General features: G+C 39.4%; 3 protein-coding genes across 3 annotated transcripts; all 3 read left to right on the forward strand.

Moving 5' to 3' along the window:
• The first annotated feature begins 21,259 nt into the window (after nucleotides 1–21,259).
• Nucleotides 21,260–30,655, forward strand: LOC136751410 (MORC family CW-type zinc finger protein 3). Its single transcript, XM_066707017.1, has 10 exons — nucleotides 21,260–22,245; nucleotides 24,267–24,414; nucleotides 24,967–25,095; nucleotides 25,997–26,119; nucleotides 26,601–26,698; nucleotides 27,049–27,156; nucleotides 27,909–27,948; nucleotides 28,173–28,222; nucleotides 28,859–29,338; nucleotides 30,026–30,655. The coding sequence occupies exons 1-9, from the start codon at nucleotides 22,145–22,147 to the stop codon at nucleotides 29,316–29,318; spliced, it is 1,257 nt and encodes a 418-aa protein (XP_066563114.1). The 5' UTR covers nucleotides 21,260–22,144; the 3' UTR covers nucleotides 29,319–29,338; nucleotides 30,026–30,655.
• Nucleotides 30,656–35,944: 5,289 nt separating this feature from the next.
• On the forward strand, nucleotides 35,945–46,527 carry LOC136751411 (protein dopey-2-like). Its single transcript, XM_066707018.1, has 3 exons — nucleotides 35,945–37,722; nucleotides 38,373–40,198; nucleotides 44,171–46,527. Exons 1-2 carry the CDS (start codon nucleotides 37,461–37,463, stop codon nucleotides 38,654–38,656), a joined length of 546 nt encoding a protein of 181 aa, XP_066563115.1. The 5' UTR covers nucleotides 35,945–37,460; the 3' UTR covers nucleotides 38,657–40,198; nucleotides 44,171–46,527.
• A 1,522-nt stretch (nucleotides 46,528–48,049) lies between these two features.
• LOC136751412 (MORC family CW-type zinc finger protein 3) lies at nucleotides 48,050–102,700 on the forward strand. The gene is made up of 18 exons (XM_066707019.1): nucleotides 48,050–48,152; nucleotides 77,836–77,908; nucleotides 84,361–84,493; nucleotides 84,876–85,092; nucleotides 85,767–85,909; nucleotides 86,354–86,501; nucleotides 86,898–87,026; nucleotides 88,445–88,567; nucleotides 89,066–89,163; nucleotides 89,790–89,894; nucleotides 90,319–90,441; nucleotides 91,091–91,165; nucleotides 91,474–91,516; nucleotides 92,804–92,908; nucleotides 93,247–93,365; nucleotides 94,345–95,293; nucleotides 97,213–97,376; nucleotides 101,356–102,700. Exons 1-18 carry the CDS (start codon nucleotides 48,114–48,116, stop codon nucleotides 101,504–101,506), a joined length of 2,937 nt encoding a protein of 978 aa, XP_066563116.1. The 5' UTR covers nucleotides 48,050–48,113; the 3' UTR covers nucleotides 101,507–102,700.
• The last annotated feature ends 8,767 nt before the right edge of the window (nucleotides 102,701–111,467 follow it).

A 111,467-nucleotide genomic window follows, 5' to 3' on the forward strand; every position in this document is an offset into this window, starting at 1 on the left:
TGATCAATTTGGGTCCTCGATATAACCTATTAATAACATTAATAATGTTAACAACAGGCCAATATCACAAACAAAGTTCACCCGATCAATTTTTACGGTACCGTTAATGAGTGAAATGCCCGTTGTGCGCTGATAAGGCCAAATTTGTGCCCGTGGAAAAAATATGTTGCGGAACACTGGTAGCTGCATTAAACAATTTTACCTGGTTTCAAAGACCTTGGCTAGCACTAATGTAGGAATACTCATTGGCTAGTCCATGACTAGTAGGAATTGTTGGTCTGTGAAAATATCCCTTAAAATATTCACTTAGTTGAGCTGTGTATTAAGCAGCTTTTCCCTTAACTAGTCTTCAGTGTGTTTAGGTAATGTTTGTGACAGTCTTAAACTAATGGACCATTTGATGAGGAAAACCTTTCAAAGTTGTTCAGTTCATTTTTATTTTTTGCAATGGGCCCCAGAAGTCATTTTAAAGGTGCTTCTCTTGGTATTTATAGCCCAATTGGATCTCCAGAACTGGTGGGGTAGAACAAAATACCTGCCTAAGGGATAGGCTGCAGTCTTCATTCCACTATGCTTCCAAACAGCAATAACATTAAAATGGATTTAGAAACATGAGTACAGTATCTAATTTTAAAGGGAGTTTTAAACTGAAATTTGGGAGGAGGACAACTCCAATTTAGCAACTGATTTGTTATGGATACTTACGCTTGGGAAGGCCAATCACTTTCCCAGCATTCATTGCTTTACATCCCTCCTCCACCTTAAACCCAGGACACCCCACTATCCACAACTGTTTAACTGCCCACAACCTGACTAGGTCCCCCTCTGTTCCAGGTGCTGGCCCCTCTTTTGGACATGGTGTACCACACCGATGAGAAGGAAAAGGCTGTGCCACTCATCTCCAGACTCATGTATTACGTGTTTCCTTACCTGAAAAACCACAGGTAACACTCACCTAGACATCCAGATCTTAACATTTCTCTGCACACAGGAAGTTTTGTTCCCCTCTTGTTGCCTGTCCTCTTCCATGTGGTCTGTTTCTTTGCTTGATAATCTTCACAAGAAAGAAAACTAACCAGAGAATCACATATTATTAAGATTGGAAAAAGTCAATCTAATGGGAAAGGAGTCATCAAGGAGCACTTCACTTCCAGCTGTGCATAGTTGATATTAACTTAATCTGGTTCCAGTATTCTGGATTTGTATTCCTTTATTTACACTTGTCTTTTGTAGTCAGACCACAACAGATGCTGAGAAGCAAGACATCAACAAATGGCATGCTGTCAATTGATGATAGTATTGATTGTAAGCTTTCATAATAATGTAGTTTCATAACAATACTAATAATGATAAATCATTATAGGCAAATGGCAAGGGTTGCCTACATAAGTAATAAACCAATCTACAATGTTATCTTTGCTTTTTGAATATATGCAGCATGGATGCTCAGTAGCTGCAGGAGTAGTTTTTCCAATGCGTTTCCTTCTTTATAAATCTCAAAATTCCTTACAACATGGGTACTGAGATTACACTGAATAAGTTGAAGAGTATGAGAGTCAGGCAAATAAGTCACTGCGTTGATCACACTCAGGAGTCTTTATTCAGTCTTAATTGTGGTAGAGGACCTGTCTAGGCAGTCTCTCCAAACAACAAAGGATTACAAGCAGTTTTAATGAAGCAAAACATAAGTGTATACATTGTAAGATTCAACAATCAGGAGGTTACACAAACTCAGTATTATCCTACATTTTAAACCAATATCTGCATATATGCTTCAGTTTGTTACACCTATTTCTATGTGCATAGCATTACTTCATCACTTATCGCTTCCAGGCCCTTTGATGCTGCTTAACTAAGGGTTTGTCCTTGTAATTTTTCTTTTTTACAATCTTACAAACTTCTTCAATGTGAACATGAATCAGGGATGAGAAGTTTTACACAATGCTTTTTTTTTAAGAAGCATCTCATTAGGGTGCAGCTCTGTTGCTTAATGATGCATATTATTTCATACAGACTTGAATCGTTGAAAGGGATTTGTGGTTGTTAAGTAATTTGGAATAAAGAATTAAGAATTTATTTCAAATCATTGATAAAAATTTGGTTCTTTAACAAAACATCTTTCCTTGTTGTAACACGATACATCATTTGAGATCACACTGAGGTGATTTCAACATGCCTTGCACTACAGAAGGCATTGTACATCCCGTTCTGGACACAATATTTCCCAGCACACATTTGTATTATTAAAATAAGACATTTTTTCACATATGACTGGGGTGTCCTCTAACAAACTGAAATCTGAATAAGTCTGTAAAACTGCCGTTTTGATTTCAACAATACAATAAAAATGGGACCGTAAGTAAATTTTGTACACTAGGAACTATTCATGTTCATGACTACATTAAAATGGGACAATGAAATCCCACTGCCTGTTTGGTCACTCTTCCAGTTGTGCAGTTCTCCAGCTTCTCCCTTTCCCCAATCCTTCCCATCCACAGTGCCTATAATGTGTCCCCTTTGGGCAATTGGTATGCAGCAGTTCAAAAACAGACTTACAAAATATGTAACACAAACACACCCTAAGATACAAAATCTGTTATACACAGGCCATCTCCCATAATAATAAAGTAAATACATGACTCATTATCACCATCATCAACCTGAGAGGAGCAGTGATCAATACGTTCTCATTGCACTGCCATAAAAGGGTTTCTTCCTGCTTTGGTAACGTGCTTTCAATTAAGTACTAATTGAATCAATATCAATATCTCACAATATCTCAATGAGAAACGCCAAAAAGGTAATAACCAAGGATGTCAGAAATATTTACATAAAGAGATCCAAAAAAAATGTCTAACTGTGGACGTGCCAAGATTCTAAATACACAAGCCCGCAAATGACTGTGTTTTGTCTCATTTTTCTAATTTTAATAATAAGTGTCACAGTCTCCAATGCTTCTACCTTAGTTCACCACCAGAGGTCTCCCTCTCCCGAATACTAGTCTAGTGCTTCTCCTTTCCTTTGTCCAGTCAAACCAGTCTTTCCACATTCTTTCCTACCAGGTGCACCTGTTCTGTCCTCCTCTCCTGTCATTGGTCAATCTTTCATTCACCTCATTCAAATCCTCTCTCCTTCACAGTACTTAAACCCCTCTGTTTCATAGATTAATTGTGAAGTCTTGCTTTCTTTCTAGAATCAATTCTTAGCCTTGTTTTGTGTTTGTGGCGCCGTGTATTTTTTTTTTTTTATAAAAACCTCTTGCTATCGTCTCTTGTTTACCCCTTCTGGATCTCCCCACTAGCCTGTTCGCCTGATCAATCGACCTTGGACTGTCTGTTTTCTCTCTCTCATTTTGCCCTTATTGGATTATCTGCTTCAACTTCTAGCCTGCACTTGGATCCCTTCCTTTGGTCCTTGTGGACGTGACAATAAGATTTTTGTTTTTTCTTCTGAACAACTGGTTCTTTGCTCTGTTAGGTTAAGGATCATGGTACTGGTCTAGCTTTCCACTGAAGATTGCAAAGGCCTGGCGCTTCAAAAGCATAGCCTTCTGCTCATAGTTGAGAAACAGCTTCAGAGAGCTACTCTGCATACCTGGGAGAGACAGAAAGGGAAACCCCATATTACACAGTGAGCCAGTCTTCACAGTGTTGCCCACAACTGAAACACAGTAATGAAGAACAGAGCACAATTTCACCACTGCACTGCTACATTTCCACTGACTGCCTTAATTAAACTCTTATATTGACACTATTTCCCCATTATGCTGTACATCATAATGTACAAAATCATGTCCGAAAGCATGTAAAGTAAAGCTGAGTTGGACTTTACTTAATCACAGCACTATAGTGATATGTAAGGGAATCCAGTAGTGGGGACATCAAAGAGAGTACTGAGAGAAGTGTTTAATAGAAATCAATAGCATGGTCACATTATGAACTCACAGCAGAGGGTACATTTCAGTATAGTTTGTTTCTATTCTCCTGTGGACCTCTGTGACAGGGCAATTAAGTGATGTTACATTTTAAAAAGGGGTTACAGAATACAGAATGTGTTGTAGGCTTTGTAACATCTTGAGGACTTTACCTGCCTCTCATCCAAGGTACAGCCATCAAGCCAATCCACTCCTGAAACTTCTTAACCTGGTTTTCTTCCCAAGCCTGAATGCCAAATAATCAATATATCCTGGTCTCTGTAGCCCAAACTTGAGAGTAGAAGCATTCACAAAGCTTAGCACAGTGAGGGTCGCTCATGTCTCGCAGTATGGCAGATAGTTGTTAGGCGAGTCTTTCAATCTGGGTGCTTTGCCTAATTTGGTTGTCAGTAGTGACCAGACTTAAGGTAAAATGCATTTGCAATGTTCTCCAGTTACTTTAGACTACCTCTATTGATCAAGGTGAGACCTTTGCATTACAGAAACCAATCCCAGCTACCAATTCGATACAATAAAACTCACCTGATCTGAATCTTCTCCACCTGTGAAGTAAACCTTTCTGAAATCTGAATTTAGCTGAAGGGAAGGTGATTGAAGGTGACACCACCGTTGAGTATCCTGCCCCCAACAGCGAGGCGGTGATGAGAAAACTGGAACACAACATTGAATGTGAATTCCTGGAGAACATGAACAGCTAGACTGGAAAATCCAGGATCCCCATTTCCCCTTCTCAGATTTGGAGCTTATATATTGCAGAACTCTGGGTCACTGTGTATTGATTGTCTTTCATATTGGTTTTGGGGTGCAAAACAAAATTAAGAAAGAAGAAAGAAATACTATGCTGTGTATTGCCAACCTTCACTAGGGCTTTGTCTCAGCACTTATTTATCAATTAAATGGGCAGTCACCACCTCGGAAAACAAAATGTATTTTATCCTGTTTTTAATTGAGATTGTTTTGGGGGAAAGACTTGCCTTGGTTGGTCTTCCTACTTTTTACTTCCTAATTCCTACAGGCATGAGCTGTCCCCTGCAGGAAGCCCCCCTTGAATCTTCACAGCAGAGTTTACCTCCTTCTTTCAAACGCTGTATCACAAAGTTTCCTGGGAAGTGAGGAGAAACTTGGTACAGTGAAGGAAAAAAATATTTAATCCCCTGATGATTTTGTACGTTTGCCCACTGACAAATAAATGATCAGTCTATAATTTTAATGGTAGGTGTATTTTAACAGTGAGAGACAGAATAACAACAAAAAAATCCAGAAAAACGCATTTCAGAAAAGTTATAAATTGATTTGCATGTTAATGAGGGAAATAAGTATTTGATCCCCTATCAATCAGCAAGATTTCTGGCTCCCAGGTGTCTTTTATACAGGTAACGAGCTGAGATTAGGAGCACTCTCTTAAAAGGAGTGCTCCTAATCTCAGCTCGTTAGCTGTATAAAAGACACCTGTCCACAGAAGCAAGCAATCAATCAGATTCCAAACTCTCCACCATGGCCAAGACCAAAGAGCTGTCCAAGGAAGTCAGGGACAAGATTGTAGACCTACACAAGGCTGGAATGGGCTACAAGACCATCGCCAAGCAGCTTGGTGAGAAGGTGACAACAGTTGGAGCGATTATTCGCAAATGGAAGAAACACAAAATAACTGTCACTCTCCCTCGGTCTGGGGCTCCATGCAAGATCTCACCTCGTGGAGTTTCAATGATCATGAGAACGGTGAGGAATCAGCCCAGAACTACACGGGAGGATCTTGTTAATGATCTCAAGGCAGCTGGGACCATAGTCACCAAGAAAACAATTGGTAACACACTATGCCATGAAGTACTGAAATCCTGCAATGTCCCCCTGCTCAAGAAAGCACATGTACAGGCCCATCTGAAGTTTGCCAATGAACATCTGAATGATTCAGAGGAGAACTGGGTGAAAGTGTTGTGGTCAGATGAGACCAAAATCAAGCTCTTTGGCATCATCTCAACTCGCTGTGTTTGGAGGAGGAATGACCCCAAGAGCACCATCCCCACCATCAAACATGGAGGTGGAAACATTATGCTTTGGGGGTGTTTTTCTGCTAAGGGGACAGGACAACTGCACCGCATCAAAGGGATGATGGACGGGGCCATGTACCGTCAAATCTTGGGTGAGAACCTCCTTCCGTCAGCCAGGGCATTGAAAATGGGTCGTGGATGGGTATTCCAGCATGACAATGACCCAAAACACACAGCCAAGACAACAAAGGAGTGGCTCAAGAAGAAGCACATTATGGTCCTGGAGTGGCCTAGCCAGTCTCCAGACCTTAATCCCATAGAAAATCTGTGGAGGGAGCTGAAGGTTCGAGTTGCCAAACGTCAGCCTCGAAACCTTAATGACTTGGAGAGGATCTGCAAAGAGGAGTGGGACAAAATCCCTCCTGAGATGTGTGCAAACCTGGTGGCCAACTACAAGAAACATCTGACCTCTGTGATTGCCAACAAGGGTTTTGCCACCAAGTACTAAGTTGAAGGTGTCAAATACTTATTTCCCTCATTAACATGCAAATCAATTTATAACTTTTTTGAAATGCATTTTTCTGGATATTTTGGTTGTTATTCTGTCTCTCACTGTTAAAATACACCTACCATTAAAATTATAGACTGATCATTTCATTGTCAGTGGGCAAACATACAAAATCAGCAGGGGATCAAATACTTTTTTCCCCCACTGTAATAGAGGACACAAAGAGTACAGTTGTCAGGGCATTGATCTCCACACCAGAGACCGTGCCTCACTCTGACTGCTGGTTTCACAGACTTCAATTAACACAGGTCTTGGACTACACTGCGTAAAATATTATTGGCTGGTCCGATTCCAGTGCTAATCTGGGTTTGTGAAACTAACCATGAGTGTGCTGTGTGTGAGCCTTACCTTTTGTTTTTTAGGCCATTGTATGTAGAAGATTTCTACTTTCTGCCCCTTTCTAAGTTCTGCACCATAAGGATCAATGCACCACTCTAATGTAATGCATATTATTTGGCTGTGAATGTATGCTACTTAATGTCGTTCGCGCTGAGTAAATCAGACATTTTTTGGCGTTATTTATTTGTATTCTATTTGTATGTATAGTAAAGTGTCATCATTGGTTCTAGGTGTGTCTATGGGTGTGGAATATTTTTGATATTTCATGGCGTTACAAATTTGAGAGTGACAGGGATTCCATACAGGACAACAACACAATTGACCAAGCTCTGCCAGGGTTGGGTAGGCTCGAGTCGACCAGGGTGTCCTCGACTTGGCGCTCAGTAGAGTGCCCCACACAGATTGCCATGCACCTGTGATCTCTGCAGTGATCTGTCTCTCTGCACCTTCGATACTATTGCTATTCTGTTTGCACTGTAGACATGCAGCACGAACGGACGCAAATGGTTTGGCAGAGCGTGTTTTGCAGGATGCTTATCAGCTGCCCACCTTTTGGTTTGTCAATTCCAAATTGGGAGAATCTGAACAATTGCAAGCTCTTAGCCACCAAATGCCAAATATAGGGGTCTTAAGTGCAAATTAAGGTCAGTTATGAACTAATAAGTGTTTGCTATTGCAGTGGGTGAACACAGCCATTTTGCACCATCTTTTAAATGACTTTGTCTGTTTACAACCATTTCTAGGAATTCCAGTGCAGTCAATTATGCTGCCGTTTTATTATGATTATTGTAATTTGTTATCTTGATTGGCCACTTGGTCAGACCCTCCCTGGGATTGTTGCGCACTCTGTGTTGCCTTGAGCTTCTCTAACGGTGCTGAGATTGTAGGAATACAGATTGCTTTTATCAATGCACTGTCACTTGTTCTACATTTCATGAATTGCCTAGCATACAACACAATTCACCTTCTGACATTAACTGTGTGTGATTACCTTGCATTCATGCCAATTAAACTGCATTAGATCAATGTATCCGAATCAAAGAATGTTCCCACTGTAAGACTCACTGCTGAGAGACTCACTAACTCACTCACTACTGATCTAGTGGGATGATCCAGCTAGTGCATTATAATGCTGTTTTGAAGTGTTACTGCTTTAACTAATGGAAGCCATAACTATTCAATATAGACTGACTGGTTAACTGGCTGACAATTTCTGTTCTTGGATAATGTGTATTAGAGTCTCAAGAATTGCAACCAAGGGGTTGAGTGAATTGCTGAACTCTAGGACAGATGTGTATGGCCCACCATAATTAACCAACCAAAACATGGATTTGTAAAAAGGGAATGCTTTTAACTTTAGCTTTTTTTGTACCACTGGGGGAATGCAATCATACATTAGGTATTTTAAGTTATTAAATACATGAACGTTAAAGCTATGTTTGTCTTAAACTCTTGGTACATAAGTCATAATAAAATAATAGTTACCTGTACATAAACTTGTTACCTGTGAACATCAAATTAATAAATTGAATTTAAGTCTTAAATATTACCACTGAATTGTATCAATTTATTTTGACCCCCCCCCCCCCCCATAACCTAAAACAGGTTTTCTGAAAACCAAAGCAGTGTGTCCCAGTTCACTTGTTAAAAGATACACATACTTTGGTCTTGAATCGCACAGGAAGTCTAAGCTGAAAGCTGACTATCTACTCTCCTATTAAAATGTCCACAGTAATTATCCTTAAGGTTGTTGTTAGTGTTAAAGTATTTGCAGTTGAAATGTTATTCAGTGATTCATTGAGGTCAATGTTGCTCAATGATGTGTTTTAGAATCTGGTGAACAGACACTGAATCAGTATGAGGAAGAATTGTATTGAATTGCCTCTAACTACATTTTGTTTCCTTGCCTGCAATTTTTAAAACACATTTGTGACATTACATAAGTAATGTTTTTTTAGGCACATACATTTTATTAAAACATTCTTGCTTTTTAAAATTCATTTTTAAACAGTGCTGTTGATACTGAAAATCAACATACCTGAAAACCCCAAATTGCAGGTCTTCTACATAAATACTACAGTTCATGCTCTGCTGAGTGCAGTGGCAGACAACCTTCCACTCTTGTGGTATCCTAGCCAATGTGGTTGAGTTAATGTGCATAGATCCATCATCATCATCATCATCATCATGGGCTCATCATGAATACCATGTGATTTTCATGGGAAAGCAACTTCATAAAATGTTATCACTACATTTCTATAGAACCAGATTCTATATGTCCATAGTCTGCACCTGAAAAGCTTAAACTTTATGAGCTGTTCAATAATACATCAACTGGACACAAGATAAATAATTATAAATGGTTTGTTTTAAAAGGTTTTAAGAAAGAAACTGTGATTTCATCTAGTTGTTGTTCAAACCATGCCCAAAACACTATTTGTGTGCTGAAATATTTCTATAGACACACGGTTTTATAAATATACAGTGATTAAAGTCCCATCAAGGTGACAGGAGAATGTTCTCTGTTAAACATGAAATGCAATTCTGAACGTTTTCCACTATATAGAATTTGTTTTCACTGTGTACCCATAACGCGATTAAAGAAGAAAGCACGTTGAACCATCAGATTGCAGTATGTGAGGAAGTATACAAATACTACTATTATTGTCCACGCTGGGATTGTTGACATTACTGATTTGAAAAACACTCCTATAAACAATTAGATGTAGTTATGGGAAGCAATTATTTTATCTGACAAGCCCTAAATGTACCGTGATGTGTTCCTGACTCGCTCTATGCGATTGGTTGCCAGATGATTATGCTCTAGTATTACTTTGTTCTCCGTATTAACCAGATGTTCTATTGTTTTCGTGTTGGGTTAAAGACAAAAGACTTCTCATGCCAAAGAAATTTCCTTTTTCGACACATACAAGACAACGGTGAACTGTAACTCAGGAACTGGGGCGCTGGTTTAACTGTGTGTGTAACTGTTTTTAGATTTTTTAGATTAGGTTTTAGATACAATGGCTGCGCAAAGGCACCAGGACATCCCTATGAGTATGGTAAGGAACGGACATGTTTTTCTTTTCAATATTATGTAAACGAGTGATTATAGTATATATGCACACTATGACAAGAATGACACAAATTGGTAATAGTAAAACCGATCAACAAATGCACTGACAGTTCATTAATATGTTTAATTGGTTTGCATGTGCATTATATATACGTGTAATTTTGCAATGTAAATAATCTACCAATGTAATATGATTAAATTGGCCGCAACACTATTTTAAGGTACTAGACAGGACATCGCAACCTGTCTGGCCGTATGTGCAGGTTATCCTCCTAAACGTGCATAGCGTTCATCTGAAATCACTTGGCGATTTCTTTAGTTGTTAAAGCTCTATTGTGTAGATGTCTTTGCAAACTTTCTCTGATGCGTCATGCGTTTGAAGGCACCATGTGCAGGAACTGAAGTAATAGTTTCCATTTGTATGTGCGCAGTGGAAACTGAAATAAACCATCTTCTTTAATAATCCGATGTAATACTATTGAGGGCTTGTTGCTATATGATTGTGTGCACATCATGTATGTATTCTTCAGGCAAATACATGTATGTATAAAGTGTACAATTATTTAGGAAATTAGTTAATATAGGCAGAATATTCAAGACTGAGAGTAGATCATTTAAAGTCCGATTATATATGTCTTGCATCTCATTTGCCTTACTACACCCACTGTAGTTTCAATTTCAATTCCTCGAAAACATAACTGCGTAGCACTTCTTGGGGCTGTGGCTGAAACTGGCCAGACGAGGCAGAAAGGGGCGCATTTCCAAACACACCGCAGTTCTGGGCAAGTAACACCCCATACACGCCCACACAGGACTCGAAGCGCTGCCATTGGCCAGCGAATAACTGTCAATCATTCAAATGTGGTGTGTGACTGGTCGAAGAGTTGGCTCTGAGCACGACGCTTCCTGCTCTGAGACAGTATAGGTATATGACAAGTCAGAAAACTCCCTTCACTGAAACTTGCAAAACAAGGAGAAAGTGCAACTATAAAACCTATGTTGAGTCACTCTCTATAAAAAAGATGCTACGTTAAAAGAGTAAAGAGTACAGAAAATAAATGTACACAGATAAAATTGTATGATTTATGAGCCAGGAACTACAGGACAAAAAACGAGAAAGTACTGTCACAGTTGTTAGAAAGTCACGTCACTACAGCATGATTTGTGCACTGATGGCAGTAGCAGTGCTTCTGTTGGTTCAGTACAAATCTAATCAAAAAGAACATCATGTGTAGCAAGATAGAATGATAATCAGTTTATGTATTGCACCTCAGGTTGAGAATTGCAAGAAACACTGCATACAACTATTTTCAGACTATATGTGGCTCGTTTTAAGGAATGGTTAAATCAATATTTTGGATATGTTGCCCATGATAAAAGCTGAGTTGTACACCTTTGATATAATCAGTTTAATGCTTTTTTGTTAATTCAGACTTTAATTCTATGTCTTTAATTTGAAGATGTTCTTCGGAGTCTAAACTTAATTACATTTTAATGTTGTTTGTGTTTGGTCTCTTGGGAATGTTTGTCCAGTATGAAGAAATGTGTCCACACCCCCATATGCAGTTTTAACTTAAACTTTTTCATTCTTGCTGTTAATAAATCTATCTATAAAGTCTAAATGATTGTATGCATGCAATAATGTCTGTTCTTTTCCATATTTGGTATTCATTGTTTTGTGCTCCTAATCCTTTCCATTAGCAACTTTCCTTGTTGTTTTAGCTCTCGGCGAACTATTTGAAAACAAATGCTACCAGTCACACCTGGCCGTTCGGTGCTGTCGCTGAATTAATAGGTGAGTCTTTTCTGGTCCTTTATAAAACCTCCAGCTCTTCTCTGTATTCATATTTGTTTCTGTGGAGAGTAAACTGTCAAATTGCCACAGTTCACTTGTGCTTAAATGTTCTGAAATGCAGCTGTTTTGCAGGAAATCAAATTATGAAATCTTTGTTTAATGTTCTTAAAATTTTTAGCTTACTAGAAAAGCTATTCAAGATTTTATTAATGCAATATTTTAAAAGACTTGGTAACAAATTACACAAGCTCATTTAATGTGATTGAATGAACAGATGTCATACTGGGGAGTGCAAAGGTGCATGGCTCTTTAAAGAGGCTGCATTGTTGTTGGGATATTTTCTAAAAGATGCAACACAAACACCTAGTGATACATAAAAAAGCATGTAATTTACCTTTCCTAAATTACTCTTAGCACTCTGAACATTTTGTCACCCTTCCCCACTTTTGTGTGTGTGTGTGGAAAAACAGGAGTTAAGGGATTAATCCAATCTCAAAAAACAAAACCTTAACCATAAACTCTTTGCATAGTAATTGTGCACTCCATAAATGACAATGACAATGACCCAAATCAGATATAGTGCCCTAGCTTCCACATGTTATGACTGTTTCTTTTGCTTATGCATGCTCAGTTTGGCATACTGGAAGCTGCCTAAACTCTGTGTAAACACTCAGTTGAAGAAGTTTAGGTACAGTGGAAAGGTTTGTGACAATTTCATGTCAGCCTGGCACGCAATGTGGAGAGCCATTAGCTGGATTAGTAGGGCAGCAACACATTCAACTGCTTCTGTGCCATTAAATGCAAATTAAATTTCTCCAGCGGAGTAGCAGAATACTTCTCATTCTGGTGCCCATGACAGGACATAAGAGCTTGATCACAATTTAGATATGCTCTTTTCTAGATAATGCCTATGATCCAGACGTGAATGCCAAGAAACTTTTAATAAATGTGGAACCAATAAGGGGTTCAGAATGTTTGACATTTACGGACAATGGAAATGGAATGGATTCAGACACAATTCATAAAATGCTGAGGTCAGTTTAATATATTTATTTATATATTCTTCAGATGTTCAGACATACAGTAAATTTAGACTTATCCACCACATAGCACTTAAAATATATAATTATATGTCCCCACAAACTACATAAGCAAAATGCCTGTATTTAAAAAAATAATAATTGAACACCCTATGCAATTGACATGGCTGACAGCAGTTCAGTTTCCAAAGACCAGAGACAATGTCCTTTTATAAAAGTACTCACATTTATTCAATTCATTTTTCAGAAATGGCACAGCAAAATAAAATCCTTTCAAGTATAATAGCTTCAGGCTAGAGCACCTGCTCCCTCTGACTCTCAAGTCCAAGGCTGCATCCCACATCGCACACTTGCTACCTCGTTCCCTTCCCTTGCACATAAGATGTACCATGGTCGCCATCTTAAGGGGTGTCCCAATACCTTAGGGAAAGAGTGAAGGGAGCCTAATCGAGCGGTTTGTTCCCTTCACTGCTCCCTGTGATGGAGTATACAAAACAGTACACTTTTGTGGAAGTGTTTTATCAATGAAGTCCCACAACTCTTTGCTTTAACAAGGTTTTCATTTAGGGAAATTGGTAGCGGCATCTGCATATAAATGTAAATAAAGCTATCTATGCAGTTATATAGATATTGTTAAGAAATTCATGTTATTCACTTCACCTGTCAGTGACCATAATGTGATGGCTGATCAGTGTATATCTATACTGTAACAACCTCAGGGACAAGGATGGTGGATCCAATTGCAGGCTCACTAATAAGATGGGAGAAAGGCAAACAATCCAACAATGAGTAATCCAAAAGGCAAAAACAGGAACAGTCCAAGGGTCAATTGATTCAGCAAACAGGCTAGACATGGCGATCCAATAGAGGTAGTTGAGCACAAGAAGGCAACAGTCAAAACACAGGCACGCTACAAAGATAGGCTAAGTGCTCTGAAATACTTCTAAAGAGAATGCAAGACTTAACAAAGTGCCTGAGGAACACAGGGAATACATACTGTGTGGAGGGGAGCAGATAACTGGATTGTAAGTGCTGGACCAATGGGAAGAGGAGAAAGATGGAACAAGTGCACATGGGTGAAAGGAATATTAAGTGGCTGATTGATCCTGGTGCTAGGGAATGTGAGAGACAGGGTTTAGTATTCAGGAGAGAGGGACCTCTGGTGGTGAACTTAGGTAGGATCAGGTGAAGCCGTGACATATACTACATCTCTACATACACTCACCTAAAGGATTATTAGGAACACCTGTTCAATTTCTCATTAATGCAATTATCTATGGCAGTTGCTTCAATTCATTTAGGGGTGTGGTCCTGGTCAAGACAATCTCCTGAACTCCAAACTGAATGTCTGAATGGGAAAGAAAGGTGATTTAAGCAATTTTGAGCGTGGCATGGTTGTTGGTGCCAGACGGGCCGGTCTGAGTATTTCACAATCTGCTCAGTTACTGGGATTTTCACACACAACCATTTCTAAGGTTTACAAAGAATGGTGTGAAAAGGGAAAAACATCCAGTATGCGGCAGTCCTGTAGGCGAAAATGCCTTGTTGATGCTAGAGGTCAGAGGAGAATGGGCCGACTGATTCAAGCTGATTGAAGAGCAACTTTGACTGAAATAACCACTCGTTACAACCGAGGTATGCAGCAAAGCATTTGTGAAGCCACAACACGTACAACCTTGAGGCGGATGGGCTACAACAGCAGAAGACCCCACCGGGTACCACTCATCTCCACTACAAACATATAAAAGAGGCTACAATTTGCACAAGCTCACCAAAATTGGACAGTTGAAGACTGGAAAAATGTTGCCTGGTCTGATGAGTCTCGATTTCTGTTGAGACATTCAGATGGTAGAGTCAGAATTTGGCGTAAACAGAATGAGAACATGGATCCATCATGCCTTGTTACCACTGTGCAGGCTGGTGGTGGTGGTGTAATGGTGTGGGGGATGTTTTCCTGGCACACTTTAGGCCCCTTAGTGCCAATTGGGCATCGTTTAAATGCCACGGCCTACCTGAGCATTGTTTCTGACCATGTCCATCCCTTTATGACCACCATGTACCCATCCTCTGATGGCTACTTCCAGCAGGATAATGCACCATGTCACAAAGGTCGAATCATTTCAAATTGGTTTCTTGAACATGACAATGAGTTCACTGTACTAAACTGGCCCCCACAGTCACCAGATCTCAACCCAATAGAGCATCTTTGGGATGTGGTGGAACGGGAGCTTCGAACCCTGGATGTGCATCCCACAAATCTCCATCAACTGCAAGATGCTATCCTATCAATATGGGCCAACATTTCTTAAGAATGCTTTCAGCACCTTGTTGAATCAATGCCATATAGAATTAAGGCAGTTCTGAAGGCGAAAGGGGGTCAAACACAGTATTAGTACGTGTTCCTAATAATCCTTTAGGTGAGTGTATAATACTAAAACATTTGTTTAACTTTCAAATACATACGTTCAAAAGCATGTAACACCTATAATACATACATTTTACACCAGGGTATTTGCACAATACATTTACAAACAATACTGATACATAAAAAAAACTATTTATAATAGCATTGTCCTATTTATATTTATATTATGGTCTGTTCCTGGGATGAATAATGGTTGTGCAACAAACAGGTAAATACTGATTATTTGCTTTTATATCTGTATTTCTATTTTTATTTATGTCTATAACAATGTTCTCAGGGCTCAAGACCTTGCGCCACTGATGAATCCTGATCACAGCAACACTTACAATTTTATGTCACACAAATACTTTCAAGATGGGAGTTCAGACTCCCAGACTGAAACCCAAGCAAGTGTAGCTTTAAAGCGTGATCAGAAGACTCAACCTGGTGCAGAAATCCACAGCCTGTGAACAACTATCTTGAGGTTCTCTTTGCAGTAGACTTACAACTTTAAATTATTAAAGGTTCTTAGGATGTTTACAATGACAGAGATGGGTGGAGGGCTTTAGTGTCAGCAATAACAAGTCTGAATGGTAGAAGCCAGTGGCAATGACATAATATGGATACTCAGACTCACATCTGGAAATGGATCAACAGCAAATTCAGAAACAGGAAAATGTTTATAAGTACATAGATTCATATCTTCTCAGATGGCAGATGAGTTAGGTATTATAATAACATTTTTGGGAAGACCTGTATTATTTATTTGTTTATATTTCAGGTGTATTGGGAATTATATACAAAAATCCTTCGTAGACTACAATGTTTTTTCTCTTATTCTCTAGTTTTGGCTTCAGTGATAAAAAAACTATAAACGGCCATGTCCCAGTTGGCTTGTATGGGAATGGCTTTAAATCGGGGTCCATGCGCTTGGGCAAAGACGCCATTGTGTTCACAAAGAATGGCACAACAATGTGTGTGGGTCTACTGTCACAGAGCTACCTGGAGAACATCAAGGCAAAGCAAATTGTTCTTCCAATTATTACATACTGTCAGAAGAGTCATATCCTTTTTAAATATAAATGTAATTTATATACAGAAAAGAATGTGAAGTTATTGCCTTATGTATGTCTTGGTTAATGGATAACAACATCACAATCCCAGCCACTCTTATACCTGATTCAAAGCTGACTGCAAAGAATGGACATACAGGAGGATAATGTATGTATTTATTTTTATTATATGTATATATATACACACACATACATATACAGTACTGTTCAAATGTTTTATGCAGGTGTGAAAAAATGCTGTAAAGTAAGAATGCTTTCAAAAATAGACATGTTAATATTTAGTTTATATTTGTCAATTAACAAAATGCAAAGTGAGTGAACAGAAGAAAAATCTACATCAAATCAATATTTGGTGTGACCACCCTTTGCCAACAGCATCAATTCTTCTAGGTACACTTGCACACAGTTTTTGAAGGAACTCAGCAGGTAGGTTGGCTCAAACATCTTGGATTTAGGCAGCCTCAGTTGCTTCTCTCTCTTCATGTAATCCCAGACAGACTTGATGATGTTTTGATAAGGGCTCTGTGGGGGCCATACCATCACTTCCAGGACTCCTTGTTCTTCTGTATGCTGAAGATAGTTCTTAATGACTCGCTGTATGTTTGGGGTCGTTGTCATGCTGCAGAATACATTTTAGGCCAATCCGATGCCTCCCTGATGGTATTGCATGATGGATAAGTATTTGCCTGTACTTTTCAGCATTGAGGAGACCATTAATTCTGACCAAATCCCCAACTCCATTTGCAGAAATGCAGCCCCAAACTTGCAAGGAACCTCCATCATGCTTCACTGTTGCCTGCAGACACTCATTCGTGTACCGCTCTCCAGCTGTTTGGTGAACAAACTGCCTTCTGCTACAGACAAATATTTCAAATTTTGACTCATCAGTCCAGAGCATCTGCTGCCAATTTTCTGCACCCCAGTTCCTGTGTTTTCGTTGGCCGACCACTGCGTCTACGATCCTCAACGTTACCCGTTTCTTTGTGCTTCTTCAAAAGAACTTGGACAGCACATCTGGAAACCCCTGTCTGCCTTGAAATGTCTGCCTGGAAGAGACCTTGCTGATGCAGTATAACTACCTTGTGTCTTGTTGCTGTGCTCAGTCTTGCCATGGTGTATGACTTTTGACAGTAAACTGTCCTCAGCAACCTCACCTTGTTAGCTGAGTTTGGCTGTTCCTCACCCAGTTTTATTCCTCCTACACAGCTGTTTCAGTTAATATTGAATTGATGATCATTAGCACCTGTTTGGTATAATTGTTTAATCATACACCTGACTATATGCTTACAAAATCCCTGACTTTGTGCAAGTGTACCCAGAAGAATTGATGCTGTTTTGAAGGCAAAGGGTGGTCACACCACTTTGCATTTAGTTAATTGATAACTATAATCTATTTTTGAAAGCATTCTTACTTTACAGTATTTTTTCACACCTGCCTAAAACTTTTAAGGGAACATTTCAATCACACATCGGATCTCGATGAACAAAATATAACAAAATGACGTAACAACGGTCAATGGAAACCAAAATCACCAACCAACTGAGGTCTGGATTCAAACTCACACCGAAAATCAATGTAAATAATTGAAATCACAGGCTGTTCCAACTTGCGTGAATTTCATCACAGCAACTCATAAGGTGTCCTGGGGGATCTTCTTCCAGACCTGGATCAGGGCATCAGTGAGCTCTTGGACAGTCTGTGGCACTACTTGGCGGCGTTGGATGCACCAATACAAAGGTCCCAAAGGTTCTCAATTGGATTCAGGTCTGGGGAATGTGAGGGCCAGTCAATGGCATCAATGCCTTCGTCATCCAGGAACTGCCTACACACTCTGACCACATGAGGCCGGGCATTGTCCTGCACCAGGAGGAACGCAGGGCCCACTGCACCAGTGTAAGGTCTGATGATGAGTCTGAGGATTTTATCCCGGTACTTAACAGCAGTCAGGGTACCGTTGGCTAGCATGTGGAAGTAGGTGCAACCCTCGAAGGATATGCCTCCCTCAGACCATCACTGACCCACTGCCAAACCGGTCATGCTGGATGATGTTGCAGGCAGCATAACATTCACCACGGCGTCTCCAGACTCTTTCACGTCTGTCACATGTGCTCAGTGTGAACCTGCTCTCATCTGTGAAGAGAACGGGGTGCCAATGGCAGACCTGCCAATTCTGGTGTTCTCTGGCGAATGCCAATTGAGCTGCACGGTGCTGGGCTGTGAGCACAGGTCCCACTAGAGAACGTCGGGCCCTCATGCCACCCTCATGGAGTCTGTTTCTGACAGTTTGGTCAGAAACATGCATACCAGTAGCCGGCTGGAGATCATTGTGTAGGGCTCTGGCAGTGCTCCTCCTGCTCCTCCTCGCACAAAGGAGCAGATACCGGTCCTGCTGCTGGGTTGATGCCCTTCTATGGCCCTGTCCAGCTCTCCTCATGCTCTTGAGACTGTACTGGGAGACACAGCAAACTTTCTTGCAACAGCACGTATGGATGTGCCATCCTGGAGGAGCTGGACTACCTTTGCAACCTGAATGGGCTGCAGGTACTGCCTCATGCTACCAGTGACAAGGTGACAAGGACAATAGCAAAATGCAAAACTAGAGAAGAATCAGTCAGGAAGGATAAGGAGAGAGCAATTGTCTGTGGCCACCACCTGCAAAACCATTCCCTTTTTCGGGGTTGTCTTGCTCTTGCCTCTCTAGTGCTGCTGTTGTCACTTTCATTTGCATCAAACCAGGTGACATTGATTCACAATCGCTTAGGCTCCCTAACTGGACAGATTGATATCCCTGAAGTTTAATTTATTTGGTGTTATACTGTGATGGTTACGTGTTCCCTTAATTTTTTTGAGCAGTGTGTATATACATACCGATCAGCCATAACATTATGACCACCTGCCTAATATTGTGTAGGTCCCAAAACAGCCCTGACCCGTCAAGACATGGACTCCACTAGACCTCTGATGGTGTGCTGTGGTATCTGGCACCAAGATGTTAGCAGCAGATCCTTTAAGTCCTGTAAGTTGTGAGGTGAGTCCTCCATGGATTGGACTTGTTTGGCCAGCACATCCCACAGATGCTCGATTGGATTGAGATCTGGGGAATTTGGAGGCCAAGTCAATACCTTGAACTCATGATTCATCAGACCATGCCACCTTCTTCCATTGCTCCGTGGTCCAGTTCTGATGCTCACATGCCCATTGTAGGTACTTTCGACGGTGGACAGGGGTCAGCATGGGCACCCTAACTGGTCTGCGGCTACACAGCCCCATATGCAACAAACTGCGATGCACTGTGTGTTCTGACACCTTTCTATCAGAACCAGCATGAACTTTTTCAGCAATTTGAGCTACAGTAGCTCGTCTGTTGGATCAGACCACACGGACCAGCCTTCGCTCCCCACGTGCATCAATGAGCCTTGGCCGCACATGACCCTGTCGCTGGTTCACCGCTTTTCCTTCCTTGGACCACTTTTGATAGGTACTGACCACTGCAGACTGGGAACACACCACAAGAGCTGCTGTTTTGGAGAAGCTCTGACCCAGTCGTCTAGCCATCACAATTTGGCCCTTGTCAAAGTTGCTCAGATCCTTACTCTTGCCCATTTTTCCTGCTCAACTTTGAGGAAAAAATGTTCACTTGCTGCCTAATATATCCCACCCACTGACAGGTGCCATGATAACGAGATTATCAGTGTTATTCACTTCGCCTGTCAGTGGTCATAATGTTATGGCTGATCGGTGTGTACATATATATATATAGTGATATTGGCAGGGGAAGTCAAATCACATGACAACAAGGCCTGTAAAATAAAATATCACAGTTTTTAAAATCCAATGGAAATAATATATATATATATATATATATATACACTCACCTAAAGGATTATTAGGAACACCATACTAATACTGTGTTTGACCCCCTTTCGCCTTCAGAACTGCCTTGACATTGATTCAACAAGGTGCTGAAAGCATTCTTAAGAAATGTTGGCCCATATTGATAGGATAGCATCTTGCAGTTGATGGAGATTTGTGGGATGCACATCCAGGGTTCGAAGCTCCCGTTCCACCACATCCCAAAGATGCTCTATTGGGTTGAGATCTGGTGACTGTGGGGGCCAGTTTAGTACAGTGAACTCATTGTCATGTTCAAGAAACCAATTTGAAATGATTCAATCTTTGTGACATGGTGCATTATCCTGCTGGAAGTAGCCATCAGAGGATGGGTACATGGTGGTCATAAAGGGATGGACATGGTCAGAAACAATGCTCAGGTAGGCCGTGGCATTTAAACGATGCCCAATTGGCACTAAGGGGCCTAAAGTGTGCCAGGAAAACATCCCCCACACCATTACACCACCACCACCAGCCTGCACAGTGGTAACAAGGCATGATGGATCCATGTTCTCATTCTGTTTACGCCAAATTCTGACTCTACCATCTGAATGTCTCAACAGAAATCGGGACTCATCAGACCAGGCAACATTTTTCCAGTCTTCAACTGTCCAATTTTGGTGAGCTTGTGCAAATTGTAGCCTCTTTTTCCTATTTGTAGTGGAGATGAGTGGTACCCGGTGGGGTCTTCTGCTGTTGTAGCCCATCCGCCTCAAGGTTGTACGTGTTGTGGCTTCACAAATGCTTTGCTGCATACCTCGGTTGTAACGAGTGGTTATTTCAGTCAAAGTTGCTCTTCAATCAGCTTGAATCAGTCGGCCCATTCTCCTCTGACCTCTAGCATCAACAAGGCATTTTCGCCCACAGGACTGCCGCATACTGGATGTTTTTCCCTTTTCACACCATTCTTTGTAAACCCTAGAAATGGTTGTGCGTGAAAATCCCAGTAACTGAGCAGATTGTGAAATACTCAGACCGGCCCGTCTGGCACCAACAACCATGCCACGCTCAAAATTGCTTAAATCACCTTTCTTTCCCATTCAGACATTCAGTTTGGAGTTCAGGAGATTGTCTTGACCAGGACCACACCCCTAAATGCATTGAAGCAACTGCCATGTGATTGGTTGGTTAGATAATTGCATTAATGAGAAATTGAACAGGTGTTCCTAATAATCCTTTAGGTGAGTGTATATATATTATTTCCATTGGATTTTAAAAACTGTGATATTTTATTTTACAGGCCTTGTTGTCATGTGATTTGACTTCCCCTGCCAATATCACTATACTTCTGTTGTAATGCATGGCTAAAGGATGTGAATAGTAGCAGGGCCTGATCAGAGCTATCCAAGGCATACCCCATCTAGTGTTTCAAATCTTAAAGATCAAAACATGAAGAGAGACAAGTTTCATAAGAGTTAAATGTGATAATCTGTCACTGTAACCTGTGAGATTTATTTGATTGTAGCATGCTAAATGTTTTATTTGTAATATAGCATTTTTATAAACATATATCCAGGACAACTTAAACACAGGCTTTCCTACATGTAGAACTGATATTCCCAGATCTCAGGTGAAGGGATTAAGGTCTTCATTGTTTCAATTACTATTCAAGCATTAGATATTCATATTTAAGCAGTACAATGGGAAATATTTGGGTTTTATATTGACAGTACTGATAGCAATGTATATGGGGAACATGCATTTTTAAAACTCACTTTACACTGCTTCTAATCAAACTAGACCCTCATGTTTCGTTTTAATATCATTGAGTTAAAGCCAGTATGTTTAAGAGCCAATCGTGGACCCAGACCTGTGCCAGGGAAATATATGCTGAGTCTCCTTGAGGTTGACAAAATATAGTCTTTTCAAATGTTTTGTGCTTGCAATTTTACAATCACCTTTGGCAAGAAGATTCCCTTGCATTTACTTTTTGTTTTTAAGCCATTGCTTGGAGAGTTTCATTCCTGATCATAGTCCTTAACCACAGCCCTTACGCAGAAAAAAGGATCAGTCCAAAGCCAGCCTGAATGCCATAATGAAACATTCCCTGTTCTGCACTGACTGGGAGCTGTTGGAACAACTGGACGCCATCACGGGAGAGCACGGAACCCGAATTATCATTTGGAATTTAAGGAAGTATGTTTGGAAATAGGTCTTTTAAAAATCAGAGCTGACATTTTGTATTGTGATTGTTTTTCAAACCGTAACATTGTGTACAGTGGCTCTCAAAAGTATTCACCCCCTTGAAGTTTTCCACATTTCATTGTGTTACTACATGAAATCAGAATGGATTTAATCAGGAGTTTTTGCAACTGATCAACACAGAAAATATCTATAATGTCAAAGTGAAAAATATAAACTGCACATTATTCTAAATTAATTTCAAATACAAAACAGAAAATACTTGAATGCATAAGTAATTTCCCCCTTCAGTCAATATTTGGTAGAGGCACCTTTGGCAGCAATTACAGCCATGAGTCTATGTGGATAAGTCTCTACCAGATTTGCACATCTGGACACAGCAATTTCTGCCCATTCTTTTTTGTAAAATTGCTCAAGCTCCATCAAATTGGATGGGGACCTTTGATGACCAGCAATTTTCAACTTTTTCCATATATTTATATATAGTCCAGGCTTTGACTGGGCCACTCCAGGACACTGACCGTTTTGTTTTTAAGCCACTCCAGTGTGGTTTTGGCTATATGTTTGGGGTCATTGTCCTGCTGGAATTTGAATATTCTCCAGAGTCCCAGGTCTCTTGCAGACCTCAGCAGGTTTTCTTCCAGGATTTCTCTGTACTTTGCTGCATCCATTTTGCCCTCTATCTTTACAAAGTTTCCAGACTCTGACACAGAGAAGCATCCCCATAGCATGATGCTGCCACCACTATGCTTCACGGTAGGGATGGTGTTCTCAAGATGCTTGCACCAAACGTAACACTTAGCGTTGAGGCCAAAAATTATATATTAATTAATCTATTTTGGTCTCAGCAGACCATAGAATCTAACAGTCTCTCACATGCCTTCTGGCAAACTCTAGCCAAGATTTGATGTGTTTTTTTCAACAAGGTCTTTCGTTTTGCCACTCTCCCATGAAGGCCACTTTTGTGAAGAAGCCGGGTTGTTGTTTCAGTATGCACAGTGTATCCCAGCTCAGCCATGGAAGACTGTATCTCCTTTAGAGTTGGCATAGGCCTCTTGGTGGCCTCTCTGACTAATGCCCTTCTCGCCCGGATACTCAGTTTTTGAGGACGGTCTGATCTAAGCAGATTCACAGTTATGCCATATTCTCTCCATTTCTTAATAATGGACTTCACTGTGCTCCAGGGGATATTCAATACCTTGGAAATGTTCTTATATCCTACCCCTGATAGGTGCTTTTGAAGAACCTTATTCTGGATATGCATTGAATGTTCCTTCGTCTTCATGATGTAGTTTTTGTTAGGAATTGTACTAACCAACTGTGGAACCTCCCAGATACAGGTGTATTTCACCTGATATCATATGACACACCTTAATTGCACAGAGGTGGACTCGATTCAACTCATTTTGTGACTTCTAAAGACAATTTGTCCACAGCTCAATCAGGTGTGTCATAGCATAGGGGGTGATTACTTATGCATTCAGTTATTTTCTGTTTTGTATTTGTAATTCATTTATAACAATTTGCAGATTGTATTTTTAACTTTGACTTTATGGACATTTTCTGTGTTGATCAGTGGAACAACTGATTACATCCATTCTGATTTCATGTTGTAACACAATAAAATGTGGAAAAGTCCATGGGTCTGAATACTTTTGAGAGCCACTGTATATATATATATATATATATATATATATTTATATCACTGTGATGTTTAATTTAAAAAGGATACATAGACATTGACTGCTTCTGCTGTGTCCCAGATTCTTTTACATGATTCAAACCAGTTTAGCGAAGTTGGTTAAGATTCCAGAAGCTCTCAGGTGAAACGTGGACAAGAAAATCCATCTGTGTCTTGAAGACTAAGCGGGGCCTCACCGGACATTTGCCTGCTTACTGTACTAGACACACAATAAGAAGTGACAATACTAGAAAATAGCAACAGGATCGTTATTTTAAAACTTCTTAAAAATCAGTAAACTAGTTATAATTGGAGTGTTTATATCATCTTCCAGGACATTTAACGGGCAGACAGAATTTGATTTTGATGAAGACGAGAATGATATTCGTATCCTTGTGGACATAATGAATACACCTTGTAAGACGCAGAAGACAAAGGTGACACTGGAGCAGTCTGAACCACAGTGCAAATCGTCATTACGGGTACGGACAAAAATACAACTTTACACTTCAGGCAAAACTGAGGTCAAATAAAACATTTTTGAAAAACAGGCCAACAACTGAATCTTACCAGTCAAGTTTTTCATCGTATTTTTCTTTTCAATGTGTGTTATTTAATTTAATGTATGCACTTAATACATTAAAAAATGTAACGTGCTAAATAGGTGTAAGTCTTTGGCCAGACCAAATCAAAACTGTGACCTACCTGTGAAACTCAAATTACAAACTTGTATCGTAATGCGTTCATTTGTAGGCAGTAGATTGTGTCTTCTTACAGTATACTTAAGCCCAATTGGGGTATAAGTTTGTAATTTGGCAGGTGGGTCAAATGATTGATTTTGTCTAGGCTTTAGTTTCAATAAAGGTGCCATATTCCATTGAGCTCCTCTGATTAAAGTATGTCTTTCAGGTGTTTTACCTGGAGATGAAGTTAATAAAAAGTGGACTGTTTGACATGTTACAATTTTTTGCTTCATTTTCAATGGAGTGTTGTTTTCTCCTTTGTGTTTATTTTTCTATGTTAAACCTTTCTAGGCCTACTGCAGTATTTTATACCTGGAGCCCCGAATGGAGATCATTTTAAGAGGCCAGAAAGTGATAACCCAGCTGTTTTCCAAAAGCCTGTCAAACATTGAGAAGTACACCTACAAGCCAAGATTTCTAGTATCCTTTGTAATGTGTACAAAATACAGTCCAACCTTGTTATTTGTAAGCTTCTGGAGTCAATAAGGGTGGGATAAGAAAAAAAAAAAAAAACTGACATGGACAGACCAGACTTCTGGAGGAAATTTGCATTATTGTGTAATTCTCTGAAAATGAAGGCCTGAATGGACATGTGTTATAGGTCAATTCGGAAATCGGAAAGGCTCCGGCTATGTTTATTCAGTAAGCCGGGGTCAAGGCCAGGACAGGGAATGCAATATGAAGGAGCAGCATCACAGAAGACACCTTCAGGGGGAAGAAAGGATTGAGACTGGGTTTGACTTTTTAGAATTATGTATGTAATTTAGAAATGCTGCTATAATATACTACTGTAATACAATTGCTCTTTTCCATTGATGTTCATTCAGCTTTTTTCAAGGTCTATTTTTCAAACCATTGCCAAAAAGATACCTAAAACGCTTAGGCAGTAAGTGTTTACATATAGTATAAGAGATATTACTACTTTGCGTCAGGCAAATTCTTAAAATTGCATTTTGATTTGTGTGTAGCAGTGATGCATTTTGAATGAATGAACTAGGTTAAGTGATTTACTATTCTTTTGGTTCTATCCAAATCCTGAACAGGCACTTCTCTCAAATCATAGTTTACTTACTTTGACGCCAGTGAGTGATGAACAAACTGTGTGTGTTTTGTTAGAGAATCAAAATATCTTGGCAGGGCAAATCACAGTCTTGTACTCTGTAAAATGGAAGAAAGTAGGAATCTAAATGTTGCATGTATATACAAATTAACTGATGCTGCATTTCTTGGGCAATGGCAGGAAATTATGTATAATACATGTTCCATTATTGCCTCATAATAGACACAGTCTGACTGTTTTTTCCCTCAACGCAAGTGTAAGACTATAGAAAAGATCCCAATTACATTTGGAAAGAACGCAGAAAACATGGAGCAGTATGGCATAATGATGTATCACAAGAACCGGCTAATTAAGGCCTACGAGAGAGTGGGGTGCCAGCGTAAGGTACGAGTGCTTCACTTGCTCCATCATGCTGGAATATTACATTTATACTTATATAGGTGAGCTAACTACAGCATTTACTCTTGTCCACAATATTTGGACAGTTTTCTTGTATTGTCTACTTTTCATAGAAGTTAAAGTAGCTGCGTCCTGTTTTTTCCATTGTTTTGCAAAAGTAACCAAACCATGCAACAATGGTTGTTTGTTTTATGTGACTGTGATGCAAAATGTATTCCTGTCCTCAGGATGAGACTAAAGAAAAATGCATATGCATAGATATATAAGTATTTATATTCCACTGAACATGTTGCAATCTCAAGGACAGTTTTCTTAAAATACAATTAATATTAATGTCACTTTAAAAACAGTGTTGTCACCAGACATCTTGGTTGTGTATTACTGAATCATCGTTTAGGCCTGGCTGATGTATGCAAATACTTTGTTCTTAGTCTGTATGTTTCTACCTACTTTTTCTTCTGTGCAGGCAGGTAACACAGGTGTGGGGGTAATTGGGATCATTGAGTGCAATTATCTGAAGACAGCTCACAATAAACAAGATTTTGACTCCTCTTCTGAATACAGGTATTTCACAGTTGTTTTTGAAACAGTATTCCAAGTATTATCTTATGCCTTCCACTGCAGATTGATGCGCACTGTTATTTTTTTGCAGTGATAATTGCAAAAAAATATATACCCGTAGAATGAATTAAAATGACCTTACAGTCTCATTCTTAGGGGTGAACTGATTATAAGTTTATGTTGTAAGTATGTGAGCAGATCTGCTGTAGTACAATTAGAGAGAAATTTTGCCAAGCATGTTTTTTCTTCATCCAAAATTAATAGTTATTGATAACAATATATTGTAATGCCTGCAATGGGTCATATGAAAATGTTGCAAAACAGAGTCCATTAATATTGTTCATTGTTTCCAGCAACACGATGAAAAGCCTGGACAGAAAAGTTTTGCACTATTGGCAGAAATATTGTGGGAATAGTAGTACAAATTGTCCTAGCAGGAGAATCCTGATTCAGGAAACACAGTAAGTATCCATTCATGTTGGGATGTATATGTCAAGTTGAAAATAGTCTGCAGTTCCCTTTCACTTAGGGAAACCAAAACAGGTATCTTGTTTGAAATGTGTATGAAGAGAGGGTTAATATGCTCAAACTTGAGAATACATCCAGCAAAGCACACAAGATCCCCTTTCTCTCATTGGCCGTGGAGGGAAAATTATTGCTAACAGTTAGTTAAATGTCTTATGATGCACAACAGTGTTGTGCAACATCCGTTTACATAATCATCATCCTATCAAGTTTTTAAGCTTTCTAGATCATGTGCAGTTACTTTCAAGATGTCAGCTTCCACTGAGCATAACATCGGTGTGTCCTTGAGGCCTGCAGTCTGTCTGATATCATTCATGCACTTATTTTGTTGCCAGACAGGAAAACCATACTTTTTCCTCCTCTTTTTTTAATCCAATTTTTAAATGTTACATAAAAAGCAATAATAATACTTTTATTGTAAATATAATATATCATTATTTGTATTATTTATTTATAATACACAGTTTACACAGCATTAAAAAAGTACAGAAATACAAATCAATAAAGAATTATATTTTACCACTACTAAAGTGCATTAGTTTAATCAATAAACAATACAATTTAAGCATGACAAAAGTGCAGAAGTTTAATTGTTATAAAATATGCAGTAAAGTCTAAGGTATATGCGAGAGGGGGGCATAGGAGAAATCACAGTAAAACAAGTTAATATATGTTTGTTTGTTTTTAGTGAGGAAATTCATACACAGATGAGGACTAGAGGACAGGAGGTAAGGGCATTTTATAATGGGCTGGATTGCAGATTAATTCCTGACTGGTTTACTTAGCACTGCTAAGTAAATCTTGCTAAATCTTCACTACAATTGTGATACTGGTACCATTATTGGAGGTCCCCTGTGAATCCTGTCCAGAATAAATAGCAGTAGCAAATAAATAGTATTTTTATAAAGTCATTTGGGCTAGAATTACATCTCTGTCATCTTCATTCCCTCAGAACAATGGCTTGCCAGTAATCACAAGCTACTACTCTCTGGCTCCTAAAAGGTATGTATGGTTCAGTGAGATGCAATCTCCCCTGAATTTGAACCTTTGAGAATTAGCTTCATTCACATTGGTCTGATCTGTTTTGGCTTTTTATATATAAATCAATATATATATTTAATATAGTTCGTGCTTGAAATAATGATTCAGATTACATATGGAATCTGTTGTATAAGCAATTCACAATTTCAAAAATTGACATTGTGTGTGAGAGACAGAAATCTGAGACATTTAAAACAATCTGATACATGAAATGTGTGATAGAGAGAGCAATTTTTAAGGTTGGAGGTATTTATCTACCACATTTCGTATGTATCAGATTTTTTGTTATCTGAAACATTGTATCAGATTTATTTTTCTCACACACTGCTCAAGGAGAGCAATTTTTAAGATTGGAGGTATCTTTTCATTGTATTTTGAACATCAGTACTTTCCAGGAATCATGTTTGTTTAAATTTGGTTGATATTTACTTTTTATGTCCTATTTGACACTATGTTGTCAGTGTCAACGATGATATGATGTTCAAACTGGATTGAAGAAATGCCTTCGACTGAAATAGCTGTGCTCAATTCAACACCAGTGTGCTCTCTGAAATCCCTTTTAATTCAGCCCCAAGAAATATCCTTCTACTTTTTCAGGGGGAAATACATATCCATTATGGCCCCAGAAAGCTCTAAAAGTAAGAAGGCCAAGGAAGATGACACCCACAATGCTGTGGAGTGCCTAGATGCCACACCCTGCTCCTCCAACTCCACTGATTCTCCTCCCAGACCGCACTGCTCCTCCATGGCATCCCAGACTGAGGTCAGAAGCCCCATTAAGCAGGAGAGTCTTTCTGAGAGAAAACTTATTTGCCAGATGCAGGATTTAAAGATGACATTTCAGGAGCTGACAGAAATGAGGAGAGTGCAATTTCAGATGCTAGAGAAGAACAAGCCAGATGCAGGCAGGTCCCAGGCTGCAGGGTCCCTATCAGATGTGGGCCGCAGAGAGGCTGAAAAACCGCAGGAGTTGTTGCAGGAGGTGGAAAAGCAGTGGAAAGTCCTTGAAGCTGCAAAAAAACACTTCAAAGCAACAATGACCAACTGGACCAGCTAGATTCAGCAGCAGTTACAAGAGTAAGCATTGACTGAAGGTCACTGTACACACTTGTGGGAATTACACTATCCTAACAGAGTTTTTAATTCAAGGAATTGTTCCCAATAAATTTTTGATCAGACAGTTAAATATTGTTTGCCAGACTTAATCATTTTAACTGTTATAAAAGTCACATTAACTCAACAATACTTCTGTAGGTGGATATAGTAAAAAAGAGCGTCACATATTTTTTGTTGCATGCACTGATTTGAAGAAATCTCACAAAGTTTGAAACATGAGAGAGAGGGTCTGTTTATCAATGTCAGTTTAAAAATGAAAATCGTCAGTATCTGATCCCTGGTTTGGTTATACATCACCATACTCTCTGTAACTCCTGCACTCTTCCATGCCACTGAGGTGGTGCTGGCTGGAAGCAGTGTTGCTTTGTTCACATCTCTGCTCTGGGCTCTTCTAGACAGGAACTGCTGATTACAACCATTAGGATGATTAAAAACAGGAGTTTTGAGACTTGGACTCACAAATAGCATGAATATCAAGATCTAGCACTGTGTGATTTGTTGTTACTGCTATTATGCTACCTGAGAGTTGCCATAGTTACATAGTACTTCCATTACTCCTCTTTGCAACACATACATCTCCAACAGTACTTTAAAGTCTGTTGTATTCCTGTCTAACTCTTTACTTCTCTTCGCTTCTCTTCTACACAGGAGGCTGTAAAATCTCTGTCTGAGCATTGGGAATCTGCTGGACTTGGAACAAGTGAACGATGAGAGTGATAAAATTGATAATGTACTGAATCAAGTCTTGAAACACATCTAAACGGGTGCAGTCACAGCCTCTTGTAGGTTTTGGAAATCAAAAAACATGTATTCCTGTTTTGAGAGAATCATCTTTTATCCATTTTGATGTGCTTCGGATTTGTTGGTTGTCTCTAGGTTTGTAACAAGAGCTAGTTGCTACAGATCCACGAGGAAGAATGAGCAGCTCTCCACACTTGAGATCATATCAAATTTTATACTGTTCCTATTTTTTATATTTGGTAGTGCTGATGTTTTCGATTTACTTACCTGTATTTTAGAGTTTTATAAACATTTTATAGTTTTCTGTCCTTAGGTTTTGTTAATGGCAAAATTCTTGATAAGATATATATTTTTACATACATGTCTCAGTGTGTCAGTGACTGGCTGTCTGTTTAGATAAATTACCTGCATTTACATTGTTTCTCTGAAGATTATTTCCAATAATTGAATACCAAAGAATGGACATCACATCCAACAACTGATTTTGTGATTGGCATATCATTGCTGTGCCATTAATAAAAGGCTTGAGTGGTGAAATATTAGACTATAAGGTAAATATTTTAAAATATGGTCTATCCTGTACGGTTAGATTAAATTTTTTACACGTAAAAAAAAAAAAGAAAATGTGGTAAACCTGTCGCAAATGAGTTGGAAATACTGGAGGATAAGTTTAAAACCCATGCAATGATATTCGTGACAATTAAAGTGTTTCACAGAGGTAATTTGCTTTTGAGCCCTTGATGAATATTTAAATCTGGGCTTTCCGATTAAAAACTATCCACCCACCAACCTCTCCTCACAGGCGTACCCCAAGGCTCCATCCTGGGCCCCCTCCTGTTCTTTCTCTACACTCGCTCTCTGGGCCCCCTCATCACATCTCATGGTTTCTCCTACCACTTCTATGCTGATGATGCCCAGATCTTTCTGTCTTCCCTCTTCTGACCCTCTCATCCCCTCTCGTATCTCTTCTTGCTTGTCTGCTATCTCCACCTGGATGCACTCGCACCACCTCAAGCTCAACCTCTCCAAATCGGATCTCCTGTTTTTCCCCCACTCTTCCTCACCTTCTGCTGACCTCTCCATCTCGATCCCCTTGGAATCCACCACACCCTCTCCTTCTTCTTCCGCTAAAAATCTAGGAGTCACCCTCGATCCTCTCCTACACCCAGCACATCACCACGCTGACACGCACCTGCAGATTCTTCCTGAGCAACATACACTGGATCCGTCCCTTCCTCACCGACTACTCAACTCAGCTGCTTGTCCAGTCACTGGTCCTCTCCCGCCTGCACTACTGCAACTCCCTCCTGGCCAGCCTGCCTGCAACTACTACCCGCCGCTCCAGCTCATCCAGAACTCTGCGGCTTGTCTGGTATTCTCTCTGCCACGGTTCGCACACGCTACTCCACTGCTCCGCTCCCTCCACTGGCTCCCGATAGCGGCACGCATTCAGTTCAAGACATTGACCCTCACCTAGCGCTGTCTCAACCACACTGCACCAAGTTACCTTCAGACACTCGTCTCTCCATACATCCCATCCAGACCACTGTGGTCTTCCGGTGCCAGAAGGCTAACTCTGCCTCCTCTCCACCCCCCTTCCTCCAGAGCCGCTCCTTCTCATCCCTGGCCCCTAAGTGGTGGAACGACCTTCCCACCGAAGTCAAAACAGCAGTCCTTGACCTCCTTCCGGCGCTTACTCAAGACATCTTTTCAGACAGTACTTGTAATATTAGTCCTTTTAATCCCTGTTAGATAGCACTTCACAGAGCTTTATTATGCTTCTTGCATTCTTGATTGTTTTTCTCCTTGCTCCCTTTCCCATGTACTTAACTGTATTCTTGCACTTTGTTTTGCACTTGGATAAGGGCATCTGCCAAGAAATTAAAATAATAATAATAACAATAATAATAATAATAATAATAAAAGTGGAATGACTATATTATATATAATATATATATATATATATATATATATATATATATATATATATATTAGTGTCATCTACATTGATGTACACTGCAAGTTCAACCTTATCTGAAAATTATCTGTGTAAATGGGCAACTGTATGTAAACTAATGCAATATATATTAATAGGCAGTCAATCCTATATGTTTTCAGTATCACAGGCATGTCATTCCATAGAAAGCAGTTGTCATTCCATTAAATGTTTTTATATGAGGTTATTTTAAAGAAAGTGTATTCAGGATTTTAGGATTCCTGTGTGGGATTTGGAGATATAGGCTGTCCTTCTGTTTTCCCCATTGTAGTCTATGGGCATTCCACTCCCCATTATAGTTAATAGGTATTCCGTTTTGTCATTCATTTTAGTCTGTCCACAAAAAATTCATAATAAAGTTATATCAACATTTATTTGTGTTCAAGGTAAGGTGGTTTTGTGATTGTATTTCTATTTATTTATTTAAATATCAGCTACAGCCATTTAGAAATAATAATAATAATAATAATAATAATAATAATAATAATAATACAAACTTTTAAATCAATAAAACCGTTACTTTATTGTTACATATCTCTGCAGATCTCTAAGCTTAATTGAACTCTTAATTGAACTAATAATTTCCCACATCAGAGCTTTTTCGTTACTTTAAACAATAATTAAAATAAGCTCTCAATTATTTAATTGAACCTTAATTGAAGTAAGCAGATTTTTACTTCAATTAAGGTTCAATTAAATAATTGAGAGCTCGGTTGGAACAAAAACCAGCATGGTATGGGGTCCTCCAGGACCAGGGTTGGGAACCACTGCTCTAAGGGGACAAGTGGACCCAAACCATGCCAGGAAAATGCCCCCCACAGCATAACAGAGCCTCCAGACCCCCTCACTGTAGGGGTCAAGCAGTCAGGCCTGTACCGTTCTCTTGGTGTCCCACACATGCATTCGCCCCTTGTCCAGAACACTAGCCAGTTGAGCAGTCGTTGTGACTGAAGCTCCTGCCATTCGTGCCCCAATAATGACCCCTCTTTCAAAGTCACTTAGATGGTTTCCACTTGCCATCTTGATCCAAAATTCAGGTCAGCTGGGCCTGCTCAGCATTTGTATACATGCCACAGAGCATGATAGGTTGTTAATTGCTTAATTGTATCATGCATTACACCTGTTTGGAGGCATCTGCATTCGTTATGTTCCTCCACTCATTGATTCAGGCTTCTCCTTTAATTTGTCACCCACCTGTGTGTGTATGTGTGGGTTAGCATTAGCATTTGCGTGTGTTAGCATTTCCATTTGCGTGTGTTAGCATTTGCTTAGAGATCATGTGACAATGCTTTGTTAAAAGTAACTATGTAATTTGTACTTTTTAATTTAGCTACTTTTTACTTTTACTTGAGTAGTTTTTTAAACCAGTACTTTTACTTGTACTTGAGTAAAATTTCATCAAAGTAACAGTACTTCTACTTGAGTAGGATTTTTCCTCTGGTTGCTACAACGTTGTGACAACGTTTGAAATGTTACTTGACTCAAATAAACATTGTGGCAACGTTGCTACAACCACACTTAATAACGTTGTAGAAATGTTTTGTATCAACTTAATCATAACGTTGTGGTAAGCTTTTGGTATGGTTGTGAAAACCGCTACGTTGTGACAATGTTGTGACAACGTTAGTTATATTACTTAAAATAACATATAAATAAAAGTTGTGGCAAATTCATTATTTTATTAAATGTATATGTGATTTATATATTCATTATTTTAAATTATTGTTATTATTTATGTATTCATTTTAACGCCATAAATCTACTGAACACAAAAATATGTGCCCCAGTTATAGAATTATGTGACTGTACAATCTGACATACAATGACTCTTGATAAGAAATGGTTTCCAAATAACTTATTCTGAATGTGTATTTTTTAAACTTATTGAACATAGTGCAAACATTTGATTAAATAATCTATAATAAAAGTATAGAATATCAGGAAACTGACATGACTGTATCCGTGCCACCATTATACACTCACCTAAAGGATTATTAGGAACACCTGTTCAATTTCTCATTAATGCAATTATCTAACCAACCAATCACATGGCAGTTGCTTCAATGCATTTAGGGGTGTGGTCCTGGTCAAGACAATCTCCTGAACTCCAAACTGAATGTCTGAATGGGAAAGAAAGGTGATTTAAGCAATTTTGAGCGTGGCATGGTTGTTGGTGCCAGACGGGCCGGTCTGAGTATTTCACAATCTGCTCAGTTACTGGGATTTTCACGCACAACCATTTCTAGGGTTTACAAAGAATGGTGTGAAAAGGGAAAAACATCCAGTATGCGGCAGTCCTGTGGGCGAAAATGCCTTGTTGATGCTAGAGGTCAGAGGAGAATGGGCCGACTGATTCAAGCTGATAGAAGAACAACTTTGACTGAAATAACCACTTGTTACAACCGAGGTATGCAGCAAAGCATTTGTGAAGTCACAACACGTACAACCTTGAGGCGGATGGGCTACAACAGCAGAAGACCCCACCGGGTACCACTCATCTCCACTACAAATAGGAAAAAGAGGCTACAATTTGCACAAGCTCACCAAAATTGGACAGTTGAAGACTGGAAAAATGTTGCCTGGTCTGATGAGTCTCGATTTCTGTTGAGACATTCAGATGGTAGAGTCAGAATTTGGCGTAAACAGAATGAGAACATGAATCCATCATGCCTTGTTACCACTGTGCAGGCTGCTGGTGGTGGTGTAATGGTGTGGGGGATGTTTTCTTGGCACACTTTAGGCCCCTTAGTGCCAATTGGGCATCGTTTAAATGCCACGGCCTACCTGAGCATTGTTTCTGACCATGTCCATCCCTTTATTACCACCATGTACCCATCCTCTGATGGCTACTTCCAGCAGGATAATGCACCATGTCACAAAGGTCGATCATTTCAAATTGGTTTCTTGAACATGGCAATGAGTTCACTGTACTAAACTGGCCCCCACAGTCACCAGATCTCAACCCAATAGAGCATCTTTGGGATGTGGTGGAACGGGAGCTTCGTGCCCTGGATGTGCATCCCACAAATCTCCATCAACTGCAAGATGCTATCCTATCAATATGGGCCAACATTTCTAAAGAATGCTTTCAGCACCTTGTTGAATCAATGCCACGTAGAATTAAGGCAGTTCTGAAGGCGAAAGGGGGTCAAACACAGTATTAGTATGGTGTTCCTAATAATCCTGAATCAAACTCATAAACGAATTAATAGGTTAATTCACTATTTATAAAATAATACGTCTGCGACGTTAGGTCATCACTCTGTTCCAGTTCAGACATCGATTGAAATTCCGATTCCTTCTGGCTCAAATACACTATGATTTATTTCAATATTTAATTATTGTGAACCCCTTTGATGGAAACTAATTAGAAAAGAGAAACTTGAACAGTTTTCCAGTTCGCCGAGTTAAAACAACCGGTCTCCTGCAACAGGAATTACTTTCTCCGAGCCTGTATGCCAATTCTTGATGGTTACCCTCATTTACTAGTCGATAGAATATTTTCTGTCTTTCCGTTTATTTTATCCCAAGCGCATTATTATTATTATTATTATTATTATTATTATTATTATTGGGTCTTACCTTTTGAGAAAATAGGTCTCAGCTGTTTATTGGTGTAAACTGTTTGTGTAAAACCCAAAGACTTCGTGGAGCTGTCGTATCGGACGTCCGTTTGCTGGAAGTTCAGCATGAGCTGTGCTGTACAAGATTCCAGGAACTCTAACGTCATAATGTTTTGGAACTTTCAACGCGAGGTCCCTTATGGCAATTAAGCATTTTGATTATCTGATTCTAAATGACGCACGAATACAATGCATCAATAATAATAATAATAATAATAATAATAATAATAATATTAACATAACTATTTATATAGTACCCTTCATACAAAAAGTTCATTCAAAACAGGATAAAACGGACAAAGAGTACATAAAACATAATACAAATTAAATTTAAATTACAACCATCAAGTGTCTGACAATTAATGGTGTCCCCAGAAAGCGTTATCTTTCCAGTTCATTCTAAATGGCTTCTAACTAGCATTTAACATGATTGCAGTGCTCACCAATTGTATTATACATATACCTTTAAGTTATTGAGAATAGTGTGGTTGGTTTGTTCACATTTTTCATTATATCTTTAAGTACTTTTATAAACACTCTTGTGTTGCTTTCAGTGTGTAGAGAACACTGTGGCACCATTGGAAAGGGCACTATATCAACTTAAGATTGATTGATAGTTTTTGATGCTGGAGATCATTTCTAACTATATATAACTTACACAAAGTCCTAAAACAACTTCTACACCTGAATTGAAAGTTGTCCACATTAATCTAATAAAATAAAAATATATTGCTAAATATTGGCTCTGAACTATGTAAGGCAGTTTTTTTGTTAAGTTTTGTTTTTATGGCAAAATTCATATATGTACCATTGTATCCAATACTATACCAGGACTTGGTCCACTTGCCAGTCACTATATTAACAGACCTTTGGAAGGGTGATGCCTGAAAATGTATTTCCATAAAGGTGTTTTACCGAACACTTCCATAAGACTCAAAGCTCACAACCCTTAGATGTGCTAATTATAAAATGAGTTGATATATACTCTTTAAAAAAAATAGTTTTTACAACTTTATATAACATTAGTTTATGTAAACTGGAAATATTCCTTATGTATCCGAGCTTCCAGATGGAGATGAGCTCAACATGCACTGAAGATGGCACCCCATAGTTTAGAGCAGTGATTCCCAAACCAGTCCTGGAGGACCCCGTCCTGCTTGTTTTTGTTCCAAACAAGCTCTTAATGAGATAATTAATGCATATATTGCATTGTTAGTTAAATTAAGGATTTAATTAAGCAATTAAGAGCTCGGTTGGAACAAAATCCAGCAGGATGGGGGTAATCCAGGACCTTTTTGGGAATCCCTGGTTTAGAGCGATCTGTGTTTCAGAAATTAAACCTTTATAAAATGATTATTGGATTATTGTATTTTCTTAAAGGAGTTAAAATGATGCTGAGCAGGCCAAAGAACAGCCTGCTTGAATTTGCAATCATTGATCAGCCCTTTGGGAGGAATTGTTTATAGCTTTCCTGATTTTATGGACATTTCCTAACCTAATGCAATACTGTTCTCCTCATGAAAATACTTGATTTACATATTTGGAATAGTACCTGTTGGGTGAAGTCTCCACAGTTTGACCTGTTTAACTCTGTCTCTACAGATACCTCCTGTCCCCAGTGGAGGAGGAGAAAAGAGAGGCCAACAGCGGACCAGCAAGCCCCCAAGCCCAGGGGGCCAAGCCTGCTGGTGGTCGAAAGGGCTGAGAATCGGGTCAGATCTCCATGCCTCAGTTTAAGGAGAAGCTGACTGGCTTCTTTTCGCCCCTCAAGCAGAAGCAGACCCCCTCCACAGAAGAGAAGAGCCCAACCAAAGGGGAGCCCTGGGAGGCAGGCTGCGTGCTGCAGGACAAAGACAACGTCTCTGAGTGCTGCAGCCAGGCCTTTGCCGCCACCTGTCAGCTACTGCTGGAGTGCACCACCTTCCCAGTCTACCTGTCAGAGGATGAGACTGAAGCTCTCTACACTACCGTCTTCCAGGAATTCGGTGAGACACTCTGGTATCCTGTGTATGTTCTCAGAATAGCGGCCTATCCTTATATCCTGTCGGTTTGAAATCAGAATGTGTATTTGACTGGTTTTAACACCACCTTGGTCAGACTGTTGGAGGTGAGATGAATGCGCCATTCTCCTGTCATGCAATCTGCTAAGTTTCATACTTCGAGCCCACAGGACATCCACAATATAATGTTCTCAATATTTGGTTTCTTCTGTAACCTCAGACAACTGCTTGTAAAACCCGTCATTGAAAGAACAAGCAGAATAGCACTGATGGAAGATTAACTGAAAATATAAGTTGGAGTCTTTTTCATAGTAATTAATGTAACTGATAATAATAACAATGTTTTCATGCCAGGTTCGGTACTGGTGAATTTCTATATCACTTATTCACTATATAGATCATATTCTGACAAGTCTTTAAATAATGTTCCACGGTTGTATCCAGTTTTTCCCAATCCAAAACGTAGAGACCTACTACACGTATGCATATGTTTTGTAGACTACAAGCTAGATAAAAGCTTTGGCCAACAGAAAAATCCAATTCAGATTCATTAGTGTCAAAGTTACCTTAAATACAGAATGTCATGTATAGCATTCTGGTGAGAAAGGTAACGTGTGTGTCTATGTTGTTGGCAGGCAATGGGGAGGGCAGCTTGCCCCTCTGGCTCAAGTCGCTGATGACACTGTGCTGCTTTGTGAAGGACTGCCATGTACAGAATGTGGCCATCTCCACTCTGCTGGAGCTGGTCAACCACTCCCAGTCACTGGCCCTGGTCATCGAGGACAAGAACCGGCGCTACAAGATCTCCGACAACAACCCCTTCTGTGACCGTCTGCAGATGGTCACTGTGCCACCCATCAACCCTGGGGTCCTCCGAATCATTGCAGAGAAAACCGACTTCTATCTAACTGTTTTGTGAGACAATATTGCCTCAGACGTATGGATTAATTCATGCATGTCTTTATATTTTATACTCGGTATTTGTAAATTAAGGATATTTGTTAGACTATATATAGGCTGTTGTCCCTTCCAAATCTGCTTTTCAGATGTGGTCACACAAACATGGGGATATGTTTCTGATATTTGATCATGTAGTTTAGTCACAGACTAAAGGCATTTTTAGTTAATGTCAGAATATACCAATACAGTTACAGCGAACAAGTTTAAACTGAGTGGTATATGAATGTTTTACTTTGTCAGAAGGAAGGAGCAGAAGTAATTTGGTAGTACTTTGGTGGAAGAATTTTGATCAGTCTGAAGCTGTGGTTTCCAACACTGGTCCTGGAGAGCTCCAGTCCAGTTCATTTTTAAGTGTAACCCCAAAATCTCAAATTTCTAACGACTGGAGATGCACGTTAGTTGAATTAGGCAGCTCTCCGGTTCAATGGACACTGGAACTTTCTAGCTGAAGAGGCATTTGGATATTTGGTTGTAAATTATTACTTTACTGATGTGAATTAGGCTATAACTTTCTAAAGGGATTAGGGCTCTCTCATCGGCTCTAAAGCAAGATTCGCACGGATCTTCAAAGCAAACATTTTACTGATGGTTAAATAGACATTTGTAACCTTTCTAAAATTGTCATAATCTTGATTTTAGGGATTGTAGCTACCAGCTAAAGACTGCCACAAAGATGCTACAGTATTGGTCTCGCTCTCCTTTCCTCCAGAGGAAGCCAGCTGTCCTACAAATATATGACCATAGAGAATAATTTCCTTTAAAACAAATATGTTAGGCCACAGTTGGCCTAATAATGTGATTACATATTAATAAAATGGGCTGTTTTATAACTTGTAATGTTTTATGTATATCTTAATACATTATTAACTAAGTGTATATGTTTAAGTAGTATTAGTATTATTGCTTGGTTGATTCAGTTGCGAAATGCACTGTTATGTTTATGTGTAAACTACATTGGAAATTAGTTTTGTGACTTATGGTAATTTTTTTGGTGTGTAGCCTATTTTAAAATGTTGGCGCTTCAAGTGTTAATCCAATCCCTGAACAATTTTAGAGGTCTGATTACGGTTCTAAATGAAAAAACAACAACAACAACAAAAACACTAATAACTAAATGTATGCTGGCCAAAAAGTAGATTGCTGTTGGGAGCTGCATGTTAGGTCTTAAGAGCCACAGGTTGCTGACCCCTGCTCTAAAGCAATTCAAGGCATGGAATAGGGAATAATTTATTCTTTTGTCACTGGTAGTTTCAAACTACATTGAGAGAAAGTATATCAGACTAAAGACTTAGATTTGTTTATTATTTGAAAACCTCATTCCCTTCCCTTCCTTTCTTGCTCTCCCTAGCGTGTAGCCCAGGTACTGTGGAATCAGCTGAACATGAGGAACTGGGAGCATCACATCACTAGTGTGGAGCTCTTCTATAAACTGCACTGCCTGGCTCCTTCCGCCAGCATCTGTGAGGACATTATCTGTCTGGCTCTGTTGCACAGGGACAAGGTAAAGTGTTCCTCTGCCCCCTGCTTCTGATGTGACCGCTAGACATTGAGGTTTTACAACATCTTATGATACAAACAGGTTATTTTGCCCCCTTGGCAATGACACTGTTTGTATTGAAATACTCTATTCGTGTTTGAGATTTGCTTTATGTGGCTTTAGAGTCTGTTTTTGCAATTGTCTGCTGGCATTGGGTTAAGCTGTTAAAATACAATTACTTGTACCAAATCAACATTTAGTTTATTGTTGAGAGACACTTTCTACTCCTTATAAATACAAATGTCACTGTGTACAGGTTTCGACTTTATTTATGGCAAGGTTGACGTTTTGATTTGGTGCAGGCCTAATTTACTCCTGTGACTTAGCTTTTGGACTAGCTATTGGACTCGGCATGGATGGTCTATTGTCTTCCAGTTCGGTGAACTTGTCTAACCGCCCTCATAAGTCTAAGTGTCTAATATGAACACCAGCTGTGGAGTGCATGTTACATAGGTGGGGGCTTCCCCTGAAATCACATGTCAAAGCTGTCGTTCCTCCACAGGGAAGCAGACTGGAAGCCTTCTTTAGATTCTCGGTACTGTGGCACCTGACTAGGGAAATTCAGAGCAGTAGGACCATGCTGCTAAACCGGTCCTTTGACATGTACAGTGAGGGGTGCCAAGATGGCGGTCAAGACCCAATTCATTGTCCCATTGGGGACATATTGCAATTTCTACAGGAGCTGTTGGACCAGGGCAAGTCCCCATCCACGATCAAAGTATATCTGGCGGCCATCTCCGCATGTCATGTCCGGGTTGATGGTGAGCCCCCTGGGACTCATTTCTTGGCTGTGCAGTTTCTAAAGGGAGCTCGATGGCTGCGTCCTCCTCACACCCCTTCACTGCCCACATGGCATCCTGATGTAGTGCCGTACGCACTTTCCCAAGCCCCATTTGAGCCACTGAACTCAGCTGAGCTGAAGCTAATTTTTTTGCTGGCAATCACCTCTGCAAAATGCGTGAGCCTGAACACCTGGTGGCCCACTCAACTTGAGGCGTTGCCACATCATGTTCCCTTTTTCAAGCCGCCCCCCCTTGACTGGAAGGCCCCCTATGCCTTCCAGTCGAGCACCCAAGCGAGCTGCTCCTGGATTTACTGACAGCCCTGTCGATGTGTTCCCAGGATCTGTCATGCGGCCTACAGGCTTGTTCCATTATGAGGCCACCCTGTATATAGTTCATTATGCATTGTGTTGTGGTGGTGCATGCGTCTGGCCTGTACCACGTTCTATATATATATAAAATGTGTTAAGCAGTAGGACTGTGGCTCCGTCTGACCTGTGCAGCATGTAGCTCACTGCCGCTGTTCCCAGCTGATGGCACTCAAGTTTCGATGCCTCGCTGTGTATATAGTTCCTTAGTCAGCTGATCTGTGGCCCGCTCTGGTTATGTGCGCCATGGAGCAAGGGGACCGCTGCTGTTGTCCTCCAGCGGAGGGTGCTTGAGTTTCTACAGTGCCCCGCTGTGTACATAGTTCATTTATTCACACAGTAAGAGCTGTAGTTGCCCTGTGCTAGCTGCCCTATTCGGCAGGTGTCAACTGCCCCTGTGTTCCACATATGGTGCATGAGCCGGCTCCTGCGCCCCGTGATATAAATAGTCAAGTTGGCGTGGCCTTGCTTCTAGCTATGTTAGTGGAGCAAGCGGCCACCGCTCTGATGTCCCACGTGTGGCTGATACATGAGCAGGCTCCTGCACCCCGTGGTGTATATAGTTTGTTGTATGAAATCTAATTGTCAGCACAATAGAGCGTTTCCTATTCAGTTGAGTTGGATACTCCTGTGCTGTGCGCTGACAGCATGAAGCTCTTGCTGTCGCGCGGTATGTACATATTGTATATTTTTGTTCAGTTCAGTTACTCTATTGACTAGCCAGTTATGTATTCTGTTGTTTTTTCATTGGGTCTGTGGCCCCGCTCCTATTAGATCAGGGGTCCACTGCCATGATAATGCGCAGAGGCCGCACAAGTTGCTTGATTGCCCGCGCCAGATGTTGTGCTGTACTATTAGAGCAGCCGGCCTTCCTATTGTGAGTGGAGTTGACTTCTGTAGCCCCGCCTTGTGTATGCTGATTCTAGACAGTTCCTGGTAAGTGCATGACTATGGTCCTTGCTCCTGGGCGGCTCAGGTGCGGCCCTATGGGGCCCCTGAGGTTACTGCCTGGAGTTGTGTTGCCGAAGCCCGTAGCGGTCACCTCGGGGCAGGCTCCCTTATCAGCTCACTGCCTCCTCCCTGTTTTGTTATACAGTAACCCCTCCCCCTTGGGCAGTGCTTCTGACTTGAAATATAATGATAGGTTGGATATGCAACCACGGTTATCCGAAAAAGGAAGCACTGCCCAAGGGTTGCAAGGTTGCGTGGGAGTCCTGGCTCCTGGCAAAAGAGGACGAACCTGTGTTGACATCACGTTTTATGGAACAAGATGTGGGAAGGGAGTGCTTCCTTTTTCAGAAAACCGGGGTTGCATACACAGCCTATTGTTTTCCCTCCCTGTAAATCTTATGCTTTAGAAGGGCCCACAAGTTCTCAATTGGGTTTACATCAGGTAAGCAAGGGGGCCAGGTCATTATTCAGTCATTTTCTAAGCCTTTTCTAGCTAGCCAAGCAGTGGAATACTTGGACACATGCAATGGAGCATTGTCCTGCATAAATATCATGGTCCTCTTGAATGCTACCGACTTCTTTTTGTACTAGTGTCTTCCAGAAACTGGCAGTAGTTTTGGGAGTTGATTTTCAGCCCATCTGCAACCTGAAAAGGTCCAACTAGCTCATCTTTAATGATAGCAGCCCACACCATTACCCCACCCCAACCTTGCTGGCGTCTGATTCGAACTGGTGCCCTGTGTCCATTACTGATTCAGCACGGGCCCACTAATCTCGTCTATCAAGAGTCACTCTGATCTCATCTGTCCATAAAACCTTTGAAAAATCAGTCTTAAGGGATTTCTTGGCCCATTATTGACACTTCAGCATATGTTTTTATTTTTTCAGTGGGGGGTGTGTTTCTGCCTTCCTGACCTTGAGCACTTGACACCAACGGCTGATTCCAGGAAGGTTGCAGCTCTGAAAAATGGTTTCGCTGGAGTCTAAAGGGTTCCTGGAGGCTTCATGTTTATTCTTTCCAAGTCTTTTGCAGTTAATTTGTGCCTTTTCTTCTTAACACGTTTTTTGCGACCCAGCTGACTATTTCTTACAATGCATTTGATTGTGCGGTGATCACGCCTCAATAGTTTGGACATTTTTGGAGTTTTGCATCTTTCTGATCCTTCTTTACATTTTTTTTCAGCATCAGATAGATCCTTTTTTCTGCCCATTTTACCTGTGGTGTGTGGAAGAAGCTCAGTCTTCAATCAGGTTGGAACGTTCGTTGCAATGCCTTTATTACGGCAGGTCTGGAATAAATTAATAATGAAAGGAGAGGAGTCAAACTACCTTCTGGCTTGGCTGTTGACTTGACCTTATCTTTCTTAAGTACACATGAAGTTAAACATTTGTGAGAGAAATTTCTAACTTTACTTCCACATGTGAAAAAGCTGCCTAATAATTATGCACATGAGGTATTTATCAATTTAAGCCCACCTTCTTTCATTAAGCAATTATATCACCTGAAAATGATTCTACACACTAATGATTTAGGTTGATATGGTTTGGAGTTAGAAAACTGTGCTTGGAAATAATAATCAGAATACCAACTTAGAACATAAGAACATAAGAACGTTTACAAACGAGAGGAGGCCATTCGACCCATCGTGCGCGTTTGGTGTGCATTAAGTGATCCAATGATCCTATCCAGTCTATTTTTAAATGTTCCCAAACTTTCAGCATCTATCACATTGCTGGGGAGTTTGTTCCAGATTGTGACTACTCTCTGTGTGAAGAAGTGTCTCCTGTTTTCTTTTTTGAATGCCTTGAAGCCCAATTTCCATTTGTGTCCCCAGGTGCGTGTGTCCCTGCTGATCTGGAAAGCTCCTCTGGTTTGATGAGGTCAATGCCCTTCATGATTTAGAAGACCTGGATCAAGTCCCCACATAATCTCCTCTGTTCCAGGGTGAAAAGGTTCAGTTCCCTCAGTCTCTCAGAGTAGGACATTCCCTTCAGACCTGGAATAAGTCTGGTTGCTCTCCTCTGACTTGCCTAATAATTATGCACACACTGTAGAGGCTACCGACAAGAGCTTTGAAAGAACCTGCATCTAACCAAGGAGGCAGGACTGGGGAATTTTTATCTGTGAGGGGACTAATACTATTGTGTTTTTTAATTTTAATCTAGGAGTATTATTGCTTTACCTGTACTGACTAAACTTGAAATATCTTATTACATTACTGAACATGTCTGTGCATCTACAAGGCACAGACACAACCCTTTAACCTTGGTGGGGATTTATCATTCTATATTTGAATGTGTTGGGTTTTTCTTATGTTAATTGTATATATTATTATATAAACCACTTGATAATATACAACAATAAGTGCAGGTTGTATGGGTTGTGATGTTATTAAATTCTCTTTACAATGGTGAAGGTCTGGATGTGTCTGGACCTTTTCTAACATTGTCTCCTTCTTGTTCATGGGGTGTTTTGCTTTCAGTGTTGCCTTCAGAAAGTGAAATGCATACTCAATTGGATTCAGGTCTGGTGATTGACTTGGCCATTGCAGAACATTCCACTTCTTCACCTTAAAAAAGTATTGGGTTGCTTTCACAGTATGCTTCAGGTCATTGTCTATGTGTACTGTGAGGCGCCGTCCAATGAGTTTTGAAGCATTTGGCTGAATCTGAGCAAATAATATAGCCCTAAACATTTCAGAATTCATCCTGCTGCTTTTGTCAGCAGTCACATCATCAATAAATACAAGGGAACCAGTTCCCCTGGCCACCATACATGCCCATGCCATTACACTACCTCACTACCTCCACCATGCTAAACAGATGAGGTGGTAGGCTTCAGATCATGAGCAAAAGCCCTTCCCTCCTCCATACTCTTCTCTTCCCATCATTCTTGGATCATCAATCCATAGGATGTTGTTCCAGAACTGTACAGGGTTCTTTAGATGTTTTTTTGGCTAACTCTAATCTGGTCTTCCTGTTTTTGGGGCTTACCAATGGTTTACATCTTGTGAGAAACCCTCTGTATTTACTCTGGTGAAGTCTTCTCTTGATTGTTGACTTTGACACAGATATGCATACCTCCTGGAGGGTGTTCTTGATCTGGCCAACTGTTGTAAAGGGTTTTTTCTTCACCAGGGAAATAATTCTTCTGTCATTCACCACAGTTGTTTTCCATGGTCTTCCGGGCCTTTTGGTGTTCCTGAGCTCACCAGTGCATTCTTTCTTTTTAAGAATGTACCAAATAGTTGATTTGGCCACACCAAATGTTTTTGCCATCTCTCCGATTGATTTGTTGCTGACAGTGTTTTGTACAGATACTTTTTCATTCTAGGATTCTTCTGTTGTATTACTTTTAGGGGAGCTGAGAGAAAATAGAAGGGGCAACTGACGGTGTTCTGTCAGACTGTTTGACTGCACCAGCTAGCTGAAGCCCCCTAAATAAGGTCTAGCGATGCCCCTGTTGGCAACCAAGTACACTTAAAGCACATGTTCATTGTTTCCTTTCAAATCCATTGTGGTGGTGTACAGAACCAAAATGATGACAAAATGTGTCCTATCCAAATATTTATGGACCTAACTGTGTATATATACACTCACCTAAAGGATTATTAGGAACACCATACTAATACTGTGTTTGACCCCCTTTCGCCTTCAGAACTGCCTTAATTCTACGTGGCATTGATTCAACAAGGTGCTGAAAGCATTCTTTAGAAATGTTGGCCCATATTGATAGGATAGCATCTTGCAGTTGATGGAGATTTGTGGGATGCACATCCAGGGCACGAAGCTCCCGTTCCACCACATCCCAAAGATGCTCTATTGGGTTGAGATCTGGTGACTGTGGGGGCCAGTTTAGTACAGTGAACTCATTGTCATGTTCAAGAAACCAATTTGAAATGATCGACCTTTGTGACATGGTGCATTATCCTGCTGGAAGTAGCCATCAGAGGATGGGTACATGGTGGTCATAAAGGGATGGACATGGTCAGAAACAATGCTCAGGTAGGCCGTGGCATTTAAACGATGCCCAATTGGCACTAAGGGGCCTAAAGTGTGCCAAGAAAACATCCCCCACACCATTACACCACCACCAGCAGCCTGCACAGTGGTAACAAGGCATGATGGATTCATGTTCTCATTCTGTTTACGCCAAATTCTGACTCTACCATCTGAATGTCTCAACAGAAATCGAGACTCATCAGACCAGGCAACATTTTTCCAGTCTTCAACTGTCCAATTTTGGTGAGCTTGTGCAAATTGTAGCCTCTTTTTCCTATTTGTAGTGGAGATGAGTGGTACCCGGTGGGGTCTTCTGCTGTTGTAGCCCATCCGCCTCAAGGTTGTACGTGTTGTGGCTTCACAAATGCTTTGCTGCATACCTCGGTTGTAACAAGTGGTTATTTCAGTCAAAGTTGTTCTTCTATCAGCTTGAATCAGTCGGCCCATTCTCCTCTGACCTCTAGCATCAACAAGGCATTTTCGCCCACAGGACTGCCGCATACTGGATGTTTTTCCCTTTTCACACCATTCTTTGTAAACCCTAGAAATGGTTGTGCGTGAAAATCCCAGTAACTGAGCAGATTGTGAAATACTCAGACCGGCCCGTCTGGCACCAACAACCATGCCACGCTCAAAATTGCTTAAATCACCTTTCTTTCCCATTCAGACATTCAGTTTGGAGTTCAGGAGATTGTCTTGACCAGGACCACACCCCTAAATGCATTGAAGCAACTGCCATGTGATTGGTTGGTTAGATAATTGCATTAATGAGAAATTGAACAGGTGTTCCTAATAATCCTTTAGGTGAGTGTATATATATATATATATATATATATATATAATTACGTTACCTATTGTTTTCCAAGCTGATTTAGCCTTAATCTTAATCTCTCAGGAAACAAAATATGCAACACAATAAGCAGCACAACTTGCAATAAAAAAAACTAAATATCAAAACTACTTAAATATTTCTGTAAACTTAATTCTTAAGGAAGCAATTTACTGATGTTATTTTTAAAAACGTGTATTTTAACTTTAGATATTATATACCTATACATACAATAATGTTATCATGTATACAAATGTGAACAATTAATTTAAAGACCCTGTAATTTGAAGAATAAAAACGTGAACATTGTAATATAGACATGAGTGGCCTTTCTTCTGGAACTTTAATACTTCAGCAGCAGTATCATAAAAGTGTTAACAACCAATTATGTTTTTTCATAGTCTCTTAACTATGAAAAAACATAATTGCTTGTTAACACTTTTATGATACTGCTGCTGCATGAGATAATAAAAATATATTAATATAATAAATATTCATAATCATAAGAAAAGTACCTACAACAGTGCTCTATGCTGTAAACAAATTGGATGTGGATTTCAATAAGACCTCACATTTTACTAGGGCCTAATGATGTAGGTTATTACATGTTCTTATTACAAGAGCATAAGAAAAATCAGTGATATCCATATCCTAAATTCAAATATATAAATATAGGTAAATACATAAATAGATAAATGAATTGCGTAAATAAATTAATATATGTTGATTTATTTATGGATGTATTTTGTTTTACGTTTATTTATTAATGTATTATTTAATTGTGGCACAAATAATCCTCCATACGCTCTTGTTCCCTGAACCCGAGGCCAGCGATCTCCCGGAGCGGAGGCCAGAGGGCGGACTCAAGAGTGAAGCATGCGCAGTTTGAATTGGAGCAGTAGGGCACTGTTTTGCTTTTCTGTCTACTCCCCCATGCTTTGGATAAAATGGCTGCGCAAACAGAGAAGGGTATCCCATTGAGTTCGGTAAGGAGACCAAACATTCATAATAATATTAATAATAACAACAGAAACAACGCGTAACGATGACAAGGATATTCTCTTGTTGTGTATTTTTTTTCGAATACATTATTTTGTCGGCGACATCCTTCCCTTACTTGAACAAAAGCACAGCGACGGATAACTCGTTTTCGCCTTTTACTACATTAAAACAATTGTTTTGCTCTTCGTAGTAGCTCCAGCACATCTAAATTAAAACAAACACGACGACGAACGTCTAGATAAACACAAACATGCGGTAGATGGGAATTTACACCTCCACCTGTGTGCATTGTCAATTTTGGGTAGATTACGGCTGTACTTTCCTACACAATTTGATCAGCAGCAGTAGTCACACGGCACGGAGATATTGGCACCACTGAAAAAATATTTTAACTGCAGCCGACATTATAGGGGATGTATCCGTGTGCAGAGGGGGGGGGGGTACACCAGGGAGCACTATATTACAGTGTAAACATGTCTGGACAAGTCGTGTCCACCTCGGACAAATTGGACGTTTTCGCTCGGTACTGTATCGCCCGGGAGTCGAGCTGGAAGACACTGCCTGGCATGGATTGTGGTTGTGTAGCGCAGACTTCCGCAGTTCTGAGCTGATCTGCGCTGCTCCACCAATGGGAACAGTGGAATTCTGCAGATCTGTGCAGAACTGCGGAAATATCCGGTTGTCGAAACGCATCATTTAGTGATTAACCTTATGTAATAAACATAAGCGTTTTCGCGTTAATAATACAGCGATGTTCTCAAACAAAATGCACAGACGAGGGCATTTGACCCATCGAGCTCATTTGAGTGCGTATTGCACCGTGTTTTGAATAATTTGAGATGTGTATAGTCTGGTGACTGCAGATTGGATCAGTGCAATACTTTCAAGCAAGTGTACCGATTCATAGTGTGTAAATCTATGTATATACGATTTTCTTTTACCAATTAAGTTATATGGTTAACGTGTGAAACCCTGTATGACTCGCATATATGCACATACACTTCATTCTGTGGGTAAAAATGAAGGGAACCGTGTTTCGTTCTGTGTTTTCCCTGCCTACGGTGTTACTTGAACTGGATTTTGGTTTGAAATAAAAAGTTCCATTTTTGAATATCGCCATCTGTTACATAGTAGGGATTTCAGTCAAGATTAGAAGGGTGTGGGAATGATTTCGCCTAAGTTTCACTTTCCTTTCACTGAAAGCGTATATCGTTATGGGTTACTCGTATATATTTTATGGTTATACTTTTGACTGCACCGCTAGTAGTTTCAGTGCGGTAATAAGTATGAATACACTATATATATATATATATATATGCTATAATAAGCTTTCATATTTTAGCCATGTGGGATGCTGATATAACATATAAGGTATTTCAATGATTGCATACAAGTCTCATTCTGCTAAAGACCAACTATGAATACTGAGTGCACCTGAAGAAAATCTTGATCAGTGGTTGCAACTGATAGAAAATAAATGCAGCCTACTATTTAATTCATGTGAGGATGGAGCTTTAAATGTACAGCGGCAGAAACACAAGAATAACAGAATGTGCCAGATAAAGAAAGCAAGTTGACAGAGACATCAGACAAGATTTCTGTTCGGATTTGAACAATAAACTGGTTAGTGGTAAGAATGTCTGACACAGTTGTCGTTTAAATTAGACACGCCTTTATTTGAAAGTCTCATTCTATTATTTATTTAGCTAGTAAATATTTCTAATCTGAGTACACTCTGCTTATCAGATATGTCCTTTCACAGTCTGTTGAACGCTGATTGAGCCTAGAGAAACTAACCAAGTTAAGTCAGAGGTATAGAAATGACAATTGCATGCCAATGTCGCATGCTGACAGGATGCACACAGCTAACTCTTTGTATCATCCTTCCGATTAACCATATATCACGATTTACAGTAATAATATTAAACATACACCGCAAGTGTTTGATGTACAGCGATGCTCCTCGACTTGATTCGCGCAATTCACACCACCCAATAGTTATCTATATAGGTTCTGCAGCCGCCTTCATGGATTTGGAGAACAATTACCATATACATACAGACTATATTTATGTAATTGATATGCACAATTCACTTTGTTTTGCAGCTTTGCACAAGAAAGGTGTGCTAAAATGGAGACGATATTTTTCAAGTTTATCAAATCATGATTAATGTAAAATTATTTTTAAGAAAAGGAGACTCTGTATTTGATCCTAAATAAAATTAATACAGATCAGATGTATTAAGAGACAATTTACGCTTATTTTATCCTATGCTTTATATACTTATTTTTTGGCTTTAATTCAACCTTTGTTTCCTCTCTCCCCCACACACAACCTCATCTCGCTCTCTCCACACATCTCAATTTCTGTTGCGCTCTCTTTTATTTTATTTTAAGTAATTTAATAATTGAGACCACTTCAACTGGCAATTGTTTATAGTTTGCTTTCCTGATTGCTTGGAAGTAAACAGATACTTTTTTACACCATTAGTGTGACTAATATGATTAAACAAATGTATATATTTCAAAATGTTTGCTTTTACAGTATTGTTTTTATATTGGTAATTGTTTGTACCTGAGGTTAACTATTACTAGGTAACTAGTAATGGGTTGGTTAGAACATACAATTAGGTCCATAAATATTTGGACAATGACACAATTGTTATCATTTTGGCTCTGTACACCACCACAATTGATTCCCTTACGGAAATGTAATATATGCAGAATATATTTTTCAAAATGTTATTGGAAAAAACTATATATTTTAATATAGCCGTTTCAATACACTGTCATATATTCCTTGAAAATATACTACAATATATTGTATCATACTGCAATATATTTTAAAATATATAAATTATTGCTGTGTTTGTATATTAATATATATATTTTACAAAACATATCAAATTAAAATTAGCTTTATTGGCGTGACCAGAGTCCTCTACAATACAACAGAGTATGTACAATACAACAGAGTAATACAATAACATGAAAATATAAACAGAGATGTGAAAATACAAACATGGAATTAAGCAAGAAAATACATAAGAAATACATTATCAAAAAATCAAAATATAGTTTAATATATATTACAATATATTGTCTTTTCTGGAAAATATATTACAGTATCTTATATTATACTTTAAAATATGTAAATTGCAGTTTTTGTATATTGTGAAATACATTAAGATATTTTTAAAACATAGAAATGTGAATTATGGCCACTTTTATATACTGAAATACATAATACTTTATACATTTTTTCAAAACTTCTAAATATATTGTTAACATACTTTTAAATATAAAACATATACCTTGATTGTCCTCTTAACCACTTCAACTCCAGATGAAAATGAAAACCCTTCCCAGGTACCAGATTTTGAAAATAATGATAATGATAACACCTGATATTGCTTTAAAAATGTAAATATATGATGGATAAAAAAAAAGCAAAATGTATTTCATTAACCCTTTACGCTCCCGTGTTCAAGAGAGAAAAACACTTTTTTTGTTTAGAACATATAAAACAATGCAAATGCGATATACATAACTTTTTAGTTTACAATAGTATACTTTATAATTACGTTTTTTGTAATAATAAAAACAATACACTAAAATGCAAATAAACAAAACACAAATAATATGAAATTAATGCAATGAAAATGCACTGAAACGCTATAATAATAATAAACAATGAACAGTAACTATCAACTAAAACTCAGTCACAATCAAAACCTGTGCCATCACTGGCTTGTTCTGTGCCATGTATTGAAATGTTCAATACAATACACTGCGCTACAGGGCGCCGCATTGTGATGGATCTGGCTGCCGCAAACGCTGCTTCACTGCCTTGTATTCAGCACTGTTTTCTGAATGTATCTTGTCACAGCACTGTATAGCTTTTGTAAAAACGACATAAACTACAACTTAACAAGTACAACTAACAATAAAACGAGCATTAATATAAAACTATTTATATACTTGTAGAAGGTGAATGGTTGCCGCAATAGACAGAGACTTCTAGACGCGCACAGTGAAGTGGAAACTGTAAACGCATGCGATTGTATAAAAACGACACATCGCCTCCGCCTGGGGCCATTAACACTGAAATACACAGTGTCCAGATGAAGGGCTGTGTCCTCCTCTCCATCAACGGGGGACGAAGCTCGTTGAGTCTTCCTGATGTCCCCTTGTTTAGTGCCCGGACGTCTTTGGTTGCATCTGTGAAAATAAATAAATTAGTAAGGAGAGAATTAAATTATTAACATTATTATTATCAATGGCGGGGTGAATACAAAGTATGTATGTGATGTTTACACAAATCAAGTATTGACACGACAAGTCAAAACTATGCTTTTTACCTGGATTTGATTCACAGAAAAATCACTAGGGATGAAAACAAAGAGTAAATAATAATAATAATTGACACGCCGTTTTCATCAGAATATAACTGTTTTTGAACGATTGATCACCTGTACAACTTCCATATCATTAGAATAACAAAACAAAAACAGTCCAGAGTCGCACACAAATAGAAAACACTGGATTTCATTTCTCATACCTGTCTGAAATCTCCATCGGCATCTTGCCCTGGTTTCAGTGGAAACTCTGGTCCTGATCGCCATTAGTTTAAACTCAACAAAACAAACACTGGCGCCGGTGACTCAATCCCAAAAAACACACGTCCGCAACAAGTCTTTAATCCTTGTCTGTTTGAAATCTCTTCATTTAGTTCTTAATGCTCAGGAAAACATTTTACATAAATAACATAAAGCAAAAAGGAATCTGCATCTTCTCTGCACAACTCATTCAAACCTTCTCTCCGTCTCCCTCTGTCGCATCTCTCTCCTCCAATCATCTGCGAGTATCAAGGGTTTCAAACTTGATTGATAACAGAGCATATCACGTCAGCTCAGAGCCTATACGGCTCAAACTCATTATAGATAATAGATGGATAAATGGATAGATCGCTAGAGGTCATATATTAGGAATGCATATTTTATTAATGTAAAAAATATTAAACAAATATGTACTTGTATATACAGTTGAGACTTAAGTTTTAGCACCCTTAGTTTTTAAAAGCATTATTCACTAATTTAGTTTAATATGCATTTCATTATTTCAAACTGAGCCGCAGTGAAGATTCCAGTTGATTGAACTGAGTTAAGACAGATACAGGTCTGTAGAGTTGCAGATATTGGCAACCCCTGTCTAAAGCCCAAGTCCAGCTGAGCCCAGCCTAACCAGCTACTACCCACTTGGGCCCCAACTTTGTCCAGTCAAATTATACCATGGCTAGTAGACAATAAATACCTCCAATAACTGAGTTTGAGACTCAGGCATTTCACTACAATGCAATGTTAAAAATGAATTATTGAATTTGGAAATAATATATTTTGTGAAATATATTTTGTAAAAATTACAAATACATTTGGTGAAATATATTAATGTTAATATAATGCATTTTAGATATAATTTAGGAAAATTACATTTTATTGCATGATATTTCCTTTCCGTATGTGTTTGAAAACAAACCATGAAGAAGATCTTTAAGTGTAGACTTTCATCTTTAATTTGAGGATAGTTGGATCCAAATTGGGTGAACACTGTAGGAATTAGGGCTTTGCTCAAAAAATCGTTATGGCAATATATCGTGACGTACTCCTTGCTGATGCACGCATCGATGAAGATGATCTTGCAGCAAATGCTGTGACGGCAGTTTTGAAAAAGAAACATCACCTATACACATTTGTTCCTCAATGGGAGAACTAAACATGTATATTACTCTCTCTGATTATCATAACTTGCTATTAAATCAATCGTACACAGGGTTTTTCCTGGCTCAGAATGGGCCTTTGGGAGGTGACTATACACGACGGTAAGCATGATCGGTCCACGTAAAGTAAAGGCAACGAGTTACCTTATGACAGAAATCTGTGCATTTTCTTGTTATGTCTGACCATTTGATAAACAAAAGTCTGTCATGCTTGAATAAATGAAACCCCATTAACAAAGCTGATTAAAAAAAAAAAAAAAAAAGAATTGGAAGGGGGGAGGCAGTCAGTTGCAGAGGTCATCCTGCTTCAGAGCATTTCACCCTCCTCTTTTTATTAACTAAATAAAAGGATCTGACAAGGCCATGGTAGTATATTATACTACCAACAACCAAAATAACTATATACAAGTAAAAAAAGAATACTAAACAGGGAAACAGAATTACGATCATCTGTTTTTTTTGTAAATTGTCACTTTAGGCCTTACAGAGACACAGGCTATTCTTTACAAGAGCTCCTGTCAATGTTGCTGCAGACAGTAACTCATCCCTGCCAGCACACTGCCATTGCGTTTTATTCTAGCACTGTCAGTGGCGATCATAGTGCTGTAAACAGACTCAGCATCTATGATTTGTTTTTGAAGGGTAAGGTGTTTTTTTTTTTTAATTTATTTTTTCCAGATTCCATATTTCTACTTTGTATTTGTTTTTGTTGCTGTATCGCATCTTTCTGCTCTGTCTGAATTTCGTCTATTTTGCCTTCCCTATGTGCGTCTGTGAGCTCTCATACATTCACGCAGCGCAGCCTAGCCTGCTCGGATATGGATTTGGGAACAGGGCATGGAATGCGGCCCCCCTCTCGCCTCTGGGCCGTCACCAAAAAAAACATGCGTTTCTCAAAGGACCGGTATCTCGGCACTGCTTATACGGAAATGGCCGTAACTAGGCTCATTCGAAAGCTAGAGACCTGCGGTTTTCGGGAGTGACAGCTTTGAGCACCGGCTTTTTTCAGACACCCCGTTCACACTTGTGGTTTTAGGAGGCCTAAGTGCATTCACATATGGAGGCGAAAAGGTGGCCTAAACGAAATGCATGCCGGGAAGTAAACAAATCTGCTCAAACAAACCAGTGACACAGGACATTAGGTCTGCTTACAGGTGTATGCGATGTATTTATAATCACAACTTATTAATATCGATTGTCTATTGTTCGGTTCTATATTTTATTTGAAAGTAATCTGAACCCTTTGCAGCCGAAGCTTTCTAAAATAATTAAAAATGTGCTGGTTCAATGGGGAATCTAATTAATATATTTCCATTTTCAAATGTCTATCTTCGGTTCTGCAAGTCTAAAAGTGCCGTTATACAATTCACCCGAAAGCGAAGCACCTTTATTAGGACATCCACATTAAATCACAAAAAATCGTATGCATTAGTAAACAGTGTGCAGCTGTCTTGGTGCGCGTGTTTACTCAGTTTATTCTGTTCATTTCGCGTCTCTCAGACACGCAGTCTCTGGGGGCGGGGCTTGAGATGCATCACACGCTGGCGCGTTCACATATACATTTAGGCTGGCATTAGGCCGGGTCGAAAAGCGGAACTAGTTCTGACCCGGCCCATGGCCGGCCTAAATCTATGACCCCGTTCACATATGAGCCTAAATCTCAAGTGTGAACGGGATCTTATATGACGTAGAACACTCGTCCCGCGATTTACAAAGGGCGGACCACATTCGGAGAGGATTTGAAATGCTTTTTTTTTTTCTTCAATTCTTATCATTTTGGAGCTGGTGATTTTCCTTTGGCGCTCGCTAGAACCTCTTTGGGGGGCGCCAAAAATTCCTCTATGCAGGAAAAACCCTGGTACATGACTGATACATCAATATACACAATGTCGGTGTCAATAAAATTACTACTGAACAGATTTAATATAAAATTTGAAACGTGTCTGCAGTAGCCATTTTTTCCATATGGGTCTGAATGCGCTATTGAAATGGCCCAATATAAATAAATAAAAAACACATTTATTCCCTTTACCTCATGTTTAAAAAAATGTAAATCATGATATATTCAAGTGCTTGTCTATATTACACATCTGTAGTTGTTTTTAGGAAATCGGTTGGGACTTGGCATTTATGAGCATGAAAATAAGAGGCGCGCCGGCTGAACCCATCCCCCACACAGCACTGCTGCCGGCTCAAAAGTGTCAAAACTAGTTTCAATTCAGAGTAGAGGTCTTCACGGGTCCAAAAATATGTGCCCGGAAATGTGCTACCCGGACCCGACTATTATTTAAAATCTGGACCCGGACCCGGCTGGGACACACAGACCCGATTGAACCCAATCGGCACAGATCCCACAGCTAATTACTATTAACAAGTTAATTTACAAGTTGTGAAAATAAAACTTTGTGTCTTACCTAATGCAACGCTAGTATCTTCTCTCCTGTACCTGACCATGACGTACAGTCCATCCTCCTTTCCAGGAAAGCTGGTAAAATAACATCCATGTTGCTCCTCTTGCTGATTGAAAGCGCATGTATAATCCACTTATTATTTCAGTTCAAAAGCCCACTTGCTGTCACGGTGGCGGAGGACAAACGCGACTTTGCAGCTTTACAGTTTTTGTGTATCTGGCATAATACGATGACTTCCACTGTTTGCCCTTTTGAACTATAATAAGGACTGCTCGTTCAGTGCCAGGCCGCTGACGTTAGCATTACTAATCTGCTGTCATTGTGCTCTTGAGACGTGTCTGGCGTAGATTTAGATACAAAGCAAACGAACTCCAACCACGATATCTCAAAAATCGCGCTGACGCCCATAATGCACTTCGGTTTACGTCATCTGTCAAACACCGATATGGCGGAATAAGTCCCGCCTTCTAAATAAAAGAGCCAATTGTCAATTGTTAAATTCATCGCGTCATTCGGGTATTACACACAATGTTAAACAGACCCGGGACCCGAAGTAAAGAATGGGACCCGACCCGGACCCGGCTGACCATTTAAAATATGGACCCGTACAGGTCCTCGGGTTCGGGTGGACCCGTGAAGACCTCTAATTCAGAGTACTGAGTTTAATATACTGCGGTTTTATTTAAACACGTGTTCAATAATAATTGAAAACATATTTATTCCAATCTGAGAAGAAACAACGAAAATTAATTCGGATTAAGCCAAAACAACGTCAATTCCACATGATAATTATTTAAAACTAAATTACAAAGCTGTTGAATTGCTGATACGTGTTTTCGTATTGCTTTATATAATATATATTATAAATATATCGTGTGTTACTCGAAACCTTGTAAGCAAAGTGGTCCAGTTATTGTGGCGCAGATCTGCAGAATCCCACCGATCCCATTGGTGGAGCAGCGCACATATAACGAATGTGACCAGCTGCGCTGGCATCAGGGGTGTGACATACAGAAACAGCACCAGGCTGCTTTTCCCTTACTGTTTAGCTAGACATACCCTCTGCATCCAAGGTGCAAGTGTAGCTGCAGAGAGGGTGTTCTCCACCACTGGAGACATTGTTACAACTCAGATAAGTGCTCTGAAAGCTGAGCATGTTGATCAACTGTTGTATCTGCAACAAAAATCTGAAAACATGTTACACCTTAGCTGCCAGTACAAGGCCACTTTTAAGAATGTTAAAACAGTTTTATGTATTTTTTTATTATTATTATTATTTATTTTTTAGACAACTGATATGTGAGGTGGACATTCTTACAGCAAATAGAAGTGCACTTAAAGTCAAGTGAAACCAGAATATTATTGTTGCATTAAAAAAACTTAAAGCATAAGAGTCAACAGAAAAGGCAATTTTAAAATAAAAATAATATTTTATTTGCATTTATTAATAACTCTGGGATAAGAAACATAATATTTTATTTTACTTTCAAGATCTCTGTGGGCCTGAATTTTAAGTGTTTTAACTTGTCTGAACCTTAAGGCTTTGCTTTATACAGAATAGTAAAGAACAGCTGTTGTACTAAATTCTGTGTAGGACATGGTCATTATTCAAAATCAACATGTATTGTGATACGTATCGTATCGTGGCCTCTGTATCGTGAGGTTGTAGGCAATACCCAGCCCTAGTAGGAATTACACCAATTTTTATATGTGTTCCCCCCAATTTTAGGGGTTCAAAAGTATTTGGGCAAACTAACATAATCATGAATTAAATTTGTTTCAATACTTGGTTTAAAAGTCAACAATCACGAGAAGACATCACCAGAGTAAATACAGAATGTTTACCACAAGATGTAAACAGGAAACAGGAAGACCAGATTAGAGTTTGACAAGAAACTTCAAAAGAACTCTGTACATTTCTGGAACAACATCCTATGGACAGATGAGACAAAGATCAACTTGTACCAGAATGGTGGGAAGAGAAGAGTATGGAGAAAGGAAGGAACTGTTCATGATCCGAAGCATACCACCTAGGGCTACAACTATTGATTAGTATGATAATCGATTATTCTATACTTAAAACGATAAATTATTCAAATAATCATAACAACAAAAACATTGTTTTATTATCAATGCATTCTTATCGGGTCCTGGTGCCAACATGGCATCCTATTCTCGAGTTTGCTGAACTCTGTAAATACAGGGCTCTGATTGCCCTGAGGAGGACTAGACATTTTACATTACATTTAATGACTTCAACTCCAGATGAAAAAATGAAAACCCTTCCCAGGTACCAGATTTATAAAATAATTATAATAATGATTTAAATGCCTGAAATTGCTTTAAAATGTAAATATATGATGAATGAAATATACAAAAAATAACCAAATTGTGTTTTTCATTAACCCTTTATGGTCTACATATCCAGGTTTAAGGATTTTTCAGCAAAGAAAACAATCCAAATGCAAATGTAAAACAACACTAAAATGAAAATAAAAATATTAAACAATACACAATACAATACACTGAAACACTAATAATACACAATACACTGGAACTCGTATTAAAATAATAAACAATACACTGAAATGCAAATGAAAATACACCCGAAACACTGTAATAATAAACAATGAACAGTAATTATCAACTAAAAGTCAATCTATAAAAACTTGTGCCATCAGTGGCTTGCTCTCTGCAATTTATTGAAATTTTAAGTACAATAAGCTTGGGAGACAGCGCTACAGGGCTCCGCGCAGCATTGTGATGGATCTTCAGCAAACGCTGCTTCATTGCCTTCTATTCAGGACTTTCTATTCTATTCTGAACGTATCTCGCCACAGCACTGTATACCTCTTGGTTAACACTACATAAACTATAACTGAACAAGTACAACTAATAATAAAACTAGTAATTATAATATATAACTATTATTATACTTGTAAAAGGTGAGTGGATTGCCGCAATGGACAGAAGACTTATAGATGTGCACAGGTACATGGATAGTCTAAACATGCGATTGGATAAAAACATGGCGTGATCGCCGTCCCCGGCTTTCAATTCACATTCTACAAGATCAACACTGGCTTTGGGAATGACATGAAACTACATGGTATTGAGGGTTTTCATTTGACGTGTGTGTGTACATCATGGTATTGAAGTGGTTAAATGCTCAGCCCTGTTGTCCTCCATAGTGCCAACATATGTTTCAAAATTCTATGTAGAATTTGACATGCCTGAAACATGCACTTAATCCACGTGTCTTCCATCACTGTGCACGTATGCGCAGTATCCCACATGTCTACAGCAACTGAGCATTAGCGAGAAACCGATTAATTTTAACCAAGAAAATCTAGTGTGCTTGTATTCAAAAGTCACTTTTAAGTTATTCTGTACCTTTGGAAAATTGTGTCTACATGTGCCATGATTGAAGACAGATGATTATATGCATGTATAGGTATGTCAAATTTTGAATATAATTTTCATCAGATACAATCTTGGCAGCAGAGGCTATTCAAAGGGACTTAGATAATATTCAGTTGTGGGCTGACACCTGGCAGATGAAATTCAATGTGGACAAGTGCAAGGTATTACATGCAGGTAACAAAAATATCCACTATAATTACACTATGGGAGGTACAGATCTAGATGAAGTAACACATGAGAAAGACCTAGGAGTCTAGGTGGACTCCTCACTCTCCCCATCCAAACAATGTGGGGAAGCAATAAAAAAGGCAAACAGAATATTAGGGTATATTGTCAAAAGTGTAGAATTTAGAACAAGGGAAGTAACATTAAGACTGTAAATGCACTCGTTAGACCTCATCTGGAATACTGTGTACAGTTCTGGGCACCACACTTCAAGAAAGATATCGCTGATCTAGAGGCAGTTCAGAGGAGAGCAGCCAGACTTATTCTAGGTCTTAAGGGAATGCCCTATTCGGAGAGACTGAGGGAACAGAACCTTTTCACCCTGGGACAGAAGAGACTATGTGGTGGCTTGATTCAAGTGTTCAAAATCTAGAAAGGCATCTACCACATCAAACCAGAGGAGCTTTTCCAGATCAGCAGGGCCACATCCACCCGGGGACACAAATGGAAATTGGGCTTCAAGGAACTCAAGATGGAAAACAGGAGACACTTCTTCACACAGAGTTGTCATAATCTAAAGCGATGTGGTTGAAGCTGAAAATTTGTGAACATTTCAAACAGACTGGATAGTATCCTTGGATCACTTAGTTATTAATGGACACCAGATGAGCATGATGGGTAGAATGGCCTCCTCAAGTTTGCAAACTTTATGTGTGAAGCATGTTATGGCATGGGCATGCATGGCTGCCAAGAGAACTGGTTCCCTTGTATGTATTGATGATATGACTTCTGACAAAAGCAGCAGGATGAATTCTGAAGTGTTTAGGGCTATAGTCTCTGTTCAGATTTAGACAAATGCTTCAAAACTCATTGGATGCTGCTTCACAGTGCAGATGGACAGTGACCTCATGCATACTATGAAAGCAACCCAAGACTTTAAGGTGAAGAAGTGGAATGTTCTGCAATGGCCAAGTCAAATCACCTGACCTGAACCTTGAACCTGAATCACCTGCATTTCACTTGTTGAGGAGGAGGAAGAGGAGATGAAGTACTGGTGGAATGAACTTTTAATGAGAGCACTGAGGGGAATTTATAATGAGGAAAATAATCCCCCGTTTTTTACTTTTGCCCCGTTTCATATCCTTTCCCCCCATGCAATATTTCCCACCATTTTTCCCCCCCAATCTGGTAACCCTGCTGCAAGCACCCCCCACAATATGTGATCACACCCCCCACCCCTACTAATTTAGATGTAGATTTGTATAAAATTAAATAATAATATTATGTTTGCATTTTAATAAATTGGAAAGCAATGCAAACAGATGCAGAAAGTTTCATTTTCTTTTTATTAAGATGAAGTGGTACAACAGTTTTTATAATTATTATTATTATTATTATTATTATTATTATTATTATTATTATAACTATTTTGTATTAACACGTGCTGTACCAGTAAGCAGAATCAAAATGTGGCAGCCAGAGAAGAAATGTACCCATCTAGCAGATGTTAAATGAACCACTATAAACCCGGATGTGGTAAATCTACCTGAATCTATACCATTTTACAGTGCATGTGTTGCATGATTACTATTACTTGTGTTATTGTTATTTCACAGTAAATCATACTGTGTATATGTATATATATCCCATAACAACATAACACACGTAATAGTAATCACACAAAACTTGTAATGTTTTGCATTCTGCATATATTTGCTATATTTACTGATTAACAAAATACTTGTAGTTTGAATGTCTTTGGTCTTATTTTGTAGCTTGATTGAAAACAAGAAATAGAGAGAGATATCTTGTATCGCCCAAACTTCTAAAAAAAAAAATAGAGATATTATTTTTAAGTCATATCGTCCAGCCCTAAACTGACGGCAGAATGCCCCAAGAACAAGCAGGAATTAAAGACAGCTGCAGTACAGGCATGGCAGAGCATCACCAGGGAAGAAACCCAGCATCCGGTGATGTCTATGGGTTCCAGATTTCAGGCAGTCATTGACTGCAAAGGATATGCAACCAAGTATTGAAACTCACAATTTAATTAATGATTGTTAGTTTGTCCAATTATGTTTGAGCCTCTAAAACTGGGGAGATCACATATAAAAATGTTCACACAATTTGGATGTCACTTCTCTCAAATTAAAAATGAAAGTCTATACTTAAAGTACATCTTTATTGTTTCCTTTCAAATCTATTTTGGTGGCGTACAGAGCCAAGATGATGACAATTGTGTCACTGTCCAAATATTTATGGACCTAACTGTATAGTCCAAGCCTATACTGAATGTTAAAAGTTGCTTCTATTTTTATGCACTTATTACACTATTATTTTACAGTGTAGAAACTGATTAACGTTATTTTACAAAACTTCTGCAACTAGAATAATGGTTTCATTTCAGAAAATGTAAAGTTTATAGTAAAAACGTGCATCATGTAGTTGCTCTCCTTTTGTATCTAAATGCATTACAATCTGCTGCCTGATAAATTGATAGGGAGGCTTTTTCCCTTGATTACAACTTTGTGAAAATTGATGGGGGAACAATGAGGTTTGACAGGTAATGCACTGACTTAACCCGTCCAGCCAGTTTGACCAATTTTATCTGTGCATATGATTGCGGACATTAACTTCACTTATGACAAAGTTTTCAACCATTGGAGGTTAAACTGGTATGTTAGCGATTAAGTCCCTGCTGCTTCATCCACTGTTGCTTGAACTTCATTCTCCTCACTTATGTTCCCAAACTACTTTGGATGTTTTTCAAAAATCTGAAAGTAATAAGTTATTTTATTCATTCTGCACAGAAGTCTTTCATTTTCAAATGAGCACCTTTTGTAATGATGATGGACAATAGGTATATGCTGTTTTGTAGTACGCAGTAAAGACTAATAAACTACATTCCCAGAGTGCATTGCATGTAAACTAACATTTAAGTTGGGCTAGATTTTGTTTTCCTATAATGATTGACTGAACCAATTGTTGGCTCAAACTTTCAGCTGATTAGCATAGTTGATTTCAGGCATAGTGTTTCAGGCTTCCTTAAATAAAATCTCTTACCATTGTGTTTTAAATATTGCTTCAATTGGTGCACACGTGCTCCTAAATCATAATTTATAGATGCACCAGATACTTTTTTTTGTCACATAGGCGCTCTGTAGAGCCCTGTACATTATACTTTGATCCACCATTGTGATGTGATAACATTGTATTTTTACCCTGTGCCTTGATATCTTCAAAATAAACATGCGTTTGAACTATGTAGCAGTTGATGTCACTAATTCTTGAGTGTATATAAATGAAAGGCATTTGGTTACATTAATACTAGTAAGCAGGTACAGTACATCTATTGTCAAGATTATAGTCCTAGAGTTTGAGACCAAATGTATTTGAAATGAAAGACTGTCGATCTATTTGTGCTTATAACTTTGCAATGGGTATAATACGCCTGTAGGCCTAATTTATATAAATTGGCCTAGATCTAATATAATGGTTCTGCAAAGGCCTAATATAAATGTCTACATTACAGTGACATAAACCATACTCCTAAAACATTGACACAAGTTATAATGATCTTTACAGGTATATTAAACCGTTTACATGCAGAGAGATATGTGCGATAATACATAGAACTACAGTTAAAATGTACTTGGGCCGTTATCAAAAGTTTGGTTGCTCTGGTAATCGTGTGCTTTCTCAAAGCTGACTCTAACCTAGAAACAAAATCTGTATAGGAGTCCAAGCTCAAAGCTTTCATAATCCTTTGTTCTTCACAAGTCAGCAAAATCTGGTAATTCCTTTGCCTCCGAACATTTATTGCAGACTGCTTGAGGTTAATATGGATCATGTACGAGACCTGATCGATGCAGTTTTTCTACGTAGCATGTTTTGTGGTCCCTTTCAAGTGTTTCTGCATAATTACATAGTTTTTTATTTTATTTTACATTGTTCACTATCATTTTTTTTTTTTTTGCTACCAAATAAATCATATTTGCAGTTGTATTCACTCCACAATGGCGGTGTGCAGATATTGCTGACATCAGTTTGAAGACGTTGGACAAAGTTAGGGTTTATTCCTCATTCTGTCTGAAATACTAACTAGTTCAAATAATTAAATAACACAACAATTTAAATAATTTAATTTAATAGGTAGTACACAATTAGCCTGTACTGGATTGAGCGGTTATTGAAAATGTATGGATAGATGGAAAAATAACCTACAATTTGCAGCTATCATATGGTCCATCCATTTTTAACAAACGGTAAATCCAGTACAGGGTCACAGTGAGCTGTAGCCTAACACTGCAGGCACAGGGCACAAGGCAGGTTACACGCTGGTGGATACGCCAATCCAAAACACACACACACACACACTACACTACAGAGCAATTTATAGTAGCCAGCCTAAACAGCATGACTTTGGGCTGTGGGAGGAAACTGGTGCAGCCAGAGAAAACCCACACAGCCGCAGTGAGAACATAGAAACTCTGCATAAGCTGATTCCCCAGAATTGAACCTGGCTACCAGGATCTGTGAGGCAGCGCTGTGCCACTCGGTCACCCATAATCAAATCCTATTTAACATTACATGATGTGACAAGTGTTTCCAGGCCAGGGACCTGGAGCACCGAAAACCCGGGCAACCCTGACAATTTCTCAACCCTGCTAGCCCGGGTTTGGCATAGGTACAGTGAGGGGGGGAAGAAAGTATTTGATCCCCTGCTGATTTTGTATGTTTGCCCACTGACAAAGAAATGATCAGTCTATAATTTTAATGGTAGGTGTATTTTAACAGTGAGAGACAGAATAACAACAAAAAAATCCAGAAAAATGCATTTCAAAAAAGTTATACATTGATTTGTATGTTAATGAGGGAAATAAGTATTTGACCCCTTCGACTTAGTACTTGGTGGCAAAACCCTTGTTGGCAATCACAGAGGTCTTTCTTGTAATTGGCCACCAGGTTTGCACACATCTCAGGAGGGATTTTGTCCCACTCCTCTTTGCAGATCCTCTCCAAGTCATTAAGGTTTCGAGGCTGACGTATGGCAACTCGAACCTTCAGCTCCCTCCACAGATTTTCTATGGGATTAAGGTCTGGAGACTGGCTAGGTCACTCCAGGACCTTAATGTGCTCCTTCTTGAGCCACTCCTTTGTTGCCTTGGCTGTGTGTTTTGGGTCATTGTCATGCTGGAATACCCATCCACGACCCATTTTCAATGCCCTGGCTGAGGGAAGGAGGTTCTCACCCAAGATTTGACGGTACATGGCCCCGTCCATCGTCCCTTTGATGCGGTGCAGTTGTCCTGTCCCCTTAGCAGAAAAACACCCCCAAAGCATAATGTTTCCACCTCCATGTTTGATGGTGGGGATGGTGTTCTTGGGGTCATAGGCAGCATTCCTCCTCCTCCAAACACGGCGAGTTGAGTTGATGCCAAAGAGCTCGATTTTGGTCTCATCTGACCACAACACTTTCACCCAGTTCTCCTCTGAATCATTCAGATGTTCATTGGCAAACTTCAGACGGGCCTGTACATATGCTTTCTTGAGCAGGGGGACCTTGCAGGCGCTGCAGGAATTCAGTCCTTCACGGCGTAGTGTTACCAATTGTTTTCTTGGTGACTATGGCCCCAGCTGCCTTGAGATCATTAACAAGATCCTCCCGTGTAGTTCTGGGCTGATTCCTCACCGTTCTCATGATCATTGAAACTCCATGAGGTGAGATCTTGCATGGAGCCCCAGAGCGAGGGAGACTGACAGTTATTTTGTGTTTCTTCCATTTGCGAATAATCGCACCAACTGTTGTCACCTTCTCACCAAGCTGCTTGGCGATGGTCTTGTAGCCCATTCCAGCCTTAGGTCTACAATCTTGTCCCTGACATCCTTGGACAGGTCTTTGGTCTTGGCCATGGTGGAGAGTTTGGAATCTGATTGATTGATTGCTTCTGTGGACAGGTGTCTTTTATACAGCTAACGAGCTGAGATTAGGGGCACTCCCTTTAAGAGCTCCTAATCTCAGCTCATTACCTGTATAAAAGACACCTGGGAGCCAGAAATCTTGCTGATTGATAGTTATACTTATTTCCCTCATTAACATGCAAATCAATTTATAACTTTTTTGAAATGCATTTTTTTTTTTTTTTTTTTTTTTTGTTATTCTGTCTCTCACTGCTAAAATACAACTACCATTAAAATTATAGACTGACCATTTCTTTGTCAGTGGGCAAATGTACAAAATCAGCAGGGGATCAAATACTTTCCCCCCCCCCCACTGTATATATATATATATATATAAATGTATTTATATATATATATATATATATATAAATTTATTTATTTGATATATATATATATACACTCACCTAAAGGATTATTAGGAACACCATACTAATACTGTGTTTGACCCCCTTTCGCCTTCAGAACTGCCTTAATTCTACGTGGCATTGATTCAACAAGGTGCTGAAAGCATTCTTTAGAAATGTTGGCCCATATTGATAGGATAGCATCTTGCAGTTGATGGAGATTTGTGGGATGCACATCCAGGGCACGAAGCTCCATGTTCCACCACATCCCAAAGATGCTCTATTGGGTTGAGATCTGGTGACTGTGGGGGCCAGTTTAGTACAGTGAACTCATTGTCATGTTCAAGAAACCAATTTGAAATGATTCGACCTTTGTGACATGGTGCATTATCCTGCTGGAAGTAGCCATCAGAGGATGGGTACATGGTGGTCATAAAGGGATGGACATGGTCAGAAACAATGCTCAGGTAGGCTGTGGCATTTAAACGATGCCCAATTGGCACTAAGGGGCCTAAAGTGTGCCAAGAAAACATCCCCCACACCATTACACCACCACCACCAGCCTGCACAGTGGTAACAAGGCATGATGGATCCATGTTCTCATTCTGTTTACGCCAAATTCTGACTCTACCATCTGAATGTCTCAACAGAAATGGAGACTCATCAGACCAGGCAACATTTTTCCAGTCTTCAACTGTCCAATTTTGGTGAGCTTGTGCAAATTGTAGCCTCTTTTTCCTATTTGTAGTGGAGATGAGTGGTACCCGGTGGGGTCTTCTGCTGTTGTAGCCCATCCACCTCAAGGTTGTACGTGTTGTGGCTTCACAAATGCTTTGCTGCATACCTCGGTTGTAACGAGTGGTTATTTCAGTCAAAGTTGCTCTTCTATCAGCTTGAATCAGTCGGCCCATTCTCCTCTGACCTCTAGCATCAACAAGGCATTTTCGCCCACAGGACTGCCGCATACTGGATGTTTTTCCCTTTTCACACCATTCTTTGTAAACCCTAGAAATGGTTGTGCGTGAAAATCCCAGTAACTGAGCAGATTGTGAAATACTCAGACCGGCCCGTCTGGCACCAACAACCATGCCACGCTCAAAATTGCTTAAATCACCTTTCTTTCCCATTCAGACATTCAGTTTGGAGTTCAGGAGATTGTCTTGACCAGGACCACACCCCTAAATGCATTGAAAAAACTGCCATGTGATTGGTTGGTTAGATAATTGCATTAATGAGAAATTGAACAGGTGTTCCTAATAATCCTTTAGGTGAGTGTATATTATTTATTTATTTGATATATATATTTTTTGTATTTTTTTTTTTAAATGCTGTACCATACATTCTTTAATGTGTTGTTTGTTTGTGCTCCAGGACCCCCTTGTAAATGAGGCCTCAGTCTCAATGGGTAAATCTCCTGGTAAAATAAATCAATAAATAAAATAATTAATCAAATAAGGGGAAAAACTAAGATTTCAGGAGTTCAGGTAACTAATACATTTGATGTGTCTAATAGTGTGTAACAGGTTGAGGCGTTTGCCTGCAAGGTGCCGGGGTGTGCTGAAAGCATTGTATAATTACATTTGAGAGAGAGAGAGAGAAGTGCCATCGTTTATTTACTTAACTTTGTTTCCATATTGCTTATTTTCCCTATTTATATGCCTTTGAAATAACTTGTCATCAAGCCCGGGTGACCCTGGTGCTCCAAAAACCCAGGCCTGGAATTTTCTCCCAGTTTTTGAAACGCTAGACGTGATAACCCAGTGGTACACAGAACCACGTTTTGTTTATATGACGTGTCTATGATTGTCATCTGCTTTATAATGCCCTGCCAAGTTTTTGAGTAGTTCTGGGTCTAACGCACATGTTTTCATAGAAGCTGGATTTCATTCAGTGTGTCCTTGAGGCTTGTGTGGCTTTGATGTCATTGCTCAATGCTCCTAGAAAAACATACATTTTGGGCTCCTCAGGAGTTGTGAGAGGCAATTGCAGCATGATTCTCAATGACAAAACTAATTTTATTTTGTGAGTTGGGCTTGTATAAGATCTTCTGTTTCTTGTTCTTCTGCTCCTTCTCATGCGTCGTCGTCTTGATAAGCGGATACCCTTTATGCAAGGCAACTTATGTGGTTTAACAATGTCTAACATTATACAGATACTGCAAGAGTAATACCATCACTTCAATAATTGTATTTCAGTGAATAACATTAATGTGTAAGACAAGTTTGGAATGGGCTACAACTGTAATCTAAATGGATGTGCCTCTTTTTCTGATGATAGGCTAAAATACACCTTTGAGTCAAGGTACAATACCCCACATAACTTTTTGTACCCTGGAGACATTAAGTATTAAGTCAATGAGTTAATTTTATTAGACCAATTAGGTTGCTGCTTCAAAATCCAGGAGACATTGTGGCCTTGAGGAATAGAGCTTGACACTTCAGCTTTGAGTGAGGTGAGACAGATGTGCTGCAGCTCTGCATCTATGCTGCACTGGAGCCTCAGGTTTGATTGATTGGCTCCTCTCTATAGATCTCGGCAGACAATGCATTTCAAAAAGAGCTGTCCACTTGGGTGGACAAGTGGACAAGTACAAGCATCCTACTTTGGCAGCATACTATTCAAGTGATTGGTATTGGTATTTGATGATGGCTTTTCCATTGCAAGTTTCTAGAACTCTCTTGTATTGAAAAGAGATACTTGCATATGATTTTCAAATAAAAACAGGATATTTCCAAACTGGTTGACAGAGGAAGATTTCAGTGTCTTGGCAGTAACCTCAAGTTTTGAATTACTGGGTATTTATTTGGCAATGGATGCTCTGTAATCTTATGTAACATGTTTCCATGACTTGCATTTGGTGCTTATTTTGCTGTGGCATTCTCACAATATTTGGCAACAGGCAACTTCTTCAGAGCATTTTTTTCTATATTCTCAGGGCTCTACACTTACTTTTTTCCTTAGGAGCACTGTGCCCCTAAATTGGAAAAAAATAGGGTGACAGTCCACAATTTAAGGGCACACTCAAAAAAATTAGGGGCACTTTATCATAATCCCCATTCACTCTGAAATGCCGGAAAATTGCCGGCAATGTTTGCCTTCTTTTTTCTTGTTGCCCCCCATTCACACTGGGTTTAAATGCTAGAAAATTGCCAGCAAGGATGCATTCACAGAGAAAACGGAGATTGCCGGAAAGAGCGCTGTGGCCATCGGAGCGAGACACTACAAAAGCCCGTGGATCCGGAGAGCAGACCCAGACTGACACTCTGAACATGTTTGTACAAGTGCGATCATTTCCCTGTTTAAAGATCCGTTAAAAGAAGAGCTGAAAATGCATTACTGCAGAAATCCCAGAATTTTCCTGCTAGCCTTCTTTCACAATACAAATTTAAGTTTTTCCATCTTTTCTGATAATTTTCAGATTCATTTTTATCTTCACGCTTCAAAATAAATTAATGCTTATATTTAAACATTTTGACATTTTTTCCATGAGGACAGAAATTCCTGTTTCTAAATGCACTATAAATATAGTCAAGAGCTTTGTCCAAGCCAACACGGGCACACAGGGATTAGGGTTAGGGTCACCTCCATGAAGATGGCACCCCATATGTTCAGAATATGAAAAAAAATATATGCATTCGTTTGGGCTGCATTTGCGTTGGTTTGTGCTGGTATGGTTCCCTAGTTATTAAAGATTATATTTTATGAGCTGTGATGTCACTCAGCTCCCCATCAATGTCCAAATCGCACCAAAATAGTATTTTGTTTGTGTCATATTTGTTTTCATCAGTGCAGTTATAGTTTTTTGATGTCATTGCTGATAATTAAAAAAAATGTATGTCACCTAGCACCCCATCAAACTCCAAGTGGCGTAATTCGTTTGTACTATGTTTGTGCTGGTTTTTTACATACATGGTTTTTGAGATATTAAACATTATATTTTAATCACTTAACAGTGGTCCTTTATGCTACAATTGTGTCGATTTGTGCTGTAAAATGCATAGGCTATTTTGGCTGTATCCGGCTTCAAAAGCGTATTCTGCTTCAATATGATTTTGCTTGTAGGTTGCAGTGCAATTGCACAACAGGGATCTTTGTTTGGCTGCCTACAGCAAAGCAGGATAGTCGGGTTTTGACTGCCGACAATACCAATCAAGCAGTGTTTTGCTTTAATAATAATGAAACGCTCATCAATGCATACACTTCTCCATGTCTCGTTTTTGTAGGTTAGGACTACTTAATTTTGTATAGGCTTAAGCCTAAACCCCTACTACGAAACCACAAACAAACACTGGGAGCCATGACAACATGAATAAACTTTCAGTTCAGAAATTGTTACACGTTATCAACAGGTTCACCACTCCATTTTGGGTACAAGGAAGTAGGCTTTAACTCCATGCGAACCCTATACAATTGAAAAGATCTGGTGCAAAAAAAATACATCAGTTATCCAGGGCAACTTCTTACTAGATGGTTGATGATATTCACGCATTTTAAGTTATTTAAATCCCATTGCATTAAAAACCGTCTCCTTTCTTTAATAAAAAGTTGAGCCATGTACCCTATAGAGCTATGATAATAAATCGAGTTACTCGAGTCGTGGCAATTATTTTAATACTCGACTATCTTTTTGGTATTCGAGTAATCACCTTAGTATATGCATACGTGGTATATTAGCAGCTACATTCACGCCAGGTGTGTTCTCAAATAATAATTCTGATCAGCTGTTCACTTGTCTGATCTAGGCAGGAATACTGAACAGCAGATCGCTATTACTGATTTGGTTGAGAGAGTGAAGTCGATGTATTAGTAAAATATGAAAAAAAAAAATGAAGATGGCAGTTTACACACATATACATCTGCTATCCTGTGACTATCCCTGTTCTCTCTGTTAGATAAATAAAACCTGTTTGCATCAATTGGAAGTCAGACGTATTTCTTCAATAATACCCACACGACCCTATTCGAAACATGATTTTGCTAATTTGTTGGTACTTCTATATTGTTATTTTACAAGCAGCAGCATTGTCGCAATATTGTTTAGAACGTCTATCATCCTGCTAGAACCTACAGGTTACACAATGTTGTTGTTACGTTCGCAAAGTGCTTTCATTGGGTGAAGAATTTAATGAAACAAAACAGTCTGAAACCTTTTTGTGGCGACGTGTTGAGAGTGGCAAGCGAGAATACAGCAATATGGCGGATGCACATAGCAAGACTGTTACTAGTACAGAAGAACGGGGGGAAAAAGGAGTTCGGGAAGTGAGAGGCCCGTTGCCAAGAAATGGTACAATACATCAGGGAGAAGACTAGTGATAAAGATACTGAGCCTTTGCAGTGGTGGAAGAACAATATGCATCGCCTTCCTCACCTGGCCAAACTAGCTAAGTGGTTTCTCTGTATCCCTTCCACCTGAAAGGCTTTTTTCAGCAGCTGGTGCTATTGTGACAAGAAAATGTGCCAGCCTTAGCCCTAGCCACGTTGATATGCTGGTGTTTTTATGTAGCAACCTTGCATAATGTGTTTGTTTTTCAACATGTTGTGTCATGTAAAAATGTGTTCATTTGACAACACAATTAAACATGAGCACAGTTTTCAGGAAACAATTTAAGAAAAGATTCAGTATTTTTGTAATGCTAAAAGACCCACAGTACTACAGACTTTTGTTTTAAGTGAATAGTGTCTGTTAACTATTTTTGAAAATAAGTTATTGACTTTGAAGGATAATGAGTTGACTTTAAATGAATTTTGCTCCACTTGTTCAGCAAACAGAAAAAATTCCAAGTAGGTTGAAGTGACAACAATTATTAAGTTTTACAATTGCTTTCCAAAACTTCAGGAGTAAATTTTTTACTGTAGTTATTTATGTGAGAAAGCATTTTCTGATTTAATAAAACTAAAATATATATATATATATATACACTCACCTAAAGGATTATTAGGAACACCATACTAATACTGTGTTTGACCCCCTTTCGCCTTCAGAACTGCCTTAATTCTACGTGGCATTGATTCAACAAGGTGCTGAAAGCATTCTTTAGAAATGTTGGCCCATATTGATAGGATAGCATCTTGCAGTTGATGGAGATTTGTGGGATGCACATCCAGGGCACGAAGCTCCCGTTCCACCACATCCCAAAGATGCTCTATTGGGTTGAGATCTGGTGACTGTGGGGGCCAGTTTAGTACAGTGAACTCATTGTCATGTTCAAGATACCAATTTGAAATGATGGGACCTTTGTGACATGGTGCATTATCCTGCTGGAAGTAGCCATCAGAGGATGGGTACATGGTGGTCATAAAGGGATGGACATGGTCAGAAACAATGCTCAGGTAGGCCGTGGCATTTAAACGATGCCCAATTGGCACTAAGGGGCCTAAAGTGTGCCAAGAAAACATCCCCCACACCATTACACCACCACCACCAGCCTGCACAGTGGTAACAAGGCATGATGGATCCATGTTCTCATTCTGTTTACGCCAAATTCTGACTCTACCATCTGAATGTCTCAACAGAAATCGAGACTCATCAGACCAGGCAACATTTTTCCAGTCTTCAACTGTCCAATTTTGGTGAGCTTGTGCAAATTGTAGCCTCTTTTTCCTATTTGTAGTGGAGATGAGTGGTACCCGGTGGGGTCTTCTGCTGTTGTAGCCCATTTGCCTCAAGGTTGTACGTGTTGTGGCTTCACAAATGCTTTGCTGCATACCTCGGTTGTAACGAGTGGTTATTTCAGTCAAAGTTGCTCTTCTATCAGCTTGAATCAGTCGGCCCATTCTCCTCTGACCTCTAGCATCAACAAGGCATTTTCGCCCACAGGACTGCCGCATACTGGATGTTTTTCCCTTTTCACACCATTCTTTGTAAACCCTAGAAATGGTTGTGCGTGAAAATCCCAGTAACTGAGCAGATTGTGAAATACTCAGACCGGCCCGTCTGGCACCAACAACCATGCCACGCTCAAAATTGCTTAAATCACCTTTCTTTCCCATTCAGACATTCAGTTTGGAGTTCAGGAGATTGTCTTGACCAGGACCACACCCCTAAATGCATTGAAGCAACTGCCATGTGATTGGTTGGTTAGATAATTGCATTAATGAGAAATTGAACAGGTGTTCCTAATAATCCTTTAGGTGAGTGTATATATATATATATATATATATATATATATATATATATATATATATATATATATATATATATATATATATATATAAAAATATGTTGTCTGAGTGAGAATTGCTATTTTAGATAGAGACCATCAACAGAGTAAGACAAATGAACCAGTACTGGAGATAATGTTACAGAATATCATCTGTTATATAGTGGGGGTTCCTTTTCTGCATTATTAAATACAAAAAATATAATTAATCGGAATTAACAGATAATCGTATTCGTGTCCATTTTTTAAATAATCGCTCAGCACACCTCTAGTACCCTATACGGCTGCCCCCTGAAAATGGACGAGTCAAATCATTAGTCAGAGACCCCTCAGTTGACTGAGATCAAGTCAAGCAGTCGTTTTTTTTTGTCAGTCAAATCAAAAGTTATTGGAGTTTTACAATAATTGTAGATGTAGGCCTATATTTTATATTCTAGCAGGGCAAGCTGGTGTGCTTGCACCAAAAAGAATCTGCATGACAACATGCACTGCCTGGTGGGCTTGAGCACTTTGGAAACACAGCGCTGTTTCAGTGCTATGATACGGAATGTCCACGGAAGTAATGTATTGAAGTACCTAATGTCGCAGATAGTTTGTGTTGCTAACAAATACTGAATGTAAAATGTTGGCATAACGTAAAGTAATTGCTCTGGCCCTTGCTCTGGATGAAGGGAAGGCTGAAGCAGGTAGAGAGAGAGAACGGACAGGCGGTGTGGTATTTGTCCCGCCCCTCTTCCACTGTGATTTGATGGCTGGGTAAAAAGTGACAGTGACAAGCGCTGCGTTTTACACAAAGTTTACCATTTTTTAATTCTCGGCAACCAGAAAAAAACGCTCAGTGCTCAGTGCCTTGTCACGCTGCTGGCTTTTTAAATATGTTAAATACACAATGTTTTTGGTACAGATTGGCTCATATGTAACTGAGAATTCAAAACGGAAATGTACCCAACCTATAATGCACGCTGAGCTCATTTAAGTTTTGGTGGTCTACACATACATGCCGCATTTTCTTATTCTAATAGTCTGACACATTCTCGCATGTTTCTCCAATGTTGCCATTTCCTCAAATATTGAGTTACGGATTAAACTACATGGGGGCTACTTATTATTTTTCAACATATTGAAAAATGCTGTAAAGTAAAAATGGACATGCTCATACATTATATTTATCAATTAACTAAATGCAAAGTGAGTGACCAGAAGAAAAATCTATATCAAATCAATATTTGTTGTGACAACCCTTTGCCTTCAAAACCGCATAAATTATTCTAGGTACACTTGAACACAGTTTTTGAAGGAACTCGGCAGGTAGGTTGGCCCAAACATCTTGAAGAACTAACTACAGTTCTTTTGTGGATTTAGGCAAGTCTCGGTTGCTTCTCCGTCTTCATGTAATCCCAGGCAGATTCGATGATGTTTTGATAAGGGCTCTGTGGGGGCCATACCATCACTTCCAGGACTCCTTGTTCTTTATCCTGAAGATAGTTCTTAATGATTTTCACTGTATGTTTGGGGTCGTTGTCATGCTACAGAATAAATGTGGGGCCAATCAAATGCCTCCCTGATGGTTTTGCATGATGGATAAGTATCTGCCTGTACTTCTCAGCATTGAGGAGACCATTAATTCTGACCAAATCCCCAACTCCATTTGCAGAAATGCAGCCCCAAACTTGCAAGGAACCTCCAACATGCTTCACTGTTGCCTGCAGAGACTCATTCGTGTACCGCTCTCCAGCCCTTTGGTGAACAAACTGCCTTCTGCTACAGCCAAATATTTCAAATTTTGTATCATCAATCCAGAGCACCTGTTGCTATTTTCCTGCACCCCAGTTCCTGTGTTTTCATTCATAGTTGAGTCGCTTGGCCTTGTTGCCGCGTCAGAGGTATGGCTTTTTGTTCGCAAGTCTTCCATGAAGGGCAGTCACCCTGGATAAGGGTGAATATTGTTGTTTTTCATCTCAGCATTAAATATGAACCATTTATGATGTGCCACTTTTTTTTTTGTTGTGTGCCCCTAAATTTTGGACTAAATTGAAAAAATGTGTGGCACAAGTGCTCCTAAGGAACAAAGTAAGCGAAGAGCCCTGTGTGCACGCTCTTTGGAGAGTTCCCTTTTAAGAGCAGTGGAATTATTTGCTTATGGTAATGCAATGTTGACTGCATTAATAACCCCTGGGCTTGGCTTTTGGCATCACTTAAAAACTAAAAGAGACCAACATTACATTGTATTTTGGTCGGTATTATTTAATAGACTTCACAGATTTGGCCATTAATAGGCATAGTGGACTAAAGTGTGGGATAGAACAGTAAGAAAAAAATAAGCCCGTGTTTATTTTTTACTATGGCTAAATATTTGGTACTGTGTGAAAAATACCCATTTTCAACAGCGTGGATCTGAAAAGTTCTTACAGGAACGACAGTGTAGATGACAGTGGCCTTTCAACACCTCCTGTGGCAGGACTGTTTTTTCTGTGATTGAATATTGTTCCGTATTCACTTTCTCAGAGGCCTTGATTATTTATCTGTGCTGATTGTGCAATTGATTGCTTTGTGGTAGTTAAGTATTGAGAGACTATATTCTACATTAAAGTAAAATACTGTGAAAGTATTAGTAATCAGTTTGTAACGTTTTTAATTAGCCTTTTGGTTACCCTGACCTTTCACTCTTGCCTCAGTTTAATCAGTTGGAATCTTGCCTATTTTCTCTAGGCCAAATCAGTGTTCAGCAAGCTAGGTAAAGATATCATTGATAGAGGAGTAGAGTATTTTGCACAATACATTTTAATTAAATGAATCAATGAATAACATTGTTTCAACAGAAGGAAAGTAATAAATTGACTACATTTGGATCTAGCAGCCGTTTTAGTGATTTTTTAGTGTATTTCAGTGTATTTTATTTAAATCACTCTAACCTGTACTCTACTAAATGCCTATTCCAATACACAGTATTAAAAAATCCTACAGACACATTAAGTAACTCTGCATTAGTCAGCATCTTACCACAACTGAAACTGATTTAGCACGGGCACTCTAACCACAATAGACATTTAAAGGAGGAGTCATCTACACATACCCTGTTATGATGATGGAAAATACTCTGGTATCACTTTCTTGTTATAATGTAGCATGATCATTTACTTCCCTGCTACCAATAATTTTCAGGAACATCTTCTCAAATACCATTACCAGGAAGTGTATAGCTTAATCAAATTTACTTTTTCAAAAAGCTGAAAACATTATGTGTGCAATATTAATATTATACTGGCTGAAGTCTTAATTTTCTCTACACTTCCAGAAAAATAGTTTTCACTCAAAATGCTTGGTTGTCATAACATTCAAATGTCATAATGACAGAGTACACATTATATGAGATTTCTCAAGTTAGAAATTAAGTTAAAGTAATATGTTTGGCGATGTACCTTTGCTTAAATTTCAAGCCTTGATGAAGGACAGTGAAAAGGTTTAAATCTCAGATATATTTGTAATACCAGGGATTGCTCCTAGAGTGGTGCTGCTATTTTCCTAATACAAAGCAGCAATGTGCTTTTACAATGTGTGGATGAGATCAGTTACCCTGGTGTGTAGGAAGCCTGCTAATCCCTGAAAATTGGCTTTACTGGAATGCTATCCCGTGGAATCCCTTGAGGAGGAGGAGGAGGGGGGTTCAAGTGTAGTTCGTGAGTGTTTTTTTTTTTTTTTTTTTCTCCTTATGGAACCTTTACAAAAGCCTATAAATAAATGGTTCTTCATGGCAATTTCAGTGACACACAGTTCCTCTTGTGGCCGTTGTTAAACCATTATGGTTCACCGCTGACACAGCCTGTTTCCTCCTGTCAGGTCCCCTCAGTCAAAGTGTAATTTTGGTAGCTGTTTCTCCTGGAATGGTCAACGGGGAAAATAGAATACAGAACCAATAGGGAATTGAATAAGTAGCTGTAGAGCTGATGTTCTTTGACCATCAGGCTCTGTCTGATATTTTTCTATCTACTGTTACAATTGTTTATTTTGTTCTGTAATTATTATATAATAATTATGTTCTTTATTTGTGTGACACTATAATTAAAATTGAAAAACAAATAAAATAAAGACTTAATACATAAATTTAAAGACGTGATTTAAACGCTAGTATACAAGTGAAATTATCATTAAATTGGACACAAATGGGGGGGGTGGGAGGAGGGGGTTGACCCTTAAAACCACCACTTGGCTATGTCACTGACTGTATGATGGCTGAACTAGAATATAACTGCCATCATTCCTAGGACTTTGAGTAAAATGTCCTCTTTCAAAGATTTTAATTATATTTTGTGATCTTTATTGATAAACCACCTTTTCCTTGTGTCAAATGTATTTAAAGTTGTCATTCAAAATTGACATTTTGTGCTCCTCACCCATTTTATTAATGCATTTTCTCCTTCTTGTTCTAGCTCTGTCCGAAGTTCTTGCACACAAATTCTACCAGTCACACTTGGCCATTTAGTGCAATCGCTGAATTAATAGGTGAGTCCATTCTGTTCCTAAAACCTACCCCTCTTCTCTGTGTTTGTAGTTTTATTTCTACTTTCCAGTGTCATTTTTGTGTTATTTTTTGTGATGTTTATTATTGCTGCATTTGGGACTTTGTTGACAACAATTACACATTTAAAGAGTGCATGGAAGTTGAATACATTTCCAGTCCTATTTCCTTCCTTGTGCTTTATAGATTCCGAACAGATAAGCCTGGCAATATATGAGAGGCTATTAAGAAAATCATGAAGTGGTCATTTAATAAACTACATGGATCAGAATCCTTACTGCCAGCTCAATTGATCTGAGAATGTTTATTTAATACTAGAAGACACTTGATTTCAATACTCCTATCCAATCCTTCCAGTTCTACCTCTTAATCGGTCTCCTCAGGTTATTAAGACTGCAAGGATCACATGTCTAGGTTAAAATTGATTGTATTCAACAGACTGCCATAGTCAAAATAATTTATCAGGAGTGTCCAAAGTGGTCTGTGTTTAAGATCTTTAAATATGCATTCACATCTCTGTGGAATTTGCATCTTTGAAATGTTTGCATTTGTGTGTCCTTGTCATTTACCATGAAAGCCCTAGAGATGCAAATCAGGGTTCCTCCTCCTAAGCGCAAACCTGTCAACCTATACACATTTTGCATAGCATTTTGATATCAAACGCTGGTAGGCATCGTAACACTGAAATAGGGCTGAAGTTAATAATGGCAAGTGTGCAGAACAAGATTGATTTAAAAACAAACTGAGCAGAGCCAATCCAGGCTCGAAATATGGAAGATTGACAATATGATAGTCACTCTCCCCGGCTTGTAGGCAATATCCCGCCTCCTGTCCCTCAATCTGTCGCTCAATAGGCTACACTGCATGCAGCTCTGACATCGGTCTCAATGCAATATGCTTTGGTGCTGGGATGCAAGTTGAGCACTAACAGTCTTGGCTGTTACACGTGAAATAAAGCATCTCAGTGTTTATGCATCATGAAACACTTAACCGCTTGCAGTAAATAGGAAGGGGGGCATTGATGAGGACTGAGAATTATTTTATTATTATTATTGATTGATTGATTAGCAGTTGCCCTTATCCAGGGTGACTTACAAAATATAAGAGCATTCTAAAAGTGCAATACAAGAAAATATCTGTGTACGTGTGTGTGGATCTGTACGTGAGCAGTGCTGTAGGGACAGTCACAGCAATGCAGAGAGTGGATTTAATGTACAATCATCCCCGAAGTTACATCTTAATTGGTTCTGAGACCAAAGACGATACCACGTAGGTCGAGACACGTTGATGTAGAAGCGTCTCTACTCAAAACCATTGTGACAATTTGAGTAAACTGCAAACACTTATATTAACTGTAAACACGTTATTAGGGAGCTAAGAGATGATTTCCTTACAAGCACCTGTTAAATCAACAAGAGATTGCTATAATTTAACACAAATATTACTCGTTCTCAGCAACTGCTTTGTCTCTCCCTCAAAACAACAACACTGCGCAATAGTGATGTGCAGTTCGCAAATTATTCTTTCTTTTTGGTAAACGATGGGAATCGGATCAGTGTCCACATTGAATCGGTTCTTTTGATTCACCATGCGCGATGCTCAGGAGTCCGGTTACCAGCGCTCAATGATTCACTGCCTCTCGAGTCTGGCTGATTTGTTCGTCGTAACAAGTTGTTGATTGTTAAGAAAATGAAGACTGTGTATGCCATGTTGGTTCCAAATTCCCTCTTCCTTGTGCATGAGAAATAACGTCAGTTACATCATCCAGAGTATAGAGTGCCACAGATTATGGTGTCATAATGAGATTACACATGTATAATGAGATTACACACATGTATATATAATGTGTGTGTGTGTGTGTGTGTGTGTGTGTGTATATATATATATATACACACACACTCACCTAAAGGATTATTAGGAACACCTGTTCAATTTCTCATTAACAATTATCTAACCAACCAATCACATGGCAGTTGCTTCAATGCATTTAGGGGTGTGGTCCTGGTCAAGACAATCTCCTGAACTCCAAACTGAATGTCTGAATGGGAAAGAAAGGTGATTTAAGCAATTTTTAGCGTGGCATGGTTGTTGGTGCCAGACGGGCCGGTCTGAGTATTTCACAATCTGCTCAGTTACTGGGATTTTCACGCACAACCATTTCTAGGGTTCACAAAGAATGGTGTGAAAAGGGAAAAACATCCAGTATGCGGCAGTCCTGTGGGCGAAAATGCCTTGTTGATGCTAGAGGTCAGAGGAGAATGGGCCGACTGATTCAAGCTGATAGAAGAGCAACTTTGACTGAAATAACCACTCGTTACAACCGAGGTATGCAGCAAAGCATTTGTGAAGCCACAACACGTACAACCTTGAGGCGGATGGGTTACAACAGCAGAAGACCCCACCGGGTACCACTCATCTCCACTACAAATAGGAAAAAGAGGCTACAATTTGCACAAGCTCACCAAAATTGGACAGTTGAAGACTGGAAAAATGTTGCCTGGTCTGATGAGTCTCGATTTCTGTTGAGACATTCAGATGGTAGAGTCAGAATTTGGCGTAAACAGAATGAGAACATGGATCCATCATGCCTTGTTACCACTGTGCAGGCTGGTGGTGGTGGTGTAATGGTGTGGGGGATGTTTTCTTGGCACACTTTAGGCTCCTTAGTGCCAATTGGGCATCGTTTAAATGCCAAGGCCTACCTGAGCATTGTTTCTGTCCATCCCTTTATGACCACCATGTACCCATCCTCTGATGGCTACTTCCAGCAAGATAATGCACCATGTCACAAAGGTTGAATCATTTCAAATTGGTTTCTTGAACATGACAATGAGTTCACTGTACTAAACTGGCCCCCACAGTCACCAGATCTCAACCCAATAGAGCATCTTTGGGATGTGGTGGAACGGGAGCTTCGTGCCCTGGATGTGCATCCCACAAATCTCCATCAACTGCAAGATGCTATCCTATCAATATGGGCCAACATTTCTAAAGAATGCTTTCAGCACCTTGTTGAATCAATGCCACGTAGAATTAAGGCAGTTCTGAAGGCGAAAGGGGGTCAAACACAGTATTAGTATGGTGTTCCTAATAATCCTTTAGGTGAGTGTGTATGTATATATATATATATATATATATATATATATATAATGTGTGTGTGTGTGTATAGTGTATATATATACACCGATCAGCCATAACATTATGACCTCCTGCCTAATATTGTGTAGGTCCCCCTTTTGCTGCCAAAACAGCCCTGATCCGTCGAGGCATGGACTCCACTAGACCTCTGAAGGTGTGCTGTGGTATCTGGCACCAAGACGTTCGCAGCAGATCCTTTAAGTCGTGTAAGTTGCGAGGTTGGGCCTCCATGGATCGGACTTGTTTGTCCAGCACATCCCACAGATGCTCGATTGGATTGAGATCTGGGGAATTTGGAAGCCAAGTCAACACCTTGAACTCATGATTCATCAGACCAGGCCACCTTCTTCCATTGCTCTGTGGTCCAGCTCTGATGCTCACGTGCCCATTGTAGGTGCTTTCAGTAGTGGACAGGGGTCAGCATGGACACCCTGACTGGTCTGCGGCTACGCAGCCCCATACGCAGCAAACTGCGATGCACTGTGTGTTCTGACAACTTTCTATCAGAACCAGCATTAACTTTTTCAGCAATTTGAGCTACAGTAGCCCGTCTGTTGGATCGGACGACACGGGCTAGCCTTCGCTCCCCACATGCATCAATGAGCCTCGGCCGCCCATGACCTTATCACCGGTTCACCTCTTTTCCTTCCTTGGACCACTTTTAATGGGTACTGACCACTGCAGACCAGGAACACCCCACAAGAGCTGCAGTTTTGGAGATGCTCTGACCCCAGTCGTCTAGCCATTACAATTTGGCCCTTCTCAAAGTCGCTCAGATCCTTACGCTTGCCCATTTTTCCTGCTTCTAACGCATCAACTTTGAGGACAAAATGTTCACTTGCTGCCTAATATATCCCACCCACTGACAGGTGCCATGATAACGAGATTATCAGTGTTATTCACTTCACCTGTCATTGGTCATAATGTTATGGCTGATTGGTGTGTGTGTGTGTATATAGACAAAATCCCTCCTGAGATGTGTGCAAACCTGGTGGCCAATTACAAGAAACGTCTGACCTCTGTGATTGCCAACAAGGGTTTTGCCACGAAGTACTAAGTCGAAGGGGTCAAATACTTTTTTTCCTCATTAACATGCAAATCAATTTATAACTTTTTTGAAATGCATTTTTCTGGATTTTTTTTGTTGTTATTCTGTCTCTCACTGTTAAAATACACCTACCATTAAAGTTATAGACTGATCATTTCTTTGTCAGTGGGCAAACGTAAAAAATCAGCAGGAGATCAATTTCTGTCAGCTTTTGTTTTCAGTTTCCACTGGCCACGTTCAGCTGCACCTCAGCGTGGCCATGCCGTATCTGTGCACTCCACTCACTGTCATGAGGTACAGTTGCCCTAGGAAGAGACTGAGACACGAAAGGTCAAACCGCATCTGTGACGCTCGGCATTCTGGGATTTAGTGTTTTAAACTGGAGGCTGAAATACCGCTAACATTACAGTGCAATACACTTTGGGCTGAAATGTTTTTATGATATCTAACACAGTCTTATAGTATAAGTTATACAAGATATTCAAAAGTAGAAACCGGGACACATTGAAACAATATATAAAACAAATTACATCACTTAAAACTTCACCTAGTTTATTTTGTTTACCAGCGCATCGTTACTTCTCCCTGTATCATGATCCGATTAACATTGACAATATAGATTAATTTAAGTATCCTAGATATTCGTCCTTATTATTTATCTGTGGGAGAATGAACTGCATTGCATTTTTAAATACCGTGCGCTGGGTTTAAATCTGTCCGTGTAGTCACTACATACCTATATGAAATATATACAGTACGACAGTCACAGCCAGTTTCTTAAGCAAAACTCATACAAAACTAAACACTCTAGGATCCATAACTTACTGGATAGTTTTCACAAATTCAGTGTTGGCATGTTTTCTCTGTATACCTGCAGCTTTATCAATGTGCAACATAAGTCGCATCAATAACATTGCCGGGCATTAGCTTTTATTTGAATGGGATTCCTTTAAAAAAACACCTTTGACACCGTAATGAATGGATCAGTTGTATTAATCGCTAAGTTTTGTAAGGTTGCAGGGTTTGTATTTCTGCAGTCGGTAAAGCGTCTATATTTGGATTACCATTAACATATAGTTCTAGCGATAACGAGGGATTACAAATATAATTAAAATATGATTCTTCATGCAATTGATCACATAAAAATTAGCCTCTGTTTTAAACATTTTAATAGTTTTAAGATAGTGTAAATAGGGGGAAGCTAAAAACCGTGCCATTTAAATAATTTTGAGGTTATTTAAAGCCGGGAAAACGATTAATCTGGAGCAGTTATTAATGCAATATGGAAAAGTGACACACAGGATTAATTTCTTGGCACAGAAAGACATTTTAAGAGTGTTTGAAAAGATCTCGAAAATCCTGCCGGAGTAAGGATTGTATTGCAGTCCAATGCAGTCCTTACTCGGGCAGGATTTTCGCGACCCGACATTACTGTAGTTACAATCTCAGAATGCAGATACGCTGCGTCAGCACGTCACAGTACATGCCGTGGGCCAGTTTGGGACTCGGCTGATATGATATACGAAACTGTGCTGCCTGAAACTAGTTCGGACACAGACGGAGGTGCAGCTGAGCCCTAGTGGAAACCCCCTGGCATGGCACGTCCACGCTGAGGTGCAGCTAAACGTGGCTAGTGGAAACGGGGCATTACATTACAATGCTGGATTATGATGTTCTTTACAAGCTACATACCTGAGTTTCAAAAAAAGTGAGCTGCAGATCAGCATTGCAACAGCCAAAGATATTTGACATAATCTCGGATTCAGTCTTTTGTGCATTACACGTTAGTGTGCTATTAATTATCATGACTTTTCTTCTGGCCTGTTCTATGGGCAGATCAATGAGATGGTACTATATCTTCTATGTAACATGGCTGACATGTGTCTTAAATTACAATTGAAATACAAGGGTGGTAAAACAAATTCCTGCAGGTTTGTCTTTTGAAATGTTCATGTGGATTATATATGTATTGTGCTGTTGTCACTACCAACAAGAGGAATTGTTCACATGTATTATTTCCAGACAGTCCTCATAAAGGGATAACTGAATCTCATACAAATCTCTCTTAAGGTTAAATGATTAAACCTGCAGGCCACTTTGGTTATACAAAGAAAACCTCTTATGGTAGAAATATATGGTTATCCCCAGTATTTACTATTAAATAGCATTGTGAGTATATGGGGAATTAAATATTGCAGATGTTACACGTTAAATGGATTTACAAAACACTTTTTTTTTTTCTCTCCCCAGACAATGCCTATGATCCAGATGTGAACGCCCAGCAACTATGGATAGACAAGACACTGATAAGGGACAAGGAATGTCTGATATTCATGGACAATGGGAATGGCATGAATTGGGATAAAATGCATAAAATGCTGAGGTTGGTCATGGTTAAGAAATCTGTATCAGCCGTGAAGAAGAATTGAAAAAATTTGACTGAGATCTTATGGGCATTTAAAATGTTGTACTAATGTATCATCTACCTATGAACATGTAAGATGATTGTGATTTATTTTTCATATTGATGGCATGTCCTTTTTTGCTTCCCACCCTCATTTTGAAGAAGCATGTGTTAACCAGGGCAGTGGTCAAAGTTGGATGAATTTAGCCCAAGGTCTCTGTTCCTTTTCATATTCTTTTGTAGAAGCCCAGTTATATCTCTTTTTTTTAGCAGGTATTACTTAAATGCACAATTAACATTTTAAATAACAAAAAAATCTCTTAGTGAGTCACCAGTCTAATATGTTTTTTCTTCTCTCTAGTTTTGGCTTCAGTGATAAACAAACCATAAATGGCCATGTCCCAGTTGGCTTGTACGGGAATGGCTTTAAATCGGGGTCCATGCGCTTGGGCAGAGATGCCATTGTGTTCACTAAGAATGGCACAACAATGTGTGTGGGGCTCCTGTCACAGACGTACCTGGAGAACATCAAGGCAGAGCATATTGTGGTTCCAATTATTACTTACTGTCAGAAGAGTCATATCCTTTCAATTGTCAACTTAATTTCCATATAATCTTGACTCAGTAGTTGTAGGTGTAGGTGTTGGTACTACAATCATCTCAGCTCTTTCTGAGGAGCATGAGGTTATAGCCTTGACACATATGTTCTATGTACTTTACAGAGCAGTCCCATTACAGTCTTAAACCTCCTACCTGTGCCTGTTTTATTGCTAATGTGGAGAACACATGGCAATGCAATCAGAATTTGAATTAAGGTAGCTTTTCCATTTATGATAGTCAACATGTCACTTCCAAGATGAAGAATGATCCTCAAGTCTATTTTTAAAACGTTCTTTGAAAACTTGTAGCTCTGCTTATTCTAATGACTTCCATAACCAACCAAATCATAGTTCATTTGATTGGCTGATATCATAACCTGCCAGTCGTTATTTTTACTAAGGTATTCTATCTATTTCCCAGAAATTCCCACATGGTCTAAGGACATACATGCTATGTGCATTGTTTGTATGTCTTTAGAAACAAAAACAAATGTGGCCTGTAGCTAATTATGTTTGTATTTGGAAAACAGCTGTTTTTTTATTTATTTTTTAGATTTTGACCAAGAAGGTACAATGTAATGCCAAAGAGTAGTACCTAGCTCATGTTTTCTGACTGAAGTTTGCAGTGTTTAAGTCCTTAACTCCAGCCCTTACGCAGAATAAACGACCAAGGCAAAGCCAGCCTGAATGCCATCCTAAAACATTCTCTGTTCCGCACCGACTTTGAGCTGACAGAAGAGCTGATGGCCATCATGGGCCCTTGTGGAACCAGAGTTATCATTTGGAATTTAAGGAAGTACGTTGCCAAACTGATTTTTGTTTTACTGACTGTGTTGGAAGAATGAGGCAAAAATGTGCATTGTGTTAGGAGTAATTTAAAAAATATCATAAAATGGTATACACAGAGCTCTTTATATGTATTTCTTTGTCTTCAAAAGATGCAGGCAGTTGTAATTTTAGATACAGCTTTGCACCAGCTGCATATCACCAGTTTTAACCGTTCTGCTAAAGTGCTCTATGCCAGCTCATCTTTCTGCCACTGTCCTGTCTATCTGGGAATTAATAATGAAGATGGGTTGTATGTTAATAATTTGACTTGGCTCTTTACTTGTGTCACAAAAAACACGGTTTCTGTTAGAAATTCTGTCTGTGAGTGGTAGGTCTGAGTGGTGGAGACACTGAAAAAGTACATTGTGAGATTTTAGATCACGGTAATACGAGTTTTCCCATAATTGTCTAGGATGTCAAACGGGAAGACAGAATTTGATTTTGATACAGACAAGTACGACATACGGATACCGGCTGACATTTTGGAAAACACCAGCGAGAAATATAAGAAACAGGAGAGGATGGAGCAGTCGGTACCAGAGAGTGACTACTCACTGCGGGTAAGGACAACCGGACAGATGCTTTAAAGAAGGAAAAGCAAGTCCCTATTAAAGAGCCTTCCATGAGGGGGATTAGCAGAACTTTATTACTTTATGAATCTTATTTCATTTTTCTATTTTCATCCGCTTTACCATTATTTGGTAGATTTCCAAGACATTGTCTAAATAGAATTTTAATTAAAAAAATATATATATATATATAGTGCAGTTGAGAGACTATTTATATAAAGAACAGAGGATAGTATGGTCAAAATTGACTATAGCTACCCAGCCTCCATTCCAATTAAGTGTTACAGAATTGCTTGGTTAGGTACATTTTTCTATACAGATTTCATTAAATGTGTTTGTGTTTTCCCCTCCCCCCACTATTTCTGGTTTCTTGTAAACCTTTTCCAGGCCTACTGCAGTATTTTATACTTGAAACCCCGAATGCAGATCATTCTAAGAGGACAGAAGGTGAAAACCCAGCTGATTTCCAAAAGCCTGGCATACATTGAGAGAGACATTTACAGACCATCATTTCTGGTATCCTTTGTAATACACACAATAGGTACATTGCTACCTTGTTCTCCATTTAGTTTTTATTTTTAGTTTTGGAATCCGGATGTCCGTAGCAAGTCCATAGCAAATGTGCATTAATGAGTTGTTCTTTGAAAAGGAAGATGCATATTTGGCATGTGTTATTGGTGACATCAGATTCAAAGCTGCTCTGGTCATGCATACTGATATTATAGGCTGAGCCAGTAAGCCACAGTCAAGTGCAGCAGAGGGAATGCAATATAAAGGAGCAGAATTATGTAAAACCATTCATGAGCATTTTCATTTGATTGATTTTATCCTTGTATCAAGTTCTAGGCTTATGATTTTTTACAAGTTGTCAAGAAGACTCCCCATATTGTAAGGTATTAATTTACTTATCCGATAAAGATCACAGACCTGTATATTGTTAATGCTTAAATTTACATGTTGTGATTCGTGTGTTTTTAACAGGTAAGATTTGCTCAGATTATTAAAGGATGTTGCTTTCCTTTTTCACTGTAACAATAAGAAACTGTTCTTCATGTTTAAATAGCAGCATCTTTGCCAGCTCCATAACCTGCAAGTGTAATCTGTGAAAGATGGAGACATACAGTTCTTGCCTGAATTTAGTGGTAAAGAAGTTAATTTACTGGCACATTGACATATAAAGAAAAAATAACATGTTCCTTGATCTCATTGTGTATAAATACTTTTTCTTCTGGAATCAACAGTATTTTTCATTTTATTACAAAGGCCTTTGGACAGCCAAGGGCAAGCCTTAAATATGCGAAACTAACTTTTTGAGGCCGTGATTTGACAGACATGTATACACACAGTTTCACCTGGTTTAGTGAACAACAATCCATATGTGGATTTTTATAGACCAACCACTATTTGACAGACAAGATTATATTATTGTGACTTCTGCATTTTGTGTACAGGGTCAAAATGGCACAAGCAATCTTGGTCAAATTTCCAATTAGCTCTTTCTTGTACCTGACACTGCAGTTTTGTAGCATTTGCAGAAGTACGAAATGTCAGTCGGCTAATGATAAGAGAGGCTGTCATGATTTAGAGTAATGTAGTTTACACCTATTTTGGGTAAAGCCGTCTGTCTTGTTTTAAAATGATTTATGGTAGTTACTTTTTTCATAAACCTCATACAATTAAAATATCAACCGGATTATATCATTCAAAGGTTATATATAACATCAAGTACAAGCATTTGACATAAGAATAAGAAAAACATGAAATTGGACAACTCTATGTCTCCCTCTTTTTCATCCTTGGACATTCACAAGGAATAGTCCAGGCAACAACAACATAAGCACATGTAATCATTTAATGACATATTAAAACAGATGCGTATTCAGTCATATTGACTCAAAATAAACAGTCTGGTTCCTCCTCAACTCCAGTGTTAGAATAACAGAAATATCCGGATAACATTCGGATACAACACAAAAAGCAAGGAGCAGTATGGAATAATGATGTACCACAGGAACAGGCTCATTAAAGCTTACGAGAGAGTGGGATGCCAGCTCAAGGTATGTGATTCACTTGCTTCACCTTACTGAAAACAAATCTCACATTCACATTTATCAATCAGTCTAACATTACATATAATGTCTCTATGCATTTACAACAAAGTACTTCACAAGTGCTGTCTTGCATCTACTTCTTCATGTCGGGCATTGTTAAAGGTTTTTTGAGTATTTGGGAAGTTAAATTAAATAAAACAAGGTATCAGTATGTTTAAAACGTCTGGGTTACTAAAGCAAAGGCAAGCAGCAGTGTTCAGAGACTCGCAGTAGGAGGACAGCATCACATCACTAGCAGCTGTATGGAAATTCTGCATGTCATTTTAACACAAAGAATTAATGTTAATTTAATCAGCATTAACGTTTATTATGTAGACACTGAGTCCACATGCTCTAAATGGGCAGGCACCGCTAGAACTGGATGCAGCTCTGTACTGGGTCTAAGTAATGGTTCTGAATTATTGATGCAATGATTTTTCTACCTATTTTTTTTATTCTCTGCAGGCAAACAATATGGGTGTGGGGGTGATTGGAGTCATTGAGTGCAATTTTCTGAAGCCGACTCACAATAAACAAGATTTTGACTACACCGATGAGTACAGGTAATTGTGTGTTATCAGTTACAGTTGCTTTCTAATTGCTTTCCTATTTATTAGAATTGCAGAATATGCACTGTTTGCTTTTGGAATCCTGAAAATGGGACAAAAACAAGAATGAAAGGTTTATGTATGTAATTTATATACCTTTTGTTTTAATAATGTAAGGTCAGTGGCTTTCATTCTTATGTAAAGTGAGAACAGATACGGTAGTATTTTTCTTAACATACAAGTGACTATGATCGAATTAACCACATTGATAATTGTTGTTGTGTGTGAAAATACCTATGTTTTTAAATCTCCACAAAACAGGAATTAACTATAACATAAATTAATCTATTTAATGCTTTCAAAAGGTCCTGAGTATAATCAGCCTATGTCCTGTAATGCAAATGAGATTCAAAGATATTTCTCTGATTTGCATTGCCAGAGGGATGATTTTATAAGGCCATAAGGTGATTTTAGAAATCACCAGAAATTATATTTAGTCTCATCCACAGGTACCCACAGGAATAAGTAGTGAATCTGATAATTTACAAAAGAACAAAGTTTAAATCGATGCAAATACAATTCTTTTAGATGGTGTTAGTTGTAATACACCTCTAACTATTAGGTATGTTTATTTTTTCCAGGAAAACTATTCAAAATTTGGGCTCAAAACTTATGGATTACTGGAAAGAAATCCGGTTCAAGCGTAATGCAAATGATCCGAACACAGTGCCGGTTGAAGATACACAGTAAGTGTCAAGTTTGTTTAAATATGCAAACTGTTATTAAGGGTGACAACTATGAGACAATAAGTGTGTTATGCTACTGTTCAGTTCCTAGATTATTTAGGCCAGTAAATATATTTCTGAAGTCACTGAAAGAAAACTTGCAGTTCCATAGTTCTCTTAGGAGGTAAATTGTAGTTTTAAGATTTTTTTTTTTTTGGCCAAGGTATATTGTGTATTACTGCAGACAGCAGCATGAAATTGGCTAAATTTGCTCTGTGTACCTGATTGGAACCCGGACAGCCAGCAGAGCCCATTTCAGGAAAAGGTTATAATAAATGTGCCAGACCCCCACATCTTGTGTGAAGTCCATCCACTTTTCATGCCTTAGCATTTATTCCGATGGATTAAAATTAGAAGGTTAAATTAAGTGTTGTTTCTCTTCCAGGAAGCGACCCGATCAGAACTGGGTTCAATGTGATGACTGTTTGAAGTGGAGGAAACTCCCTGATGGCATAGACAAGCTACCTGACAAGTGGTACTGTAGAATGAACCCTGATCCCCAGTTCAGGTAACCCCGTTATTGCTCATATTGAAAAGGAAAGAGTTCTCCCAACAAATATAGTGCTACTACATGCAGCCACCGTACTGGAGCCGTTTCATGATCATGTGTGTAATGGCTCTCACCATGTTCACATTTTAAGACTTTATGTATTTGTTTTTATGTATTGAGGCTCCAATTCTGTTTCTCCTTAGCTCCCTGCCCACCCCCCCAAATTATTCGCCACAGAAAAACAATCTCTTTATTAGGTTGCAGGTATATGTTAATGACAACTCATTAAGTTTCAAAGGTTAGTAGCAATAAGGGAAATAAACAGTGGGAAGTTAGTACCCTAGTTTTAAATCTGGGTTTTAATTTCTGTTTCATATCACACATGCTCTTTTTATTTTTTAATTTTTAGTTTTATTTGAAAAATGTATCTTTCAGAGAACACAAGTTTGAACTTGAGCAGGCAATGTCCAGGTGCTTTCCATGCACATTTAACCACTTTAATTGAGTTTACAATTCATTTTTTCTAAAAAAAAATAATAATTATATTTTAATATCTTTGGTTAATGAAATTGATTCAATCAAAACTCACATTCAACATTCTATAGCCAAATGAAAAGTAGAATCTATTTTCAAATAATAAATAACTTTATGTAACCTATTCTTCCAGGAGCTGTGAGGTTCCAGAAGAGCCTGAAGATGATGATAACGACCATCCCACTTATGAGAAAACCTACAAACAACAGTAAGCAAATTCACAAAAACCAAATGGTAGTCCAGGAAGAAACCAGACAGATACATTTACTGTTAACATGGAGTTGTGCACCTGTTTTTACTGTGCCTTTTCTTCTATAGAGAAGGCACAGTGGCGTCTTACATTTGTTGTTCCATAGTTGTCTGGAATACTTGGCCCAACTTACAGATTTATTTCCTTGAATTCAGATAATCTTGGTTTTCACATTGTAGATGTTACTGCTTTTCACTATAAGAATCATTTGTTATTTTTTAAATGTATACATTTTTTGGTAATAACTGTTTGGGTTTTGTTTTAAGTGAGAGAATTGCTAAGATGAAAGAAGAGAGGACTAGACGGCAGGTAAGAAGACTGTGTATTCAGAGTTAATGCTAGACTTTTTTTTTTTTGATGGCCAATATGGCCGTTAATATTCCAGAATTTTGGCCATATAGAACAACTACCGGACATATGTTTTAAATAGCTATATAATAGCCTACATTTAAACAGCAATAAAAAACAAACGCTATGATCCAACAAATTTGAAGTAGTCAGCAGAATGAACTCTTCACAAACTTTGTGAACTGAGCATATAGGCTGCAACAATAAAATAAAATAAATAGCCTTGCTATTAATTAAATGAAGACATTAGCCTACATTAAATGTATGTCTCTTTGCATTCCAATCCAATTAGGTATAAAAAATGAAATAATAGGCTGGTCGGTCTGAATTTATTTATTTTGAAGTGCTCCACTGCTTGTGCAAACTTGAAGCCATCCAACCCCTTACAGTTCTCATCAACCTTGTCACCTTTTCCTCAGTGAGGCGGTGGCTTCTCAGGGCTGTTTTTATCCTGTTCTGGAGTGAGATTCCACGTTCTGCAGGCACACTGGAAAAAGGAATTCTGCTGGCAATCTTTCCCAGCTTTGCCCAGTCAGGATAGATTTAGTCACATGACCAAACACTCAGTAATGTCTTACTGTAGTGGAGGCTCGCTGCAACATATCTTATAGGTCACACAATATTAAGCAATTTAATTTGCTTTTAATCAATTTATGTGTTTATTTATTTGGCATAATTCCCACCGGACATTTTGGCTGTTGATATTTTCATCTGCCGGACAACTGCACGTGATACCGGTGAAACGCTGGCATTTGCCGGCTAACGTAAACCCTTACTTTTTGGAGACGTTCCTCACCTAGTATCCTTTCCAGTGTGGAAATGTTAAAGGTCAGGGATAATGTAATTGCTGCATTTCACATATGAAGGCAAGAGTGGAGAGCTATGTTTAATTGTACTGCTTGTGCTCACATTCACACTGAAGCTGTGAAGATGTTAAACTGAGAATTATGGGATTTAGTGTGAATAAGTGGGAACTTATCTGAATTACTAGAGGCACACATTCACTAGCTGTGCTGGTTTTGTAACTGAAGGTACCCTGCCTATGCTGGCAATCCTCACTAAAAGTGGCCATAAATTAAGTCAATTCCTCAATTTAATGACCTACTGTATCTTTAGTTGTTAGGGATAGTTTAATTAGTCCCTTCTTTTCATTACTCAATACAAGAGTCTTTCATATAGACTTGCAAAGTGGATTACTGGATTTGCAGCCCTTTGTACTCTGATGTAATCATTGTCTCTGTTTTTCAGATGGAGGATGCAAGGAAAAAAGCAGAAATGGACAGATATGTCAATGAGCAGAACCACATTCTTCAGTTGAAGCACAATGAGCTGAAGAGGCAATTGCGTGAAAATGTAGGCTTATTCTTGCTCACTCACACAGGATTTAGCAGTCCCGGTGTAGCCCGGTACCAAAAATAATAGATACATAATACATAAACTTTACATTTAACTAACAGTGCTTGACCTATAGTAGACTATATTATATGTTCTGACAATTACCAGTGTTTGTAATCCTGAGTTGTTAGAATGTTACCTGCTGATGTTGGTTTCACCAGTGTTCACAAGCCCCTTTTGTAACCCATTACAGATTCAGTTTATGCATATTATTTTAACCTTAAATGTCATTAGGTTTTAACAGGCTAATCCAAGTGATAGTTTGAACCAGGATTATACAAATTTTTCACCTGCAGAATATCCAAGTCACAATGTCTGCAATCCCCAATCCCGATGTCCCCTCTGGCAGTGGCAACAACATGAACAACATGCCAAAGATCACAGATGTCCGCTCTCTGTCAGCTGCAGGTCCAAGGTAAGTGTGCTACAGAAGGAGGCAACCCCCACCCCTGTTTGAAGTGTTTTTTATATTACATTATTTCATGATATTATAATTTTGATTTTGATTGCTTAGTCTGTTGTGACGGGTTTAAGATTGAGTTCACTTGATCGCATTATACTTGACTTAGATAATGAAAAACTCAGCATGTACCACAGTCTGATCTTAGATACTTGGAGACTTAGGATGTGATTTTCCCAAGCAGGTAAGGAATTTACTCTTGAGTGAAGGTAGCATATATTTGTTGTATAGTTCCTGTGATAAACATACTGCTTATCTACTCACACAAAATGTTTGTAACAAGCCCCCCACAAATTGTTGAAATTGGAGAAACTGTAAAATATTTTGTATTAAAACTGTTCTTCTGACTGGTGAGTAAATTTTTTTTTTTCCTGCTTTGGAAATTCAAATTCATTGGAATTATATCCCTAAAGACAGGAGATGAATGTAGTCATGGAGGATGAGGTTGTCTTGTCCATTATGAGGCAAGCTAGGTTGAACTGCATTGAGACCTTGGACCAGTCAATGAAGTCATGTTTCAGTGCAAATAGCTACATTGAGGGAATCTCAAGCCAAAGACCAGTTGTTTGTCCTTTGTTGCTCAGTAGATGTTGCTCAGCCAGCCTGCTCTGTTCTTAGGCTGTCAAGTGATTGTGTGTGTGTGGAAAGCACATTAGCATTGCCATCTTTGAACTTGTTCTCTTTGAAAGAATACTATAGTCCGCTGAAATTAATTATTTGAAATCAGAATTTTTCTATTTAACTGGTGCCAGGGTGTACCCTGCTTGTGCTCTGTGCTGGCCAATTTAGGTTGTGACTCCCTGTGACCCTGTAGTGGAAGAAGCAGTTACTGAAAGTGGATGGATATTTTTATTTGGAATCTATCTCCCCAATTCAGAAGCAATATCTCCAGTGCCTTTTGCTGAGATAAAAAACTATACTTTTTCCATTTCAGGATAAAACGCACAATGCCGGTGGCCTCAGGCAGCTCAGAAAGCAAGAAAGCAAAGATAAATGGTATTCACAATAGTGTGGCGGCTGCCGGAACTTCAGAAAACGACACAGATATTATGATCGTTGAAGCCAAGAGTACCCCGAAACCGGCTGCCAGTTTTGACCTGGCCAGGGTCAAAGTGGAGTGCAGAGACAGCATGGAGAACACTGGCCTGCGCATGGAGTGCAGCGAAGATGCTGGCTTAGAGACGCCAAATGAAACCATCACTGCCCCCCCACCATCCTCCCCCTCCACCTCGGCTACTCCTCCTCTCGAACTGCAAGTATCCACAACAACCCAGACTGAGGTCAAAGCCCCATTGAAACGGGAGGAAAGCCTTCCTGAGGAGCCAGTGGAAACCAACGGGTTGCCAATGCAGCAGGAGGAGACGGCTGTTGCCATGGAGGAGCTGAAGCAGGTACTGGAAGAGGCCAAGAGCCAAAAGAAAGATCTGCAGAAGGCTCTGGAGGAGGCCCAGAGGCAGCAGGATGAGCTGATGACACTGATGCAGACCACGGCACAGGAAAGGGACAGCTACCAAGAGGAGGTCCACAGGCTCACATGCCTGGTGGTGGATTTAGAGAAGGAGGTTCAGCAGCTGACAGGAAAGTACGTGAAGAAAGAAGTGTGCCATAAGGCTACAGAGACAGACCAGCAGGATGCAAGAGAGTGCCTGACATCAGAGCCCTTTTTAGACAAGTACAGCGCAGAGCCAAGCGAGACGCAGAAGCTGTATGAGCAGTCGCAAAAGGAAGTGGAGAAGCTGAGAAAGAGGTGCGAAGCCCTGGAGGCAGAACAAGCCAAGTGCAGCACGAACCAAAGTGACGTTGACGACTTGGCCCTCCAGCTGGATTCTCTTTTAAGAAACCTGGACAAGAGCAATGAAGAGAGAGATAAATGCAAAATTAAAGTAAGTCCTCGACAGAGATGATTTTGAGAAGTGTTTGGGAGCAGTTTGACTAACAGAGCATGTTTCCTTATTAGAAACAAATGAGAATCCAATTATTCTTATTTTTTAGTAGACGCTTTAAACATTAAACGCATAGCACCCCATTTTCTTTATAGAGAGGTTTATCTGAATCTGATGCACACGTTATTTTCTGGGAGAATAACCACTCCATATACAGTGAGGGGAAAAAAGTATTTGATCCCCTGCTGATTTTGTATGTTTGCCCACTGACAAAGAAATGATCAGTCTATAATTTTAATGGTAGGTGTATTTTAACAGTGAGAGACAGAATAACAACAACAAAAATCCAGAAAAACACATTTCAAAAAAGTTATAAATTGATTTGCTTGTTAATGAGTGAAATAAGTATTTGATCCCTTCGACTTAGTACTTGGTGGCAAAACCCTTGTTGGCAATCACAGAGGTCAGACGTTTTCTATGGGATTAAGGTCTGGAGACTGGCTAGACCACTCCAGGACCTTAATGTGCTTCTTCTTGAGCCACTCCTTTGTTGCCTTGGCTGTGTGTTTTGGGTCATTGTCATGCTGGAATACCCATCCACGACCCATTTTCAATGCCCTGGCTGAGGGAAGGAGGTTCTCACCCAAGATTTGACGGTACATGGCCCCGTCCATCGTCCCTTTGATGCGGTGCAGTTTTCCTGTCCCCTTAGCAGAAAAACACCCCCAAAGCATAATGTTTCCACCTCCATGTTTGACGGTGGGGATGGTGTTCTTGGGGTCATAGGCAGCATTCCTCCTCCTCCAAACACGGCGAGTTGAGTTGATGCCAAAGAGCTTGATTTTGGTCTCATCTGACCACAACACTTTCACCCAGTTCTCCTCTGAATCATTCAGATGTTCATTGGCAAACGCCTGTACATGTGCTTTCTTGAGCAGGGGGACCTTACGGGTGCTGCAGGATTTCAGTCCTTCAGGGTGTAGTGTTACCAGTTGTTTTCTTGGTGACTATGGTCCAGCTGCCTTGAGATCATTAACAAGATCCTCCCGTGTATTTCTGGGCTGATTCCTCACCGTTCTCATGATCATTGAAACTCCATGAGGTGAGATCTTGCATGGAGCCCCAGAGCGAGGGAGACTGACAGTTATTTTGTGTTTCTTCCATTTGCGAATAATCGCACCAACTGTTGTCACCTTCTCACCAAGCTGCTTGGCGATGGTCTTGTAGCCCATTCCAGCCTTGTGTAGGTCTACAGTCTTGTCCCTGACATCCTTGGACAGGTCTTTGGTCTTGGCCATGGTGGAGAGTTTGGAATCTGATTGATTGATTGCTTCTGTGGACAGGTGTCTTTTATACAGGTAACGAGCTGAGATTAGGAGCACTCCCTTTAAGAGAGTGCTCCTAATCTCAGCTCGTTACCTTTATTAAAGACACCTGGGAGCCAGAAATCTTGCTGATTGATAGGGGATCAAATACTTATTTCCCTCATTAACATGCAAATCAATTTATAACTTTTTTGAAATGCGTTTTTCTGGATTTTTTTGTTGTTATTCTGTGTCTCACTGTTAAAATACACCTACCATTACAATTATAGACTGATCATTTCTTTGTCAGTGGGCAAACGTACAAAATCAGCAGGGGATCAAATACTTTTTTCCCTCACTGTAAGGAAACGAGGAATCAAAGCAGAATTTGTAATATTTCATCTGAGAAGGATCAAGTGGCATTATTAGGTTATTATGCACAATAGTTTAAGTGAAGGATGCAAGTACCTTTTTGTTTTCATTTGTCCTACAAAATTGTGTAAAAGTCTCAAATTGATTAGAACCATTGGTTTATTGATGATGGTACAAGACTCCTATAATTTTTGCCTCAAATCCTAACTAATAGATTTGCATTGCTGTTCCACTCTTGTGTAGCTTGAAACACTGGAGGCAGAGAAAGTGCAGATGGCTTCAGAGTGTGAAAAGCTGAAGAGAGCCATTGATAAGCTGACCTCGGAGACTGAGAGGAGGACAGAAAACGGAACCTGCAGTTCCACCGTTGCCGAGGAGGAAGCAAAGACATCCCAAGAGGACACCTGGTAGGCAATGTTTTTGAATACTGGCAGTATGTGTTAGGGTGGGCCAAAAATATATTGTGATGTATATATTCTAGATGTAACTGGCGATTTACAGTATAGGTCACAATTTATTCAGATTGCTGCCACGGCTTTCAAAAAATGTTACTTCCTCACAAAGTAATACAATGTTAAAATCCTACTACTTGGAATATACAAAATAGAGAAAAATCGCTGTTAACATTGACAATATAATGAACATGTAGTTTTACAAGTAATTGTTCCTCAATGGTACTTTTATTTATATATATATTTTTTAATTTTCTAAAAATAAATAATAATCCAAAACTGGGATGAGAACACCATTCTTCCAAAATATAATCCCTAATTTGGTGTTTTGATGATGGTAGTGGTCCACAGTCTCTCATACATGTTCAACTGGATTGAGATATGGTGACTGCAAAGGCCATAGCATATGATTCACATCATTTTCATACTCAGACCACTCCCATCAGAATAGAAATGTTTATCCATAGGATAAAGCTGAACGTAACGGGATAACTTTGTAATGATTTACAGTGACCCTTCCCTCTAAGGGGACAAGTGGACCCAAACCATGCCAGGAAAATTTCCCCCCCCCCCCCAGCATAAGAGCCTCCAGACCACCTCACTGCAGGGGTCAAGCAGTCAGGCCTGTACTGTTCTCTTGGTGTCACCACACATGCACTCGCCTACTTTTAGAGAATATGGTGAAGGATGACTCATTTGACTATATCAATTTTTTCCACATCTCTGTAGACTAGTGCCTGCTGACACAGTCTGATCACGTCCTGCATTGAGATTCTCAGTCACCTGGGAAAGAGTTGCTCTTCTGTTTTTTCTTACGTATTGGAGTAATGCACGAGCATCATGGTCATCGAATGTGCACTTTCGCCCACGATTTCCAACCCTATTTACTGATGAGTTTCCCATAGATCTACATGCAGATGTAACTTTACTCACTGTTCCTTTTGAAATACTATCCAGTTGAGTAGTCTTTGTGACTGAAGCTCCTGCCGTTCATGCCCCAATAATGACCCCTCTTTCAAATTCAATTAGATCCTTTCCTCTTGCCATCTTGATCCAAAGTTGAGGTCAGCTCGGCCTGCTCAGCATTTTTATACAGAGCATGATAGGATGTTAATTGCTTAATTGTATAGGCAGCCGTGTGGAGTAGTGGTTAGGGCTCTGGACTCTTGAGTGGAGGATTGTGGGTTCAATCCTCAGGTCGGGGCACTGCTGTTGTTACCCTTGTGACTGAGCAAGGTACCTTACCTAGATTGCTCTAGTAATTGCCCAGCTGTATAAATGGGTCAAAATAATGTGATATGTTCTAACAATTGTAAGACACCCTGGATGAGGGTGTCTGCTAAGAAGAAATTGGGTAATTGTATCATGCAGTACACCTGTTTATAGGTCTTTCCTTTAATCTATCACCTGTCTGTATGTACTTAAAATCAGACTCGAGAAGTGCAGGGATAAGCTCTTTATTCAATGTGCACAAGGGAATCCCCCGTCTTACAACCTTGTGGTGTCAAGATTTATACAATTTATACTTGAAAAGCAACAATCAGAATACATGTATTAAATCCCCCCCACCATATGTGAGGATTAATTTTCATCAGATGTTTAATCAAGAAAACAAAGAAACAATTTTGTATTCAGTCTATCCTAGCCAACACTGCTAGTTGGTGTCGACCTTGTGATAAGAACAAAGACCCACTTGTAGTTTAAGAAAGAGAAACATGCAATTCAGCAAAGTTTCATGTGGGATATTTCATATGGTATTTTTCCATTCACCCTCATCAGTCCCTCCTGTTAGCAATACATAATCCCAATATGTTATTAGCTAAATGGCAAATGTGAATGTGAAAATCTCCCTTGTGGTTGGTAGTCATTCTCAAATAGTGGGGAGTGGGGGGCACAAACATGACATGTCAATATACACATTCCACATGGTTTACATTGAAAACCTCCCTTCTGGTTGTAATAATGCAGCTATCTAATTCAGAAAAGTAGTCACGTATATCCCTAGCCATGTTAATGAAATTCGATGTAGATTTTGTTAATGTCATGGAACAGCAACACTCAGAATACATGCAGTAAATCTCCAATCTCCCACTCCCTCCCCCCCCCCCAACCACACACACACACACCATGTGGGGAGTCATTGTCATGAGACATTTAATCAAAGAAAAACTATTCCGTATATGGTGTGTTCTATCCAACTATTCTAGTCAGTGTCGACCTTGTGATAAGACTGTATATCCAACAAACAACATCTGGTATGTCAAGAAAGAACAACTTGCAATTCGCAAGTTTCACACAGGACATTTAATATTTTTCCATTCCCCCTCATATATATACACTGATCAGCCATAACATTATGACCACCTGCCTAATATTGTGTAGGTCCCCCTTTTGCCGCCAAAACAGCCCTGACCCGTCGAGGCATGGACTCCACTAGACCTCTGAAGGTGTGCTGTGGTATCTGGCACCAAGACGTTCGCAGCAGATCCTTTAAGTCCTGTAAGTTGCGAGGTGGGGCCTCCATGGATTGAACTTGTTTGTCCAGCACATCCCACAGATGCTCGATTGGATTGAGATCTGGGGAATTTGGAGGCCATGTCAACACCTTGAACTCGTGATTCATCAGACCAGGCCACCTTCTTCCATTGCTCCGTGGTCCAGTTCTGATGCTTACGTGCCTATTGTAGGCGCTATAGGCAGTGGACAGGGGTCAGCATGGGCACCCTGACTGGTCTGCGGCTACGCAGGCCCATTTTTCCTGCTTCTAACACATCAACTTTGAGCACAAAATGTTCACTTGCTGCCTAATATATCCCACCCACTGACAGGTGCCATGATAACGAGATTATCAGTGTTATTCACTTCACCTGTCAGTGGTCATAATATTATGGCTGATCGGTGTGTGTGTGTGTGTGTGTGTGTATGTATGTGTGTGTATATATATATATATATATGTTTTTCTGATGTTATTGCAACAAAGTGCTTGTGTTCAAAACTATGGAAAATGTGCAGGATGCATTTTAGCAATGTATTTTTAAGAAATCATTTGATTAAGGACAATGCATATTGTGTGCTTTCTTGTGCATGTTGTGTACTTGATAAGTTTTATCAAGTGCCTTCCCTCTCTGCTCCATTAACTATCAGTAGCTATAGTGCTTATATAGGCTTAGAAAAGCAATAATGGAAATTGCTATGCTGTCACATACATACACATACTACTACTACTGTTATTAGAGCAATTAATCATAACAATAATGGTAATATCAGCATTAATTATATGATTTGTACAATCGATTACGATCTTCACGGTAGCATGAATAGTTTAATTACAAGTCCTCTATCCTAGACAGGTGGATTTTTGTGTCATCCATGGTATGAGATTGACATACTCTAGTACAGGGGTGCCCAACCTTTTTTGACATGAGATCTACTTTTTCAATTGCCAGCCTGATGAAATCTACCAGTCCCAGTTAAGAAACGTATGAAACGGAGTGTGGGCCTATCACTGTGATACATACGTTTATACTCACACATCAAATCAAAGGACTCTACTCTTACACTACAGTGGACCAATAATAGGTTTTCCATATTGGAACATTTTAAATAAATTAATATCCTATCTAGGTGTGATCGCTGGCATTGGGAGCAGGCACCTAGTCTCTCATAGTCAGGGCAGTAGCAGCTGGTTGCAAGCCTCAAGCAGGCCACTAGGTGGTCATCTGTCATGGTAGATCTGTACTTGGACTTTATGATCTTCATGTGAGAGAATGCAGACTCGCATTTGTGTATTTTTATTATATAGTATGGGTGCCCACTAAATAGTCCCCTTAAACTATGATTTTGTTTTGATTGTACCTGATTTCTAAAATTAACTCTTACCTCCATTGGTTTTGTAATGTCCTCATGTCTCCTCTTCCCCTTTTCTATCCCACAGGAGGCTGCGAAATCTCCGTTTGAGCATTGGGAAATTGCTGGTGACATTTGTCCCAGCTCTGGACTTGGAGCAAGTGAACTACGAGAGCGATGTCATTGATGAGATCTTGGAACAAGTGTTGGATCAAGTGACATTAACTAGCAACACGTAGAACATAAGCAACTGCAATGCTGCCTCTTGTGGGGTGAATTGCAGCCCTTGGTTACCATACTTGGTTTTGGGGGGGGTGCTTCTTTGACCTCTTTCTTTAAAACTGAGAAAGACAACCAAAACAAATGCTGAATGTAAAGAATTCCACTATCTATAATGGACATATTTTTCTATTTTTATTATTTTTGTAACTTTACAAAAAACTGAATCAAAATGTGCACAGACCTAGTCATTGCTAATAGTAATAATTTCTGTAAAAAAAACTTCCACACTGTTGATGTTTATGGGTGGAGAACAGCAAAATGTTTTTTTTTTTTTTTTTTTTTAATGAAAGGTTAATTAAGAAGAATCAAATGCTCTGTGGTATTCTTATTTTTAAATGGGTACATTTTTAACAGTGAAGACAGTTGGATTTATATTTTCATGCCTGTTATATTGTATGCAAGAGCCCAGGGTAGGTAACAACAATAATTAATGAAGGGAAATGTATCCAAACTAGTTTGCATTTTTGTATCATGACTGCAATATTCTCTTGTGATTTTGAGAGCAGCCTTTGGCGCCTTCAGATTTGTATTTGCTCTTCTCAACAAGTGCCTCCACTGCTTGGCACCTATATGCTCATATCTTCCACAAGCAGAACTAGGGTGGCAGTTGTCTTCAGTGGAAAGTCTTCCTTACATAACCTTGTGTGGACTGAAACTTTACTCTCTGAAAGCAGGGGCCTGCATTTTCCTACCTGAATGTACCAGCTTTTTTCAGAGGCATTTTGGTGCATTCCTGTCCGTTTTTGGGAACATCAACTGAAGATTGTTTATAATGTCTGTATCTGTTTGTTTTGTGTGATTATGGAATCTTATCTTCCCAGTATCAATTCTTAATGCTTAAGCATTCGAATATGACTTTGTGCCAAATGTAGCTAGATTTTCCTGACTGGCTAGTGCCCCATATTCACATATTGAGATCATAAGCCATTGGGTAATTGCCATTTTATTCCTAAAACTCTTTGGCTTAAGTCTTACCGCCAGCATGGATCTGTCAGCTAATATTAAGCAAACTCCTTAACAAATATGGTGCAGTCAGCTCAGGAAATACAACCTTGTTGATTTTTTTTTATTTATAATTACTGAACATTAATGTTGCAAAGAAAACGTTTTCTATTTTCATGCAACTTGTAAATAAAATTCTTTTTTTTTTTTAACAAACAATTGTTTGGGAAATTATACATTTGTTGCTAGGGGTGTTTTGTTATAGTGATTAGTGGGACCTATTTTTGCTTTGGTATCAGCTTGCTATTCTTTGATGATACTACACATCAGCATTTAGCACGTTGCTTCAGTACTGCTGCCTATTTCAAGCACGTTTGTCAACTATTCATATCAGTGATGATTTGCTGGTGGTCTTTTATTCAGCATCTCTTTTTCTCCTGTAGGATTTATTTTCTTCTATGTGTTGTCTTCCACAGTACACATTCATGCAAACACAAAGCTTTCCAACAGCCCTTAACTTTTATGTTGCATCAATGCTTCACAATGCACATCATGCATTATTTGTCTTCCTCTCCACCATTATTTTTCCTAACAAGTCAACTTGACCAATTGAAATCGTAATTAATAATAATGAATACAATTTCTGGCTCAGATTTTCTTTAATGCATGTTTTTTTTGTTTGATGTGCTGAAAAGGTACTTACCAGCCACAGGGCCTCTTCTCTCTTCCCTTGTATTCTAACTGCTTGTGCTAACACCTTAACACCATATTCTTTAACTAGCCCTTGGGCAATATCCAAAGTAAAACCTTTTTATCCCTTGAATAATAGTGTTCTTTATGTAATGCTTCTGTTCCTCCTGTTAACATGCACTTTGCTCACAGTTTTTGTACTTCTGTAGAACAGAAAACACCTTTTATGTTTTAGTAGTATGTTTTTTTTTTTGTTTATTATGTTATTCTTTGCACAGGGATATTTGCATCTTCTGAAAGTCTGCGAGTTTGCACAATAAAAGCATAGACATCTTTGACGTTTAAAAAAAATAATAAATTCGTCTTGACTGACCTGAAAATGCAGATCCAGAAAATGCATATTGCATACATCCTGACAATTTTAATGACTACGAGGGATTACTGCAGTCCTTTAGGTAGAGGAGCTGACACATAATGGAATAAATGGAAGTTGTTCTCATTCCTGTTCATCCCAGAGTTTTTCTGTGGGGCTGAGAAAAGATGAAGAGCACATGAAGAGCATGTCCTTACAGACGAGAGCCAAAATTTTAATTTTGTTCCTTACAAGAATAAATCGGTGTATCTCCCCATCCATTATGATGGTGGTGTCATGAGTAATTTGATTATATACTATTATCTTCTATTGAAAAAACTGGAGTTTTTCAAGATTAAGAGAGACAGATTGTGGAGGGCTGCAGTCTTTCATTAAATTCCCACTAGAGCTCTCAATTACCTAATTATTCTAGTTATGTGTTAGATATGACATTGTTTTAGGGCCTTGTACAGTTGATGGTTTATCATTCTATTCAGTGTATACTACCTGTCACATAATCTGAGGCATGTAGAAAAGTGCATTTCATGCAATTAATTAGCCAATCAGACCAATACAGTATCGGAGCTGGGTTGAAGGAAGAACCAAAAGGACCCTGGCCTTGGGGGAATGGAGTTGGAGGCCCTTGATTTTGAGTGACGACCTGAAACTTAATTCCTGGAGGGTGTGGCAATGATATCTACTGAATTGTGTGGTAAATGTCTTAATGTGTCAATCAGTGGACACCTCTCTAAGCTTTAGTATGTTTCTTTGCAGATAATGTGTTGCAAATTACATTAATCATTTCAGTCATTACACCCAATATAGCTTGAACATAAAAAAATAAAAAAAAGTTAAGGGAAACATTTAATACTGGGGAAACGCAAACACCCACACCACTGGTCCTGAATGACTGCTGACCCCTGCTGTAGAATATTGTGATAACATTTATCTGTCCTTCCATCAGTCTATATAAATACTTCTCTTCTGTGTAAACCTAAGCTTCCCTTTGCATTTTTACAGCACTTACACAATTACATTTTTTTTTTGTAAGAAATCTCAGCATTTTTGAGGTTCTGTTTTTTGTTTTTGTTGCCTGGCTCATTACATGTTTACTTGCACCTCTGAACCTTTCCTTTGCAAAAACATTTTTTTAGTACACCTTAATTGTTTTATTTACAGTTAACATTTCTGTGTTATCAATGCTAAACAAGAAAAATACATTAAATAAAAAACATATTTTGGGGAAGTTCTGTTATTTTCTATATAGGTCTTAACATGCAGAGGGAGAAAGAGTACTGAAAAATCCTACTCAAGTAGAAGTACTGTTACTTGGAAATTTTACTCAAGTAGAAGTACTGGTATAAAAATCTACTCAAGTAAATTTAAAAAGTACTTGGAGTACAAGTTACATAGTTACTTTTAACAAAGCCCTGTCACTTGATCTCCAAGAAAATACTAACATATATATATAACTCAGCAAAAAAAGAAACATCCCTTTTTCAGGACACTATTTAAAAAAAAAAATTAAGTCCAAATAACTTTACAGATCTTTATTGTAAAGGGTTTAAACAATGCTTGTTCAATTAACCATAAACAATTAATGAACATGCACCTGTGGAACGGTCATTAAGGCCCTAACAGCTTACATACGGTAGGCAATTAAGGTCACACAAAACTTAGGAAACTAAAGAGACCTTTCTGCTGATTCTGAAAAACACCGTAAGATGCCCGGGGTCCCTGCTCATCTGTGTGAATGTGCCTTAGGCTGGCAGGAAGGAGGCAGGAGGACTGCAGATGTGGCCTGGGCAATAAATTCCAATGTCCATACTGTGAGACACCTAAGACAGCGCCACAGGGAGACAGGAAGGACAGCTGATCGTCCTCGCAGTGGCAGACCACGTGTAACAACACCTGCACAGGATCAGTACATCCAAATTTCACACCTGCGGGACAGGTACAGGATGGCAACAACAACTGCCCAAATTACAGCAGGAACGCACAATCCCTCCATCAATGCTCAGATAGTCCGCAATAGGCTGAGAGAGGCTGGACTGAGGGCTTGTAGGCCTGTTGTAAGGCAGGTCCTTATCAGACATCAATGGCAACAACGTCGCCTATGGGCACAAACGTTCTGTGCGTGATTTCCTGCAAGACAGGAATGTCAGTGTTCTGCCATGGCCAGCGAAGAGCCCGGATCTCAATCCCATTGAGCACGTCTGGGACCTGTTGGATTGGAGGGTGAGGGCTAGGGCCATTCCACCCAGAAATGTCCGGGAACTTGCAAGTGCCTTGGTGGAAGAGTGGGGTAACATCTCACAGCAAGAACTGGCAAATCTGGTGCAGTCCATGAGGAGGAGATGCACTGCAGGACTTAATGCAGCTGGTGGCTACACCAGATACTGACTGTTACTTTTAATTTTGACCCCCCCCTTTGTTCAAGGAGACATTATTCAATTTCTGTTAGTCACATGTCTGTGAAACTTGTTCAGTTTATGTGTTAGCTGTTTAATCTTTTTATGTTGATACAAATATTTACACGTTAAGTTTGCTGAAAATAAAAGCAGTTGAAAGTGAGAGGACATTTCTTTTTTTGCTGAGTATATATATATATATATATATATATATATATATATATATTTATTTTTTTTTCCCCTCAATCATGCCGAGTGCAGAGATGTGTAAAAATAAAGTAATGGTTCTATTGATTTAAAAGTTTGTGTTATTATTTCTAAATGGCTGTAGCTGATATTTAAATAAATAAATACAAATAAAATCACAATACCAACTTAACTAGAACACAAAGAAATGTTGATATAACTTCATTGTTAGTTTATTGTGGGGAACATCACTGCTCAACAGGAGGTAGTATTTGGGACAGACTAAAACGAATTACAAAATTGAATGCCCATTGACTATAATGGAGAGTGGAATGCCCATAGACTACAATGGGGAAAACAGAAGGACAGTCTACACTCACCTAAAGGATTATTAGGAACACCATACTAATACTGTGTTTGACCCCCTTTGGCCTTCAGAACTGCTTTAATTCTACGTGGCATTGATTCAACAAGGTGCTGAAAGCATTCTTTAGAAATGTTGGCCCATATTGATAGGATAGCATCTTGCAGTTGATGGAGATTTGTGGGATGCACATCCAGGGCACGAAGCTCCCGTTCCACCACATCCCAAAGATGCTCTATTGGGTTGAGATCTGGTGACTGTGGGGGCCAGTTTAGTACAGTGAACTCATTGTCATGTTCAAGAAACCAATTTGAAATGATTCGACCTTTGTGACATGGTGCATTATCCTGCTGGAAGTAGCCATTAGAGGATGGGTACATGGTGGTCATAAAGGGATGGACATGGTCAGAAACAATGCTCAGGTAGGCCGTGGCATTTAAACGATGCCCAATTGGCACTAAGGGGCCTAAAGTGTGCCAAGAAAACATCCCCCACACCATTACACCACCACCACCAGCCTGCACAGTGGTAACAAGGCATGATGGATCCATGTTCTCATTCTGTTTACGCCAAATTCTGACTCTACCATCTGAATGTCTCAAGAGAAATGGAGACTCATCAGACCAGGCAACATTTTTCCAGTCTTCAACTGTCCAATTTTGGTGAGCTTGTGCAAATTGTAGCCTCTTTTTCCTATTTGTAGTGGAGATGAGTGGTACCCGGTGTGGTCTTCTGCTGTTGTAGCCCATCCGCCTCAAGGTTGTACGTGTTGTGGCTTCACAAATGCTTTGCTGCATACCTCGGTTGTAACGAGTGGTTATTTCAGTCAAAGTTGCTCTTCTATCAGCTTGAATCAATCGGCCCATTCTCCTCTGACCTCTAGCATCAACAAGGCATTTTCGCCCACAGGACTGCCGCATACTGGATGTTTTTCCCTTTTCACACCATTCTTTGTAAATCCTAGAAATGGTTGTGCGTGAAAATCCCAGTAACTGAGCAGATTGTGAAATACTCAGACCGGCCCGTCTGGCACCAACAACCATGCCACGCTCAAAATTGCTTAAATCACCTTTCTTTCCCATTCAGACATTCAGTTTGGAGTTCAGGAGATTGTCTTGACCAGGACCACACCCCTAAATGCATTGAAGCAACTGCCATGTGATTGGTTGGTTAGATAATTGCATTAATGAGAAATTGAACAGGTGTTCCTAATAATCCTTTAGGTGAGTGTATATCTCCAAATCCCACACAGGAATCCTAAAATCCTGAATACTCTTTCTTTAAAATAACCTCATATAAATCATAAAAGTGGAATGACATGGACTGACTCCTTGCCTGTTGATATAGGCAACCACCACTGTGTTGTCCGTCAGAACCAGCACATGTCTGTCCCATAGTACTGGCAGGAAATGAGACAGTCCAAGGAGTACTGCTTGTAACTCCAGGACGTTGATATGGAGTGCCCGTGCGGTCTCCATCCACCTGCCGCGGACTCCACATTTGTCACAGACTGCTCCCCAACCTTGCTTGGAGGTGTCTGTCGTCATGACTGATCAGTGGTAGACTGGCCCCAGGGACACACCGAGGGTCAAATTGTGAGGGCTCCGCCACCAATGGAACGACTTCCAGAACGCCGGAGTGACTGTGACTTGGTGTGCTTAATCTCAGCAAGGATGCATCTGTAAATACTCAAACCACCGCTGCGGCATCCTCAATCGGAGGAGGCCAAGGGGGAAGGTCTGTGATGCTACCGCTAGGAGCCCAAGCAGCCTCTGGCAAGGGGACACCCTGACACGAGCTCTCAGTCAGAAGAGAGAGAGACACACGTGTATAGAGACAACTCTTTCTGGCGCCAGTGCATAATTGAAGACGTGGACCTCCTGGCAACGCAAGGGACTGAACACGATGTCCATGCACTTGGAAAAAGTGCGTGGGGCTAGCAACAGGCCGAAGGGGGTAAATGCAAACTCGAACACTCGGCCCTCTTAGGCGAAGCAGAGGAACTTCCTGTGTACCTGCGCATAGGGATGTGAAAGTAAGCGACTTCAGATCCACCATAATGAACCAGTCACCAGGCCTAATGGCCTGGGATATGGTGCGCAGGTTGAGCGTGCTGAAGCGCAACACCCTGAGGTGGCAGTTCAGGCATCTCCAATCCAAGATTTCCTTGGGAACTAGGAAGTGTTGGGATTAGAATGGGAAAAATGTATCGATTCTCCAGGAGAGCAGCGATCATGATACGACATGCCACATACAGCAATGGGTCCCTCACTTGCGGCCACACCACGCCTCAGAACCACCTTTGTGGACAGACCTGAAACTACGGGAAGTAGCCAACTGTTATAGTTTGGAATTGCTGGGAGGTGTACGGATGGGCCAGAGTCTGCTGGAGTGTCACAGGTTTAAGGTACAGGAGGGGAAGGGGGTGGAGGTCAGCCAGCTCCTGATGCATGTCATGCCAGACCACCGGGGGTCAGGACGTAAGGACTGCCATGTGGGGGCACCTACCTGCCGGTTCCAAGATCGGCAGGGGGGCGGGACTGCTGCCTGGGCTGCTCCCTGGGAGCCAACGTCGAGAGACATCGAGCTCCTGAAGGGTGCCTGTGAGGCTGAGCCGAGAGTGGCTCGCTGCAGGGACTGTTCCCTCTCCTGGGGAGTGCGCGTCAGCAGTAGTAGAAGTAGGGTAGTAGACCACCAGCTGTAGCGGGATCTAAAACCGAGGCCTTTACACACGGACAAGGAGGCGAAGTAGACCTCCTACATCCGCAGATATGGGCTGTAGTGCAGGCGCAAGCCAGCGGAGGAGCACCTCACTAGGGCGAGATCTCTTACGACACACAGCCGGGCCTCGGATTTTACAGCAAGCAGTCGGAATATACATAGCACTATATAAATACCAGTATTATATTTAAAAGGCTCTTCTTGTGAATGAAACTGAAACCGAAAGCGCAGCCAGAACTCCAGTGCGCATACAGAACAGAATCGGGATTAGCTATCAATAATAACTAAGCACACACAAGACAGAGATGATGTGTAGCGAAAAAACGCTGGTGAACAACACTACGAAGTGAAGCCAGCCAGCTGAAATAAGCAGTTTGAATGTTTATTACAGACACAGAGAGTTTAAGTTCTTGAGTCCGGCAAAATGGCAAAAGAAGACAAACCTGCGCTGATGTCACTTTTATAGAACAGGAAGTGGGCAGGGACCTGTTCTGAGTGACGTGCGCAGGGGCCAATGGCAGCTTTGATAGAGTGAGGTTTCGATCGGGTTCCTACGGAAGTGAACTGAAACCCCGCCCCCTTGGACGGTGCTTCCGATAATGGACTTAAAGTGCTGTAGGATGAAGTTGCCCGTAGCCGCGGGTCCTGCGTCCCTTTGCCCAGCCCTCCTTTCACTGACGTCACTGAAATTTGAACATCCCAGCAAGCGGGAAACTCCAGAGAAAGCAGCAGCAGAATTCGCCAAGCAAAAGGCATGAAAACGATCTAAAATGAATTATAATAATCAGAAAATATGTACAAACGAGGGAGTGACTGGATATAATACAACACCTAATATAATCCTCTTTGCACAGTATTTTACTTTTTCCTCATTTTGGTTGTCCCCCACAGTCAGTTCAAAAGCCAACGTCTGTTAGTTAATGTCGTTAGACAGCTATTTACTTGGTAAAATAAGCAAATTTATCTCGTCTGGCTAGTTTCAATGTAAATATGTATTCTTGTTTTACTGTAATTATTATTATTCAAATCTGAACAGATCAGTTTTGACATCTGACCTAGTGTCAGTTTGTAATTAAATCGTTTTAAATCTGTTGTATCACAACCAGAATTCAGTCCATGCACTTTGTACACCACCTAATTTAATTAGGTCATTTTTCTGTAGTGGAATGTATGTGATATTGTGCCAAGTATGCCTACAGTGTCAATTTAGCAAAAGTGTTTAAAAAAAATGAATGTGCAACAACATTATTCCATTTCCAAACTTTCAACTGAGACCAGTGTAGTTAACCAGTATACTTTATATCAACCTTGACTATTCTCCTTAGTAATAAATACAAAATAGTTGTATAGTATAGCTTAATAATTATATTAGATGTTGTATCCAGTCACTACCTCGTTTGTCTTTATTTTCTCATAATTATCATAATTATTTCGTTATGTTATATTCAGTCACTCCCTCGTTTGTCTATATTTTGTCTATATACTGTGCGTTGTGTGATTCGATTAAATTGGAGTGGAAATTTAGAGTTTGAAAGAAAGAAAGATCAAAACATGTATTATTGTTTATTCCTATAGATACGCTTGTGTTATTTAATTATGTACATCTACAAAAAGAAATTAAACCCCACAGGAACCCCACAACACAGTGTATTGGATTGGCCAATAAGCGCACTGGATCCCGCCCACTTGCTGTGATTGACAGAAGGGGCATTGTCACATTAAGAAAAAGAAATACAGATCCAGATGCAGGCTTCGAAATGTAAATTGCACTGAGAAATGTAATAAGCAAAGCAGCAAACTGGAAATTAATTAATGTAGAAATAAATGAATAAATACAGAAATAAAGGAATACATGTCCATGTATTTATTTATTTATTTCGAGATTTATTTATTTATTCATGTATTTATTTATTATTTTCTCTCTGTATTTATTTTTAATTTTGGTATGGATTATCCTCCATAGGGAAGAAGGTGCAAGGAGACCTCCTTGTAAAATAAAAATAAGAGCTCCTAATGAGGACTATACTACCCAATAAAATATCATAAAGTATAAACCTTAAAACAACAGTATAAACATCAAACAAACAAACAATGTTCTGATTATTATTACGTTTACGATTATGATTATTCAGAGTTGCAGTGATGTTTTCCAAACTCTTCTAATCTTGCATCATAAATGTAAAGGCTAGTGTTGTTATACTGTTTCACCAGTCTAAAATGTGTACTTTGTTTTGACAGTATATATCGCACTG

This window comes from Amia ocellicauda, chromosome 6, assembly GCF_036373705.1.
Source record: "Amia ocellicauda isolate fAmiCal2 chromosome 6, fAmiCal2.hap1, whole genome shotgun sequence".
Classification (NCBI taxonomy): domain Eukaryota; kingdom Metazoa; phylum Chordata; class Actinopteri; order Amiiformes; family Amiidae; genus Amia; species Amia ocellicauda.

Bases quoted from the DNA above. Each gene is read 5' to 3' on its own strand.
- LOC136751410 (XM_066707017.1), top strand. From the start codon at position 22,145: ATGAAACATTCCCTGTTCTGCACTGACTGGGAGCTGTTGGAACAACTG. The intron at 24,415-24,966 runs GTACGGACAAAA...AAACCTTTCTAG, and splicing joins AGTGCAAATCGTCATTACGG to GCCTACTGCAGTATTTTATA. The intron at 25,096-25,996 runs GTATCCTTTGTA...CGCAAGTGTAAG, and splicing joins CCTACAAGCCAAGATTTCTA to ACTATAGAAAAGATCCCAAT.
- LOC136751411 (XM_066707018.1), top strand. From the start codon at position 37,461: ATGCCTCAGTTTAAGGAGAAGCTGACTGGCTTCTTTTCGCCCCTCAAG. The intron at 37,723-38,372 runs GTGAGACACTCT...TGTTGTTGGCAG, and splicing joins TACCGTCTTCCAGGAATTCG to GCAATGGGGAGGGCAGCTTG.
- LOC136751412 (XM_066707019.1), top strand. From the start codon at position 48,114: ATGGCTGCGCAAACAGAGAAGGGTATCCCATTGAGTTCG. The intron at 86,502-86,897 runs GTAAGGACAACC...AACCTTTTCCAG, and splicing joins AGAGTGACTACTCACTGCGG to GCCTACTGCAGTATTTTATA. The intron at 91,166-91,473 runs GTAAGCAAATTC...TTTTGTTTTAAG, and splicing joins GAGAAAACCTACAAACAACA to TGAGAGAATTGCTAAGATGA.